Source organism: Moschus berezovskii, chromosome 5 (genome assembly GCF_049115385.1).
Source record: "Moschus berezovskii isolate FMDL1 chromosome 5, NW_MosBer_1.0, whole genome shotgun sequence".
Lineage (NCBI taxonomy): Eukaryota > Metazoa > Chordata > Mammalia > Artiodactyla > Moschidae > Moschus > Moschus berezovskii.
In genome coordinates, this window is record NC_142464.1 from 9,002,245 (window position 1) to 9,146,423 (window position 144,179).

At 39.3% G+C, this 144,179-nt stretch overlaps 4 protein-coding genes across 6 annotated transcripts; 3 read left to right on the forward strand and 1 right to left on the reverse strand.

Annotated features, from left to right (window-relative positions):
• Positions 1-9,029: 9,029 nt before the first annotated feature.
• On the forward strand, positions 9,030-49,633 carry BBS7 (Bardet-Biedl syndrome 7). Of its 3 annotated transcripts, XM_088836144.1 has the most exons (20): positions 9,030-9,229; positions 11,069-11,134; positions 13,919-13,981; positions 15,486-15,661; positions 17,159-17,345; positions 20,623-20,695; positions 21,115-21,231; positions 22,970-23,100; positions 27,103-27,187; positions 28,005-28,107; positions 31,094-31,286; positions 32,642-32,716; positions 35,420-35,485; positions 40,081-40,220; positions 41,541-41,705; positions 45,271-45,380; positions 45,494-45,597; positions 45,748-45,871; positions 47,614-47,759; positions 48,318-49,633. In XM_088836144.1, the coding sequence occupies exons 1-19, from the start codon at positions 9,194-9,196 to the stop codon at positions 47,745-47,747; spliced, it is 2,148 nt and encodes a 715-aa protein (XP_088692270.1). In that variant the 5' UTR covers positions 9,030-9,193; the 3' UTR covers positions 47,748-47,759; positions 48,318-49,633. The 3 variants fall into 3 exon arrangements, with proteins under 3 accessions (XP_088692270.1, XP_055290521.1, XP_055290523.1); XM_055434546.2 differs by lacking the exon at positions 35,420-35,485; XM_055434548.2 differs by lacking the exon at positions 11,069-11,134.
• A 136-nt stretch (positions 49,634-49,769) lies between these two features.
• Positions 49,770-56,347, forward strand: CCNA2 (cyclin A2). The gene is made up of 8 exons (XM_055434551.2): positions 49,770-50,490; positions 51,275-51,518; positions 53,006-53,118; positions 53,288-53,511; positions 54,163-54,370; positions 54,791-54,904; positions 55,379-55,512; positions 55,824-56,347. Exons 1-8 carry the CDS (start codon positions 50,284-50,286, stop codon positions 55,870-55,872), a joined length of 1,293 nt encoding a protein of 430 aa, XP_055290526.1. The 5' UTR covers positions 49,770-50,283; the 3' UTR covers positions 55,873-56,347.
• Positions 56,348-56,481: 134 nt separating this feature from the next.
• Positions 56,482-69,676, reverse strand: EXOSC9 (exosome component 9). Its single transcript, XM_055434549.2, has 12 exons — positions 69,514-69,676; positions 69,101-69,195; positions 68,332-68,451; positions 68,112-68,214; positions 67,063-67,200; positions 64,782-64,864; positions 61,231-61,363; positions 60,196-60,284; positions 59,399-59,545; positions 58,635-58,819; positions 56,952-57,030; positions 56,482-56,629 (listed from the first exon to the last, which is right to left on the reverse strand). Exons 1-12 carry the CDS (start codon positions 69,577-69,579, stop codon positions 56,545-56,547), a joined length of 1,323 nt encoding a protein of 440 aa, XP_055290524.1. The 5' UTR covers positions 69,580-69,676; the 3' UTR covers positions 56,482-56,544.
• Positions 69,677-131,841: 62,165 nt separating this feature from the next.
• Positions 131,842-132,033, forward strand: SMIM43 (small integral membrane protein 43). The gene has a single exon (XM_088836024.1). The coding sequence runs from the start codon at positions 131,842-131,844 to the stop codon at positions 132,031-132,033; it is 192 nt and encodes a 63-aa protein (XP_088692150.1).
• Positions 132,034-144,179: the final 12,146 nt, after the last annotated feature.

Sequence of the window (144,179 nt, forward strand, 5' to 3'; positions counted from 1 at the left end):
CCCTTGAAGGAAATGGCAACCCACTCCAGTGTTCTTGCCTGGAGAATCCCAGGGAACGTGGAGCCTGGTCGGCTGCCGTCTATGGGGTCGCACAGAGTTGGACACTACTGAAGCAACTTAGCAGCAGCAGCAGCAGCAACTCCTTGGTAGGAAAGTTATGACCAACCTAGACAGCATATTAAAAAGCAGAGACATTACTTTGCCAACAAAGGTCTCTCTAGTCAAGGCTATGGTTTTTCCCATGGTCATGTATGGATGTGAGAGTTGGACTGTGAAGAAAGCTGAGCACCGAAGAATTGATGCTTTTGAACTGTGGTGTTGGAAAAGACTCTTGAGAGTCACTTGGACTGCAAGAAGATCCAACCAGTCCATCCTAAAGGAGATTAGTCCTGAATGTTCATTGGAAGGACTGATGCTGAAGCTGAGACTCCATACTTTGGCCACCTGATGTGAAGAGTTGACTCATTGGAAAAGACCCTGATGCTGGGAAAGATTGAGGGCAGGAGGAGAAGGGGACGACAGAGGATGAAATGGTTGGATGGCATCACCGACTTGATGGACATGGGTTTGGGTGGACTCCGGGAGTTGGTGATGAACAGGGAGGCCTGGCATGCTGCAGTGCACGGGGTCGCAAAGAGTCAGACACAACTGAGCGACTGAACTGAAATGAACTGAAAAATGACAACTGCATGGGATTCCCTGTCAGTTCAGTGGTTGGGACTTCTTGCTTCCAGTGCAGGAGGAAGGGTTCTAATCCTGGTTGAGAATCTAAAATCCTGCATGCCTGTAGCATAGCCAAAAAAAATTTTTTATTGTTTTTATTGAAAACTACAGCTTTCAACACCAGTGAGTCAGATCTATCTACACTGATAAGTAAGAGCTAAACTGTTGATGAGCTCTGAAGCCATTACTTGATGAATGCATGGAATCCCAAATCTGAGTCAACACAAAGGTATGTGTTTGTAGCACAGAAATCCAACAATGTATGTTTGGGAACCAGCTAAAAATCCAATCATGGTGATCTAGAAACAGTCTCAAAGACAGGACTGTAATTGAGTTTTAGTTTAGAAAGCAGAAACCTTATCAGTTGTGTCATAACCTTCCTGAAAACAAAAAAATTAAGTGAAGTGGGGAACTGGGCCACCATGATAGCTTCAGAAAAAAGAAGCTGTCTTCTAAATCCTTTTACACAAAAGAGGAAAATGAATTAATGAGAATTAATGAATTAAAGAGAATTTACAGTTTTGGACTAAGTTCTAACTAAAAGAGTATATCATATAATGTAACTGCCTCATTTAATAAATATGTTTCCCATATTGATAAATACAACACTTCGTGTATACGCTTTCCATAACTCAAAAACAAGAAAGAAGGATATGGTAGTAGGGAGGCAAGAGGAAGCTCACTGGCTTATGATCCAAATATGATACTAAATGGTGTGAGAATCCATTTCTTCCACGGAAGCCTTGTGATTTTAAAATTGATCAGTTTATTTCCTATTGCCATATGTGAAAGGAAAATCACCTCCACTTTTTTTTTCTTTGCCATGAAAAGATGAAAAGAATCAATAAGGGTTTTGTATGTATTCTTGAAGAAGAGTTAAGATTTGTTAAAATAAAACTATCTGTATTTTATATAATAAAAGAACATGGATTATACTTTAAAACATCATAAAGATGCCAGGAAGTATCAAAAAGATATGTTTTACATGTGATTCTATTACAAAATACTTTTAAAGTGCCAGTGATTTGAAGAATCATTTCTTGGATTCAAGATAAGTTCATACCCCAAAGGTTACCTTTCAAGGTCAGTGACATTTACATTTCAGTTCTTTGCAAGAGAATCCAGTTTTTAATTTAAATCTACACATTCTCTAAATATTTCCAACCTAAATTATGGGAATAGTTGTGTTTTAATAGCCAAGAGTTTCCTATAGCCTTCTGTGTGTGTAAACCTTGCGTGGTATCACATCTAAGCTTAATTTCACCATTGCTTGTTGTTTCCTTCTATTAAATACATCATTGCCTGTGCTACATAAACTGATCTGTTGGTTCCTTGACTCCATAGTCATTACCATTGGCTTCCCTAAAAAGGTTCCACGCATGATACAGAATGCTCGAGGCTGTTGCACCGGGATGACCCAGAGGGAGGATAAGGGGAGGAGGGAGGTGGGAAGAGGGTTCAAGAAGGGGAACACATGTTCACCTGGGGCAGATTCATGTCAATGTATGGCAAAACCAACCAATATAATATTGTAAAGTAATTAGCCTCCAATAAAAAAATAATAAAAAGAAAAAAAAAGAAAAACGTTTCCTCTTTTTCCTTGCTTTCCCTTCCTTCAGCCTTAACCTCAAATATACTTCTTCCATGTGAGCATTTGCCTATTGAATAGATTGATTCCTTTTTAGTAATATTTCCTTGACTAGGATTCCCTTCTAGCCTAGCAATGGGAGATGATCTACATAGGTGTCAACTCTTATGGCTCAGGGAACCAGAGGAACTCCCTGAAAATAGAGAGGAGATACCCTGAATATAGATTACATCTTGATTATAGATTACTAGTTAACAGATAAATCAGCCACCTGGGAAGCCCCAAGAGAAAAATCACCCTGTGTTAAAAATTGGCTGAGCCAGGACAATACTTTAGTTGACATTTACTTTTAAAACACAGCTTGACTACTGTTATAGCTTTTTCCAAAGTCAGTGCATTTTTAAAAGCAAAGCATTTCTTATACATTTTAAATGAAAAAATCCAAAATATCTATGTTGGAGATATTATGAGATGAATGTATTCATGTTGTATGAATTTCATTCTTCGTTTTTTTTTTTTTTCTAAATCCAAAGAGCAAATTACCAATTATATGTTTTTAATACAAACACTACAGGTGAATTAAAAGAAATCAAGCAAGATATCTCCAGGCTTCATTATGAACTTCTGGAGGACAAGAGCTAGGCAACTGAGGAATTATCCATTCTAATTCACAAGCTCAGTGGGAAACTGAACCCCAGCATGCTGAGATGTGAATGACTCAGCAACCTGGAATTACTGTTTTGACTATAGCACAACTGTGGGCAATAATATTTCTAAGTATAAAATACTTGAAAAACTATGGTGTAAATTTTTAGTATTAACTACCTTTGTCATGTGAATCTTTAAAAGTTAGGTCTTAATGATTTTATTGTTTTATCACATGCAATGGTCTTCATTTTAATGGCTTGCCTTGACATTACAAATAATGACATGCCATTGCATTTAAAGGCCCAGTATTAACTACATTACTGACATTTTTTGTCCATTTTAGAATAAACACTATGTCTCTGCACTACCTGTTTGCCTACAAGCAACTGTAAGCTCCTTGGGGATAGGAACCATGCCTTTTTCATCTTTATGTCTCCAGGGTCTAGTACAGCACCTGGCACACAGTAGGTGCTCAATAAATGTTGTCAAAACCAACCAAACTGCCAACAAAATACAAATAAAAATTCAAAGGCCATCACTACGTAGCATACCTTCCCTTGTGCAAATGCTGAAGAGGTTTCTTTTCTTTTTTTTTAATAGAAACTGAAAAAATGTACAAACTGCTATACTTGGTTAGATTTTCTTAGATTTTTGGCATCACTGATTCTCCTAGAACCTTTGAACCCTGAATGAAGAATTCCATAATGAAATGGGTTAACAGAAAACATAATTACATTACATATTTGTTTCATAGAATTGTTCAAAGCAACACATTAAAGGATTTTCTAAAGTATATGCTGTTTGCCTACTGTCTTAGATTTTCATTTGTTGTTTTTCAGTAATGTGAATTTAGTCAGCAGGGTGGTGAATTTTTTTTTAAAGTTGGGGGTTATGCAGGGTTGTTAGTTATGACCTCTTAATTTCTGCATCTGATGATTAAATGCTAATAAGTTATCAACAACTGACTTCATATCTTGACCGTTAGCTCCACTCTGAGTTTTGCAGGGTACACTATGGGAAGAAATGGAGCAATGGCCATGTACCTGAAAAGCCATGGCCAAGCATCACCAGGTGTGTTTCATTTCCCTTTGAGGCATCTCTTGCATTATTGTTTATGCTAAGTAACATCTTTTATTTTTTACTCAAGGCATTTCAGTTACACTCATTACCCAGAATAGATTGTGATATGTCTGTGTCTGACTTACTGCATAAGTAGGCTGAACACTGGTAACATTGCGGCTTCTTGGCTACTAGGAAAGGGGATACAGGCTGGTAAGCCACCTTGTCTCTTCATAGACAGTAAAAGATGCACAGTATTGTTTTTTAACCAGCTAGGTTTAAATCTTTCATTACCATCCTGATTCTCTCCCATCTGTTCCTATCAAATCTATACCAGGATACAAATTATGGTCATAGCTCAAAGATCATTTTATAGGTTCCAAAAGTCAATTAAATATATAATATTTTAACAATCACTACATCACACAGAAAGGCTTTCTAGATATGAAGACAAAAGTGAACATTAAAGGAACTACGTAAAGCCCTTTAAAGATTATTTCTTAATTTCTACTTTTGGAGACTTAATTAAATTAAGAAAAGAATTTTATACATTTTTGCTACCATTGTAGGATATTTCATTAACTTTTGTGCTACGCTAATAGTATTCTGTCTTAAACATTTCTAAAACTTTATGTATTTTATGTTATGCCTCAGAACTGAATAAAATACTGAATTTTTTCATTGTTATATGTTTTTTCACTGTTATTTTATATGAAAACAGTAAAGATACGAAGTTTCCATGATAGACAACACTTTGTCTTACATATAGTATTGTTTAGGATTCCAAGTGTGAATATTTTTGATTACAGTTATGGAGCAGAATATTAAGTAATAGTTTTAACTAGAGGTGGAAAGACATTGAATGTAAAAGTGTCAAATTCGGCTAGTTTAGGATGCCTAGAGTCTTGAGTGAAGATGAAATTCATATGAGTCCATACATATATTTCAGTACATACCTTTTGCAATTCTAGAACTCTCAACATAGGTTGCTTTTCCATTATTTATTATGTTTGTGTAAACCTAGCATTTTTTTGTGTGTAGAGGAATTAATTTATTCAATCAATATTTATTACATGTTAATAGGTTTTCAAGGGAAAAATCAGTGTAAATAGCAGACAAAAATCCCAAGCCTCCTGGAGCTTATATTATAGATTAATCACAGTCTAACATAAAAATAATATATAACAAACATTTATGTCACACAGAAGAAAAAGTTTCCGTGCTGGTGGTCTGTTACCTTTGAGTCTCTTCTTGGGTCCCCTAGGGACTCCGATCTCAGCATCGTGTGTAAAATTAGTATGTTATGATACTTCACATTTTCCCTCTCTTTACACTTTCTGGGTGAGCTTCAAGAGAATGACATGATGCCAAGATGTGGTAGACGCTGCTGCTACTATGGATGCCCCCTGCCCGGATCCCTTCAAACGGACCAGCACATATGTCTCTGAGTTCCCAACTGTCCTGTTCCCCAGGGAACTGCCATTAGCTGAAAGAAAGCAGCCTCGTCCTGGTCTGGTAGTGAAAAACCAATTTCTGTGAAGGCATGAAAAGTTGTTTTCTTGTGTCAACTCTTTTGGTCCGAGTCATGCTTCAGAACTCTGGAAAGGATTTAGGCTACAGCTAGATTCCAGCCGGGCTTCCATGGTGGCCCAGATGGTCAAGAATCCACCTGCAATGAGGGAGACCTGGGTTTGAAATAATTGTATTTCTTTTTAAAATATTTTTAAGAATGGTTTATAAGAATACTAACTGCACACATTCATCCATTTATTTTTATATTTTAAAATTTTGTGACATATGAAATGTCTAATCTTTATTTTTCATATTGCTTTCTCCTTTGTGGCTTCTTCTACTCTTTTTGTTGTTGTTATAAAAAAATTTTTTCTTTGACATCCGGTGGTTGCTCTCCAACTGCCAGAGCCCCTGCTTCCCCTCCCAACCCCTTCTCCCACATGTCCCCTGAAAGTCAGCCATTGAACTCCCACAGACCACCCACCTTGGGCTTGGAATCATTCTATTCCTTTTAAGATGAGACAGATTTCTTTCTGTTATGGGCTGAATTGTGTCGCCCCTGCTCCCCTCCTCGTCTCCAAATTCATCTGTTGAAGTCCTAACCCCTAGTATTTCAGAATGTGACTGTTTTTGGAGAAAGGACCTGTAAAGAGATAATTAAGTTAAAATTAGGTCACCAGGGTGATTCTTTATCCTTCATGACTGGTGTCCTCATTAAAGGAGATTAGAACACGGAAGAACACAGAGGGAAGACCACGTGATGACACAGCGAGAAGACGCTAGTGTATGCACCAAGGAGAAAAATTCCTTCGAGAACTGGTTTGGCTCCCTGCTGACACCTTGATTTTGTACTCCTAGCCTGTGAGGTCTTACAGGAAAATAAGTTTCTGTTCTGTAAGCCACTCAGTTCGTGATACTTTATTGTGGAGGCCCTATTTAACTAATATACCTTCAACCCCCTACATTCCATAAAATTCTATAACTATTCTATTTCATCTTCTTCATGGCTTTATTTTTCTATTACTATTACTATTTTTCTATTTACTTATACAATGTATATGTATATTTTTTGGGCTCTAAAATCACTGCAGATGCTGATTGCAGCCATGAAATTAAAAGACGCTTACTCTTTGGAAGGAAAGTTATGACCAACCTAGATAACATATTAAAAAGCAGAGACATTACTTTGCCAACAAAGGTCCATCTAGTCAAGGCTATGGTTTTTCCCGTGGTCATGCATGGATGTGAGAGTTGGACTGTGAAGAAAGTTGAGCGCCAAAGATTTGATGGTTTTGAACTGTGGTGCTGGAGAAGACTCTTGAGAGTCCCTTGTACTGCAAGAAGATCCAACCAGTCCATTCTAAAGGAGATCAATCCTGGGTGTTCATTGGAAGGACTGATGCTAAAGCTGAAACTCCAATGCTTTGGCCACCTCATGTGACAAGTTGACTCACTGGAAAACACTCTGATGCTGGGAGGGATTGGGAGCGGGAAGAGAAGGGGACAACAGAGAATGAGATGGCTGGATGGCATCACCAACTCGATGGACATGAGTTTGAGTGAACTCCGGGAGTTGGTGATGGACAGGGAGGCCTGGCGTGCTGTGATTCTTGGGGTCGCAAAGAGTCGGACACGACTGAGCGACTGAAATGAACTGAACTGTTATTTTCTCCAAATTTCTACACAGCTAAACCATCTTCAAGCATTGTTGTATATTTCCATACAGAGTTATCTTAGCCTCAGAAAAAAAATTGCACATAATACCCGGGGACTGAGCTGGAAGCTTCTCAGATCTCTGTGTAGAAAATCATTTTTTTTTCTTAAGAAACTCTTCTCAAGGGATTAATTCTTGTTTCACAAACATTTCTGAACTCCCTTAGTAGACCACAAAAATCATTTGTGAACCCTCTCCTCGTAGACCACAGAGACCACTTATTCATTTGCAGTATTTCTGCAGAGTATGATAGGCACAAAGGACACTGATGAAAGTCAGTCAAGGAATGCTGGTGCTCAGATCCTGAGTCATCACTATAGGCCAGCAGTAGTGTGAGGATCCGTTAGGCCTTCTTGGAGATCTGTGATTTTGAAGGTATTTTCATAATACTAAGATTCTATTTGCCTTTTTCACTGTGTTGACATTTGTACTGATGGTACAAAAACAAGGGTTAATACTGCTGGTACTTAAGCGTGGATCAAGGCAAGGGCTTTAAACTGTTGTTGTAGTCACTTTATTCTTCATCCCTTTGTTACCGACAGGAAACAATGCTTCATGTATTAATAAAAATGTCCTTTATGAAGCAGTGGAAATAGTTAATTTTAAGTCTCTATGCTGGATTATCTTTTTTAGTATTCTGTGGGGTGACATGTGAAGTATGCCAAAGAATTTCTAGTGAATACAGAAGTACATTAGTTGTTTCAAGGAAAAACACTTGTAAGATTATTTGAGTTGCTGGATGAATTCACTGATTTTTTTCATGGTTCATTTTTTTTTTTGAAAGCATGACTGACAGGCAAATTATGATTATTTAGACTTGGGTGCTTGGCATACACTTCCTTGTTAATCCAAGAAGGGAAACTATCATTTAAAGGAAAATAACTGAATTTGTTGCCAATGCTTAAAATTCAAACTTTTAAGTACAAATTAGAATTTTGCAAAAATTTGTGTTCATCATCTGAGGCTGACAACTTTCCAACACTTCAAAATTTTTCTGATGGAATCTTTGATGACATATACAATATCCTCAAAAGTTTGTTTGTTAAATGAAGCCACATTCCACATTGCAACTAACTTTTCAAAAACAACCACTTGTTGAGTTTGGGCCTCATTTTCTTCATATACTTACAGTAACAACAACAACAAAAACTACATACACCAATAGATCGTATGCAGAAGTAGATCTGGGACTCCCTTGCTTACTCTTCAGGTGGGCAGTCAATAGATTTGCAAACAAAGCCAGTCTTTTTACTTTTATTTTGGAAAAGAATGATTTTTCATTAAAATACATACATAATGAGTTCATTATTTTTTCAATATTATTTTTAGAAATTTAGTTCTATTTGGTAAGTATCAACAGATAATTCATATAAACAAAGGTCTTTGGGGTCCTCAACAGTTTATAAGAGTTTTGTAAAGGGGTCCTAGAGCCAAAAGTTTGAGAACTGCTGCTTGTAGGTGGTGCTTTCACCTACGGTGAAACATATTTCTTTGAGGGATCCTTTCCAGTGGCGGTGAAGGAGGTCAGAACCTACCCTGGCTTCAAGTCAGTGCTCCACACACAGACACTTAGACTTAGGGCTCAGGGCAGCAGTGGCGTCGTAGGTCGTCTGCGTCTCGGTCTCCCTGGAAACCACTAATCTCAGGTCTCCTGAACCCCGCCCTCCTTTCCTCTCCGCCTCTCATTGGAGCGGGTTCAGTAAGTGGGCGGTCTGTCGGGAGGTGGGCGGGGCCTCCAGAGCCCTCCAGAGCACACTCGCAGGAACGTGCTGACGTCACGCAGGATGCCGCTGCCCTGACGCTCCGCCTTTGCATCCCCCACTGAACCCGCGGTAGCTGGCGTTACCCCTCAAGGGAGTCGCGAGCAGTTTCCCCTGAGGCCTGGGCTACGGCACTCTTTGACCCACCTAGCCTGGCCTGGCGCTGTTCGCCGCGTCGGTGCCGCCAACATGGATCTGAATCTAAACCGGACGGATTATTTGCAGGTAAACCTGAGGGGTTGGGGCGGACGCTGCGCGAGGTGAGCCCCGCTCTAAGAGAGGATTCTCTCCTTCCACTGCCGTTTGTTGGGGTCTGTGGGAGCTGAGCGGCGAAGGAGTGGGTGTGAGTGGAGCCCTCCAGACGCCTTCCGCACAGGCTTGTCCGCTGGGCCGGTCCACGGGCACTTGGGAAGAAGGAGAACCGCCCCCCCGCCCCGGTGTGCCGGCGTCCTGAAGATGCTCCGAGTGTCCTGACGCGATCCGGGATTCCTCCCAAGGCCCCTCTCCTCCCCGCTGGCTGCAGCTACCTGTGGGCTTCAAACTCCTGACTCTCCTTCTCTGCCCAGTCTCGTGTCCCTAGGGCCAGACACCTATTTCTTCCTGTGAGCTGGACCTGGCGACCCGGATCGTAATAAAAGCAATGGTAGCCGTTTTCGAGGGTCTGGTTTATTCTCAGAGCTTACCTTTTGTGCTTATGTTATACTGTTCGTCGCTCAGTCGTGTCAGACTCTTTGGGACCCCATGGACTGCATGCAACACGCCAGGCTTCCCTGTCCTTCACTGTCTCCTGGAGCTTGCTCAAACCCATGTCTGTTGAGTCGGTGATGCCATCCAACCATCTCATCCTCAGTCATCCCCTTCTCCTGCCCTCAGTTTTTCCCAGCATAAGGGTCTTTTCCAGTGAGTCAGCTCTTAGTATCAGGTGGCCAAAGTATTGGAACTTCAGATATATTTTCCTTCACAAAAATTCTCAAAGTCGGTACGTGAAGATCAAAGAGATTCAAAGAAGGTAATTTTCATAATAGCCAAACGGATGCAGTTCCTATTTGAAACAAAGTCTCTTTCTGTTACACCACCCTGCCTCTCAGTAGTCAGTCCTAGACTTTCCCTCTTCTCCATCCCCTTTCCCGGTAATCCTCTTTTGGCTAATGGTACAAATGTTTGTCCTGCCACTTTACTTGAGACTTATGCCAGATACTTCCCACCTTAATATCTTCCATATTCATCTGGTCACCACATTTTGCTGTTTATATCTTGGAAGTATCTGTTGAATCTGTGACGTTTTCTCCCTCCATCTCTGTTATCCCCAGTTCAGTCCTCATCTCTTGGATAATGGAAATACCCTCCATCCTCACCTCCCTCCAACCCATCCTCTGGCTAGACTGATGTTTCAAAAATACAAATCTAAGTAGATTTAGTTTAAACTTTAACACTATTCCATAGAATACAGAATAACAGGGTAGATCTGTATGTACAGTATGTAAATTCTTTTCATGGTCTATTGTCTCAATTTCTCTCCCTTTGGTCCCATTCTCCTCCCCTAACCATGCCCAACTAGTGACATTTCTCTGCTGAGCAAACCATGCTGTTTTCATCTTCTGTACCTTTTGTAAAATAATCTTTATCATCAGTTAGATTGGATGTCATTGTCATCAGCATGTTGGTGTCTTAGCAAAAATCTTCTCTGTTCCATTTTCAATAATAATCTATTTCTAAAGATTTTTCATTACAAACTTTTCTTTAACAGCTGTATGAAGTTGTAAAAAAAGGCTTCTAGATATAATTTTTTTGTGTGAAGTACCTTGCCAGTAATGTCACATAATTATGTTTGACTCGCCAACTTTATAGCATGAATTTAACTGTTTTTGATTGTTTCATTCTTTTGTGGAATATTTCCTTAGAAAATAAGTTCACTGCTGATAGCAATTATTTCATATCACTAATTGCAATTAAAAAACTAAGGCTTACTATGATTAGAATCTGCTGGTCCTTTTAATCTTTGAAGTATAACTTTAAATTAGTGTATCCGAAAACATTCACTAGGCAGCTGATGTGTTTCCTTAGGTGGGGGTGACCTCTCAGAAGACTATGAAGCTACTTCCTGCCTCAAAACATAGATCCACACAAAAGGTAATGTAGAGATACTGATTCCTCCATATCTCTCTAGCTCTTACAGAGGAGAGCTTTATATGCCCTTCTTTATTGATAAGTTTTTTTTTTAATTTCAAAGCTAAAGTGGAAAGGGATTTCTGTTAATTTGAACAGAGGTTGGAATACCAAAGGATACTTATATACAGTAATTTTCTTGTACATTATAAGTATCATGTACAATCAGTAAATTGTATTAGCAAACTAGTTGAAAACTGTGTTCCATTTTTCTGGGAATAATTTTCGCTGACTGTACTTGTGCATACCGGATTGTATATATGAAAAAAGAAATATAAAACACAATATGCTGTAGAGAAAATACTTTTAAAAAAATTTTGTCATATTTTTAAGAGTAATTTTTATTTTAAACTTTATATTTACCTACAATATTGATTATTTTTATAGAAATATTAATCCTGTAATTTCTGTGAGACAATATAATTTCTTAGTAGACTAATGGGATTCTTTAATAGCTGCAAAATAAATACAGTATTACCATATAATACATTTTATCAAGATAAATCAACAGATTTTTGATTATCATTTATTGTGTTCAGTCTACTAAAGCAACACTTTTCAAACTTTTTGGTCTTAGGACTCATTTATAGTATTTTTAAGATCATTTATTATTTTGTTTATTTTTTATTGAAATATAGTTGTGTACAGTATTTTATAAGTCACAGGTGTGCAATATAGTGATTCATAATTTTTAAACATTATATTCCATTTATAGTTATTATAAAATATTGGCTCTGTTCTCTGTGTTATACAGTATATCTTTGTACCTAATTTTATACATGCTGGTTTGTATCTCTTAATCCCTACTCATGTGTTGCCCCTCCTCCTTACCTCTCCCCACTGGTAACCCCTAGTAGTTTGTTTTCTATATTTGTGACTCTGCTACTTTTTGTTATATTCACTAATTCATTGTGTTTTCTAGATTCCACATACAAATGATATATGGTTTGTTTTTCTCTGTCTGACTTATTTCACTTAACATAATGCCGAGTCCATCTATGTTGTTGCAAATAGGAAAATTTCATTCTTTTTTATGACTGAGTAATATTCTTTAGGAGAAGGCAATGGCACCCCACTCTAGTACTCTTGCCTAGAAAATCCCATGGATGGAGGAGCCTGGTGGGCTGCAGTCCGTGGCGTCGCTAGGGGTCGGACACGACTGAGCGACTTCACTTTTACTTTTCACTTTCACACATTGGAGAACGAAATGGCAACCCACTCCAGTGTTCTTGCCTGGAGAACCCCAGGGATGGGGGAGCCTGGTGGGCTGCCGTCTATGGGGTCGCACAGAGTCGGACACGACTGAAGCAACTTAGCAGTAGCAGCAGCAGTATTCTTTAACCATTCATCTGTTAATGGATACTAAAGCTGATCGCCGAAGAATTGATGCTTTTGAACTGTGGTGCTGGAGAAGATTCTTGAGAGTCCCTTGGACTGCAAGGAGATCCAACCAGTCCATTCTAAAGGAGATCAATCCTTGGTGTTCATTGGAATGACTGATGTTAAAGCTGAAACTCCAATACTTTGGCCACCTCATGTGACGAGTTGACTCGCTGGAAAACACTCTGATTGGGGAGGGATTGGGGGCAGGAGGAGATGGGGACGACAGAGAATGAGATGGCTGGATGCATCACCGACTCGATGGACATGAGTTTGAGTGAACTCCGGGAATTGGTGATGGACAGGGAGGCCTGGCGTGCTGTGATTCATGGGGTCGCAAAGAGTCGGACACGACTGAGCGACTGAACTGAACTAAACTGAACGTTGTTTCTGTATCTTGGCAGTTATAAACAGTGCCATGAACATTGGGGTGCATATATCTTTTGAATTCATGTTTTTGGTTATTTTCAGATATATTCCCAGGAGTGACATTTCTGGGTCATATAGTAGTTATATTTTTAGTTTTTTGAGAAACCTCAATATTGTTTTCTACAGTGACTGCACCAATTTATACTCCCACCAACAGAGTGCAAGAGTTCCTTTTCTCCACATCTTTGTCAGCATTTGTTATTTATGTTATTTTTGATGATAGCCATTCTGACAGGTGTGAGGTGATATCTCATTGTGGATTTGATTTGTATTTCTCTGATGATTAGTGATGTTAAGCATCTTTTCATGTCCCTGTTGGCTATGTGCATTTCCTCTTTGGAAAAATGTTTATTCAGGTTTTCTGCCCATTTTTTAATCAGGTTGTGTTTCTAATATTAAGTTGTATGAGCTGTTTATATATTTTGGATATTAACCCCTTATTGCTCATATTATTTGCAAATACTTTCTCCCATTCGATAGATTTTCTTTTCTTTTTTTCTATGGTTCCCTTTGCTGTGCAAAAGCTTTTATTTAGGTAAATCAACTATATTCAATAAAAATTAAAAAACTAAAAAAGCTTTTAAAAATATCAAATAGGTCTGTCACAAGCTTATTTTGATAATGTTTTAAAAATTAATCTTACAACATTCTTATGCCCCAGTGACGGGGAAAAAGTCACCTCCTTGCCATATCCATCTGTATTCTCTTGTTCTCTTTACCTTGTAGGAAACCAGCTACTTCTGTAACAACTCCCACGGGCTTCTCTTTGGCCCTTTCTTATAATTCTTTGCTGAATATTTTTTTGTAGGGCTGTCTTTACTAGGATTTCTGATCTCTATTTTTTTAAATTATAATTTATATATTGTGGATCTTGTTTTCCCCATATAAGTTAATAAGGCATAATAACAGTAATTTTAGATTCTCTTCAATCTGTTACAGGTGGTTGTTGGAGATCATGATGGAGTAGTTATGTGCTTTGGCATGAAGAAGGGAGAAGCAGTGGTATGTGTACGTTTTGAATACTCCCAGGTTAAGCTTTTTCTAAAGCACAATGAAAAGTGGGTTAAAGGAAGTAGTGATATGAAGTATGAGACTTCAGGCAGCATAAGTGTCATTTGCTAGCTGTTTGTAAGACATCTTTGACATTCTAAGGTGATAGATTAGTTTTTTCTTCTGTGTAACAAATTACCTCAAATTTAGGGGCTAACGATGAAACACGTTTATTATCTCTCAGAGGTAGGAATCCAGCCTCGAGGCCTCATGTGGCTGCAACATAGATGTTAGCCAGGCTCACTTTCTTTCTGGAGCTCAGGGTCCTATTCCATGCCCACTTGGCTGTTTGAAGAATTCAGTTCTTTATTATTATTGAACTGAGATCCCCACTTTATTGCTGTCTATGATCCCAGGCCTGCTTTCATCATTTGAGGCCCCCACACTTCCTTGCGATGTGGTCTTCTCACAGGCCCTCTCACAACATGGCAACCTGCTTCTTCAGGCCAATGGAAAAATCTGTCCAGTCTGCTAAGATAGAGTCTTACATAACAGAGTGCAACCTGGAAGTGACCATCGCATCACCTTCACTACTTACTATAGCCTAGTCAAGGAAGTGATTGTTAATTATCATATTCAAAGACTAGTTTAAAAGTGATAGGTCTGAGATGTGAACTCTTATCGTCAGTAATACCTTATATGGAATTTGCAAAAAGATGAAGTAGGTAAAAAATATCAGAAACTCAGTGTTTCCATTATCCATATATTCTTCCAGATATTTTGTTCTCTGTGTTTAAAGTCATTGAGGGTGAAGGAAGAAACTGATGCCAATAATAAAATAGAAATTAAGGAAAAAGAAATAATGCAAATACTTCCAATTAGATATGAAGTTATACACTCAGGTTTTCAGTAAATTCTGTAGTCCTTTGTTTATACTACTAAAATTTGTAAAATTGTAAGGGAACCATGAGAGATTAGTTTTAAAAAGATGATTAAAATACTGGAGGAGGTAGCCGTTTTCTTCTCTAGGGGATCTTCCCAACCCAGGGATCAAACCCAGGTCTCCTGTGTTGCAGACAGATTCTTAGCCAGCTGAGTCACCAGGGAAGACCATAAAAAGATGATTAAAGTGTAAAAACATGTCCACTGAAACCAGATGGGGAGTCTTGGTAAATGCAGATTCTCATTCAGCAGATTTACAGTTGAGCCTGAGGGTCTGAATTTCTAATAAGCAAAATGATGCTATGCTGCTGCTTAGTGAGTCCTACTTTGAGTTGCAAGAATTTAGATTTTAAAGATGTTATTGAAATATGTGTGGGAATAAACATAAACTTTGAAGATATTTAGCAAAAAAAATCCACAAGACGGTTGAAGCAAGTACATTTGTATCTACAGGTGTTCCTATATAGTAAAACTATAAACTTTTGTAAGTTTAAAATCACCACAGTTTTTATGGTAAAGGAAAATATTTGCAGTATGTTTGTGTACTTAATTTTTCCCTTAACAATTTTTGCAGACAGTGTTCAAGACTTTACCTGGGCAGAAGATTGCAAGATTGGAACTAGGAGGGGTTCTTAATACACCCCAGGAGAAAATTTTTATTGCTGCAGGATCTGAAATTAAAGGCTTCACAAAGAGAGGAAAACAGTTCCTCTCTTTTGAAACAAACCTCACTGAAAGCATTAAAGCTATGTATGTTTATTCTCTTTTTTTATTTTTACATGTCCATTTACAATACTTTGGATAGGTGACAAACATCTGATTAAATATCATATCTTAATAGTTTATCTAGGAAATAACTAAAAATACTTTATGAATCAGAAATTGAATTTGACCTGAAATCAATATATAATCAATTGGTTGTTGAAATCTTTTCAAGACATTTATAGTATTTATATTCAGTTATGATTCATAACCAAAGTATAAAAGAAGTGAAAAAACTCTCCAGATATTTACATTCAAATAAATACCCTCTTTATGATCACAGGTGATGATAGCTGGTCTAGTGAAAATAATATACTAGTATATAATTTTGTCAAATATTTTACCTCCCCTAATGAAAACTTGATTCATTCTAAGAAGTAGAATATAGTTATGATTATTATCTAAATTTTATTAAATATAATTTGAAATGAACTTATGATTTCTTTTTTCAAGTTAAAATTCTAATGAGATCATTTTTTTCCACTGTTTATTATTTAGTTTGAGGTAGATTCAGTTTAGATAGCCTTACTTTGGCCACCTCATGCTAAGAGTTGACTCACTGGAAAAGACTCTGATGCTGGGAGGGATTGGGGGTGGGAGGAGAAGGGGATGACAGAGAATGAGATGGCTGGATGGCATCACCGACTTGATGGACATGAGTTTGAGTGAACTCTGGAGTTGGTGATGGACAGGGAGGTCTGGTGTGCTGTGATTCATGGGGTCACAAAGAGTCGGACATGACTGAGCAACTGAACTGAACTGAACTGATTCTATTTAGTGTGATAGTAAGAAAGATACGGAGTAGGAAATGGCAACTCACTCACTCATTCCTGTGTTCTTGCCTGGAAAGTTCCATGGACAGAGTAGCCTAATGGGCTACAGTCCATGGGATTGCAAAGAGTCAGACACAACTGAATGACTGAGCATGCAAGAAAGATAACTGTAGAGTTAAAGCTGCCTGAGTTGCCGTCCAATCTACTGTCTACTGTGTGTTTAGGCAAGTTACTTAGCATTTTATTAATATTATTCCCCCTAAAAAGGGATAATTGTATAAACTAGGAATAATTGTTCCTAGTTTGTAGAGTTATGAGGATTGAGCTAATATGTTTAAGTCACTTAGGACAGTGCGTGGCGCATAGTACACATTAAAAAAACCCTACTTTTTGATATAGTAACTGTCTTCAGGTGTGGACAGGTAAACTACCGTTATCATGCCTTTGTTTACAATTTCTCTGAACTCAGTTTTTGAGAAGCCCGAGGCCTTAAGAACCTCATTTTCAGCTTTCAAAATCATGGCCATACCAAAAAGCTAGAAATTAAGTATGGGAAATGAAAACAAACAAACAGTGTTCTCTGAGTCTACGATAAAATGATAGTAAACTATAAATAAATAAACTTTTGTTTTCATCTCTGAAAATAATTCAGGAGTTTCCTATACGTATTTTTTAAAATGTGGATGTCTTAAATTACTTTTCATACTCTCAGGCACATATCTGGCTCAGACCTTTTTCTCAGTGCAAGTTACATCTATAACCATTATTGTGACTGCAAAGATCAACATTATTACCTTTCTGGGGACAAAATCAATGATGTCATCTGCCTTCCAGTGGAAAGACTACTTCGTGAAGTACCGGTGTTGGCCTGCCAGGACAGAGTACTGCGAATTTTACAGGTTACTGTTATTTGCATTTTTGTAGTTTTTCATAGTTTAGGTATGTAAATATTGATGAATAATGTATAATTGAGATAAATTAGTTTAGTGACCACTACCACTTTAGATATCTTAAAATTATATCTGAAAATTTTTTTAATGTTTTACTTGACTGACCTTATTTTTTTTTTTCACTTGAGGCAAATGTGTTGAAATCTTTAGCAAGTTTTTAGAGATGGACATGAGTTTGCATGAACTCCAGGAGTTGGTGATGGACAGGGAAGCCATGGCGTGCTGTGATTCATGGGGTCGCAGAGTCGGACACGACTGAGCGACTGAACTGAACTGAACTGAGAGAGGCATATGTGGAAAAAAGGACACTTTTCTCCCCTTCACCCCAAACATGATATCTGAGTTAGTTCAATTAGAATGTAGTACCTGTGCTACATTTACTTCCCTGCTTTTATTTATTTTTCCCGTCTATCACCCTCAGTTCAGGTCAGTCTGTCAGTCATGTATGATTCTTTGTGACCCCGTGGACTGCAGCACACCAGGCTTCCCTGTCCATCACCAACTCCCTGAGCTTGCTCAAACTCATGTCCATTAAATTAGTGATGCCATCCAACCATCTCGTCTTCTGTCATCCCCTTCTCCTCCTGCCTTCAATCTTGCCCAGTGTCAGGGTTTTTTCTAATGAGTCAGTTCTTTGCATCAGGTGATCAAAGTATTGGAGTTTCAGTTTCAGCATCAGTCCTACTAATGAATATTCAGGACTGATTTTCTTTAGGATGGACTAGCTTGATCTCCTTGCAGTCCAAGGGACTTTCAAGAGTCTTCTCCAACACCACAGTTCAAAAGCATCAATTCTTTGGCACTCAGCTTTCTTTTTAGTCCGACTCTCACATCCATACATGACTACTGGAAAAACAACAGCTTTGACTATATGGACCATTGTTGGCAAAGTAATGTCTCTGCTTTTTAATATGCTGTCTAGGTTGGTCATAGCTTTTCTTCCAGGGAGCAAGCGTCTTTTAATTTCATAGCTGCCCGTGGCAAATTCATGTCAATATATGGCAAAACCAATACAATATTGTAATTAGCCTCCAATTAAAATAAATAAATTAAAAAACTGAATAAGAAGAAAAAAGAAAATTTAAATAGTAATAATAATAATAATAATTTCATAGCTGTAGTCACCATCTGCAGTGATTTTGGAGCCCCAAAAAATAAAGTCAGCCACTGTTTCCCCATCTATTTGCCATTAAGTGATGGAACCAGATGCCATGATCTTAGTTTTCTGAATGTTTCTATCACCCTCCCCTCTCCCCAAAAATCAAACTAAAAGAGGAAGCTGGGTTGGGGAGAAGGTATTAGACTTTAACAAGGGAGAGTTGAGATCAAGATTGTATCATTTGAGTTTATCGAGTATTTATGACAATATGTTGAACAGAATAAGCACTCAGTAAATATTTGAAAAAGACTCTGATGCTGGGAGTGATTGGGGGTGGGAGGAGACGGGGACGACAGAGAATGAGATGGCTGGATGGCATCACCAACTCGATGGACATGAGTTTGAATGAACTCCGGGAGTTGGTGATGGACAGGGAGGCCTGGCGTGCTGTGATTCATGGGGTCGCAAAGAGTCAGACACGACTGAGCGTCTGAACTGAACTGAACTGACTGAAATATTTGAAAAATTATTTATCTTTATATTTCTATTAAAAATTGTGATTGGCTAAAGCAACTACTTAAGGCCATTGTTATTAATAATACTAGTTACAACTGTTTTCTTGAAAGTGACTTTTTTTTTTTTTGACCCTGTTGTACAGCTTGTGGGATGTTAGTTCCCTGACCAAGGATTGAACTCAGACCCTTGGCAGTGAAAGTGCAACGTCCTAACCACTGGACCACCAAAGAATTCCAAAAGTAACTTTCAATAAAATAGACACACTCTGTCTCACACACACATACACACACACCTAGGACCCATAAAACAACGTTTAAATGTAAATGACAAAAATGTAATAAAAGTTGAAACGAAAATATAATGGATAAATTAACTGGATCAAAATTTAGGATGATGATAGTGCAATTAAACAAAAAGTCTAGCTATTCTGTACTACCAGATGGCCATTTCTCAGCATCAGCCCCCCTTTTTTTAAATTAATTTTTATTGATGTTTATTTGCTTTACGATGTTGTACCAGTTTCTGCTGTACAGCAAAATAAATCAGCTATATGTTTAGACATCAGTTCTTTTTTTTTCCCTATGGATAATTAAAGTAATGTTCAAGGTTCTCTCTAGGAGCATGAATGATTGATCTCTCCCCTAGCCTATGCTCCCAAATAAGCCATGAGTAAGGCTTTTAATAGGACTGACTCACATCCATTTAGAAATTGATCTGACTGAATTCTAGGATTCTGCTTTGTTTAACCAGTGATCCATGTGCTTACTGTAGAAAGTAAAAAGTTGAAGTCTTTCCTCTGACCACACTTTTTCCCTACTCCCTCTCTGCCTCTGTATGCAATCCATTACCCCAAAGGTAGCCTTTTTAAAACAGTTTGTGTTTATATAGTTAGATATAGTTTTGTGTTTATATAGTTAGATACAGATATCTGTGAATATTTAATGTTATTTTAAATAAAGTATAAAGCATATGACTCATATTCTATATGTATTTAAAATTTTTAAACAAAATGGTATATCAGATTTACTGTAATTTTGCAAATGTTTCTTCATTGAGAGATTTATCATATTTTTTCTATGTGAATTTAATATTTCTACCTCATTCTTTAACAGCTTAACAAATACTCTGCTCCAAATTAAAGCATTATAAGTGACAAAATTGAAAAAAAGACTTAATTTAACTTGTTTTCTTATCTGAATAGTAGGGCATTCTGCCTCTTACTAGAGTGGGTTTTGGAGAGACACAAAGGCAAGGCCAGAATTTTCCTTAGGAAGTAACTTTGAGTCTGTTTGAATGTGCCCCAAGTTAGGACAGAAGAAAAAGCTTGTTCCTAGAAAGTTTTGATAGGGAAATACACCAGTGTCAAGTTTTCACGCAAAGTACCTAAAGTGAAAATTATTCAAAGTGGAGAATATTGAAATACTTACTTCCTTAATGAGTCAACATGCAAAGTTGCTAACAAGTAAAAGTTAATATTAACCATCTAGTTTTTTTCAATAGTTTTATTTTAGAGTTCTTTATATGAATATTGATGTAATCTGTGAATCCTTATATTATCAGTATTTTCAATTTGTTTTCTGTTTTAGTTTTAAAATACTTGTTCTCCTTCAGGGATCTGATGTGATGTATGAAATTGAAGTTCCTGGCCCACCTACTGTTTTAGCCCTACACAATGGAAATGGCGGTAATCAGGGTTTGATTTTTTGACAAATAAGGGAGTGAGTTATGTTATTTAAGTTTAGATGTTTCAGGGTTTTAATCATTTAACTATTTATTAAGTGAAAATGGGAAACTGTAAAAAGAACTGAAACAGAGCAAGTTGTCTTCTAACTTGCCACTAACTAACAGTAGAGTCACTGAACTTTACTTTTCAGTTTCCTCATCTTAAAATGAGGTGATGAGGAAACCATCTCTTATGGTTATAAAATTCTGTGAATATATAACCATCTTTCCAAAATAAGTAAATTAATTAAAATCTGTCTTTTCATAGTATTTTAAATGAGATTTTTATATGAAAGCCAATATATATGAAAGTATTTTAGTTTTAAAGGAATAGTGTGGGCTGTGAGATAACCATAATATGTTGACTTTAATTATAACTAGGTGACTCTGGAGAAGACCTTTTGTTTGGAACGTCAGATGGAAAACTTGGGCTTATTCAGATCACTACATCCAAACCAATACACAAGTGGGAAATTCGAAATGAGAAAAAGAGGGGAGGTATGTTTTTTATGTAACTCAGATTCTGAATTTTAGTGATTATTGAATAAAATCTCCTGGGAATTCCCTAGCAGTCCAGTGGTTAGGACTCCATGCTTTCATTTCCAAGAGCATGAATTTGACCCTGGTCGGAGAGCTACGACCCTGCATGCTGCATAGTGCTTGGCCCCAGACAGAGATAAATAAATAGATCAACCTGCATTGTACAGTTCATCCTGTTTGCTTTATTCATAAGGTCTGCAGACCTAGCGATTTATAGAGCCACCTCATGTTTATTTACTATTTATTTTTTTACCTAATAGCAGTTCTGTCAGTTTTGATATCTAATATCAGGTCTATCAGTTTTGCTGTAACTTTTTAAAGTAAGATGTACTAATGGGGCTTCCCAGGTGGCTCAGTGGTAAAGGATCCACCTGCCAGTGCAGGAAACAAGAGACACCGATTCGATCTGTGGATCAGGACGATCCCCTGGAGTAGGATGTGGCAACCCACTCCAGTATTCTTCCCTGGAAAGTCCCATGGATAGAGGAGACTGGTGGGCTACAGTCCAAGGGGTCAGAAAGAGTCAGACGTAACTCTACTGAGCACACACAGGATATACTAATAGTAATTTGAGATGGATAGGCTTTTATGGGCTAATGTTTATCTATAACATCAATCTCTGCTCAAATCCAGTTCTTATTGTTTGCTGTAGGGATTTAATTGGAATTTGGGAGTACTTGGTATGAGTCAAAGAAGTACAGTGAGATCAGAGAATATTCCTTTGTTTCTAAGGAATTTATACCTTTCTATAGAAATGAGAAGGAAATGGCAACCCACTCCAGTGTTCTTGCCTGGAGAATCCCAGACACGGGGGAGCCTGGTGGGCTGCCGTCTATGGGGTTGCACAGAGTCGGACACAACTGAAGCAACTTAGCAGCAGCAGCAGCAAGGGGAATTTTTACTTGACTTGGTAAATTTGGATGGCTGTTTATAAGTACAGCATGAAATCTGATTGATGAGAAAATGTGTTAACAATGCAAAACTTTTAAGGGAAAAGAATGTCTGGGAAGAGGAAAAAATAAAGGCAGAGAACTTGAGGCAGAGGTAAATTCTGTTCATCTGAGGATCAGAAGGAAGACCAGTATGGCTAAATATGGCATGAAATGAAGTCAGAGGCAGGCTAAGGCCAAGTCATGTAGGTCCTTGGGAGCCTTGGTAAAGGGTTTGAATTTTAGTCTAGGTGCAGTGGGGAGTCATTGGAAAACTGTAAGTGGGAATATGATGTGATCTGGCCACCTCATGAGACGAGTTGACTCACTGGAAAAGACTCTGATGCTGGGAAAGGTTGGGGGCGGGAGGAGAAGGGGACGACGGAGAATGAGATGGCTGGATGGCATCACCGACTCTGTGGACATGAGTTTGAGTGTACTCCGGGAGTTGGTGATGGACAGGGAGGCCTGGCGTGCTGTGATTCATGGGGTCGCGGAGAGTCGGACACGACTGAGCGACTGAACTGAACTGAACTGAACTGAATTTATCAAAACTAAAACAAAAACACTCTATAGAGAGTGGATTTGCCAGGAAGCAGGTCAAAATTAGAGACAGGGAATTGAATTAGGAAGTTATTGCTATAGTTGTAATTTACTGTTTTTTTTTTTCCCCTACTCTGATATATTGATTTTTCTTCATTCATAGTTAGTACATTTGGCTGCAATATCAGTATTATTGCTAATTTATCATTTACCTTTTTTTAAAGGTGTTTTGTGTGTTGACAGCTTTGACATTGTGGGTGATGGGGTTAAAGATTTACTTGTTGGAAGAGATGATGGAATGGTGGAAGTATATAGTTTTGATGATGCCAATGAGCCTGTTCTACGATTTGATCATGTAAGTTCATTTTTAAGAAGACTATATATGTTTATCACTCATCAAGCAATTATAGAAATGGCTGACGGTTTGTGTTTTATTAAATAATTATGTTAAAATCTTATGTTTGGCTTAAAATATTGCTGCTTTGATATTACCAAAATCTTGTCTAGACTGCTCTTATGTTTGAATAATAGATATTGCCCTCAAGCTGAATAATAAATTACTTTTTCACTTTGATTTCTAAATATTCTATATCTAAACTATTAAATATTTTACCTTAGTTTCTATAATGCATAATATATTATAAGAATAACAGTTATATGTTTGGGTAACATAAGTGAGATTGTGTTGTTTTAAAGTAATAAGGTTTGAAGAATAAACTTCATATTATTAAGATGATATAAAAAATATCCTTAAAAAGAGAGGGCGAAGTAGCAATTTCACTTTTAGTCACCCAAGGTCCCTGTATAAGAAGAAATACTAGATAAGAGTAATTTTTAGCTCACAAATTTTAAGCATAATTATGCTTATTTATCCCAAGGTATAGAGTCACATGGAGACGCATTCTTGCATAAACTGAATCTTTCATTTTCATAAAGTGATGATCTCCTGTCCAGGGTTTCCCTCTTCTGCCTCATGCATGATGTGTTGAGGCTGTTTAAGAACAGCAAAAAGCCACAACTCAGTATCAACTTTTCTTTCTTTGTCTAGTTTCTCTAATTGTGGTAAAAGTTCTCCCAGTACCTACTTTAATTACATGTCAGTAAATACAGATGTTTTGATGCACAGATAAAGTATAGTATTATATAGATAATATGGGGATAAAAATATTATACAACGTATCTTCTAGATATATTTCATATTCATCTTACTTTGGTATAAAAAGTCACCTTGATAATGATGCAAATAATAGTTTAGGCTTAAAAGTACATAATAATCCTGTGTTGGGGATCTCTTAGTTTTTCTCATTAACCCCTGGGAAACTTTCCTATTCAGACCCCAAGTCTCCTCTTTGACTTCTTTTCAAAATGCCAATAATAACATAGCATGTGTCCCCTCTGCCAGGTGTGGCACAAGGATTCCTGTCTTTCAAGTCTTTCCTCTGTTTGTTTGATGATAGAGGTGCTGCTTTCACATTATGTTAAGGCTGCAAATTTGTTGTCTCATCTTCATTCCTGACATCACTCACTTTGTTGTCTTTCTAATCAGGAGAAGTCCTCTTATCTGACACAGTCTGGATTGACAGTTGGTTAATCAAAAAAGTTAAGGAGCAGATCATAAAAAGATAATATATGTGTACCTTAAACATTGCATTTAAAAATATATTTTTTAATTAATCTATTTTTGGCTGCACTGGGTCTTTGTCGCCATATGCAGGCTTTGTCCAGTTGCAGTGAGTGGAAGCTACTCTCTAGTTGGGGCGCGTGGGCTTCTCACTGTGGTGGCTTCCCTTGTTGCAGAGCATGGGTCTAAGTGTGCAGGCTTCAGTAGTTGTGGCGTGCGGGCTCAGGGATTGTGGCGCAAGGGCTTAGTTGCTCCACAGCATGTGGAGTCCTCCTGGGGTAGGGATCGAACCTGTGTCCCCTGACTTGGCAGGTAGACTCACAACCACTGGCCCACCTGGGGAATCCTAAACATCATGTTTTAACTTAAACTTATAAATATATATTTACTCACCAATATTTTGAACCATGACCAAGGTCTTTTTTTGTGAATTCCCCCCTAACAACATTCTAACAATATTCTGTGTTGTTACTTACATAAACCATGTCTATACTGTGTTGCCTTGGATCTCTTGTTTTATGATTTGTGACTGGTTTTACAAAATATAAGTTGAATTAACTAATTCTAGAACTCTAGGACTTTTATAAAAAGATACTTGAAGTACATAAAGTAAATGAATTTCATTAAAATGTTGTATTGGCAAAAAAAATGTAAAAATTACAGTTTTTTTTTTTTTTAATTTTTTAACTTTCTGAGCACATTAGTTTAAATAAGGTACTTCTAAGTGAGGAGAGAGTAAGTTATAATTAATAGTCACTTGAGGGGGGTTTCCCTGTTGCTCCAGTGGTTAAGAATACTCCTGCTAACGCAGGGGACATGTGTTCGATCCCTGCTCCAGGAAGATGTTACATGCCTCGAGCAGCTCAGCCGGTAAGCTGCAACTGCTGAAGCCCATGTGCCTCCAGCCTGTGCTCCGCAACAAGGGAAGCCCTCCCTGCAGGGAGAAGCCCCCGCCCGCCAACATAGGGCGGCCCCCATTCTCTGCAATTAGAGGAAGCCCACAAGCAGCAACAGAGACCCAGCGCAACCAAAAATAGGCAGATAAAAGAAGAGAAGGGAGGGAGGGAGGGCGCGAAGGCGGACTGCAGAGAAGAAAGGAAGATGGCTGAAAACAATAACATAATGAAATAATAAGAACATAGTTCTTATAATACTGTGATAAGAGAATTTCCTGAGCAAGATAAAAAAAAAAAAACCTTCAGAAGTCAGAAAGCAAAGACTGAAAGTTAAATAATTTAAAATAGTAATGATGAAAATCTGAAAGTCTAAAATGTACACAGGAATGGATGCAGTTCTGTTTTTTTCAGAATTAACTTTAGCAGGAACATGAACAAAAAAGTTCTAAGAATTCTAGTGTATATCAAGTACACTGGGACACTCATTAAAAATGCACTTATACCAAAGACTTCCCTGGCAGTCCAGTGGTTAGGACTCTATGCTTCTACTGTAGGGGGCATGGGTTCAATCTCTGGTAGGGGAACTAAGATCCTGCAAGCCATGCAGCATGGCCAAAGGGAAAAAAAATGCACTTATGAACCTAACTTTATGCAAATAGTTAATCAAACCTCTGTTGTTTGAATCCCTCAGGTAATTAGCTCAGGAACAGCTAAGATGGTCTGATTTGCGGAAAGTCTCAGTTGTTTGCCTTCTACAGGGAGGGTGAAGACGACTAGCATTTTTGATGCTACTGTCCATTCCCTCTACCTTCTCCTTTAGAACAATGGTTTTGGTCTTTGCCTAGTAAGAGTTACCTAGCAGAGCTGCTGGTCAAATCCATTAATGGGTTGCCAGCCCATTTTTTTTCTTAATGAAAGAGAATAGAATATATCAGAGTACAATACAGAGTACAATACTTAAGCCTTTAAGTTATTCCTGTTGTTGTATATGTTCATATGTGAAGTATACCAGATTGCAGTATAAAACTTATTGATAACTTTTCAAATAGCTTGAAAACCACTGACCTAGAGTGTTTGTTAAAAACAGATTCCTGGTTGACTCATCCAAGTAATTATTGTCAGACAAGTTTGGAAAGTATTGCTTTAAAGAATATTATTGCTTTTTTTTAAGTATTGCTTTTCACTTTCACACATTGGAGAAGGAAATGGCAACCCACTCCAGTGTTCTTGCCTGAAGAATCCCAGGGACGGGGGAGCCTGGTGGGCTGCCGTCTATGGCGTCACACAGAGTCGGACACGACTGAAGTGACTTAGCAGCAGTAGCAGCAGCTTTAAAGAGATATAAACTCCTGAAAAACAGGGTTTCTCTCCATAATAGCAAATTCCCTAAAGGTCCCAAGTTAGCTATCATTTTCTTTATTCTTCTAAAAAGCTTCTTGGATAAAACACATGAGAGGTGGTCTGTGGAATTCAGATAATAAACTAAATGTGTTAAGAGTTTTGCTTATATAATGTTTTTTAAAAAAGAACTACTTCTTTATATAAATAAATGATCTTTGCTTATTAATGACTACTGTAGCTGAGTGGATATATAGTGACTCACAGATGACACACAGATACGTGAGTCATTTTCAGTCTCCTTTCCCATATTGAAAAGCACTGGAATTTCTTTCCACTTGTGCAGGATTTTCACCTTTCCAATCTCAGTGTCTTCAATTAAGTATTCAGTAAAACTATACTGAATGTTGGGAGATAGGAAAATAAGTTTTGTAGCTTAATTTAACTTTGTGAAATTTTATTGATGACAATAAATAAATACTTGATCTTAAATTCATTGTAGACATTGTCTGAGAGTGTCACATCAATCCAGGGTGGCTGTGTAGGGAAAGATGGCTATGACGAAATTGTGGTATCCACATACTCAGGTAAGGTAAATGGAAATGGTAATAGCTAGTTGAAAGAATCAATCATAAAAAATATAAATTTGATAAATTGATTTTGATTTTTTTTTAAAGTTTATTAGTAAGTAGCTCTTACCTATAGTATTTCTTATTGGTTAAAAATAAGAAAGAAAGGAGTGTTATTGATTTATAAAATAATTTATTAATGCTTTCTAAAAGTGTTTAGTATATCTCTGGAGAATCCCAGGGACGGGGGAGCCTGGTGGGCTTCCGTCTAAGGGGTCACACAGAGTCGGACACGACTGAAGTAATTCAGCAGCAGCAGCAGCAGTATCTTTGAAAATTAAATGATATCCTTTGACTTAAAAATTTTTATTTACTGAAATTTACTTTTGTTACTATGTACATTTCTTATAAACTTACTTTCTTTTGAGTTGGTCATTTTTGTATTTTCACAATAGTTATATGAGATTTTAACTTTCCATGAAAGTAATTTTTGAAAGCCAGCTCTTATTCATCAGCTCTTTTTTGCATTTGCTAGACTGTGTTGACTTATTTCATCCTTGAAAACTAAAATTATAAATTAAGAAGTAAAGGATTTCTTTAATCACAGTATTACAATATTTCAAGCAAAGCAAAAATGGTATCCAAAGTAATTTCTTTATAGTTTGAATACCTTCCAGCTTGATTTCTTTTGTATTTTGTTTTGTTTTGCTTATGATTTTTTGAAAAACAATAAGTCCAAAACTAAATGAGATTGATGTTGGTGGACAAAGGGGCATATATTTTTGGTTTAACACTGGCAGCACTTAATGGTGCATGATTTAATTCCTCTCTGCAGGCTGGGTTACAGGTCTGACAACAGAGCCTGTTCATAAGGAAAGTGGACCAGGAGAAGAATTAAAATTTAATCAGGAGATGCAGAATAAAATTTCTTCTCTACGGTAATTTTGGGGTTTGGTTTGCCCCTGTTTTTTTTTTCATTTCATGAAGTATGTGATTGTTGTTGTTTTTCTTGCTTTTTGGTACCATATATTTTACTGGAAGAAATTATATAGTTAATTAGTTTATCACCTTTTTAAGTGAAAGTTCATCAGTTTGAGAACATTAGCAGTAAGTGCTGATTAATATTTGGAGTTAGAAATACACTTTTTATGTTTTTTTTCTTTTTGTATGTTGACTTTTTCTTAGATCAAGAATCTAAGAAAAGTCTAAGAATATGCTTTTGCATTTGTCTATTTAGAGTGTTTTTTTTTAATAGACATTAGAAAGTAGCCAATATAGATGACTCTATTCCTCATTAACTCTTATATTCACTGCTATTGTGGACCTTTCTGAATCTATAGCTTTGGCTTATAAGTGTTCTTACTAGAAATGAGTAATGTTGACTCCTTTAGACACAAGGATCGCTTTCACGGCCTGTTCAGTTTGACAAGTCCTATGACAAGGGCCTCAAGGAAAATTGCTTCATACAGTGAAGAAGTAGGAGTTGCTGAAACTTTTTTTTTTTTTTGTTACTTTACAATATTGTATTGGTTTTGCCATCATTGACATGAATCCGCCCCGGGTGTACATGTGTTCCCGATCCTGAACCGCCCCTTCTCCCTCCTCCCTCCCCATCCCATCCCTCTGGGTCATCCCAGTGCACCAGCCCCAAGCACCCTGTCTCATGCATCGAACCTGGACTAGCAATTCGTTTCACATATGATAATTTACATGTTTCAATGCCATTCTCCCATATCATCCCACCCTCGCCCTCTCCCACAGAGTCCAAAAGACTGTTCTGTACATCTGTGTCTCCTTTGCTGTCTCGCATACAAGGTTATCATTACTATCTTTATAAATTCCATATATATGCATTAGTATACTGTATTGGTATTTTTCTTTCTGTCTTACTTCACTCTGTATAATAGGCTCCAGTTTCATCCACCTCATTAGAACTGATTCAAATGTATTCTGTTTAATGGCTGAGTAATACTCCATTGTGTATATATACCACAGCTTTAGTATCCATTCATCTGCTGATGGACATAGGTTGCTTCCATGTCCTGGCTATTATCAATAGTGCTGTGATGAACATTGGAGTACATGTGTCTCTTTCAATTCTGGTTTCCTCGGGTCATATGGCAATTCTATTTCCAGTTTTTTAAGTAATCTCCACACTATTCTCCATAGTGGTTGTACTAGTTTTCATTCCCACCAACAGTGTAAGAGGGTTCCCTTTTCTCCACACCCTCTCCAGCATTTATTGCTTGTGGACTTTTGGATAGCAGCCATTCTGACTGGTGTGAAATGGTACCTCATTGTGGTTTTGATTTGCATTTCTCTGATAATGAGTGATGTTGAGCATCTTTTCATATGTTTGTTAGCCATCTGTATGTCTTCTTTGGAGAAATGTCTGTTTAGTTCTTTGGCCCGTTTTTTGATTGGGTCGTTTATTTTTCTGGAATTGAGCTGCAGGAGTTGCTTATATATTTTTGAGATTAACTCTTTGTCTGTTCCTTCGTTTGCTATTATTTTCTCCCATTCTGAAGGCTGTCTTTTCACCTTGCTTATAGTTTCCTTTGTTGTGCAGAAGCTTTTAATTTTATTTAGGTCCCATTTGTTTATTTTTGCTTTTATTTACAATATTTTGGGAGGTGGGTCATGGAGGATCCTGTTGTGATTTAAATCGGAGAGTGTTTTGCCTATGTTCTTTTCTAGGAGTTTTATAGTTTCTGGTCTTACGTTTAGATCTTTAATCCATTTTGAGTTTATTTTTGTGTATGGTGTTAGAAGGTGATCTAGTTTCATTCTTTTATAAGTGGTTGACCAGTTTTCCCAGCACCACTTGTTAAAGAGATTGTCTTTTCTCCATTGTATATTTTTGCCTCGTTTGTCAAAGGTAAGGTGTTCATAGGTGCGTGAAACTTTTAATGATTATTCTCCTTACTTCAGCTCTTGCCAGCTTCTTGGGGGATGAAAGTCAATCTTTTTTTGGTGGTAGTTGCTACAGAAGTTTTTGAGGCAACAAATTGCCACAAGTACTAGTTCACTAAAGCCACACCACCAGTTCACCACAAACCAGTTCACCAGAGTCACTAGGAGAGAAAGCGCTAATGTTCTGCAGTAAGGATACCAAGTAGAGTTGATAAATTGCTACTTATGCCCTCAGCACTATACCTTATATTTACAACTAAGTCAACCCCTTCCTGATTTCATTGGGATGTATGCTTATGAGAAGGTTATGTCTATTTTGTTCATAGAGTCACTCAGTAAATATTTCTTGAGTGAGTGAATCTTTTCCTTGGTTAATTGCACAAATCTCTTCCAAGACCCTTCCCAGACTTTCCCCCTAAACTTAGGGTAGCTAAACCTCATATTGTTCTCTCCCAGTTACTATTTGCTTCGTTTGCATTTGGCTTTTCCCTTTAACTGGAGCAACTCAAAGCTGTGCCTGCACAGTTCAGTCTCGAACACCTGGTGGAATTTCAGCTGGCTCATGATTATTGTTGATACTCTGCAATCTATGTTTTCTGTCCACTCTAATGTTTTTCTGAAAGGTACATGTTTATTGATTTCACATGTTTTGTTTCTTCTCATTAAATCTAAGTTATTCTACTCCAAAACAATCAGTTTGTCTTCCAATTAGTACTCCATGTAACTGAAGCCAGACTTATGTGTATTTGCAGCGCACCTTGATTCTTACAACTCTTTACTAATATTGCTGGTATGGGGCTGAGAAGATATTTTAGTTTTTAGATTATAGACAGATAATATGGAACCAGTTGGTCAGTGATAGAAGCAAAAATTTTGTTTCTATTTGTGTTATAGTTCAAATGCAGCCAATTAAAAAATCCATTTTGCAGAAGTAAATGTCTGTCAAATTTTTGTAAACATTCTGAGGACCTCAAATGGTTATACGTGACAAAGTTCTGTATTTCCCTCTAGGAGTGAATTGGAACAGCTGCAGTATAAAGTGCTACAGGAGAGAGAGAAATATCAACAGTCTTCTCAGTCAAGCAAAGCAAAATCAGCAGTACCTTCATTTAGTGTAAATGACAAGTTTACATTAAATAAAGATGATGCCAGCTACAGCCTTGTCTTAGAGGTGCAGACAGCGATAGATAATGTCTTAATACAGGTAAGCAAAATGCATACTTTCTTTGTTTTATGACTGGATCTATTTTAGTGTCCACTAATTATTTTGGACACTTTTAGTTTTAGACAGTGATTTTAAACATTTATCTTAATCTTCCATTAGATAATCAGTTTGCTTATAGATTATTTAAATTATATCTTTACTTCCACCCTATACATATTAAACAAAAGGCTGATGAACTTAAGTTTCAGAAAGATTGAGGAAGGACATTTAGGATTTTGTTCTTTGGATAGCCTTTAGGAAAATTTTAACAGAGATGTGATTTGTAAAACTTCAGTATTTAATATCCTGAATAGGATCTTTACGTTCCAAATACTAAGATAAGAGTTTACAGTACAGACTGCTCATTAACCGTCAGTTTCTAGATTGGTCAATAGGCAAAGCAGATAATTTCGAAGGGTGAAACCTAGAGATAAGAATGTATAGCACCATTTTTCAATATATTTCATTATTTTTTTATTATACTAGAAGATAGTGAAAAAGGATGGTAGATGGATGAATGGAAAATAAGAGTAAAGAGGAAGAAGACGAAGTTTGAAAAGATATGGGGGAGAGGGAGGATTATGAATTAAAACTTAAAGGCAGAAATTTATCTTAAATAATGTTAGCTCAGGGACTGCTACACTGAACAACTCTAGGTGCATCATTTATATAGAGCACAGTGCAAACTCATTGTCCTAGAAGCTACCTCTCCAGAGTAGATTAAAAGTCACCCTCTTCCTGTCTTACAGGTGAAATAAAAAATTATAAAAATGAACTGATATAAATAAGCATGGGCTTCCTAGGTGGACCTAGTGGTAAAGAACCTGCCTGCCAATGTAAGAGATATAAGAAACTTGGGTTCAATCCCTGGGTTGGGAAGATCCTCTGGAGAAGGGCATGGCAACCCACTTCAGTATTCTTTCCTGGAGAATCCTAGGGACAGAGGAACCTGGAGGGATACAGTCCATGGGGTCGCAAAGAGCCAGATATGACTGAAGCGACTTAGCATGCAAGCATGCACAATAAACATGACCATATGTAGCCCATGGTGGCATTTTTAGTACTGACAGAGAAGTCTAAGAAGACTATACTTTAAAAAGAGCTGTGAGAGATTAAATTCTGTAATCTCTGATTAATCCAAATTAGAAAAATAAGTCATAATATGACATTTATTCATATTATATTTATTTTCTAGAAGTACATATTATCAAGTTAATAAGTATTATAAGAGAGTTCATACTCTCATGTTTAGGGATTAACATAAACTAGAACCAAAGAAAACCCTAAGAGAAATGCGTTGAAAAATTTCTAGTTTTCTACCTGAAACTTTCTTTTCCTTTTAATATTGATTGTAGAGTGATGTTCCAATAGATTTACTTGATGTGGATAAAAATTCTGCTGTTGTCAGCTTTAGCAGCTGTGATTCTGAGGTGAGTAAAAAATATAAAGAATTCTTTAAATGCTTTCATTTTTATTATGCCATTTTGTATAAAACCTGTAAATGCTATTAGGGTCAATGTTCCTTCACTATTTCCTTCCATAACCTTTCCCTCAAAATCTGTTTGTATTCTCTTTCTCTGTATTCAGATAATCCAGAAACTGGAGTGTTGTCTTAAATTCTTTCCTTTTTTCTGATCTGTTTAACCCAATTATAGTGGATCCCTCCCTCTTATCTGCTGGAGATACTGTGCATTCTAAAAGCCCCAGTGGATGCCTGAAATTACAAATATTATGGAACCCTTGAATAATTCTGTGTTTTTTTCAATATCATTTTTGCACTTTGGAGCTATTATTAAGTAAAACATGGGTTACTTGAACACAACATGTCATTGATAACAGAGATGGTTACTAAGTGACTAATAGGCAGGTAGCATATACGACATGCATATGCAGGATAAAGGACTGATTCATGTCCCAGGTGAGATGGAGTGGGGTGTTAAACAAGTTCTCATCACACTACTCAGAGTGGTGTGTGATTCTGTAAGCAAAACTTATGAGTTGCTTACTTCGGGCATTTTCTATTTAATATCTTCAGACCACAGTTGACCGTGGGTAACTGAAACCCCAAAAAGCAAAACCACAGATAAGGGGGAGACTACTGTAGTCACTGATTTCTGTCAGTTCTCACTCCCTTGCTCTAGCTGTCTACTTTGCTTCATTTCCACTTCTGTTAACCTTCCAGCTCTCACCATGCTCTCTTGAACTACTCATCCACCAGTTTCTCTGCCTTCAGTATTGCCTCTCAATCACAGGAGATGCTGTGCACTGCCATCCAAGAGGCCTCCCTAAAATACAAACATCACTGTGTCATTTCTTTTCTCAAAACCTTTTAAAATGTTTCCTGAGCTGCATTTAAGTCTAGATCTCTCGCTGTAGCATAAAAAACTTTCCATAATTCAGCTCTTGATTACAACTCCAACTTATCCTTTCACCAGCTGCTACCTTCCCTCCCATGCACATGATTTCTGCCAAACTGAAATTCTTAAAATTTCTTCAAAATGCTATATAGTTTCACACATTCCTACAGTTAAACGCGATCTGTTCCATCTGCCTGCCTTTCCACACTTTTTCTTGCTGACTCTTGCTTACCCTTCATTCAGTAGACATTTCTTGAACACCTACTCTGTGCAGAGTACCTGGGATGAACCCATATCCGAGCTTTCGGCTGCATTTGCTCTATCGCTTCTCTCTGCGCACTCCTAGCCAACTAGCAATCTCGGCGCTAGGTGTGCTCCTGAGGAGAGGTTAGGGTACAGAGCAGGTCTGGAGAAGGCAAGACAGAGAAGAAAGTGTGACTGGAACTGGCATTAAAAAGAGAAGGATAAAAAGAATAGACAAAGAACAAAGTTGATAGTTATATTAGGGAATGATTTTCAAAATAATTTCAGAGTAAAACTTTTTTTTGATAAGAGATTTATCAAAAAGCAGTTGTATTGTTATCATATATGCTTTGCCATCCCTGTTTGAGAATAAGATAGAAAAGATTAAGACCTACGTTCTTATGATCATTTACAAAATCAAGTTAATATGAACTTCACATCTTTAATTCCTAAGTTACAGTGAAAGATTAGCCTGTTTATATCAATGCAGGATTCTTTGAGTATTTTATACTAATTTAAAACCTGATTTCTAGAATGATGACTTAAAAAACAAATATTTTAGAGATTTCAAACATATATGAAAGGAGAAAGAATAGCACAACCTCCATGAACTCATCACGAACTTTAACACATGTCCAGTCTTATTTCCTGCTCTTTACCCTCTCCTCTCCATCCCAACCTAACTCCAGACATTTTATCTCTTTTAGTCATTGTATCTGTAAGCACTGAGATACATAACATTTGTTTTTAATTACACAAAAGTATATTTATTTTTAAGTTGACTTATCCTCTGTGCTTGCTGAGTTTAAAACATTTGAATTTTCCTTTAATATTAGCATTCTTTTTATTTCTTCAGGTATTATTAAAATAGGGAAATAGCAGTACATGAAAATTGCATATCAAATAGTTCATGTTGTTTTGTCTGATTTTGCAATTTGTGCACCCAGATATACTTTGTTTTTGTTTTTATTAGTTTATTTTTCTATTTCAAGAAGTTATATGAAGTAACATCTCCAATTTTATTCAACAAACATGTATTGAATGCCTATGGTCTACTTGACACTGTGCTATTTGCTGGAAATACATAGATGAGATATTTCTAAGTTGTCTGTAAGTATGTATGAAAATCAAATACATTCAACACTGAACTTTTATGTTTTTTGCCTTTATAATATAAACATTAGGGAATTTGCACTATCAGTTAAATTTTTGGAAGGATAATTAATATTTTAAAATGTTACAGGAGAGATTCAAGATGGAAAGAGCACTGAGCTATAAATATGAATTTGAATTCCAGTGTTACTACTTACTGGATTTTAGGAAAGTTACCTAACCCATCATGCCCCATTTTCTTCGTCTGTTAAAACTTCCCACATAGGGTTGTTTATAGGAATAAGCATAAAGCTCATAGCACAGTGCCACCCGAATGATAGGTGCTCAGTAAAATGATAACAGTTATTATTATTATTGATGCTGTTGTTATTCTTAAAGACATGGATTCATTCTTCTCCTCAACTTTTGAATTATTCCTAGTCAAATGACAATTTTCTTCTCGCCACTTACCGGTGCCAGGCAAATACCACAAGGCTAGAGCTCAAGGTAAAAATGTTTGAAATTGCCTTTACTTGAAAGTTCGAACTTTCTTTTTTCTTGGTAAATCTTGTAACATGTGATATCATTTCTTTGCATTAAATTTCTCCCTGAAACAAGCATTTTGAATAATGTCTTTTGAATGACCTGTTTTTGAGAATCTGAGGTTTCTGTGCTGTGCTGTGCTTAGTTGCTCAGATGTATCGAACTCCTTGCAACCCCATGAACGGTAGCCTGCCAGGCTCCTCTGACCATGGAATTCTCCAGGCAAGAATCTTGGAGTGGGTTTCCATTCCCTTCTCCAGGGGCATCTTTCCAACCCAGGGATTGAACCCAGGTCTCCTGCATTGCAGGTGGATTCTTTACCTATTTGATTTTAATTCAGCCCAAACCACTGTCTCTTCTATTAACACTCAACTAATTACATTGACTAAAATTTTTACCAATCCTAAATTTCCTCTAGCTGGAAATATTTTTTCTGATTTTCTATTATGGAAAGTTTCAAACATACATAAGAGTAATGATTCCTGCTTAAGCAGTGATCAGTTCATAACCTTATTTGTGCTATCACTCTCTGCTCCAAATTATTTTGAAGCAGATACAGGATGTAATTTTTTTTTTGGTAAGTATTCAGTATATATGTTTAAAAGATAAGAACTCTTTTTAAACATAATCACAATACTGTTATCACACCAAAGAAAAATTAATAATTCCTTAGTATCATCAAATGTTTAGTGTAGTGGTTTTTGCTTTTAATTTAACGTTTGATTCAGTCATAGTCCAAATAAGGTAATTTGGTTACTGAAGTATCTGAGCATTTGCCCTGTATTTTCCTATTATCTGGATTTTTCTGATTGCATTCTAGTGATGGCATTACTATCTATCTATTCCAGGGAAAATCTTTGAAGTTTCCTTTTGCAGTGTACTAGGATAATCATTTTTATAATTAAATACTGTTTTTAGCACACAAATATATTTTCGTTTTTAGTGTGAGATTTAAAAAAATTTTTTGGTACATTTATGATCCACAAATTAAGGACTATATAACTTTTTCCTGATGTTGCTGATGTTCTGAGACTCAAAGTAAGGCTTTTTTGAAGAGAGAACACAATAACTCTTTCACATCTGGTTAAGGAACTTCCAATATCTGCTTGTCTAACAAATTGGCAAAAATGTAGAGAAAGCAGCGTCATTAGTGACAGGATGAGGAAAAGGACACTGTAAGCCATAGCTGAAAGAAATGATTGTTACAGCCACTTTGCTAAAATAGGCTAGAGTCCTCCTTGTTGGAATCTATTTCACAGCAGTAAAGTCATAGTAGTGTACCCACAGATATATGTATAATTAACTGCAGCATTGTTTGTAGAAGCAGAAAGGTGGAATCAAAGTGAACACTCAGTATTTAATGTTTGAATAAGTAGCTGTTTATCCATTCCATAGAATATTGCACAATTGCAATAAAGAATGAGCTGATCTATTCCTTTTAACATAGAGCAAATTCCATGAAAAACACAAAATTCAGATAAAAGTTCTATATATGTATATACATATTATCTATAATATGAAGAAATATATAAAAAGAATCATAGCTGACTGATATGATAGGTCATACAATAGGGGGAAGGTTTGGGTGGAATGGGAGGGGGAGGGAGGTGATAGTATTAGGAGAGGCAGAGATAAGGGAAGACATTAGAAATAAAAGCAAAGATGTCTATGATATAAATAGAATTTATTCATGTGAAATTATGCATTTATTTTTGTACATCTGCATAGAGAGATGTATGAAAGGTTAACTATCAAAATAGCAATAATAATCATCTCTAGGTGGTAGGATTTCAGATGACTCATATGTTAATCCTAATTTTTCTTCATTGTTTAGATTTTTAAACTAATGAATATGAAGTATATAATCAGAAAACATTATGACTTTTTAAAAATATTATGAACAATTGTTTTTATTTTTTAAAAATTATACTCTGTTTATAGTTATTATAAAATACTGGCTATATTCCCTGTGCTATACTAATTACAACATTCAGAAAACTAAGATCATGGCATCCGGTCCCATCAATTCATGGCAAATAGATGGGGAAAGAGTGGCTGACTTTATTTTTGGGGGCTCTAAAATCACTGCAGATGGTGACTGCAGCCATGAAATTAAAAGACTCTTACTCTTTGGAAGGAAAGTTATAACCAATCTAGACAGCATATTAAAAAGCAGAGACATTACTTTGTCAACAAAGGTCCGTCTACTCAAGGCTATGATTTTTCCATTGGTCATGTATGGATGTGAGAGTTGGACTATAAAGAAAGCTGAGCGCTGAAGAATTGATACTTTTGAACTGTGGTGCTGGAGAAGACTCTTGAGAGTCCCTTGGACTGCAAGGAGATCCAACCAGTCCATCCTAAAGGAAATAAGTCCTGAATATTCATTGGAAGGACTGATGCTGAAGCTGAAACTCCAATACTTTGGCCACCTGATGTGAAGAGCTGACTCATTTGAAAAGACCCTGATGCTGGGAAAGATTGAGGGCAAGGAGAAGGGGATGAGAGAGGATGAGATGGCTGGATGGCATCACTGACTCGATGGACATGAGTTAGGGTAAACTCCAGGAGTTGGTGATGGACAGGGAGGCCTGGCATGCTGCAGTTCATGGGGTTGCAAAGAGTCGGACACACTGAGCGACTGAACTGAACTGATACTAATTATGATTTTATTGTGGAAAAAATTATGTGCCAGTTTAAGCTTACCCCTTAAAAAGAAGCCCTAAAGATATAGCTTTATCAGATGGATTTTTTATTTTCCTCCTGTATTCTTATTCTTTATCCTTTCCTTATGTTTTCTCTCTTTGCATTCAGAGAAATATTTTCAGTGTAACATATGCAAAAAATTCTTACTTTAAATTTTTATTTATGTTTCCCATTTAGGTAAAACATTGGTTTTCCCCCCGTCACATGCCAGGGAAAGTATGAGTTGATATGTCAGTTAGATTAGAGAAGCGGCCTTTGTAATATAAGAGGTTCTAAAGTCCATTTCATGAACTGGAGCAGGGAGGAGTTGAAAGGGGCAGCAGGAGAGAGAAGTTGGACTGCTTTCTAATTCCTCTAAAATTAGGTCTTCACAGTTATATGAGTTAGAGTTTTCTATAAGTGTTTTAAATTCTCAGGATATCTAACTAAAAAGGTACAAAGAATTTCCTAATTCAAATATATCATAATTAGATTATGAGTGTGCTTTTCTGTTTTCATAGAAAGTCAAGAATTAAGTTATTGGAAACATTTTTTTTTCTGGCAATAGATTTTTAAAAAAATTTTTGACTGCACAGGCTCCTCATTGCAGCATGAAGGTTTCTCTTCATGCAGAGCGAGGGTTTCTCTTGTTGTGACACACAGGCTCTAGAGAGCTTGGACTCAGTAGCTGCAGCTCACAGGCTTAGTCCCTCTGTGGCATGTGGTATCTTAGTTCCTTGACTACGGATTGAACCCATATCTCCTTCACTGGAAGGCAGACTCCTAACCACTGGACCACCAGGGAAGGTTCCTTTCAATAGATTTTTATAAGAATAGCCATATGCTGTAATGCCCCCATTTCTGAGAGAACGAAGTATTACTGACTCACTTATCCTTTCGACAAAAATGTCTAAATTTTTACCACTTTTAATATGAATTTTATACAGTGTATTATACACCTATGTTTTTAAATGTGATAAGGTGGTATATGAGAATGTTTCTTTCGGAATGACAAATCTATAAATACTGTGGTAGGGATGACTTCAGCTCAGTTCAGTTCAGTTGCTCAGTCATGTCCAACTCTTTGTGACCCCATGGGCTGCACCATGCCAGGCCTCCCTGTCCATCACCAAGTCCCAGAGCTTATTCAAACTCATGTCCATCGAGTCGGTGAGGCCATCCTCCAACCATCTCATCCTCTTTCGGCCCCTTCTCCTCCTGCCTTCAATCTTTCCCAGCATCAGGGTCTTTTCAAATGAGTCAGCTCTTCGCATCAGGTGGCCAAAGTATTGAAGTTTCAGCTTCAGCATCAGTCCTTCCACTGAATGTTCAGGACTGATTTTCTTTAGGATTGACTGGTTGATCTCCTTGCAGTCCAAGAGATGCTCAAGAGTCTTCTCCAACACCACAGTTCGAAAGCATCAATTCTTTGGCACTCAGCTTTTTTTATGGTCCAACTCTCACATCCATACATGACTACTGGAAAAACAACTGCTTTGACTATATGGACCTTTGTTGACAAAATAATGTCTCTGCTTTTTAAAATGCTGTCTAGGTTGGTTATAGCTTTTCTTCCAAGGAACAAGCATACCTCCTTTGAGTGTTTGAGTGTCTCCTGTGGCGGTCCGGATCAGATGGATTAATTTTGCTTTTGAAAAAAAAAAAAATTTTGCTTTTGATTGCTAAAATCTTTTAAAACTTTCTTTTACTATAGTGGTAAAAAGTTTCTGTTGAATAGAATGTCATTATTTCCATCAGCGTGTTACAGAAGAAATTAAGGCCCAAGTACCTGATTACTTGTGTTGAACGTTTTAAAGATAGCCATTATGTTGCTATGTTATTCTTATTTTCTTTCGTCTTTTGTGTTGAATCAGATTCGCTCAATTGAAGGCCAGTATGGCACACTTCAGGCATATGTGACTCCAAGAATTCAACCCAAAACATGTCAGGTCCGCCAGTACCATATCAAACCCCTTTCACTCCATCAAAGAACTCACTTTATTGATCATGACAGGTAAGACAAAGGGAGAGTTTATTTTCAGGATATTACATGATGCATATAAACTTTCTTGTTATTTTAGTAGTGTAAATTCTGGTAGCAAATTTGTACTTAAAAAATAAATAAATAAATGCTCTGTACAGGTTTCCCCCGCTATCTGAAAGTAGGGTGTTTTAATGAAACCTTTCATAAGCCAAAATAGCATAAAACAGAGAAGCAGTTACCTTAGGACACATCTTGCTAATGGATGCTCAGAATCAACTGTGATAAAGTACAGATGCTCAGAGGCCAGAGCTCTGCCGCCTGGTGCTCAGAAGCTGAGTGTAGCTCCTGGAGGAGGAGCTTGGGGGGCCTTTCTCAGTGCAGCTGGGGTGCGGGCCACTTCTCTAACAGCTTGTTGCAGAACAGACGCTGAGGCTATTTTTGCTTTGTACCTTTTTTTGTAAAAGCAAAAATCCTCTTTGGATTTTTTTTTGGTTACTTAAAATAGGTACTCATGTAGGCCTTTCATAAAATCAAAGTGGCATAAAGTGAACTTTCAAAAAGCGGGGGATACCTGTGTTAATATTTCTAATAGAGATGAGTCTTTGTCTTTTAGAGGCTGATTTGAGCTGGGCTGTCCTGGGATTATAGTCTTATATATGTTCCTACATGACATTATGGAAATAATTTAACTTTCTGGGTTTTTTTTTTTTTTAATCTGAAAATAAAGTTGGTGTGGAGATCTCAAAATTTCTATTCTGTATTCTCTTAAAATTCTTTCTGTACCTTTAATTCGATAAAATTGTATTTTCTTAAATATCCATTTGATTCATTTTACATTTATTTAATTTACTTTACAACCGTTTATGTGTATGTGTGATTTGCAGGATAGAAAGTTAATTCCATATCCTTACAAAATAGAAGGTATCATTCCTTAACTTTCCTAGTGGCACGCAGCTAGTGTTTCAAACCCACGTCTGTCTGTCTTAAAAAAGCCCGGTTCTTTGCTGTCACATTATGCTGACATTTTTTCCTTACCTTGTGTAAGTGTGTTTTGTAGTTTGTATGGTAAAAATACTAGATGAACTTATGAAAAATGGAATTGACCTAAGTAAACTGGATTTTTATTTGTAAAGGCATGTTATAATGAAAACAAGCTATTTATGTCATTTAACTGTTAAAGTACAGGTATAGCAAAATGTTTATCTGATGGGTAAGATTAACCTGAGAAAAATTAAGTGGCTGCTTTTATATTTGTAACTACTATTGAAAACTTCTGTTTTTTAATGTACTAAGTACATATAATACCTCATGTATTCCCACACAAAGATGTGTACTTCTATTAAATTGCAGACCCATGAATACACTGACTTTGACAGGCCAGTTCAGTTTTTCTGAACTTCACTCCTGGGTGGTTTTTTGCATGCCTGAAGTTCCTGAAAAACCTCCAGCAGGAGAATGTGTGACATTTTATTTTCAGAACACCTTCCTGGATACACAGCTTGAAAGTACCTACAGGTGAATAAAACTTCTTTGTGGTTCTCATGTGTTTTTACATAAATGGAACTTCTAAATTTTCATATGTTTTAAGACAGTAATTTGCAAATAATGAAATTTGAAAACTATACTGTTCAAGAGAATCTACTGAAAAGCAAGTGGGATTAATGATTGACTAGCAATAAATATGAAAGATCAATACATTTCCCATTCTCAACCATAACCAGTTAGAAAATAAATTATTTTTAAAATGTGTTTCAGAGCAACAGTAACAAAATTTTCATAAAAATCTGTGGGAATACTCTTTTTTTAGAAATACGTAGAACTTCGTGAAGAAAATTTTAACATTTTATTGACATAAAAGATTTGATTAATGTGAAGACGTTGTAAACATGCAAGTCCTTCCCAAATTGACTTGAACATTTATCCTAATTCCATTTTGAATTACAATAAGAATGACCATTGAGTTTCTTTATGCAAAAATAAGAAATGGCTCAGAATTTGAAATCTTAGAACATGCAGGCTTTTGAAGCTACCACATTATGAAATGAAGGTCATCATTCTCTTACACTCTTCCTCAAGCTCACAGTTGCCCTCCTGCCCTCTTCACTGTCAGTCCCTCGCATAGGCCTCCCTACTTTCTGTTTCCGAATATAGTGGAGGCCAAAATTTTCTTCTCCCCTGTTCTTTTTCAGAATGTGTTGGGTAAGGCTGATTTCTCTGTAATCTGCTTTGACCTTGTACCCTTATACTTTTTCTCATTCTCTCACAGCTGTTGGTTGGTATTGTCCTTTTGTTTTTATTTTAATTTTGTTGTTTGGAGGAGAGAGGGCTTCTTATCTTCCCTCTGTCTCTTAAGATTGTTTCCCTGAGCAGTTTACTGAGGTATTCTACTTCCTGCTTTCTAGCTGAGAGTTTACCACGCTAAGTTCAGCAAACAGCAGTGAACACATAATTTTACCTTTGATTATAGCCTTTGGGACCAAGAACTCTCCAGAAATCTAATTGGTTTTATTTTTTTATATATTTATTTCCCCAAATCTTGCTTATATAATTGGATTTAGCATCAGTTCTGAGGGTCCATTTCACTGTACCCTCCAGGGGATCTTATCTGTGTCTAAGCCTGGAATCAGGACTTCTGTTTTGGAGTATGACAGCGAACCTTACACTTTAATCATAGTAGACAATTTGACAGGCCCCTGGCATGTTATATATTTTTATATTTCTGTATCCTTAAATATTCTTGTCTTAACAGTCAAAACTCAGCTTATCTTTCAAGGTCCAACTCAGTAGCTACATTTTTGAAGTTTTCCTGGATGCTCTTCTCTGTTCCCATAGCATTTTATTCTTAGCTGTCTTAGATTTTTATTGCTACTTGTTTGAAGTATGTAATAATTTTTATGCAAGCTAGTCTCTAAACCAGATTATAAGCTTCTGGGCAGAGTTTATTTCTTTATTATTTTTGTTCGTATCCTTACGTGTCTAACACATGGCTTTGAACATAGTGTTGTTTAGTCGCTAAGTAATGTTCAGCTCCTTTGCGACCCCATGGACTGCACCTGGCCAGGCTCCTCTGTACCTGGGGATTCTCCAGGCAAAAACACTAGAGTGGGTAGCCGTGTCCTCCAGGGAATCTTCCCAACCCAAGGATCTAACCCAGGTCTCCTGCATTGCAGGCGGATTCTTTACCACTGAGCCAGCTGGGAAGCCCCTTGGACATAGTGGTACACTCAATAAATGTTTTTTGGGTACCTGATTAAGAAATATATATTGAAGAAGTATAGAAGTATATACTTTGGAGACAGACATACTTAGGTTTGAATCTGGTTTTGTGACTCACCAGCTATTCGACCTTAGCTAGGTTACTTTCTGAGTTTCAGTTTCTTTTCTGAGGAGTGGAAATAATAGCACTTACTTCACTGAATTGTAATGCTTAAAGGAAGATAAACTGTGTAAGTCATTCTATAGTGCCACGTACCGTATATGTATTTAATGTGAAATTTCATTAAAATTGAAAACTAGTGAGAAAAATCTCATGATTTCAAAATTTAATCAGGATCAAAAAATTATTATTAAATGATTATTAAATTATCAGATATTATTAATCTTTCTAGAAAAAAAGAATTAGCATTTGTCTACAGCTAGTCAATCTAGTCAAGGCTATGGTTTTTCCTGTGGTCATGTATGGATGTGAGAGTTGGACTGTGAAGAAAGCTGATCGCCGAAGAATTGATGCTTTTGAACTGTGGTGTTGGAGAAGACTCTTGAGAGTCCCTTGTACTGCAAGGAGATCCAACCAGTCCATTCTAAAGGAGATCAATCCTGGGTGTTCATTGGAAGGACTGATGCTAAAGCTGAAACTGCAATACTTTGGCCACCTCATGCGACGAGTTGACTCACTGGAAAAGACTCTGATGCTGGGAAAGGTTGGGGGTGGGAGGAGAAGAAGACGACAGATGGTGGATGGCATCACCAACTCTGTGGACATGAGTTTGAGTGAACTCCGGGAGTTGGTGATGGACAGGGAGGCCTGGCGTGCTGTGATTCATGGGGTCGCGGAGAGTCGGACACGACTGAGCAGCTGAACTGAACAGCTAGTCAATATGAAACCAAATAAAAGCCACATTGAATATGTAAAGATAGTATATATTAATTAGGAAATTTTGGTCATCATAAAAAGGAACCAAATGTAAGCAGGCTTAACCAAATAAAAGGAATTTATCAGCTTGTGTAACTAAGTAGTCTGCTTCAGACACAACTGGATTAGAAGCTTAACTGATCCCTTTATCCCTCTCCATCCTAAGACTTCATCGCTTTTCATTGCTCAACTCTGATTCTCTCTGCTCTCGGTTTTCCTATTTGGTGCCGTGGGGGCCACCAACAACTCCATCCAGCTTTATGTCTTTTCAGCTGCCATAGCCTCACTTTTCCACTAGTTCCAATAAAAGTCCCATGATTGAGTATCATCCTAAACCATGAACCGCTGTGGTCATGAAGCACACTGGTAAAAGCTTCTTCCTGAAGTCCCAGAGATAGGGTTGAGGCCAATGAAACTATAAGGATTGAGAAGGAGGGGAGAGAGAGAAAGAGAGAGAGGGGACAAAGGAGTTCCCGAAAGAAAAAGAAGGGTCCTGTGATTAAAGATGTTATTCTTAGGTTTGATATTTAAGGATGAAGCATGTAGTCATGCTGTTAATCTATGTGTTACATAAGAACTGATATGAAAGTAATCACTTCTAAATTCATTTTATATGTATAAGGTATTAGCTATTAGAAATTTTATTAGTGAAAATGAATTAAAAAGTTTTAAATGAAGGACTTAAATTGTCATATCTTTAGGAGGCATATGTCTAACATCTTTTGCTCAGTTTTACAAGTATGTTTAGAACTTGAATATTAACTACAACAGTAATAGGTTACATGTTTAAATATGCTTTACATTAATAGGGAGATATGTATATAAAGAAATTTAAAATAAAATGAAGTCTAAACACAAGGTGCTAGTCACAAAATATGTGTTTATGGGACATATTTATTGGATGTACTTCCTTCTAAAACTGTTTCTTTAAAAATATTAATTTTATAGAAAAGGCGAAGGAGTTTTTAAATCTGACAACATTTCTACTATATCCATCCTAAAAGATGTGCTCTCTAAAGAAGCTACAAAAAGGAAAATTAACCTCAACATATCTTATGGTAAAAGAAAAGCATAAAAAGAATCATTCTTTCTGTTTTTGGGGGATTGTTACAATAAGAATGTTCCTGATCAAAGTGACTTATCTAATTGTGCCTGCCTCAACTTCTTCTAGAGATAAATGAAGTATCAGTCAAACACACATTAAAGCTAATCCACCCAAAGCTGGAGTACCAGTTGCTTTTGGCTAAGAAAGTGCAGTTAATTGATGCTTTAAAAGTAAGTATGTCTGCCATGGATTCATGATTATTATTTTATTGTGATCGGATTTCTAAAATGGTAAAGAACTTAAATTTTTATATTTTAAGTCCAGTTTACACTGGACTGAATTTTGAAATTAAGGTGCTTTTATTTTTAATTTTAAATAAGGAATTGCAGGTTCACGAGGGAAACACAAACTTTCTGATACCAGAATATCGCTGTATTCTAGAAGAGGCAGATCACCTACAGGAAGAATACAAAAAGCAACCTGCACATCTCGAAAGACTCTATGGTTAGTGGACTATTCTAGTATACCTTGTCATATTCTTTTCTATTGGCTGTTTGCAAAGGATCATATGAGAGAAGCTGGGCGGAAGGAGATAGGCAAAGATTACAGTAGTCATGACTGAAACAGTAACAGCCAGTGTACTGCACACTGTATTTTGTCACGTTAGTTTTAATGTTTAACATTTTTACTTGATAGTATACAAGTAAACATTAACAAATGAAGTAAATGTAATGTAATTAATTTATATATATGAAGAAACCTGGTATGATACCTTATGAAACATTATAATTTAGGCTATATTTCATACTAATAATTTTCAGTTTTCATTGCTATTTTGAAATATCAAAATACAGTATTTAATATTTTTATGCAAAATTGAATAAGGGCTATATATGTGTTGTGTCAATTTATAGTTTAAAACTCATTTTGCTTTCGTGGTAAGAAGCTGAGTGTTTCACAATATATTGAAAAAGGAAGAGTAAGAGGGAGATGTGAGGAGGCAGAGAGAGAGGAAGGAAAGAACAGCTTAAGAAAATTTTTTTTCAATCTTTACATAAGACCTAATATGCATAGTATACCTATTTATTTATGCATCTTTAAAATCAGGTGGGATATTTAATCCTTACAACAGTGCTGCAAGATAGATGGTGCTGTCTCTGTTTTTCACATTTTTTAAAACTGAAATCTGAACTTAAGAATTTGCCACATAAGTAGCTAGTGGCAAAGCCTTCATTAGGACCTCCTTGCCCCAAGATGCATGCTTTGTGCACTGTGCCAAGTCTTCTATGGAGTCAGTTGGTATCATCTGTCCATATTGATCCTTAAGATCTTCCTAATAATTTATTTTAGGCCCAAAGACTTGCTCACAAGCTATAACAATAATATCTGATATCTTAATATTTACCACATGGCAAGCACATGATCTTTTATCCTCATAATAACCTAGAAGATGGGTGGTACAGAACTGCCATCTCTTATCACCAGTTTTGCAGTCCAGAAAGCTTTGAAATCAAAAGCTTTATTTGATAAATCATTTGGCAATAAATCTAACTTGATCTGAATTAATGATAGAACCTCACATAAACTGCTATGAGGTTTTTTTAAACTCCATTTGGTGTGAATATTCATATATTTTGTTGCAGAAATGTTTTGTTGTCAGATGCTGCCACTTTCCATGAGTATTATGCCATACATATATTCCTTTTATTATCTTACTAAAATATGAAAAACTATGAAACACGACTTACATCAAAGGCTTTAGATAAAAGATTTGATAGCTTGAATTATTTCTACTGTACATATGTCCAGATGTTTGAATCTAATTTGTCTTCAAGTCAAATGCTAAGGATTTTACTTCAAATAAAGCTGCAAGGAACAAAATCTGTCTACACTATATCAAAATGGTCAAACTGGTGGGGGAAAAAAAGAAAACCACTTGTAATTTTATATATACCGATAGGAATTCAAAACTGGCCAGCAGTTGATTGTCTGAACTAATAGCTTGTAACCACATGTTAAGAGAGTTATTAGCCAAATGATTTATATTTTAAAATTTGCCATAAAATCCCCCCCAAATAAATATTTTCTAATGCACCAATCCTTTTATACATACATACAACATCCTATTGTACGTTAAACAATAGAAATTACAGGTGCTAAGAAATTCTCAAGCAATCACTTTCATTAAATAATGTGTGGTTAATCGAATTAATCAATGACAGAAAATTATTCCTTTTTCTTTGTAGGCATGATCACCGATCTTTTCATAGATAAGTTCAAGTTTAAAGGCACCAATGTAAAAACCAAAGTGCCTCTTTTACTGGAAATTCTGGACAGTTATGACCAAAATGCACTGATTGCTTTCTTTGATGCTTCATGAAATGTAAACAAGGTAAAGTTCCAAAGAAGTTGTCTGTTTAAATGAAAATTGTTAAAACAGAATTACAAGCTAACTGTTCATACTTTTATTTCAAGTGCTTTTCAATACCGTCTAAATATAAATGAAGTATGACTTGTTTTTTGTAGCACTTTTATTTTTTTTTTGACAAATGTAATTTTTTTAAAGTAAAGAGAATTTTTATTTTTAAAAAAATGGAATATTATAACAGATTTTAATGAATTTTTTTTTCAAGAGGCTGTTTTAACTTTCAAATAAAAAAATATTGCTTGGAAAATAGACACATTTAAATTTTTAACAAGCTAACACATATGTATAAACTGCTTTACAGTTTTCAAATAGTATGTACATATGTGACCTCAATTGATCTGCACAGTATGTTGATTATTTTGTCAAATTATATAAGAAAACTGATTCTCAGTGAGATTGTGTTTAAGAGGACATGCTGTTATTTCATAAACGTGGGACCCAAGTTCTGGTGCCTCAATTATGTTTTGGTTACTCTGTGTGTTGTCAACTAGGTGATATAACCTATAAATTTTTTTTTTCTAGGACTTGAGATTGATTTACAACTGATTTTGCTGTTGCTTGGTAATGTTTTGTGACTCCTACTCAGTTTGTTAAATACTTGGGTTGGCTCATTGCATTAAATTGTGGCCAGGGATATCAGACCTTGCACAGACTGGGGGGATTTTAACTTGATGTGCTGTAACCAGTAGGGCTATACAAATGTATTACATAGGAATAGTACAGAAATAGTGATGGCTTCTTAGATTTTCCTGCACTAATAAATACTAATTTCCTTTTTTATCATATATGGAGGGAAATATAACTTTAAGACTATGGAAGTCATCAATCTTAATTCATATTTATTCATATTCAGGTGAATATTATACTTAAGATTGTGCTATTTTAAAGTGGCATAAGGATTATAATAGAAAATAAACTATTCTGTGTTTTCAAGAAGGGCACACTTATGAATTTGTTGGAAAACAACAATGTTTGTCAACTATATACCATTATATTTATTAGCTATGTGCAAGCCTTGTTGTATATTAAATGTGAAAATTTGTTAAAGGCATATATTTCTATCAGTTTTATTTTAATAAGGCCATATTGTTTTACTGTATTTAAATAACCTTCATTTCGAAATGGAACACAATTATATCTAGGTCACTGGAATTTCACTCTGTGCTTTTTGTTGCCTGCCGTACCTTGGGGGGAAAAAAGAGATAAAAATTAATGGCTGTCTAGTTGAATTTCTTGTATATTAGTTTGTTACGTATATCAACGGTAATTCAAAGTGGCCATTTAATTGCATGAAGAAAAATAAAAAGGATAAGACTGTGAAGAAGCATGAACATGGTAAGATGACACTATAGTCATCCACTTGAGTATCAATTACATAAGCAGCATGTGAAATGATCTATGCACGTTATTTAATACTAATGATAACTTATAACGTGTTGATATTATCACCCCAGTTAACAGGAAAACTGAGAATCAGAACATTGAGTAACTTGAACAAGACCACCAGGCCAGTATCGCCGGATCCAATTTTAGACCTTGAGAAACTTCAGCCAAGCTAACTGGAGGTCCTAAGGCTAAAGGCCAGTTGGTGGTGATGTGGTCTTTAAGTCATGTTTGACTCTGCGACCCCGTGGACTAACCCGTCAGGCACTATGCAAAGCCCACTCAGTTCAGTTCAGTTCAGTCGCTCAGTCGTGTCCGACTCTTTGCGACCCCATGAATCACAGCACGCCAGGCCTCCCTGTCCATCACCAACTCCCGGAGTTCACTCAAACTCATGTCCATCGAGTTGGTGATGCCATCCAGCCATCTCATTCTCTGTCGTCCCCGTCTCCTCCCGCCCCCAATGCCTCCCAGCATCAGAGTCTTTTCCAGTGAGTCAACTCGTCGCATGAGGTGGCCAAAGTATTGGAGTTTGAGTTTTAGCATCAGTCCTTCCAATGCAAGGCCCACTAATAAGCGCTAAAGTGTAATCCAGCTCGTACTAGCGGCAGCCCCTACCCTAAGACAAGAACCGCTTTGCGGCGGTATTTCAGGTCACCGTAAGCATAGGCCCCGCCTCTCCACCCGGCGCAGGCGTCCTTCCTTCTGCCGCCGTTCGCTGTTTCTTCGCCGCGCTCCGCCCCTGCTCGGGTGCCTTCGCAGCCGCCTTCATTCGCCTGCGACCGCGGCGCCCCGAGTGACGTCACAGGGACCGGCACCTTTCATTGGTCCATTTCAATAGTCGCGGGATACTTGAACTGCAGGAACAGCCCCAGCTCCGGCGGGCTGCTCGCTTCACTTCGGGGGCGTCCTTGTCCCTCCACGCCCGGCGGTTCCTGCCTCCGCCTTTCTCAGTCTCCTCGGTTCTACACGGTCCCTAGCGGACGGGCAGGCTGGCTCGGGCTGCGGCGGGCGAGTCCGGCTGGAGTGTTCCTCGGCTGGTCGGCAGGACGCAGTGCACGCTGCTTGGCGCCGGGCTGATCCCGCCGCGCCCCCGGGAGCAGTGATGTTGGGCAGCTCCGCGCACGGGCCTGTGGCCCGCGAGACGGGTTCGGCGCTAACATTGCAGCAGACGGCGTTCCAGGAGGACCAGGAGAACGTCAACCCAGAGAAGGCGGCGCCCGCCCAGCAGCCCCGGACCCGGGCTGGGCTGGCGGTACTGAAGGCCGGGAACTCGCGGGGTCCAGCGCCCCAGAGGCCTAAGACGCGACGGGTAAAGCAATGAGCGATATCCTCAGGAGAGAGGGCCGAGCGGGGGTTTTGCACGGGTTTAGCCGGCAGAGGAGAGTGGCGAGAAAGCATTTCCTGGGCTTTTCGCGGGAGGCCAGGATCAGGAGTCCCTTGATCCCTGGGTTTCTAGAGTGTAGGACGCCACATTACTCCCATTAATTACTCTCCCATACTGTCCCTGACAGTGCTATGAGTTCATGCTGCCTCTCAGCTCTCCATTGGGAGTATTTTTCCATAGATAATGGGATCAAACCAAGCCCCACAACGTTGAGTATGGTCTTTGCCCGCCTCCGCGCCTTTCTGCTTTAAACCCCAGGCACTATTCCGACCTTCTTCTTCTTCCCCATATGGGTAAAGAAACTACTTCTACTTTGGGCAAAGGTATAAAAAATACTTTGCTTTTGGTCAATTCCGCCATCTTACTGAATTTGCTCTGTTGCTCCACCCTGGGGTGAAAGAGGAAAACCACTTTTGTTTTTTGCCATCTCTGTTAAATTTGGCATCTTTCGGCCGGCCACTCCAGCCATCTCGTGGCCTAATTTTGCATAATTCCATTTGGTGTGACTCTGAAATCTTTGGTGTCACAGGAATGCCTATGACAAATTGAACCATCTCTTTCTCCAGCTACTCAAATTCCCTTGCCTGAACTTTGCCCCCAGAAGTTTTAATTTTCCTGATAGAGTACTTGGTACTAAACTTAGCAGTATAAGGGGATGAAAGTAAAATTTCACTTAATAGGCTCAAAGCAGTTAATTATTTCATTTTAGGTTGCACCTCTTAAGGATCTTCCTATAAATGATGAGCATGTCACTGTTCCTCCTTGGAAAGCAAACAGTAAACAGCCTGCATTCACCATTCATGTGGATGAAGCAGAAGAAGAGACTCAAAAGAGGCCAACTGAATCTAAAAAATCAGAAAGTGAAGATGTCTTGGCTTTTAATTCAGCTGTTACTTTACCAGGACCAAGAAAGCCACTGGCACCTCTTGATTACCCAATGGATGGTAGTTTTGGTAAGTTTTAAAGAAAACTTGAATAAATGTACTTATTAAATAGGTTGGATTAACATTTTCCTTTTAAGACATTTTACCTGAGCCTTACTACATTATGAGGTAGGCATAATGTAACAAGTTTAGAAAGGGTGTGACTTATCTCAGACCTCACAGCTAATCCGTGACCTGGTGACCTCCAAATAGATTCTAATCCTGTGCTTCTGGTACACTGCTGCTGCTGCTGCTGCTAAGTCACTTCAGTCGTTTCTGACTCTGTGTGACCCCATAGACGCCTCCTACCAGACTCCCCCATCCCTGGGATTCTCCAGGCAAGAACACTGGAGTGGGTTGCCATTGCCTTCTCCAGGTACACTGCTAGTCACATGAATTTCATTAGATCCCAAAGACTTAATTGACCCTCGAAATATTTGCTTGGTTGGGAGAATATATTTCAGTTAAGACTAACATTGTTCATACCATTTCAGAGAATGCCATATGAGGATGCAGCTTTAAATATTGAGATAGCCAACATCCCTTCCAGATCTAAAACTTTGTTTCTGTAAAATCCATCTGAGTGATTGTCTGATAACAGAGAAAGACAATTGTCTTTCTGTAAGTCAGAGTAACTGCTGTGGACAGCTCTGTCTACAGTTTGTACTGCTTTACCATCAGGCTATGGGTTCACTGGGAGAAGGAAATGGCACCCCACTCCAGTGTTCTTGCCTGGAGAATCCCAGGGACAGGGGAGCCTGGCAGGCTTCCGACTTTGGGGTCACACAGAGTTGGACACGACTGAAATGACTTAGCAGCAGCAGCAGCATGGGTTCACTGGACAGCTCACTGAATTCAGTATCAGTTTTAGTTGTATAAATGAGAGGTATAACAGAGAAGTACTTTGGAAATACAGTAATTTGTGTATTCTTATTTAAAATTCGCAGCAAATTTTAACCTCAAAGTAAACTTTGAGCTGAAATAATAAGGGATGACATTCGTTGCCTCCAAAGATGAATTTACCAATCACCCATTGATTGTACCGTTAATATGTTTGACCTGCACATGACAAATCTGATTTCCTCTTGAGCACACTTGTTAGCCCTGCTTCTAATTGTAGACTGGATTATGTTTTGCAAATGTTAGACTTTGGGGTCTGCAAACTCTTTTATGACAAATCCTAGATATTATCTCAAAGTTTGGATTTTAACCTTGTTCTAACAGAACCACTGTCTTCCTATCATTCGAGGTGAATGATGGTTTAACTTAATAACCTGCTCCTCAAATTCATTTTCCTGTTAATGGTCTATTGATATTTTAATTAAAATCATTCCAAAACTAAGTGGACAGAGGTACTAAAAATGAGAGTTAAATCTTCTATGTATTTTGTCATAAAAAGCTCTCTTAGTTGGATGAAATAAGCTCATTGGTAGTATGGGACTCCTTACAAGGACAATCATTTTTAGCTCTTAAGTCAAAAACTAAGTGAACTTAACTGTATTTTTCAATTGTCCCAGAGTCTCCACATACTATGGAAATGTCAGTTGTATTGGAAGATGAAAAGCCAGTGAGTGTTAATGAGGTACCAGACTACCATGAGGACATTCACACATACCTTAGGGAAATGGAGGTAACTGCTCCCTGAATCTACCCTTTATACTGCTGTTTATTTACTGTGGGGAAATAAAATTCAGATGATGTTTTTAAATTTCTTAACTGCCAGTTAATTACTATATTTAAGTTTCTAGCTAGTATCTGTTAATGATAGAATATCTAACTGCAATTTTAACACTCAACAGGTTAAATGTAAGCCTAAAGTGGGTTACATGAAGAAACAGCCAGACATTACTAACAGTATGAGGGCTATCCTCGTGGACTGGTTAGTTGAAGTAGGAGAAGAATATAAACTGCAGAACGAGACCCTGCATTTGGCTGTGAACTACATTGATAGGTTTCTTTCATCCATGTCTGTGTTGAGAGGAAAACTTCAACTTGTGGGCACTGCTGCTATGCTTTTAGCCTCGTAAGTCCAACTTGGTTCACTGGGTTAAAAGTGATAAGTAGTATTTTTCTGTGTAGGGAAGAAATTGTGATTTAAAATACATATATTTGGGAAGTGTGATGTTTTATCATATAACACAAAGCAGGACTCATAACTACTTGAGGGGTGGTAGTGTAGATGAAACTACAAATTTAGGACATTAATTTTCCTAGATCTTTCAGGGCACTTTCCTAGTGTCTTTCAGGGCACTTGAACCTACAGACTGGCAAGATTTTAATACACTAGGACCAGTTACAAACAAAGTGTGGTTCCTTCCAAAGAAAAGTACCTTCTGTGAAATAAGCAAAATCTTACCTTTTCCCCATTAAGATATGAAAACTATAATATAAAACATTTATTTTTCTAAGGAAATTTCCTACATTTTCAGTTACTTGATGACCTTGCTCCCATCTTGGGAAGTCAGTCTCTCATTTCCTTGGACTTCAGTGGAAGACATATATATCTAGGGCTTTTAATTAGCATTTACCCAATTTCCCCTAAAAATGGTCAAGTATCAGTGGAAACAGGCAACTGGTTTCAGATTCATTCCATTTATTCTGCTTAAGTGATTTCAAGTTGGGATAAACAAGCTTGCTTTTCTTTTAGAAGGACTAATTACTCCTTTCATTGTAGAAAGTTTGAAGAAATATACCCACCAGAAGTAGCAGAGTTTGTATACATTACAGATGACACTTACACCAAGAAACAAGTTCTGAGGATGGAGCACCTAGTCTTGAAAGTCCTGGCTTTTGACTTAGCTGCACCAACAATTAATCAGTTTCTTACCCAGTACTTCCTGCATCAGCAGCCTGCAAACTGCAAAGTTGAAAGTTTAGCAATGGTAAGTTCCTTTCATTCTGTTGAATGAAGATCCTAAGGTCACAACTGGGGCAAGCTCTAGTTTCATTATACTGTCTTGGTCAAGGAATGTAGTGTTCTAGGACAGATGAGAGCTGTAGCACTTGAGAGCAAGCCCATCACTTGCAAAGGATAATATAAATTGAGAAGGCACTGGGGATATGAGAATGGAAAACGAGTGGTAGCCAGAAGGGCTGTTCTTAAGGCTAGAGGAAAAATACAGGATGAGAAGGAAGCAAAACAATGCAGTAGTGGATATATTTAAAGATGTGACTGAAAATTTTTATATGGCTGCTATACAGCCAGTCTTAAAAGACAGGAAAAAATTAGGTCAGAAAGGGAGGATTTGAGGTTTGAATTCCAGAGCTCTTATGATCATAAAGTGTTTACTTTTTCATTCCAGTTTTTGGGAGAGTTAAGTTTGATAGATGCTGACCCATATCTAAAGTATTTGCCATCAGTTATCGCGGCAGCGGCCTTTCATTTAGCACTCTACACAGTCACAGGACAAACCTGGGTATGTATTACAACATCTCCACACATCTACCTTGTGATTTTAAATGCCTGTGCCAGATAAGTAACTGTCCTAGACAACTGATAGTTGTCTAAATGTACTGAACTGGAAGAGCTGTTCAACCATCTACCCTGTTTAAAGCGTCCTGTCTTACCTTGTCTTTGTTAGGTAGAAAGTTTAGTTACTACTTGGATTTGAAAGATGTGCTTAAAGAATTTGGGCAACAAGGCCTGCCACTGGCAGGGAAAATCATAAAAATTGAAGTCAGCAAAAAGGAGCTTAAAAACTGGAAATGTTCAGTTCAGTTCAGCTCGTCCAACTCCTTGTGACCCCGTGGCCTGCAGCATGCCAGGCTTCCCTGTCCACCACTGGAGGTGTTAAATACTGAAGTTTAACAAAACTCAAGCTTAATGCCAACTACTAACTTGTATTTAGTGTCTGTTACAAAGTTCCATGGTTTTCTTCTCCCTCCTGCAGCCTGAATCATTAGTACAGAAGACTGGATATACTCTGGAAACTCTAAAGCCTTGTCTCCTCGACCTTCACCAGACCTACCTCAGAGCACCACAGCACGCACAACAGTCAATAAGAGAGAAGTACAAAAATTCAAAGTAAGAATTAACAGCAGGAGATATTACACACGTTTGCTTTTCCAGGCTGTCCTACAGTTCAGAGTTCCTTACTATTTTATTATTTAAGCAGCCGCTCTCTTAGCAGCCATGTGTTTTGAGCTTTCTGTCCTATATTTGAGTGAGAAAAGGGGAGAAGAGGGCATGCATGCATGTGTGGGGCACCAGACTGGCTTTGTAAATGTTAAATCAAGTAGGCAGAAATTTGTGAGCTCCTAGTATGTGTATAATTCCAAGATCTGCTTCACCCAATGAATGTTTACTAAAAATGGATTTTTTTTTCCTACTTACAGGTATCATGGTGTTTCTCTCCTCAACCCGCCAGAGACACTAAATGTGTAACAGTGAAAAGACAGCCTTTGTTTTCTAAGATGTAAATCACTCAAAGTATATGGTGTACAGATTTTACCTTAGGTTTTAATTTTACAATCATTTCTGAATACAGAAGTTATGGTCCAGTACAAATTATGGTATCTATTACTTTTTTAATGGTTTTAATTTGTATATCTTTTGTACATGATCTTAGATATTTGGCTAATTTTAAGTAGTTTCTGTTAAAGTATTAATGATGTCAGCTGTCAGGATAATAATAAATTGATTTGGAAAATTTGGTTTGTAAGTCAAATTTAATTTGAGGTAAAAATTTGACTTCAGAATTTCACTCAGAAAAATTCACTGGGACTAGAAAGGCTTCTTCCAACACACAGGTGCTGACATTCACTTCCTTAAGGAACTGGGCCAGCTGTGACTTGGGAATAATATGAGACTCCTTCAGGCCTGTGTACACACTATGAAAACACTTCTTCATTCGTCAGCTTTTAGTACACTTGACCTACCAAAATGACAGCTATTTAAAACCTGTAGAGTTCTCCAGACATTTATTTTAAAGCATAATGTAAAAAACTGTATAAAGTAGGTTTTATGATGGATCTGTGAATAAAATACTCAAGATTGTTAGCACTGAATAAATACCTTTTTAATAGTTATATACACAAATATACAACTATGTGAACTTTAATTGGCCGCTCTCTTCTTTTTTCTCTTCTTCACTGGCTTTTTACTTGGTGCTTTCACTTGTGTTGCACTGATGGTCTGTGTTCTGTGAACAAAGTAAATTAATGTTTCAGCAGTATTAGTACTATGAGCTGATTCCACAAATGGCTTACCAATCTTACTTCCTACACTGCCCCCTACTTTGGTGATCCAAACTTTACTTTTTCCAGTAGGTCGGATATTTGCCCACTATGGCAGAAGAATAACCTAGAAAGGCACCCATGCAGTTGTATAGAGAAACCATAGAAAGGACATCTGGATTGCTAATGGAAAAGGTGTCTGTTTAGAGGGTAAGATGACAATAAACCAGAGAGCAAGCCTCTAAAGAGTCTTGAGTACACATTTGAAATAAATCAGAAATTTGTTACCTTATTTTCTTTGGATTCTTATCTGGTTCTAAAATGATCATTTCTTCTTCTTCACTGTCTGAGAGCACTATAGGGGCATCTTTAAGAAAATGTTAGAGGAATTAGATTTCAGATAGAAGAGGCCCAGGTGGCATTTTGGCTGGAGGCTTACAGATCTGTTTGGTTCTTCCCTTCCCTGAGTTTATTCAGAGGTTCAGAGTTGGAGCTCTGAAAAACCATGTGTGCTGGTTTCACAGAAAAGTTGGGGGGGTAAATCTATATATTTTATAGATACAGTGCATCTTTTATAGAACTAATCTGGATACAAGTCAATATGCCAACTGAATTCCTTGTGCTTTCTAAAAGATTTTTGCCAAACTCCTCCAGAAACTGTCAATTTAAATTAAAAAAAAAACAGTATATGAAGAATCCATTTCCTACAAATCCATTTCCGATCCACATGAGTTTTCCATTTCTTCCTTCGTATGTATGTGCTACGTTGTGTCAGTTGTGTCCAATTCTTTGCGACCCTATGGACTTGCAGGCTCCTCTGCCCCTGGGCTTCTCCAAGCAAGAAAACTGGTTGCCACTTCCTCCTCCAGCGGATCTTCCCCACCCAGGGATCGAACCCACGTCTCTTAGGTCTCCTGCATTGGCAGGCAGGCCACCTATAAAGGCATATATATTTTTTTTTTTTAAAGTATCAAGCTGAGTAAGGGTCCCAGTCAATGGGGATTGTTTCTTTTTTTGGCCTTACAAAGAAACCCCAGTAGGTTCTCAGTAACAACTATTTCAGCCAGATTTAATAATTGTCCTTTAGTTCTCTACCAACCTACTTTATGTCTACATAAATAATTCATGATAGATTTTGATTTTCCTTAAAATATCCACAGGTGAGAATCATATCTATAGTTCTGTTGCTTTCAGGATGCCAGAAACATCTAGGACTACCACTGTTCATGCAGAATGTTGTGGGTTCTCATACAGCTCTTCTATGGTAGCCATATGCGGCTACTTAACTACATCAATTAAAATTCTGCATTCAGTTACATAAGCCACATTTCACTGCTCAACAGCACTGGCCTAGGGGCTACTATGCTGGACAGTGTACACAGAACATTTCTAACGCTGCAGAAAGTTGTACAGACAGCACTATTCTAATACATGTTATGATACTTCCTTTTTATATCTGAAGCTTCCCAAGTGACTCGGTGGTAAAGAATCCGCCTGCCAGTGCAGGAGACGGGGGTTTGATCCCTGGGATGGGAAGATTGCCTGGAAGAGGAAATGGCAACCTGCTCCAGTATTCTTGCCTGGGAAATCCCACAGACAGAGCCTGGTGGGCTACAGTCAATGGGGTCGTTAAAGAGTCAGAGACAACTTCGCGACTGAGCATGCACTAAAAACTATACAAAGAAAAAACAGCATGCACGAATGAGGTTTAAGAAATTTATCCTTTTAAAACTGGCCTGGATATATAATAAAAAAAAAAAAACTTTTATGCCACTCTTTTTCACATATCAAAGTATACCACCATTCTACAAAGTATATTCTTAGAAAAGAATTGGGAGTTAATATTGCAGTCAGCCTCAACAGCTGAAAATTTAGTCCCTCTAAATAAGTAACTGCTAATATAAAAATAAGATTCCTAAGATATATATGTATACATATACACATTACATATAGCCATAAAGTGTCACATACCTTGGCTTCCAATATTAGAGACTTCTACTCCTGTGTCCATTTTTAAACCATCAAGAATGATAGCTTCATCACTGTCACCTTCATCCTGGTCTTCCTTCTCAGAGTCTTCAAGATGACCCCAGGAGTTTTCTACTCCCTCTCCAATTTGAGCAGTTCCAGGAGTCCACAGCACAGGTTTAGAAACACTTAGCAAGTTAAGAAAACTGAATAACAAATATACTGCTATTTGATGCAGTGTTGAAAACAATTAGAATGAAAGTTCTCTTCCGTTAAGTTTGAAGTTCACCTAAAATTCTTAGGAAAAAAATTATTAATGGCTATACTATGGATGGCTGAACAATGAAGAAAATGTGTAACTCAGATTAAGATTTTATGGACAGAATGGGTGACAAATATCAAGACACACACACTGGCTTGGAACATTTCAGTTGTAATAAATTTGGTGAATGAATCACTTTTAAGAACAATGATGTATATATAGTGTTTGACTATGTCACTGAGATTCAAGAATTTTTCCAAAGGAAAATGAAACACTGTAAGTTGTTAAAATATAAAATTTTCTGATTTCTGAGGATAGGTGAAGAGAAGGTAGATGTTACACCACCAATTTGCCTCATCATTATCTTGTCTTGTAAATGTTTTTTACTGTTTTCAGAAAACAAATTTCAGTATGCAGACACTTCACACAGCCCTAATCATGTCACAAGTATTATAAATCTTGTTTTTACTGAAAAAAGAAAAAAAAAATCACCCAGTAAAGATACACTTCTGAAGGAGGTTCAGCTTCAGAAATGATTTCTTCTGCTTTCTCCTCTACATCGGAAGTATCAACAGGGGCCTTTTCCATTTTAAATGCTGTAATCCTTTGATTTGCCATAGATTCTGCAAAGCCAAACTTTCCACCTTCTTTCCTATGTGGATTTTTTTAGGGAGTGGGGAGGGAAAGGGAGAATGAGATGGAAGAGAAGACAGCAAGGAAAGAAAAGTTAACTATTTTATCCTTTTGATAAATGAGACATTGGATGAGAAATTATTTGACTAACTTAATCTCACCCATTTATTTGTCTATCAAGTGAGATAATAGAAAGTTACTAAAATTAACCATTTATTAAACCATAGCCAAGCATATGCTATGTGCTTGAGGTACATTATTCTCCAATCCTCAAACCAGCCCCACCAGGTAGGCAGTAACCTCCCAGACCACAGCAGACATTGAAGGACAAGACAGCTATCACTTAACATCACAAAGTAAGAAGAGATGGGGATCAACCCCAGCTTGTGTTCTGTTAGTATAAATTACCAGATTCTCTTTTTCCTAAGAAAATGTTAATTTTTTTAAAAAAAGAAAAGCATTGTGTGGCTTTTCAGTACAGATTATGCTTAAATGGAATGCAATACAATAAACAGTTTGATCAACTTTCAAAAACATTAAGTACTATATTCAACTATTAGATAAGGAAAGATTTGAGCGTAAAAATTGTATGGTTATGCTTGTGCGAGAAAAGTTGTTAACAGAAAAATTTATAACAAAGCGTTCAATTCTAAAAAAAATTAAACTTACCTAACTTTCTGGTCGTTCTCCAAAGCTTTCTGTATTAGCTCTGTAATTTCCATTACTTTCACACCAGCTATTCTACTACATCGCAAAACCTATTTATAAAAGTGAATACTATTATAAAGACAACTAATCAAAGAGTTTTCTTTAGCAAAACTAAAAACATAAGATTAGTTTTTCTACCTTTGCAATTTAAGCCTTTTTTTTCAAATCAGAAAATAATACAATATAAAAACACAAATTAAGGCAAGATGTAGGAGACTTTTAATTAAGGGAACTGACCCGAAAACTTTTCTATGACAGTGTAAGATACACTGAAAAGGCCACAGATACACTCACTTCCTTTCTGTGAGTGATCCCTACCTCTGCTGAAGACAGAGCTGCAAAGTGTCCCCTCAGAAGCTTTTATAAGCAGATTTCCAGGCCTCAGGGACCAGTGGATCAGAATCTCTGGAAATAACATTTACTGTATACTTAATTTATACTACACACTCCAAAGTATCCATATTGATCCTTACATTCTCCTAACAAGAAGGTGCTGACAATAAGATTATTTCCTATTTTACAGATAAAGAGACTGAAGCACAAAAAGATGAAATAATCTCCCAAAGGTCAGTTAGTGTAAGGCAGAGCTGGGATTTCAACCAACGAGCCTTTGTGCTCCTAACCAGTTGCACCATGTGCTGCGTGGCAGTCTAAGAGCTCCCACATGAACCTTATATGCAGCTGGATTTGAGAATTTCTGCCCACTGCACCCAAATCTCAAAAGTAAAATGTTTACCTAAATCTACTTTACGACACTTGATATAAATCCCTTTCCTCACTGGGAAGAAGAGTATTCCTCTGTGTAGAGGGGTTAGACTGTGGAGCGCCACGCACAGGAGAGGAAGGAAGGACCCCTTAGCATAAGGACAGTCATGAAAGCAGAGTCTAACAGAGCCGAGGGTCATATATGGAAAATACCCGTTGGATTTTAGGCAAAAATCAAGACAAAACTTCTAAGAGACTTATTCTTAATGGAACATCAATCAAAATACTGACTTGATCTTTTAGCAGCATTATCCCACCACTGGACTGGATGGTACAAATCTCTCGATGCTTATTCATGGCAATCACCAGCAAGCCATCCATTACACGTTCTTCTCGTTCACTGGGATCCACCAATAAATACGTTCTGAAATGAATGTTAAGTGTACCTGAACAAATGTGATACTGAGCATTTGTCAATTGTTTAAATCGGATAATTGCTTGACATACTGTGCTGGTTTCTGCCATGTGCGTCAGCCACAGGTATGCTTATGTCCCCTCCCTCCCAACCCCCGCACCCGGTCCCAGCCCTCTCGATCATCGGAGCACCAGATCTGAGCTCCCTGCACCATACAGCAAGTGTCCACTGGCTATCTAATTTCACATATGGTTAAGCATGTTTCAAAGCCACTCTCAGTTTGTCCCCTCCCTCCCTCCCTGTATCCACAAGCCTGTTCTGTGCTTCTCCACTACTGCCCTGCAAACAGGTTCATCAGTACCATCTTTCTAGATTCCATATGTATGTGTTAATACCTGATATTTGTCTTTCTCTTTCTGACTTAGTTCACCCTGTATAACAGGCTCTAGGTTCATCCACCTTGTTAGAAATGAGTTAAATGTTTCTCCTTTTTATGACTGAGTAATATTCCATTGTGTATATGTACCACAGCCTCTTTATCCATTCATCTGTCAATAATCATCCAGGTTGCTTCCATGCCCCAGCTATTGGAAATAGTGCTGTGATGACACCGGAGTACATAACGTCTTTTTCAATTATAGTTTTCTCAGGATATACATATATATGCACCCAGTAGTGGGATTGCTGGGTTATGTGTTGGTTTTATTCCACATTTTTTAAGGAAATTCCATACTACAGTAGTTGTACCAATTTGCATTCCCACCAACAGTGCAAAAGGGTTCCCTTTTCTCCATACCTTTTCCAGCATTTATTGTCTTGAGATTTTTTGATGATAGCCATTCTGACTCATGTGAGGTAATACCTCATTATAATTCTGATTTGCATTTCTCTAGTAATGAGCGATGTTGAGCATCTTTTCATGGGTTTATACACTATGTGTATAGTAATGAGCAATGCTGAGCATCTTCTTATGTGTTTATATGCCATGTGTATGACTTCTTTGGAGAAACATCTGTTTAGATTTTCTGCCGATGTTGTGATTGGGTTGTTTGTTTTTCTGGTATTGAGCTGAATGCTGCTGCTGCTGCCAAGTCGCTTCAGTCGTGTCCAACTCTGTGTGAGCCCATAGACAGCAGCCCACCAGGCTCCACCGTCCCTGGGATTCTCCAGGAAAGAATACTGGAGTGGGTTGTCATTTCCTTCTCCAATGCATGAAAGTGAAAAGTGAAGGTGAAATCACTCAGTCATGTCTGACTCTTCGCAACCCCATGGACTGCAGCCCACCAGGCTCCTCCATCCATGGGATTTTCCAGGCAAGAGTACTGGAGTGGAGTGCCACTGCCTTCTCCACTGAGCTGAATAAGCCGCTTGTATATTCTGGAAATTAATCATTTGTCAGGTTTGCTACTATTTCTCACATTCTGTGTCAGTTTTAAGATAATGGGTATTTTAAAAAGATTTGTTATTGTTCAGCCAAATCATGTCTGACATGAGCTGCAGCCCACCAGGCTCCTCCATCCATGGGATTCCCCAGGCAAGAATACTGGAGTGGGTTGCCATTTCCTACTCCAGGGGAATCTTTTCAACCCAGGGACTGAACCCACATCTTCTGCACTGCAGGCACATTCTTTACCACTGATCCACTCCGCCTGCCAATGCAGGAGCCACGGGTTCAATTCCTGGGTCAGGAAGATCCTCTGGAGAAGGAAATGGAAACTCACTTCAGTATTTATGCCTGCAAAATTCCATGGACAGAGAAGTATCAATCTAATCACACCATTTTTAAAAGACAGCACTATAATAAAGTCAAGAGAGTGTATGCAGGTCTGAGCCAATGAATTTGAGTCACTTTAATGTGAAGAGACAACAGAATTATTAAAATATTAATTTGGTTAATTTTAAAGCTTCCCTAATATTCTGTACTTTGAAATTCTTCCAGGTTCTGCTTATGGCTCATTAAAGAAATGCAAAATATCTCAGGAACAATTTTTAATATACTGATTACATATTAAAATAATATTTTAGATATACTAAGTAAAATAAACTGTTCTGTTCTGTTCAGTCGCTCAGTCGTGTCCAACTCTTTGCGACCCCGTGGACTGTAGCCTACCAGGCTTCTCCGTCCATGGGATTCTCCAGGCAAGAATACTGGAGTGGGTTACCGTTTCCTTCTCCAGGGGATCTTCCCGACCCAGGGATCGAACCCGGGTCTCCCGCATTGGAGGCAGACGCTTTAACCTCTGAGCCACCAGGGAAGCCCAGTAAAATAAACTATATAAAAATTAATTTTACCTGTTTCTTTTTACCCTTTTCATGTGGCTACTAAAACTACATATATGGCTTATATAGTAATTCTACTGGACAGTGCTATTTCCCTCTAATAAAATTCAGTGACTGAAAGATGAAAGTTTTTCTCCAATTCTCAGTTATAAAATTGCTAAAATATTTATACCTTTGTTCCTAAAAAGACTTAAGACTCAAGTTTTCATTTAAAGGCACCTAAACTATGAAGAAGGCTGATCACCGAAGAATTGATGTTTTTGAACTGTGGTGCTGGAGAAGACTCTTGAGAGTCCCTTGTACTACAAGGAGATCCAACCAGTCCATTCTAGAGATCAATCCTGTGTGTTCATTGGAGGGACTGATGCTAAAGCTGAAACTGCAATACTTTGGCCACCTCATGCGACGAGTTGACTCAATGGAAAAGACTGATGCTGGGAAAGGTTGGGGGCGGGAGGAGAAGGGGACGACAGAGAATGAGATGGCTGGATGGCGTCACCTACTCTATGGACATGAGTTTGGGTGAACTCCGGGAGTTGGTGATGGACAAGGAGGCCTGGTGTGCTGATTCATGGGGTCGCAGAGAGTCGGACACAACTGAGCGACTGAACTGAACTGAAACACCATTTAAAGGACCTAAGATTTCATGTTTTCTGTTGTAGGAGGAATCAGCAGTGAGTTGTGAAGAAACTGCTGGAGAGCTGAAGGAACCTAGATTTTTACCCATCTATGAACCATTCCCCCCTGTGACCTGCTCTTATCCTGTAACTATTCCATTTAATATGCTCCACAAATATACTCCAAAGTCTTCCATTAATCCACAGTAAGTCTCACCCACGCTCCAAAATTAGAGCCTAATATCTGTATCTAGGGAAGATACACTAACATGTTGTGGTAAAATCATAAATTTCTAAGTATACCATGAAAAGAAAAACATGAAGTCTCTTCGTTAGAGGAGAGTTTATCACTTCTATTGAAGAAACTCTCAGGACTGAGCATTTGTCAACTAATGCTCTTAGAAAGAAAGAAAAGAACTTTGTTCTTTAGTATTAAAGGAAATTTGTTCATTTGCCTATGGCACCTTTGAGCAGAACAAAAAATTTCTAGCTTCATTAATAATTTTGGCCATGACGAGGATGAGACTTACCCTTGCTGGAAGAAGGCAAAACTGACACAAATGGGCATGTGATGGATGCTCAGTGGTACAGGATCACGTTCTTCAAGTGTATACTGTTTGAAAATAAGTTTCAATGATTACAGTCACTAAGTTATAAACATACAAAAATATCTTCTTCTACATCAAATATTAAGGTAAAAGACAAAATCCCTTTAATCCTGAGTACCTAAATAACTTCTTTTGCAATTTACCTGTTTGACTTTGCCATTCACCCTTCTTATAACTTTATGTATCTGTCAAAAAGGTTTATTGAGGTATAATTTACATACCATAAAGTCCACTAATCGTTGGTAAATAATCCACTTTCTAGTAAATATATCAGTTCAGGTCAGTTCAGTTGCTCAGTTGTGTCCGATTCTTTGCGACCCCACGGACTGCAGCAAGCCAGGCCTCCCTGTCCATCACCAACTCGCGGAATTTACCCAAACTCATGTCCATTGAGTTGTTGGTGCCATCCAACCATCTCATCCTGTCATCCTCTTCTCCTCCTGCTTTCAATCTTTCCCAGCATCAGGGTCTTTCCCAATGAGTCAGTTCTACGCATCAGGTGGCCAAAGTATTGGAGCTTCAGCTTCAATATCATAGTTGTGTAATTATCACCACAATCCAGTTTTTTCAAACATTCTCATTACTCACTTCAAATCCCTTTAGCATGTCTGAAGTTGATCACCCTCACTCCCAGCTCAAAGCAATCACTGATTTACTTTGTCTCTAGAAATATGCCTTTTCTAGGCATTTCATGTAAGTGGAATCAATTTTAATCTCCTGCATCTGCCTCCTTTCAACTGAGCCTATTTCATCCACCTTGAAGTATACATGACGTCAGCAGCTTGGTCCTTTTTGCTGTGAAATAATATTCCACTGTGTAGGTATACCACACTTGGCTTTTCCATTCACTAGTTGATGAACATTTGGATAGTTTCCAGTTTTGGGCTATAGCAAACAATGCTGCTATGAACATTCACATAGAAGTCTTTGAGTGAATGGATACTTTCATTCTCTTTGAGTACACTCTTAGGGATAGAACTGGTGGGCTGTATTAAGTTTACACTTAACTTTTTTAAGAAACTGCCAAACTCTTCCAACATGGCCGTACCACTTTACCACCATCAATATCCATTGAGTATCTTTTTTTAATGAATAATTAATTTACTTAGTTTTGGCTGTGCTGGGTCTTTACTGATGCACGGGCTTTTCAGGGGTTACTCACTGGTTGTGTGGGTTTCTCGCTGTGGTGGCTTCTCTTGCTGCCGAGCACAGGCTCTAGGTGAGCAAGTGTCAGCAGCTGCAGCTGGCTCAGTGTTTGTGGCTCGGGGGCTTAGGTGCTCCATGGCCTGTGAAATCTTCCTGGATCAGGGATCAAACCTGTGTCTCCTGCATTGGCAAGCAGATTCTTGACCACCCAGCCACCAGGGAAGTCCTGTACAGTATTTTCTAATCAGTGTCTTTTTTGCCTACTAATCACACTATACTTTCTTTTTTACTTCCTTATACCAACTCCCTTCTCTAAAGGAACATCTCCATTGTTAACAAAACTTTGTCTACATCTCTGTCTTTCAAGAGTCTGCTCCAACTTAATTCCTAAAAATAGCATCATGAATGACAGCTTAGAGAATCTGGGCATTTGATGTTTCCTTTGTAAATTCAAAAATCAAACCATCACCACAGTGCACTTTCACTCTCCTAGCACGTAATTTATATAAACTGAAATTGAGATACTCTGTACACACAAAAAAGGACAATGGAAATAGTCTAAGTCCATGGTTTTCAAAATGTGATCCTTATACCACCACTATCAGTATCACCTGGGAACGCTCTTAGAAGTACAAAGTCATACATCCTATCCCCATCCTACTCTGAGGATGGAGACTAGCAATATGTTTTAACAATCTTTCCAGGCGTTTCTGATGGCTTTTGCCACAGAATAAGAAAAAGCATCTCCCTGTGAAAATACTGAGAATTGTATATTTTTCACACACCCCCTAAGCATAAGCTGGTCACTTTATCTAATGCTCACAATCCAATCTAGTTCTATTCTAGAACATCAAGATAGCTACTTCCATTGACAAAACTTCTGTATAGGAGTTTTAAGAGATTTCAAGGGCAATTATAAGCACATGTAGTTTTTGCCTTATGAACAAATTTTAGAACATATCTAATTGCCATTTACAACAAAACTTCATTAAAAACAAGTTGTCCTGCACGTCACTCATTCTTAAGAAGGAGCCTGGCTCACATCACGGGAGCTTACCAACGTTACTTCATCTCCTTGGACAGAGACATCAGGCCTTCGGAAGTGACATAAGGCTACAATTGCAGCAATGCTGGCAGCATCGATAATATTTCCATCATGATTTAATAAATGTAGGTCCACGCGTATTTGCCAAACCTGAACGTGAATTTAAAACAAAAATAAATCCTAAGTGGTCACAAGCACAGATTTATTTATAAGGAAAGATAACACTGTGTGCAAATTTTTCTCTTGCTGTTAAAACATGCCTTTATTCCTTCCAGTGTACCAGTAAAAACATATTTAGAAAAATATTAATCCAGACCAACACCTGAAATACCAATAGTTCACCTTTCTCTGAGTCATCTGACAACAGTAAAATATATACTCCAACAGAACAGAACCACTCTTATGTTTAGTACTAAGATTTCCCTAACTTAGTCCCAAGACTAACATATTTTTATTGTCTCCTAACGTAAAAAACTCAAACACTTAGGTTCCTGGACAATATTTATGATAACCTTACAAGTAAAGGAAGTATAATATTCAAGTATGTAATGTGGAAAGATTAAAGTGACCTCTCTGAAGGCAAAAAGATGGTTAAAATACCCTAATCAAGAATAAAGTTTTAATATTACTAAGCAGCACAATATGTTGACAGTAATATTTCTAATGTCAGACTACCAGTGACTCACTATGAGGCCCTGTGTAGGTCAATGAACTTATCCAAATGAAGGATTTAATCAGTTCTTTAGTTCTTCATCCATAAAAAAGGATATTATCTGCTTCCATCAACTCACTTATAAGAAAAAGACATGAGAATATGTAAAAACCACAAGTTCTTTGAATAAAGAATTTGTATACAAATCTAAGCTGCTATTTTCACCAATGTTTTTTGTCCTTCCAAAGCGAGATTCTATAGAAAGTGCTGCAGACAGCACTCCATAACATCTGAAGTAAACCAGAACAAAACTGAATTAACTGAAGCTCTGAGAATGAAAGTACAGTACAGAGATCCATGAATCAACAGCATTTATCCCAAGATTAAGAATTTCGGGTATACTGCCCACCTTTTCACCAGCAACAACACAGAGAGATTCAGTGTCTATACACTTCGAATTTCGTAGACATCTTTCCAAGAGGCGATTCAACTTCACCAAGAGATCTGACTGCCTGTGAAAACAGGAATGGGCTAATGTCATGAAATGTAACAGCAGGCATTAAAACAATAGTTCATCCCTGTTAGGCTTTCCTCTGTTAAAGCAGTTTTTTAAAAAAAGATTTAAATACCTGCCAGGTTCAAAAGCTGGGGCAGCCATCTGAGAGAGCTCAAGGTTAAAAAAGAGAATACCTTCTGTTGCCCTATTGAGTTTTGGAGAAACAAGTTCACAGGAAACCTGTCCAAGAACTCTGCAAAAATAAAGTGCAAATCTTTTAATTAAATGTTCAGTATGATATATCCCTATGGTTGAAGTTACACACAAAGTACAGTAGTAGAATATATACAGAAATAAAACATATATTGGTATACCCCAAAACATCTATTATAATATTTACTATTCCACAGATTTTTAAGCGTCAATGACCATTACTCCTCTTTTCACAAATATCTAATGATACAATCGGACATACAACCTTGAGATACCTTAAGTTTTCACATGGCATAGTTCATCAACATTATCTGACCAATATCTCCACAACTTCCAAATGAACATTAAAAACAAAATTCTCACCTCACTCAGGAAAAGGAGGGAAGTAGGCCCTTGTCAATGACAACAAATGTAAGGAACAAATTCAGTGCAATCACTGCTGGCTGCATATATGATTCACAAAGGTCAGAAACAACTGTGTGTGGCTCGTGTTGACAGAAAATATATTCATGATTAAAAATGCAAAGTGTAGTTATCAAACTAAAGTCCTACATTAAAGAAAATATACTTATTTGGGGTAGCTAAACAAAGGACTGTTCAGACTTCTTATCTGCTTTGTAAACTGAGCCAATAAAGTTCTTTCCTAAATTTCTCCCTATTGAGCTTATACCTAATTTGAATTCAGTTACCTTGTTTTCCCAAGCTCCACAATGCAGCACCCATAATCTGTTCCAAATGAAATCTTGATGTTCCTATAATCATAGGTTTGTCTGCCATCCAGCCGCTGTAAGCAGAACATTCATTCGTTTATTCCTAATACAAATATCTATTCCTCTTTGCTGGGCAGGCGCCGGGCTAAGGACTTAGAGGTACGTGTGATACTAACTACTCCACATGGGAGAGTGGAAACTAGGTGCCCGGGTACTGACAGTCGCTGGCATGACCCGAGCCTTGAAAAGACCCCACCTGGGCCAAATAAATACTGGGGGTTTGGGGGGAGCACCGGCGGCTCCTCCTGGGGCTCCCCGGGCCTACGAGAGCTAAGTCCAAGCATCCAGGCCGGAAGGCTGAGAGCTGACGCAGCGCTAAAGTCGCAGTTTACCTTCTTCTCTTCAATGGCGCGGAGTAGAAAGCGGCGCTCGCAGTTTGACAGTGGCGTCTCCTTCATGCTGTCGAACCAGCAGACCAACAAGCACTGGAATCCGCAGGGAAAACAGAACTCGAACCTCTTCACGCGCGCCCAGCTCACACCGCGGCGCAGAGGATTGACGTCATCAAAGCGCGGTGGCTGAAGCTGGGAAAGCAGAGGCTAGCGGGGCGTGGCTAGTGCGCAGGCTCAAAGCGAAGTTACACCACCCTGACTGAATTCCTGCTGACTGGAGAAGCAAAAAGAGGCGAAATTCAGAGAAAAACGGAAAGATCTGTTATTACAAAGTAAGCGAGAAAAGGACCCCGACAAAACCACCAGTGATAGAAATTAATATCAGTAAAGCACTCTCACTTCTACACTTCTATCTTCAGTTCTAGCGGAGTAGACTAGAAGATATTATTGCTACTTTACAGATGAGGAACTTGAGATTTGGCTACAAAAAGGTGCAGAGGCAGACTTTGCTGCACATTCATTGGAGAAACACTGGAACTGGAGAAACGCCGTGAGGAGTAGGGGAAGGAAGAAAGTTCAGATGGTGACTTAGGGTATTACCGGCTGACGGTGTAAGCCTGGAAAAGCTGACAAGAATTGAGAGTATTCGCAGTTTGTAACTAATCGTGTTATACCTACCATTGACTGAAACAAAATTCGCTGTTTATTTCTTACAGTCTCCCCAGTTGTTTTAAGGTATTAACCCCCTTTTATAGCAGGCGTAGAGGACTTTTAATGTGTTCGTCCGCCAACCACTTGGCTTTTGGGGAGAGAGAGAATCAAGAAGTACAGATCTTCCTCCACTTAGGGTAGAGTTATGTGCAGATAAAGCCATGTTAAATTGACAATACATTGATACACCTAACCTAAGAATATCATGACTTAGCCCAGCCTGCCTTAAACTTGCTCAGAACACCTGCATTAGTCTACAGTTGTGCAAAGTCATCCAACACAAAGATTACTTTATAATTAAGTGTTAAATATTACGTGTAATTTACTGAATATTGTCCTGAATGTGAAAAGCAGAATAGATGTATGGATACAGAACTGTTTTATCAGTTGTTTGGTGGTGATTTAGTCACTAAGTCGTGTCCAACTCTTGAGACCCCATGGACAGTAGCCAGCCAAACTCCTCTGTCTGTGGGATTTCCCAGGCAAGAATACTGGAGTGGGTTGCCATTTCGCTTTCCAGGGGGTGTTCCTGACCCAGGAATCAAACCCAGGTTTTCCTGCACTGCACATGGACTCCTGGATTTCTAAGGGAGCTGTGGTTGCTACCAGCGTTCGACATGACCATCGAGTATCGGACTACATATCTATTGCCTGGGAAAAGATCAAAACTCAGAAGTATGGTTTCTACATATTGCTGTCAAGCCATGGAAAAATTGAAAGTGTAACCATTGTAGTCCAGGACTGTCTGTAGTTAAAAGCAGGAATTAATTCCACACTGAGCCCAGATTCTGACTCTGCACTTTAATTGTTCTGTGACCTTCGCCAATGTAGACTATGTATTTCACTTTTACTCATCTGCAAAATAGCAATGATAAACTTATTGATTATGAGAAAAACAGGTTCAGTTCAGTTCAGTCGCTTAGTCGTGTCCGACTCTTTGCGACCCCATGAACCACAGCACGCTGGCCTCCCTGTCCATCACCAACTCCTGGAGTTCACTCAAACTCATGTCCATCGAGTCGGTGATGCCATCCAGCCATCTCATTCTCGGTCGTCCCCTTCTCCTCCCGCCCCCAACCTTTCCCAGCATCAGAGTCTTTTCCAGTGAGTCAACTCGTCGCATGAGGTGGCCAAAGTATTGCAGTTTCAGCTTTAGCATCAGTCCTTCCAATGAACACCCAGGATTGATCTCCTTTAGAATGGACTGGTTGGATCTCCTTGCAGTACAGGGAACTCTCAAGAGTCTTCTCCAGCACCACAGTTCAAAAGCATCAATTCTTCAACGATCAGCTTTCTTCACAGTCCAACTTTCACATCCATACACAGGACTGTAATTTTAGCACGTGACCATTTGCCTTTTATTGGCCCATGGAGGGCCAAAAAAGTTCCTTATATCAAAAGGTGTATAAGCCATTTCCACTCCCATCTACATACCATCATAAAAATATTTACTTCATAACCTCGTTTTTAGTAAGAAATTTTTGTAATGCCCAAGGAATATATTTGTTTGCTTTCAGGGGGAAATTTATTTTGTAATTTGAGAGGAGATTCAGATAATGCTGTGCATTCTGCTCCTTAAAAAGAATCAGTTTGAGTCAGTATTTTGACCTAGATGATCCATCTAAATATAATCTGGTTTTCAACAAAATCTTTCAGTTTAGATCTTCTCTCCTCTTTATTGGACATCTGTTGCTTTGTCTGATCAACATTCTTCTGTTTCTTGGTAAAATGCCTTGTCCTGACCATGATTCTAGTGTTATTGTTAATAGCAGGCATGGGTGTGATCAGGCCCTGCTAATTGTGGAACCCCATCCCCTCTCTCCTCATTGACTGTACACCCATGCCGGGCCAAAAAAGTTCCTCCATCAGTCTTGAATATGTGAACTCTGAGAGAGAGTAGGTCCTTCCTTCTCTAGGATTATAAACACTAAAGTTTATGAAAGTCTAGAACTATGAGGGGCCATCTTGCCACCACAGGGAGAGAACCTGTTTGAAGATATTCTCTAGAAGAGAGAGAGAAGTAGATCCTTTATGTAGAAGTAGCTTGTACCAATTTTGGGACTTCCCAGTTGGTGAGTCAATACATTTGAGTTTGTCTTTTGTTAAATGTGACCAAAAGAATACTGACCACATATAATTCTATTAGAAGTGTATAAAGATAGCCATGTTGTATTAACCTTTATAGCACCCACTGAGACTGCTGGAGTACCTTGTGAAGAAGTGGACAAAAGGCCTATTTCATAGCACATCTGGTGAAAGAAACCAATGGGCAGATCACAAAATAAACAAATGGAAACTTACACTATTTACTGCTATGCAATTTGTCTGTATAGAAATTGGTTTTCTATAAATTATCATGGAAAGAAATAATGCAAAATGTTAAGATAATTATTTCTACGTAGTGGGATTTGGCAGAGAAGGCAATGGCAAGCCACTCCAGTACTCTTGCCTAGAAAATCCCATGGATGGAGGAGCCTGGTAGGCTGCAGTCCGTGGGGTCACTAAGGGTCGGACACGACTGAGGGACTTCACTTTCACTTTTCACTTTCACACATTGGAGAAGGAAATGGCAACCCACTCCAGTGTTCTTGCCTGGAGAATCCTAGGGACGGGGGAGCCTGGTAGGCTTCCGTCTATGGGGTCACACAGAGTCGGACACGACTGAAGTGACTTAACAGTAGCAGCAGTGGGATTTAGGGAAGAATTTTTTTTTTCCTTTTGAATTTTTTTCTTTATGAATTTCCCAAATCTTCTGTAAGGCATATGAGTAGCTTTTATGATCAGAAAGAGTTAAAAGCAATATCTTTTCTTGTTCTGACACATTTTGCTATTTCTTTATTTAAAGGAATTTTGGCATTCAAACATTTTATCAGAGGTATTTGTTTTGCTAGTTTTCAAGGTTCAAACAGGAAGCTACATGATCAATATCTGAAAAGATTTTATGCCTTGACAACTCCTATAGTGTGAATGTTTGTGTCTCACCAAATTCATATGTTGAAATCCTAATCCCCAAAGTTGATGGTGGTTGAAGTTGGGACCTTTGGGAGATGAGGTAAGGGTGGAGCCCTCCTGAATGAAATTAGTGCCCTTTTTAGAGAGGTTCCACAAAACTCCCTGGTTCCTTCCACCATGTGAGGATACTGCAAGAAGTCTGCAGCTTGAAGGAGATGGTGGCACAACCATCAGGGTGGCTTGGTGGCCATGGTGGCACACCGATCTCAGGCTTCCAGTCTCCTGAACTATGAAAAATAAATTTCTGTTGTTTATAAGCCACCCAGTCTGCAGTATTTTGGTTATAGCAGCTTGAATGGATTACGACAACAACAGTTGAACACTAATAAGTCAGATGTAGTATATACTTTCCTTCCATATTTTTTGCTTCATGTAATAAATAAAAACCTTGAGCTTATCAGGTTTTGTTCTGGTTTCTATTGAATAATTGGAAGAGTTTCTGCTTTCATTCTTATCATTTACTATGCCAGGAATCTATCTCTTCAGTTATTATTAAGTTCTTTTTTATGTTCAGAAGAATTAAGTTTTCAGCTTGTCATAAATACAACAAAATGAGGGGCAAAAGATGCAGGGGACCTGTTGATTTTCAGTGCACTCAGACTACTGTAATACGTGGAAAATCCTAGGCCAAAGAAAATTATGCATATGGCTCTGTCTCAGGCATGTGACTGAAGTCCTTTGACTTATTCTCTTCTACAAAAAGAAGATTCATACTCATTGATAAAAATCTGTAGCAAAATAATAAAAATAAGAAAGCCTTCCTCAGTGATCAATGCAAAGAAATAGAGGGAAAAAACAGAATAGGAAAAACAAGAGATCTCTTCAAGAAAATTAGAGATTCCAAGGGAACATTTCATGCAAAGATGGGCTCGATAAAGGACAGAAATGGTACGGACCTAACAGAAGCAGAATATATTAAGAAGAGGTGGCAAGAATACACAGAAGTGAAGTCACTCAGTCGTGTCCGACTCTTTGCTACCCCGTGGACTGTAGCCTACCAGGCTTCTCTGTCCATGGGATTCTCCAGGCAAGAATACTGGAGTGGGTTACCATTTCCTTCTCCAGGGGGTCTTCCCGACCCAGAGATCGAACCCGGGTCTCCCATGTTGGAGGCAGACGCTTTAACCTCTGAGCCACCAGGGAAGCCCAGAATACACAGAAAAACTGTACAAAAAAGATCTTCATGACCAAGATAGTCACGATAATGTGATCACTGACCTAGAGCCAGACATCTTGGAATGTGAAGTCAAGTGGGCCTTAGAAAGCATCACTACGAACAAAGCTAGTGGAGGTGATGGAATTCCAGTTGAGCTATTTCAAATCCTGAAAGATAATGCTGTGAAAGTGCTGCACTCAATATGCCAGCAAATTTGGAAAACTCAGCAGTGGCCACAGGACTGGAAAAGGTCAGTCCTCATTCTAATCCCAAAGAAAGGCAATGCCAAAGAATGCTCAAACTACCGCACAATGGCACTCATCTCACACGCTAGTAAAGTCATGCTCAAAATCCTCCAAGCCAGGCTTCAGCAATATGTGAACCGTGAACTCCCAGATGTTCAAGCAGGTTTTAGAAAAGGCAGAGGCACCGGAGATCAAGTTGCCAACATCTGCTGGATCATGGAGAAAGCAAGAGAGTTCCAGAAAAAACATCTATTTCTGCTTCATTGACTATGCCAAAGCCTTTGACTGTGTGGATCACAGTAAACTGTGGAAAATTCTGAAAGAGATGGGAATACCAGACCACCTGACCTGCCTCTTGAGAAACCTGTATGCAGGTCAGGAAGCAACAGTCAGAACTGTACATGGAACAACAGACTGGTTCCAAATAGGAAAAGGAGTATGGCAAGGCTGTATATTGTCACCTTGCTTATTTAACTTCTAGGCAGAGTACATCATGAGGAACGCTGGGCTGGAAGAAGCACAAGCTGGAATCAAGATTGCTGAGAGAAATATCAATAACCTCAGATACGCAGATGACACTATCCTTATGGCAGAAAGTGAAGAGGAACTAAAAAGTCTCCTGATGAAAGTGAAAGAGGAGAGTGAAAAGGTTCGCTTGAAGCTCAACATTCAGAAAACGAAGATCATGGCATCTGGTCCCATCACTTCATGGGAAATAGATGGGGAAACAGTGGAAACAGTGTCAGACTTTGTTTTTTTGGGCTCCAAAATCACTGCAGATGCTGATTGCAGCCAGGAAATTAAAAGACACCTTCTCCTTGGAAGGAAAGTTATGACCAACCTAGATAGCATATTAAAAAGCAGAGACATTACTTTGCCAACAAAGGTCTGTCTAGTCAAGGCTATGGTTTTTCCCGTGGTCATGTATGGATGTGAGAGTTGGACTGTGAAGAAAGCTGATCGCCGAAGAATTGATGCTTTTGAACTGTGGTGTTGAAGAAGATTCTTGAGAGTCCCTTGGACTGCAAGGAGATCCAACCAGTCCATTCTAAAGGAGATCAATCCTGGGTGTTCATTGGAAGGACTGATGCTAAAGCTGAAACTGCAATACTTTGGCCACCTCATGTGACGAGTTGACTCACTGGAAAAGACTCTGATGCTGGGAAAGGTTGCGGGTGGGAGGAGAAGGGGACGACCGAGAATGAGATGGCTGGATGGCATCACCAACTCGATGGAAATGAGTTTGAGTGAACTCCGGTAGTTGGTGATGGACAGGGAGGCCTGGCATGCTGTGATTCATTGGGTCACGGAGAGTAGGACACAACTGAGCGACTGAACTGAACTGAACTGATAAAAATCTGTAGCAAAATACTTCTGGCTTTAAATATTGAGGAGGGTGTACAAACCAAGGAATGTTGGCAAGCCACTAGAAGCTGGAATAGGCAAGAAAATGGATTTTCCTCTAGAGCCGCCTTTCCAAAATGAAAGTGGCCTTGGGGATATATTTTAGATTTCTCACCTCCAAAACTGTAAGATAATAAATTTTATGTTGCTTTGAGCCATTAAGTTTGTAATAATTTGTTAACAGCAGCAATAGGAAACTAATGTAGATTGCCAGATAAAATACAGAATGCTAAGTTACAATTGAATTTCAAATAATAGTTTTTTGATTTTTTGTTTGTTTAGTGTGAAAAGGGAAAAGTGAAAGTTTAGTTTCTCAGTCATATCTGACTCTTTGCAACCCCATGGACAGTATAGCTTGCCAGGCTCCTCTGTCCATGGAATTCTCCAGGCAAGAATACTGGAGTGGGTAGCCATTCCATTCTTCAGGGGATCGTCCGGACCCAGGGATTGAACCTGGATTTTCCACATTGCAGGCAGATTTTTTACCATCTGAACCACCAGGGAATCCCATGTCCAATTTGTTTTCCAAATATTTGCATAGGGCATAATTATACTGAAAAAAAGAATTATTTGTTGTGTATCTGAAATTCAAATGTAACTGGGCATCCTATATTTTTAAACAAAATCTGGCCACCCTAAACTATTATAGTTTGACTTATTTATTACATATGTATTAATTTCTATCTCTAGTTTTATATGCCAAGTTTTCTTAAAGGAAGATGCTTATGTTCATCATAAGCTATATTGTTATGGGGAGTCATAGTATTCAAAAACAGTTTTTACCTGAATATTTCTCATTGCGGTGTGAAGATACATAGTTGCTGTTGTTGTTCAGCCTCCAAGTGGTGTCCAGCTCTTTGCAATCCCATGGACTGCAGCACACCAGGCTCCTCTGTCCTCTACTGTCTCCTGGAGTTTGCTCAAATTCATGTTCATTGAGTCAATGATGCTCTAACAATCTCATCCAAACACATAGCTAAAAGTATTGGATGGCAAAGGCTCTTTTTTGTATGTTTGTAGGAACTTCTTCTCTGGGAACAATGGGAAAGCCTACAGATAATACCTCATAATTTTAAAACTATAAGGGGTCTGATAGATCATTAAGTATAGGACTTGGAAAGTCAAATGATTCTCAGGTTATAAATGAGTGAAGCTGGTCAGTTTGGGACTTAGGAAGTGATGGGGACTGTGGTGACCTACACAGCACATGCCCTGTCTAAATGGATCAAAAAAATCATTAAAACTTTCTGAGAGCAGAACAAAACATGGGCTCTTAGTTTGCTTAGTCTCCCTCTCATAGTCTCCATCTCCCCAGTCCATTCAAATAAGCTCTTATTCTAAGTAAATGTAGTGTATTTGCCAAGTAGATGCAGCCTTCAGAGCAGTTCCTTATTCCCTTTCAGCCAGATTGCTGGTCCCAACCTCCTTCTATGTAAATTCCAGAACGTCTACTGAGAAGATTTCATCTTTAAAAACCATCAAAATTCTTGTAACTTCTAAATGTGATCCACTGACCGGTAGCATCAGTATCACCAGGGTGGCAGTTGACAGTCCAAATTCTCAGGCCCCACTGCAGACTTACTGAAGCAGAATCTTTGCAGAAGGGGCCCTGCAGTCTGTTGTAACAACTTCTCTAAGTGATTCCTACACGCACCAAAGTCAGAGAAGCCCTGATCTAAATGTCTTAGGGAAAAAAGGTACATCCGATTCTGGCGCATAGCCCTGGGATTCCCAGTCTGTTTCGTGCAAAATGTGCCTGCAGGCATCATCCACTCCCATCTCCCCAGGGGACACTGCTAATGGAGGGCTTACAGATTTCTGGAGTGAGGTAGAGACAGAGAAGGTTTTATGGACCTCATACTATTGGTGCCAGCAAAATTGTGACTTCCTTAGGATGATTTCCAACTTGCTCTTTACCCAGGAGACCTTTAAGCCACAATCTAAACCTGAGCTATGTTTTAACAGAATGAATTTTTAAAAAATTAATAGACATTGTTAACAGCACAGCAAGACTGAGTGGAAAATACAGAGTTCCTATATACTCCCCTCCGAGTATACATACAACTTCCCCTGCCGTCAACATCCCCTATCAGTGTGCTGTATTTATTACCGGTGAGGAATCTACATCAGTGTCACCAAAAGTTCATAGTTTATTTTACAGTTCACTTTTTATGTGGGTTTTGACAAATGTATAATGACATGTATGGGCTTCCCTGGTAGCTCAGCTGTCAAAGAATCCCCTGCAATGCAGGAGACCCTGGTTTGATTCCTGGGTGAGGAAGATCCTCTGGAGAAAGGATAGGCTACCCACTCCAGTATTCTTGGGCTTCCCTGGTGGCTCAGCTGGTGAAGAATCTGCCTGCAATGAGGGAGACCTGGGTTCGATCCCTGGGTTGGAAGATCCCCTGGAGAAGGGAACCGCTACTCACTCCAGTATTCTGGCCTGGAGAATTCCCTGGGATACAGTCCACAGGGTCACAAAGAGTCAGATAATGACATGTATCCACTATGACCATATCATACAAAATAATTTTACTGCCCTAAGAGTTATTTGTGCTCTACTAGGTCATCTAGTCATCCTTCCTTCTCCCCTAACCCTTGGCAACAACTGATCTTTTTACTGACTCTTTTTTGCCTTTTCCAGAATGTCATATGATTGGAATCGTACAGAATTTAGCCTTTCCAGGTTGGCTTCTTTAACTTTGCAATATGCATTTAAGGTTCTTCCATGTCTTTTTGTGGCTTGATAGTTCATTTCTTTTCATTACTGAATAATCCGTTGTAAGGATGTTCCACATCTTGTCTATCCATCCACCTATTGAGGAACATCTGCATTGCTTATACTTCCTTACTGTTGAGTTCTTTGCATATTTTGGATAATATAACTTCAGCAGATTTGTCTTTTGCATTATTTTCTCTCAGTCTGTGGCGTGTCTTCTCATTGACAATGTCTTTCACAGAGAAATTTTTAATTCTAACAAAATTCAACTTATCCGAATTTATTTTGTGGATTGTTTCTATAGTGTTGTAGATAAAAATTCACCTCCAATGCCAAGATTGTCTAGATTGTCTCCTGTGTTCTTTGTGTTGTGTACTTTTTCTACTCGAGCCCTAGAATATACATGATAGTTATTTTAAATTCCTAGATTGATCATTCCAATATCCTCACTATAACTGAGACCGGTTGGGATGTTTGCTCTGTCTCTTCAAACTGAACTTTTTGTCTTTCAGTATGCCTTGTAATTTTTTGTTGAAAATTAGACATCATGTGTAGGATAAAAGGAACTGAGGTATATAAGTGCTTCATGATGTGTTGATAAGGTGTGTGGGAGAGGAGCATTCTATAATCTTACATTTTGGTCTCAGATTTTTAGCAAGCCAGCGTGACCTTTACAAGTGGTCCTTAGGTGATACCATAAGGCTGGGAGGGATGAAGTTGGGTTTCTCTTTCCCCAGATTAGTGAGGCTATGGTAAAATCCCAATCTGTTGGGCTCTGCTTGCATGCTTGCTCGGTGGCATCAGTCATATCTGACTGTGACCCTATGGACTGTAGTCCACCTGACTCCTCTGTCCATGGGATTCTCCAGGCAAGAATACTGGAGTCGGTTGGCATTTCCTTCTGCAGGTGATCTACCCAACTCAGGAATCGAACCCATGTCTCCTGTAGTTTCTATTAATATGTGTTTCTAATAAAAGAGTTTCTGCTCTAGTAAATTGTGGTTTTCTGTATCTGCCTGGCTGCCTGGCCAAATTCTGTGGCAGTGGCTTATCCTGTGACCTCACTTCTATGATAAATCTAAGAAAAGTTACTGACTTAGTTTGTTCAGCTTTCTTCTCATTGTGTGAACAGGGATGATATTTCTAAGCTGACTTTGTGTTGGACCAGAAACTGGAAGTTGTATAGCATAAAAACTTAAATAGATTTTTTTAAATTTGAGAAACATTAATGTAACACTTACTATATCCCAGGCCCTGATTTAATGTGTTATAAATATTAATTCTAATAATTAACCTATGTTGTTGTCCAACTCTTTGCGACCCCATGGACTGCAGCAAACCAGGCTTCCCTGTCCCTTACCATCTCCCGGAGCTTGCTCAAATTCATGTCCATTGAGTTGGTGATGCCATCCAACCATTTCTTCCTCTGTCATCCACTTCTCCTCCTGCCTTCAGTCTTTCCCAGCATCAGAGTCTTTTCTAATGAGTCAGTTCTTCACATCAAGTGGCCAAAGTATTGGAGTTTCAGCTTTAGCATCAGTCCCTCCAATGAATTTTCAGGATTAATTTCCTTTAGGATGGACTGGTTGGGTCTCCTTGCAGTCCAAAGGACTCTCAAGTGTCTCCTCCAACACCACAGTTCAAAAGTATCAATTCTTTGGCACTCAGCCTTCTTTATGGTCCAACTCTCACATTCATACATGACTACAGGTAAACCATAGCTTGACTATATGGATCTTTGTTGGCAAAGTAATGTCTCTGCTTTTTAATATGCTGTCTAGATTTGTCATAACTTTTCTTCCAAGAAGTAAGTGTCTTTTAATTTCATGGCTGCAGTCACCATCTGCAGTGATTTTGGAGCTCAAGAAAATAGAGTGTCTCAGTGTTTCCATTGTTTCCCCATCTATTTGTCATGAAGTGATGGGATTGGATGCCGTGATCTTGGTTTTTTGAATGTTGAGTTTTAAGCCAGCTTTTTCACTCTTTCCTCTTTTACCTTCATCAAGATGCTCTTTAGTTCCTCTTGGTTTTCTGTCTTAAGGGTGGTGTTATCTGCATATCTGAGTTTATTGATACTTCTCCTGGCAATCTTGATTCCAGCTGAAATGCTGGCATTTCACATGGCATATAAGTTAAATAAGCAGGGTGACAATATATAACCTTGACGTACTTCTTTCCCAATTTTGACCAGTTTGTTATTCCATGTCTGGTTCTAACTGTTGTTTCTTGACCTGCATAAACGTTTCTCAGGAGGCAGGTAATGTGATCCGGTATTCTCACCTCTTTATGAATTTTCCACAGTTTGTTGTGATCCACACAGTCAAAGGCCTTAATGTAGTCAATGAAGCAGAAATAGATCTTTTTCTGGAATTCTGTTGCTTTTTCTATGATCCAACGCATGTTGGCAATTTGATCTCTGATCCCTCTGCCTTTTCTAAAACCAGCTTGAACATCTGGAAGTTCTCTGTTCACATACTGTTGAAGCCTAGCTTGAAGCATTTTGAGCATTACTTTGCTAGCATGTGAAATGAATGCAAGTGTGTGGTAGTTTGAACATTCATTGGCAGTGCCTTTCTTTGGGACTGGAATGAAAACTGACCTTTTCCAATCCTATGGCCACTGCTGAGTTTTCCAAATTTTCTGGCATATTGAGTGAAGCTCTTTAACATAAAGTATGTAAAATTATCTGTTTTACAGATGGGGAAACCCAGGGCACAGAGAAACTGAGTGATTTTTTTCCTTAAGGCCACACAGCTAGTAAATCATACAACCAGCATTCATACCCAAACAGTCTGTCTCAGGAGACTGTGTTCGTAGCTACTATACCATTGTGTTTCTTATAAATGGGAATCCATGTCTATGCTAAGTGTGTGAACTTCAGCTTAACACTGAACCTGCTTATTTTTTCTCTCTGTGAAGATCTTAACTTTCCTCACTTGATTACTTTGCCTTTGACATCTGTATAGATAAGAAAGCTACTACCATGGGCAGAGGAGCCTGGGCTACAGTCTATGAGGTCTCAAAAGAGGCCAATGCGAATGAGTGATTAAACAGAAACAAAATTATTAGATTATCAAACTCAATTTTTTATGCTTAGATTTGACACATAGTTAGAAGTACAAACAAGAAATAGGGCTCATTAATGCAAAGAGACGTGAGCTCTAGCTGTTATTCCAAAGCTTGCATACAGGCAAGAGTGAGGTGGATATTGAGTGTTTATGAACAAGCATGTGCAGAAGTAGTGTCCGTTCTTGACTGAGAGCCTCTTACAGACTGTATCATCTGCATGACCTTCCCCTCTCTCCTTTAGCCCAAAGTTCAAGGATGCTGCACCTACATCATGACCAATTCTTCATTCAAATGTATGACTTCAGGGAAAAGTTTCTACCTTTTTTTTGTTTTCACCCTGTTTTCCTCTTTTTAAAGTTGCCTAGGGAGAAATGCCTAGGTTGTTTCAGAAGCAGCAGCATCAGCAGAAGTGGGAATACACCAGATGATGCCATCTCTCCAGTGAGGTAGCAGTGGACGACCAAGGCCAAAAGGCAATATCAGGTGGCCTCATGTCTTTCACAAGAAATATGGTTTTATCTTGAGATAGTACTTCAGTGGTAGACAGCTTTTAAGATGACCCCCAGTGATCCCCACCTGCTTGCATTCAGGGCCTGTGTAATCCTCTCCCTTTGAGTGACTTGCATCTGGCCAACAGAAAATCTCAGCACCAAGAGGATGACGCTTCTGTGATTAGACGGACTGCAGTTTCCACCCTGCCAGCAGGTTCTCTCCCGTGTTGGTTTTGATGATGCAGATTTCTATGATGATGCAAAACTCTACGTGGCAAGGAACTAAAGGTGTCCTCCAGACAAGACCCTAGTAGATATTGAGACCCATAATCCACAACACAAGTGGAACTGAATACTCCAACAATCACGTAAGTGATTGTGGAAACAGATGCATCTGAGATTAAACTTTCAGATGAGATCCCAGCCCTGGCTGAGTTTTTTTTGCTGCACTGAGTCTTCGTTGCTGCACTCAGGCTCTCTCTAGTTGCAGCAAGTGGGACCTGCTCTCTAGCTGTGGTGCACAGGCTGCTCTTGGCAGTGGCTTCTCTTATCGGCAGAGTGGGGCTCTAAGGTGTGCAGGCTTCACTGGCCTTGGCACGCAGCTTAGCTGCCCTGTGGCATGTGAGATTTTACCAGACCAGGGATTGAACCAATGACCTCTGCACTGCAAGGTTGATTCTTAACCACTGGACCACCAGGGAATTGCTCTGGCCGATATCTTGACTGCAGCCTTTAGACAGAATTGTAAGCAGACCCAGTTGAGCTCGGTCTGTATTTCTGACTTCACAGAAACTGTGAGATAATAAATGTGTGTTGTTTAAGCTGCAAAGAAAGAATAGATAGCTAGTGCCATTTCTACCACAAACTCTTCTCAGTAAGCATTACTTTGGGATTTCAAATTCCACTGGCCTAGTCTCATCTTTTGGAAAGAAAGAAATGCAAAGAAAACTCTATTTGATATATTTTGCAACCTTCAAATCCATCAAAATATTGCTAGAATATTTTATGAAGACGTTTGTAAAACATAAAATGTCAGATCTATATCATTGGCATGTGCTTTCTTTGGTGATTAGAAAAATTTTTAATGATCTCTAAGAGGTGGCATGAAAGGAAAGCATAGTTTGCATTTCAGGAATCTTGTTTTAGCTGAGTACTACTGAATTAGATCTATAATTTCTACCTCTGAAAATATAAAAGGGAGGGAGGGAAACATGACTTCTAATGTGCAAATGGAAAATCTTTGACCAACTTTGCTTTTACTTAAGAAAACAAAAGTAAACAAAACTGAGCCTGATAGGGTAATTTATTGAAGGTCACTGACAAATAATCCATTCAGAATTGAATTTTTTATTTGATCTGATAATGTTATCTGAAAAAGTAAAATCATATCAGAAGCTCTGTTACGAGAGTGTGCGCGTGTATATGTGTGCACACTCAGTCGTGCCTGACTCTTTGCGACCCCATGAACAGTAGCCCACCAGGCTCCTGCGTCCATGGGACTTCCAAGGCAAGAATACTGGAGTGGGTTGTGAAAGAAATAGTATCTGCTTATAAATAGGGTCTGGAAAGAAAGACTGAAATTTGTAGAGATTATATATTATATCTGATTGTGGTATTTTTATTCACTCTTTGTTTCTGATACTACTGATAAGTTAGATTGTATAACAAGCATATGTAAGAATTCAGTCATTTATGGAGGTATTTTTTGTGAGCATATGATGTACCAGGGTTTATTCTAAATACTGGGATAATGTAGTAAAACAAAATACACAAATCCCTTGGGGCGTTTGTTATAGAGACTGGTGGACACTAAAGGAATCAACAAATAAGCAAATGAAAAATGCCTGGCAGGGTGAGTGATAGAAAGAAAAGTAAAGCCAAGCCAGGCATGGGTAAGGGAGAGTGACCAGGAGTTTACTGTGAGGTCAGTGTCATCAGGAAGATTGCCTCCCCAGTGATGAGGCACTTGAGGAAACCTGGAATGGGTGCAATGAATGATTAAGTCAGTGGACTTTAGCAATCAAAATAACCAAAGAGGCTATGAAGAGGCTTGCTGGAAACAAGCAAGGTGACTTCCTTGAGGTTCTTTAGCAAGTATTTAGTACCCTTGGATGTGGTTTCTTGAGATGGAGTTTAATGGATAAAGAGCTCCAACTACCTGGGTTGAATTCCAGATCTTCAACTTGCTTGTGGATGATCCTGGGCAGGTTGTAAACCTCTCTGAAAACAAAAATGGGGCTCATAATACCCTAATAAAGTGGTCATGAGGACTGAATAATATGTGAAAAGCATTTAGGACAGGCCTCAGTTCATATTTAACAGTAATAAACACTGCCTACAGCTCTTAGTAGACTTCCTCTGTTACAATATTCTTTTTTTTAAATTTTATTGAAGTGTCATTGATTTACAATGTTGTGTTAATTTCTGCTGTACAATAAAGTAAATCAATTGTATATATACATATTTTTCATTTTCACAGGATATTGAATCCCTGAGCTATAGTGTAGGAGCTTGTTTTTTTTTTTATCAATCTTATGTATAATAGTTTACATCTACTAACCCCAAACTCCCAGTCCTTCTTTCCCCCACCTCTCCTTTGCAACCACAAGTATGTTTTCTATGTCCATGAGTCTGTTTCTGTTTCATAGATATTTCCATTTGTGTCATATTTCAGATTCCACATATAAATGATATCATATGGTATTTGTCTCTTTCTGACTTGCTTCTCTTATGATAATCTCTAGTTCCATCTGTGAGAATGGCATTATTTCATTCTTTTTAATATCCAAGTAATATTCCATACTGGAATAGGAAATAACAACCCACTCCAGTATTCTTGCCTGAAGAATACCATGGACAGAGGAGCCTGGAAGGCTAAAATGCATGAGGTCGCAAAGAGTTGGACACAACTGAACACACACACAATTTTCCATACAGTATTTATTTTTTATCAAATTAGGTCAACACACGTGACTCTCCAGATGTATAACCATAAGCCTTTGATATATGAGGGCTGTAGCCTTCAAATTTTCAAACCTGAGTAGCCTTCAAATTTTCAAACCTGATTTCCTCAATAGCTTTTCTGGCAGTTATTCAGCACAAGATCCCAGAAATAGCTTCCCAAACAACTTAGGTATAAAGTACATTGTTAGAACAAAGGTATAAAGAAGTGTGTGGATATCAAGGATTCTTCAAAATCATTTAAGAATCCCACACATTTTAAAATATATTAATTTTATGGTGGTTCCAAGCATGGGCTTTGATCTCAGTGTTGGATTTAAATCCTGGCTAGAGGAACTGTAGCATTTTGGATATGTCATCTTACTTCTCCAAAGTGGAGTTGTTACAGCTGACATTCTTAGAATTTATTATGCACCAGATATTTTTTTAAGATGTGTACATACATTAGCTCATTTAATCTTCACAGCCCCTTTTGAAGGGAGTTACTATTATTATCATCATGTTACAGATGATCAACACAAGGCAGAGATCAAGTGACCTTTCAAGGTCACATAGCCATTTAAGTGATAGAGTCAGGATTTGAAAGGATGCTATCTGGCTTCAAGTCTGTGCACTTAAGCCATACACTCCACTGCCTCTTGGTAACAACAGTTTCTACCTCATAGGTTCAGTTCAGTTCAGTCACTCACTCATGTCTGACTCTTTGTGACACTGTTGACTGCAGCACACCAGGCTTCCCTGTCCATCACCAACTGCAGAGCTTCCTCAAACTCGTCCATCTAGTTGGTGATGCCATCCAACCATCTCATCCTCTGCTGTCTCCTTCTCTTCCTGCCTTCAATATTTCATAGCCTCAGGGTCTTTTCCAATGAGTCAGTTCTTTGCATCAGGTGGCCAAAGGATTGGAGTTTCAGCTTCAGCATCAGGTGAGTGAGTGAGTGAGTGAAGTCGCTCAGTCGTGTCCGACTCTTTGCGACTCCATGGACTGTAGCCCACCATGCTCCTCTGTCCATGGGATTTTCCCGGCAAGAGTACTAGAGTGGGTTGCCATTTCCTTCTCCAGAGGATCTTCCCGACCCAGGGATTGAACTGTGTTAAAACAAGTGGTATATAAGCACTTAGCACAGTGCAAGACACAGAATAAGTGCTCAATAAATATTTGTCACAAGTCATAGTAAATTATATCATAGTGAGTAGAATACCTGCATGCTCTGTTATAGATGGCTTCCCAGGTGGCTCTAGTGGTAAAGAACCCGCCTGCCAATGTAGGAGATGTAAGAGACATGAGTTCGATCCCTGGGTTGGGAAAAACCCCTGGAGAGGGAATGGCAACCCACTGCAGTATGTTTGCCTAGAGAATCCCATGGACAGAGGAGGCTGGCAGGCTATAGTCCATAGGGTTGCAAAAAGTTGGACACGACTGAAGTGACTTAGCAAGCACACATGCTCTATTATGGCTGAATAGTTAAATTATTTTTACTTTTTAAGGTTCCTTTGTGTGTGTTCCATCAGCTTTGCAAATCCATTAGTCTAGTAAACCCATTTTGTTAGAACATTGACTTAGCTAGTGAAATTTGTTTGCACTGAGCCTATGGTGGTTCCTGATGATCACCTCTTATATTTCTAAATGCTCACAGACCATCTGTTTGAGACTCTATTTTAGAATTTTGCTTGCAATCAGTGTCAAGCTCATAATTTACATATTTGTCTTTTTGCATTCTTTTGGAATTTGGGGGACCTCTAGCTCTCTTCAGGGTGAAAATCTGGTTTATGTTACTGGTATACTTCATTAGTGATGAAAACTGTTAGAAATTTTCTATATAATTTCAATTTTTTGTTAAAGTAATGAGATATCTGTGTTGTTCTCAAAGAGCATTTGAATCATACAACTAGCAACTCTCCTATTTCAAACCCATGGCTGTATCAAACTGTGGGGCTGATCCAGCATAAAATAGGATTACTCATCTGTTAGAGGAAATTTTCCAGCAGGAACAGAAAAATTTAGGTAGGATATGAGTCATTTGATCTGACATTCATCTGCTATCTAAATAAATCTTATTTCTTTTAACTAAACCATATGCTTTAAAGGAGTTAAGAAAAAGAAAATATAAAATTTTTATACACTGAATCCTTTGACCAATTAGAACTTTTAGACATTTGAATTTCTAAGTTAAAGTTGGACTTCAAAAATGTGTCATTTGTCTTCTTTGTAGTAAACCTTTTCAACTGCATGTTTTCCTTAATTTCTGGCAAAGAAATTAAGGCATGCGTGTTTGTGTTTGTGTCTATAAATGGTATTGTTTAGATCAAAAGGTAGCAGTAAAAGTTCTTAAATGTTAAAATATATAGTCCAGGGTCTCCCTTCTTAAATTTTCCAAAGGTCAATTGACTTATTAGAGACAAAAATGAAAAGTCCTAACTTCAGTTGGTCAGGTCAGCATTTTGTTAACACAATGTATATTTGAAATGATGAGTGGCATCCGTTTCCATACCATAGCTGGAATCCAGGTACCACTGAAATGGATTATGCCTTGGTCACCAGAATTTGAGTTGCCCACCACCCTTGTTTTATCTTTACGTCTGATAAAAGCTGTAGGTAAGTTGCAGTGCAACTCCAAAGGGTGTTGGATAGGGGTGGGAAGAGAAGTAAAACAAGACAGACCAGAGATGGTGGATCTTAAAAGAACCCTAACCTACCATTTGATGATTTAAAGTCTGTGTGGGTATATGTATATGCAGGTAAGAGTGTGTGTGTGTGTGTGTGTGTGTGTGTGTTTGTGTGTGTGAAATTTAGATTGACTTACACCTCCTTGCTGTAAAAAACAGTGAACTCTGAATTCTCTTACTTGGTTTTTCAATAGCATTTGATGTCATTTGTCTTCTTGAGATACTTCTTTCCAATGACTTTTGTGACCTTCTTGAAATGCTTTTTTCCTTTGTTGTTGTTGTTTGAGTTGCCCAGTCATGTCCTACTCTGTGACCCCATGGTCTGCAGCACACCAGGCCTCCCTGTCCCTCACCTTCTCCCGAAGTTTGCCCAAGTTCATATCCATTGCATTGGTGATGCCATCCAGCCATCTCATCCTCTGATGCCATCTTCTTCTTCTGCCCTCATTATTTCCCAGCATCAGGGACTTTTCCAATGAGTCAGCTGTTGTCATCAGATGACCAAAATACTGGAGCTTCAACTTCAGCATCAGTCCTTCCAATGAGTGTCCAGGGTTGATTTCCCTTCAGATTGACTGGTTGGATCTCCTTGCAGTCCAAGGGACTCTCAGGAGTCTTCTCCAACACCACAGTTCAAAGGCATCAATTCTTTGGCGCTCCACCTTCTTTACAGTCCAGCTGTCACAACCATAGTGACTTCTAATTCATCTGATTTTTCTGTTTGGCCATTCCTTTTCAATCCTTTGTGGGGATTCCTCTTCCTCAGTTCATTTGTTAAGTGTCTATGTGTCATGGGTTTCTGTCCCAGAGAATGTCTCCATGTGTATACTTAGTGTTCCACTTCCATGGTTTCATTGAACAGCTATCTGCTGATTACTCCCAAATATACTGTGCCACCTCTGACTTCTTCTGGACTCTGAAGGTCTCTAAATGTTCTATGGACATTTGAAATTTATTTTGTCCACAACTGAACTCATTATCTTTCTTCTCAACTTTGTTCTTCCTTGTAGTCTCTCTAGCAAATGCCAACACCCCGGTTGCTGGTAAGCCATAGTGGCATTCTCATATCCTTTCTCACTACACCCACCTCTCTCATAAATTACCAGTTCAAGTTGATGACATCTGCTTGAACACCTAACCTATTTCTTTTTTCTGATGCTATCATCATGACCAAGATTCAGATTGCTGTTTTCTTTTGCATAAATTATTGTACCAGTCACAAATATGGCCTCCTGGTTTCCAGTCTTTCTTCTTCAAGTTCATTTTCCACATTATGATGCTTCCCAAACACAAAGCTAAATGTGCTGTTTTACATAACAACCAATGACTTCCCACTGGTTTTAAGATAAATTCCAAACTCTACACCATGGTTTACAGTGCCTTTTATAATTTTTGTTTGCTTGTTTGTTCAGCTGCTCAGTCACATCCGACTCTTTGCAACCCCATGGACTGCAGCTCGCCAGGCTTCCCTGTCCCTCATCATCTTCTGGAGCTTGCTCAAACTCATGTCCATTGGGTCAGTGATGCCATACAACCATCTCATCCTCTGTCATCCCCTTCTCCTCTCTTCAATCTTCCCAGCATCAGGGTCTTTTCCAGTGAGTTGACTCTTCGCATCAGGTGGCCAAAGTATTGGAGCTTCAGCCTCAGCATCAGTCCCTCCAATGAATATTCAGGATTGATTTCCTTTAGGATTGACTGGTTTGATCTCCTTTCAGTCCAGGGGATGCTCAAGAGTCTTTTCCAACACTACAGTTCAAAAGCATCAATTCTTCAACCCTCAGCCTTCTTTATGGTCCAACTCTCACATCCATACATGACTACTGGAAAAACCATAGCTTTGAGTATACAGACCTTTGTTAACAAAGTAATGTCTCTGCTTTTTATTTTTTATTTTTTTAAATTTATTTATTTTAATTGGAGGCTAATTACTTTACATTATTGTATTGGTTTTGCCATACATTGACATGAATCTGCCCTGGTTATACACATGTTCCCATCTTGAACCCCCCTCCCACCTCCCTCCCCATCCCATACCTCTGGTTCATCCCAGTACACCAGCCCTTTTTAATATGCTGCCTAGGCTGGTCATAGTTTTTCTTCCAAGGAGTAAGTGTCTTTTAATTTCATGGCTGCACACTATCTGCAGTGATTTTGGAGCCCCAGAAGATAAAATCTGTCACTGTTTTGTTTCTGCATCTATTTCCCATGAAGTTATGGGACCAAATGCCATGATCTTGGTTTTTTGAATGTTGAGTTTTAAGTCAGCTTTTTCACTCTCCTCTTTCACTTTTATCAAGAGGCTCTTCAGTTCCTCTTAGCTTTCTGTCATAAAGGTAGTGTCATCTGCATATCTGAGGTTATTGATATTTCTCCCCACAATCTTGATTCCAACTTGTGCTTCATGCAGCCTGTCATTTTTCATGATGTACTCTGCATATAAGTTAAATAAGCAGGATGACAATATACAGCCTTTTTATAATTTAGTTCCTATTTATTGTCCCAGTCTCTTCTGTGAACTCTTCTGTCTTTATCTAGTCCTCAGCTATATTGAATTATTTTCGGTTACTCAATGGCCCCAAATCCTCTCTCACCTCCAAGCAGTTGCATTGGAGCTCCCTCTGCATGAATACTTTGCCTCACTTTTTTTGTTTTCTGGCCAACTTCTAACCATTCTTCACTTCTCAGCTCAGAGAAAGGAAAAAGTGTTTCATGAAAACCCAGACTGGATGAGCCCCTTCGCTGTGTTCCTAGAGCATTCAAGGCATACATTTTAAGTGGTCTGTTTGGCTGTGTCTCTCACTCATCACCATTTGGAGGACGTGTTTCATTCACTTTTCTATCATTAGCACCTGAGCCTGAGTCATGACAGGTACTTAGTAAATACTGAGTAAGTGAGAGAAGAGCAAGAAGAGAATGGAGATGGGAACATATTTACTGGGATCCACAAGGTCTGCACTGCGCTACCAGCAAAAGCAATTTTCAGTTACTTTTGCCTTCCTACTGTGGTCCAGGCACTGTTCAGAGCAACTGCCTTATATTTAATTTTCTCAACGACCCTGAGTAGAAGAGGATTTTAATGCTTAGATAAATAAAGTAACTTACCAAAAGTCAGACATCTTTAATTTGAGGCTTTCTCCTCTTTGGTAGAGGAGCTGTGTGTTCACCAAGTCTAAAAAGGCAGATTACTAACAGTATTTTGCATGAAAGTACCACCAACATGATTATGATAGACTTAATAAACACATATATTCTTCAAAATAGAAAACATCATTTGATTTTAAATAGCCATACATTCTTTTTATGAGAAAACTGTTAAGACTATTTTTAAGAACCTTTGCCAACACTGTATAAATTAAGTAAAATTTCAATGAAACTATCCTCTTTCAAAATAGTTTTGAAACCTTCTCAAGAAGGATAGATGGTGTTTTCATCATAAACAATAGTATGGACTATACCAAAGCCAATGAGATGAGCCAAAGCACCACATACCTTTCAACCGGGCTATCAATTTAAGATGCATAAATAAATTGGTTCAGTATTGGGAAACTTCACAGAATTAAAAAAAAAAAAACACCACATATTTAGCCATCTAAAATGTATTTCACCAGCTGCTTAGTGCATTCTATTTTTCTGTAAGAGATTAGTCAATATTTTGGTAATTAGGACTTGGAAGGCAGTTTGAAATTCTGCTTTTCACAGAGAAAGTGATCAGTATATATTTTCCCGAAGTGCTTTTAAATGGCAATGCTCTCAATTTTATCACGAAGGAACTACAAGCTAGTTGATTAACTTTGTGTGAAAATAAATCCATAGCAATAAGCACTGGAAAGAATTATAGAAGACTTAAACTAGTGAATGTGTCAGAGTGGTAGGATGTTTTCTCCCATAATTTGACAGATGCTGTGTTTGCCATCGATAAAAGTCAGGGCCAAGTACAAGGTCTGCCAGCAGTGTATACCTGGGCAGACTCTAGTATCTGGCTTACATCTACCTATGCTCTTATTAAGCAGCCCTGTGGACTGGAAGTAGGTGGCTTCAACCTGTAATCACTCTGCTCAGGATATGATGTCTATTTTGGCTCAAGACTCATGACACCAAGGAACAAGATTCCTTCTATTCCAAAGTGCAAAGTAAATTGTACTGATTAGCCCAAACTCTGTAAATGTCCTTTGCTCAGTAACTCATGGTTGTGTTGGGTACTTAAGAACTTTCGGTGGAGCCCAAGGATAGAAGCAGGGATGCTGGTGGCTGGTTTCTCCTCCAGTTACTGTGGGTGTCACATGGGTGGCTGGGGAAAAAATAGGGGAACAGCTGGAGCGAAGCAGGGGCCCTTGGCAGCAGAGCAGGGTGTCAGAACCCAATTTGGCTAAGCAGAGTGCTGTTGGTAGTTGTATCAGAAGTGCCAGATCCTTTCAGGCTGCCAAGAGAGAGCAACTGTTGGTGGGTGAGTAGAACAAAGAGGCAAAGGGAAGAACGCGAGCCTGTTTCCAAGGAGGGGTGGGAAATAAGCAATGGAGAAGATGCCTTCAGAGATGCGACATGTTAGAGGCTATGTTCTGTGTGTTTGTGGGGAGGCCAGGGGTGATAGTCTGTATTAAGTGAATTACATATACGGTAAGGTCGGTGTGTGTAAGGAGATGAAACACAGTGAGGAACTGCCAGTGAAGCCAAGATGGGCTTTGTTCATGGGCTCACTCTGATTCTACACAAGAGGTTTAGAGACAAGTACAGGGCTCTGAGCATCTCTGTGACAGGGTGGGCTTGGCACAAGAATTAACCCATTAGAACTGTGAGGCTTTCACATGACTCCTGGTCCAGAAGAGGGCTTCTTGAATTTGAAGGAGACCTGATATTAGAACCCCAGGAATCCACCAGGCTTGCCAAAGCAGACTAAGCAGTCCAGTTTACCAGATATGATCCCTTGAAAATAATATGTCTAACTGTGAACGAGTAACTTCTGGGTAGGATTAATGAAATATTAATATTTGGCCTATTGATTGCTTATCTGTAGTTCATTTAATACAGATTTTGACCTTCTATGAAGAAACACCTCCCATTTCTGCAGGCATCTCCCCCATTGCTAATTACCCACCACTCCTTGGTAATTTGACCTATCTGCCTTTTTGTTCTGCACCCTGCCCCTCCCCCACCCTGCAGACCTTCTTTCTTAGCAGTTCAATGAGTAAGCAATGGGTCCAAAGGAAATCAACTGGAAAATCTTGAAATATTTGTTTATCTCAGTTTTATCTTACTATTTCCACCTCAGTCTTCTTGTTTATATCACTTTGATACGCACTATATTAAATTATAATGCTCTTTTCCATATTCTGCCCTGTAATTGTTTTCTTTTTATTTTATTTTTTATTTTTTTGGTGCTGCTCTCTCCCACATTTTATTTTATTTTTTTTATTTTTTCAAAAACAATTTTAGGAATCTTTGCTTAAAAGCAACCTTATCTTAAAATGGAGTAACTTTGGTTTTATGAGCAGCAAGCAAAGTACAGAAGCCAAAATGCATTACAGGAGCATTAAGTTCTACATTAGGTCACAGCGTCTAATCTGAAATCACACCCATAATATCATTTTTCAGGATATCTGGAAATAGTTATTTCCCAGAATGTCTGAACCATAGCTACTCTATTTTTACTTTTAATTGTAAAAAAAATTTTCTTTTTTAATAGCCAAAGCAGATTTCACCATTAATGACGTCAGTGTTTTTCTAGGTATGAGAAGATGCAAGAATTGGAACTCATAAAACCTTTTTCTGAAAAGATCTAACTATCTGAAGGTCTGTTCTGCCAGTTTTTTTTTTCAGAGCACAGAGTGCCTCATTCCTGATTTTCACCCTGAACTTCTTTCAGGGGGTGTTGAAGGTCAGCAGGTTGCAATGGTCATGATGTAATCTTGGTAGAGGCAGCTGGCAAGTACCAACTTCCAGTCAGCAGAGTCCCTTCATAGCCACATATCTGACCATGTGACACCATTTCATGGCCATTGTGTCCCTCGGTGCTTGGAAGGCTCATTCCCAGGTCTAGGGAACTGATGGGCCACTCAGTGTGCTAAAATTGGACCAGGCCTTGCAAGTAGCAAAAGTCTCTGGACCACTGTCTTACTAGCCTCCTTGTCCAGGAAAATATTTCCTCTTGTTGCTTTTTCCCATACCCAGAGTCACATTATTACAATTATTGATCTCATATGGAACTGTCAGTTCAGCTGTTTTCTACTTTTTTAAAATCTCTGAATGTAGTTTCTTCTTATGCAGAAAATAACAATTCCTGAAAGTTGGGGATGCATCTTTATTGTCTGGTGTTCTGTCTAATGTATAAGGATTGAAGTGTGGATGATGCAGATATAATGTTACTACCAAGAGTTTTTGATTCTTTACTTAGTACCTGAAACAGTACATGCGCAATTAGACCTTTAAAACACTTTTGTCGATTAACTCGATGGCTCTTCTGTGTTTTTAACTGTGAATCTCTCTTGCATAAATTTTGACCTCTTTCAGCATTGTTTTATTAATATGCTTCCCAGATCTAGATTTTTATGATATAATAATAAAACCAATCCACTCCAGATCACTACTTTATTATGTTTTTTCCTAAAATAATCTGAAGTATAACAACAAAGTATATTTGGCTGAAGAATATTGACATTATTAAATTTGAAGATAATTATAAATGATTCTCTGGACTTAAAGTATGTTCGTCTTTTACAACAATTCCGGAAACTTTACTCATCTCTTCACATTGCTGGAATTGAATTTGGGCACTTTGCAGAAAGTTCAGTTCAGTTCAGTTCAGTCACTCAGTCGTGTTCAACTCTCCGCGACCCCATGAATCACTGCGCGCCAGGCCTCCCTGTCCATCACCAACTCCCGGAGTTCACTCAAACTCATGTCCACAGAGTTAGTGATGCCATCCAGCCATCTCATTCTCCGTCGTCCCCTTCTCCTCCCGCCCCCAACCTTTCCCAGCATCACAGTCTTTTCCAATGAGTCAACTCGTCACATGAGGTGGCCAAAGTATTGCAGTTTCAGCTTTAGCATCAGTCCTTCCAATGAACACCCAGGATTGATCTCCCTTAGAATGGACCAGTTGGATCTCCTTGCAGTCCAAGGGACTCTCAAGAGTCTTCTCCAGCACCACAGTTCAAAAGCATCAATTCTTTGGTGATCAGCTTTCTTCACAGTCCAACTCTCACATCCATACATGACCACGGGAAAAACCATAGCCTTGACTAGATGGACCTTGGTTGGCAAAGTAATGTCTCTGCTTTTTAATATACTATCAAGGTTGGCCATAACTTTCCTTCTAAGGAGTAAGCGTCTTTTAATTTCATGGCTGCAATCAGCATCTGCAGTGATTTTGGAGCCCAAAATATAAAGTCTGACACTGTTTCCACTGTTTTTCCATCTATTTCCCATGAAGTGATGGGACCAGATGCCATGATCTTTGTTTTCTGAATGTTGAGCTTCAAGCCAAACTTTTCACTCTCCTCTTTCACTTTCATCAGGCTTTTGAGTTCCTCTTCACTTTCTGCGATAAGGGTGGTGTCATCTGCATATCTGAGGTTATTGATATTTCTCCCGGCAATCTTGATTCCAGCTTGTGCTTCTTCCAGCCCAGTGTTCCTCATGATGTACTCTGCGTATAAGTTAAATAAGCTAAATTGGAGAAGGTTCAGTTCAGTTCAGTTCAGTCACTCAGTCGTGTCCGACTCTCCGCGACCCCACAAATCACAGCACGCCAGGCCTCCCTGTCCATCACCAACTCCCGGAGTTCACTCAAACTCATGTCCACAGAATCGGTGATGCCATCCAGCCATCTCATTCTCCGTCGTCCCCTTCTCCTCCCGCCCCCAACCTTTCCCAGCATCAGAGTCTTTTCCAGTGAGTCAACTCGTCTCATGAGGTGGCCAAAGTATTGGAGTTTCAGCTTTAGCATCAGTCCCTCCAATGAACATCCAGGATTGATCTCCTTTAGAATGGACTGGTTGGATCTCCTTGCAGTATAAGGGACTCTCAAGAGTCTTCTCCAACACCACAGTTCAAAAGCATCGATTCTTCGGCGATCAGCTTTCTTCACAGTCCAACTCTCACATCCATACATGACCACGGGAAAAACCATTGCCTTGACTAGACGGACCTTGGTCGGCAAAGTAATGTCTCTGCTTTTTAATATACTATCAAGGTTGGTCATAACTTTCCTTCCAAGGAGCAAGCGTCTTTTAATTTCATGGCTGCAATCAGCATCTGCAGTGATTTTGGAGCCCAAAAAAACAAAGTCTGACACTGTTTCCACTGTTTTTCCATCTATTTCCCATGAAGTGATGGGACCAGATGCCATGATCTTTGTTTTCTGAATGTTCAGCTTCAAGCCAACCTTTTCACTCTCCTCTTTCACTTTCATCAAGAGGCTTTTGAGTTCCTCTTCACTTTCTGCCATAAGGGTAGTGTCATCTGCATATCTGAGGTTATTGATATTTCTCCCAGCAATCTTGATTCCAGCTTGTGCTTCTTCCAGCCCAGCGTTCCTCATGATGTACTCGGAGAATGTAGTTGGGGTCAAATTAGATAATGTATATAAAAGTGCCCTGTTAATTCCTCTGTAGATATGTCATTAGTATCATTAATGATGATGATAGTTATAGAACAGCCTGGAATACATTTAGGCACATTTGGAACTAAAACATCACTGGGTAGGGCTGTCACCCATGAGACAACTAGGGGCTGCTAAGCTAATGCTTCTCAAATTGAATGTGCCTAAGGGTCATTTCGGAGAAGGCAATGGCATCCTACTCCAGTACTCTTGTCTGGAAAATCCCATGGATGGAGGGGCCTGGTGGGCTGCAGTCCATGGGGTCGCAAAGAGTCGGACATGACTGAGCGACTTTATTTTCACTTTTCACCTTCATGCATTGGAGAAGGAAATGGAAACCCACTTCAGTGTTCTTGCCTGGAGAATCCCAGGGACAGGGGAGCCTGGTGAGCTGCTGTCTATGGGGTCTCACAGAGTCCAACACGACTAACGCGACTTAGCAGCAGCAGCAGCAGCAGCAAGGATCATTTGGTGATATTGTTGAACTACTGTTTTTGATTCAAAAATCTGGAGTCTGGCCTGGGTGTACTCATTTCCAAAAAGCTTCCAGGTGATGCCAACACTGCTGATCCAAAGAAAACACTTCAATCAGCAAGGTTGTAAGCCTTCATAAAAGTTTGCTGAATAGAAAAAAAAAAAGAATATTTGGCAGAATGAAGCCAAGCCTATATTCTCTGGAGTGCAGACCGCATGTAATCCATTCTCACAGCAAATTTATGAAAACAGGCAAAGAAATAATGTTTATATCCTATTTTGCCTTTGTTTTAAATTGTAAATATTTTATTTTCAATTCAATTGATCTTAAAAAATATTTACTGAGCAACTATTGGAAAAGTGGGCTCAAATTGCATAACTTTTGTACCTGGCACCCTTAAACACAAACATATAAACACACACACCCTCGAAGTGCCTGAATAATTCCAGCTGAGTATGAGAATGGAGGAGGTGGTGGTGGTGTAAAAAAATTGCATTCTAGGATTCTTTTTTTTTCCTTTTTTTGTCACACCACACACCTAAAAAGAAAACAGGAAACATGTGAGATCTCAGTTCCCTGACCAGGGGTTGAACCTATGTTCCCTGTAGTAAAAGCATGTGTTCTTAACCACTGGGCCACCAGGGAAGTCCCTGACGGTCCTAAGATTCTTTTTAGTATATTTTTGATCACAGTCCCTCTAAAAGATACTTGAAAAACTCTCTTTTCCGAAAACATTTAAAATTGACATCTAAGAAATTTCATTATAAGTGTATAGTACTAAAGTATATTGTTTATGACACACTGCACATATCTATTTTTTTTAAAGCTAACTATCACTCTTCAGTGGAAATAAAAGTACCACAGTGATTTAAACTTGACACCATTCATTTAAAACACTAAAGCGAGCTCCTCTCAGTCAGAAACTTTATATTGCCTCTTTTTCTCCTTCAGCTTCCATTTCTATTACATTTCTCCCATAGATTTTAATCCAAGACTTTTATATGCCATGTAGGGCCATCCAAGATGGACGGATCATGGTGGAGAGTTCTGACAAAACGTGATCCACTGAAGAAGGATATGGCAGCCACTTCAGTATTTTTGCTCTTAGAACCCCATGAACAGTAGGAAAAGGCAAAAAGATGTGACACTGAAACATGAACTTCCCCAGGTTGGTAGGTTTCCAGTTTGCTGCTGGAGAAAAGTGGAGAAATAACTGCAGAAAGAATGAAGAGATGGAGCCAAAGCTAAAACAACACAAAGTTGTAAATGTGACTGCTGATGGAAGTAAAGTCCAATGATGTAAACAGCAATATTGCATAGGAACCTGGAATGTTAGGTCCATAAATCAAGGTAAATTCAGTTCAGTTCAGTTCATTTCAGTCGCTCAGTCGTGTCCGACTCTCTGTGACCCCATGTATCACAGCACGCCAGGCCTCCCTGTCCATCACCAACTCCCGGAGTTCACTCAAACTCATGTCCACAGAGTTGGTGATGCCATCCAGCCATCTCATTCTCTGTCGTCCCCTTCTCCTCCCCCCCCCCCCAACCTTTCCCAGCATCAGAGTCTTTTCCAGTGAGTCAACTCATCACATGAGGTGGCCAAAGTATTGCAGTTTCAGCTTTAGCATCAGTCCTTCCATGAACACCCAGGATTGATCTCCTTTAGAATGGACTGGTTGGATCTCCTTGCAGTACAAGGGACTCTCAAGAGTCTTCTCCAACACCACAGTTCAAAAGCATCAATTGTTCGGCGAACAGCTTTCTTCACAGTCCAACTCTCACATCCCTACATGACCATGGGAAAAAACATAGCCTTGACTAGACGGACCTTGGTTGGCAAAGTAATGTCTCTGCTTTTTAATATGCTATCCATGTTGGTCATAACTTTCCTTCCAAGGAGTAAGCATCTTTTAATTTCATGGCTGCAATCAGCATCTGCAGTGATTTTGGAGCCCCCAAAAAAATAAAGTCTGACACTGTTTCCACTGTTTCCCCATCTATTTCCCATGAAGTGATGGGACCAGATGCCATGATCTTTGTTTTCTGAATGTTGAGCTTCAAGCCAACATTTTCACTCTCCTCTTTCACTTTCATCAGGAGGCTTTTGAGTTCCTCTTCACTTTCTGCCATAAGGGTAGTGTCATCTGCATGTCTGAGGTTATTGATATTTCTCCCAGCAATCTTGATTCCATCTTGTGCTTCTTCCAGCCCAGCGTTCCTCATGATGTACTCTGCATAGAAGTTAAATAAGCAGAGTGACAATATACAGCCTTGACGTACTCCTTTTCCTATTTGGAACCAGTCCGTTGTTCCATGTACAGTTCTGACTGTTGCTTCCTGATCTGCATACAGGTATCTCAAGAGGCAGGTCAGGTGGTCTAGTATTCCCATCTCTTTCAGAATTTTCCACAGTTTATTGTGATACACACAGTCAAAGGCTTTGGCATAGTCAATGAAGCAGAAATAGATGTTTTTCTGGAACTCTCTTGCTTTCTCCATGATCCAGCGGATGTTGGCAATTTGATCTCTGATTCCTCTGCCTTTTCTAAAACCTGCTTGAACATCTGGGAGTTCACAGTTCACATATTGCTGAAGCCTGGCTTGGAGAATTTTGAGCATGACTTTACTAGCATGTGAGATGAGTGCAATTGTGCGGTAGTTTGAGCATTCTTTGGCATTGTCTTTCTTTGGGATTGGAATGAAGACTGACCTTTTCCAGTCCTGTGGCAATTTGCTGGCATATTGAGTACAGCACCTTCACAGCATCATCTTTCAAGATTTGAAATAGCTCAGTAGTCAAACAGGAGACGGGAAGAGTGAACATCAACATTTTAGGAATCAGTGAACTAAAATGGACTGGAATGGGTGAATTTAATTCAGATAACCATTATATCTAGTACTGTGGGCAAGAATCCCTTAGGAGAAATGGAGTAGCCATCATAGTCAACAAAACAGTTCAAAACGTAGTACTTGGGTGCAATCTCAAAAATGACACAATGATCTCTGTTTGTTTCCAAGGCAAAACATTCAGTATCACAGTAATCCAAGTCTATGCCCCAACCAGTAATGCTGAAGAAGCCAAAGTTGAGCAATTCTATGAAGACCTACAAGACCTTCTAGAACTAACACGCAAAAAAGATGTCCTTTTCATCACAGAAAACTGAAATACAAAAGTAGGAAGCTAATGTAAAGAAAGCTGATCACTGAAGAATTGATGCTTTTGAACTGTGGTGTTGGAGAAGACTCCTGAGAGTCCCTTGGACTGTAAGGAGATCCAACCAGTCTATTCTAAAGGAGTTCAGTCCTGGGTGTTCATTGGAAGGACTGATGCTAAAGCTGAAACTGCAATACTTTGGCCACCTCATGCGAAGAGTTGACTCACTGGAAAAGTCTCTGACGCTGGGAAGGACTGGGGGCAGGAGAAGAAGGGGATGACAGAGAATGAGATGGCTGGATGGCATCACCGACTCGATGGACATGAGTTTGAGTGAATTCTGGGAATGGTGATGGACAGGAAGGCCTGCCGTGCTGTGATTCATGGGGTTGCAAAGAGTCGGACACGACTGAGCGACTGAACTGAACTGAACTGAAGTAATACCTGGAGTAACAGGCAAATTTGACCTTGGAGTACAGAATGAAGCAGGGCAAAAGCTAACAGTTTTGCCAAGATAATGCACTGGTCATAGCCAACACCCTCTTCCAATAACACAAGAGAAAGCTCTACACATGGACATCACTAGATGGTCAGTACCAGAATCAGATTGATTATATTCTTTGCAGCCAAAGATGGAAAAACTCTATACAATCAGCAAATACAAGACCAGGAGATGACTGTGGATCAGATCGTGAACTTCTTATTGTCAAATTCAAACTTAAATTGAAGAAAGTAGGGAAAACCGGTAGACCATTCAGGTATGACCTAAATCAAATCCCTTACAATTATACAGTGGAAGTGATAAATAGGCTCAAGGGATTAGATTTGCTAGACAGAGTGCCTGAGAATGATGGATGGAGGTTCGTGACACTGTACAGGAGGCAATGATCAGGACATTCTCAAAAAAAAAAAAAAAAGAAAGAAATGCAAAAAGGCAAAATGATTGCCTGAGTAGGCCTTAGAAATATCTAAGAGAAAAAAAAGAGAAGCTAAAAGCAAAGGAGAAGAGAAAAGATATACCCATTTGAATGCAGAGTTCCAAAGAATAGCAAGGAGAGATAAGAAAGCCTTCCTCTGTGATCAATACAAAGAAATAGAGGAAAACAATAGAATGGGAATGATTAGAGATCACTTCAAGAAAAGTAGAGAAACCAAGGGAACAGTTCATGCAAAGATGGGCACAATAAAGGACAGAAACTGTGTGGACCTAACAGAAGCAGCCTCTTGAGACCTGCCTCTTGAGAAACCTGTATGCAGGTCAGGAAGCAACAGTTAGAACTGGACATGGAACAACAGACTGGTTCCAAATAGGAAAAGGAGTACATCAAGCTTGTATATTGTCAGCCTGCTTATTTAACTTCTATGCAGAGTACATCATGAGGAACACTGAGCTGGAAGAAGCACAAGCTGGAATCAAGATTGCCGGGAGAAATATCAATAACCTCAGATATGCAGATGACACCACCCTTATCGCAGAAAGTGAAGAGGAACTCAAAAGCCTCTTGATGAAAGTGGAATAGGAGAGTGAAAAGGTTGGCTTGAAGCTCAACATTCAGAAAACAAAGATCATGGCATCTGGCCCCATCACTTCATGGGAAATAGATGGGGAAACAGTGGAAACTGTCAGACTTTATTTTTTTGGGCTCCAAAATCACTGCAGATGCTGATTGCAGCCATGAAATTAAAAGACGCTTACTCCTTGGAAGGAAAGTTATGACCAAAATGGATAGCATATTAAAAAGCAGAGACATTACTTTGCCAACAAAGGTCAATCTAGTGAAGGCTATGATTTTTCCAGTGGTCATGTATGGATGTGAGAGTTGGACTGTGAAGAAAGCTGATCGCCAAAGAATTGATGTTTTTGAGCTGTGGTGCTGGAGAAGACTCTTGAGAATCCCTTGGAGTGCGAGGAGATCCAACCAGTGCATTCTAGAAGAGATCGGTCCTAGGTGTACATTGGAAGGACTGATGCTAAAGCTGAAGCTCCAATACTTTGACCACCTCATGCGACGAGTTGACTTACTGGAAAAGACTCTGATGCTGGGGTGGGGGGGCTTGGGGGCGGGAGGAGAAGGGGACGACAGAGAATGAGATGGATGGATGGTATCACTGACTCGATGGACATGAATTTGAGTGAACTCCGGGAGTTGGTGATGGACAGGGAGGCCTGGCGTGCTGTGATTCATGGGGTCACAAAGAGTCAGACACGACTGAGCGACTGAACTGAACTGAACAGAAGCAGAAGATATTAAGAAGAGGTGGCAAGAATACTCAGAAGATCTATACAAAAAGATCTTCATGGCACAGGTAACCACGATGGAGTGATCACTCAGCTAGGGCCAGACATTCTGGAATGAGAAGTCAAGTGGGCCTGAGGAAGCATCACTGTGAACAAAGCTAGTGGAGGTGATGGAATTCCAGTTGAGCCATTTGAAATCCCAAAAGATGATGCCGTGAAAGTGCTGCACTCAATACACCAGCAAATTTGGAAAATTTAGCAGTGGGCACAGGACTGGAAAAGGTCAATTTTCATTCCAATCCCAAAGAAGGACAATCCCAAAGAATGTTCAGACTACTGCACAGTTGCACTCATCTCTCACATTAGCAAAGTAATTCTCAAAATTTTTCAAGCAAGCCTTCAACAGTACATGAACCATGAACTTCCAGATATTCAAGCTGGATTTAGAAAAGGCAGAGGAACCAGAGATCAAATTGCCAACATCTGTTGCATCATTGAAAAAGCAAGAGAATTCCAGAGAAACATCTACTTCTGCTTTGTTGACTATGCCAAAGCCTTTGACTGTGTAGATCACAACAAACTGTGGAAAATTCTTCAAGAGATGAGAATACCAGACCACCTTACATGCCTTTTGAGAAATCTGTATGCAGATCAAGAAGCAACAGTTAGTACCGGACATGGAACAACAGACTGGTTCCAAATTGGGAAAGAGTATGTCAAGGCTGCGTATTGTCACCCTGCTTATTTAACTTCTATGCAGAGTACATGATGAGAAATGCTGGGCTGGATGAAGCACAAGTTGGATTCAAGATTGCTGGGAGATATATCAATAACCTCAGATATGCAGATGGCACCACCCTTATAGCAGAAAGTGAAGAGGAACTCAAGAATCTCTTGATGAAATTGAAAGGAGAGTGAAAAAGTTGGCTTAAAACTCAAGATTCAGAAAACTAAAATCATAGCAACTGGTCCCATCACTTCATGGCAAATAGATGGGGAAGTAATGGAAATAGTGAGAGACTTTATTTTCTTAGGCTCCAAAATCACTGCAGATGGTGACTGTAGCCATGAAATTAAAAGACGCTTGCTCCTTAGAAGAAAAGCTGTGACCAACCTAGATAGCATAATAAAAAGCAGAGACAGAAGCAGGTGACACCTTCACCCTGAACCCTCACTGGGGCAGAGCTGCCACAGGCAAAAAAATCTTGCTTCTGTGCACTCAGGGTCACTTCCTTTGTGTCTAATTCTTTGCGACGCTTCGGACTGGCTTGCCAGTCTTCTCTGTCAGGGGCGACTCCAGGCAAGAGTACTGGGGTGTATTGGCCAATAGGTTGCCATACCCTTCTGCTGCTGCTGCTAAGTCGCTTCAGTCATGTCCAACTCTGTGCGACCCCATAGACAGCAACCCATGACTATATTTCCTGCTTCCCTAGCCGCCAACTCCCCTGAGTACCTGATGGCTGCCAGAAACCCTGTGACCCAAGCAGCTGCACCACCTCCACACGTCGCCCTCACCTGGGCATACCGAAGCTCTCCAGGAAGCCTCAGGAGCAAACCTGAGTATGTGGGATGACCCACATGCAGAGGTGGAAATAAAACCACAATTGAAACCCAGGGGCAGTGTGGCTAAGGAAGACCTAAAACGTTCCCACCAGCTGCACCAGCTGAAGGTTATATCCACATGATCAACTAGGCAGACTATGTCTGTGGAATATATGAAAGGACATTGACAGCTCCCACAAAAGAAAACATACTAGTTCTGAGAGCTGTGGACATTGGAAACCAGAACATACAGGAGCAGGACCAGTTTAGAATTTGAGCTGCCCCCACAGCAGTTTCAGAGACCAGCACAGTGTTGGAGGGCATCCTAGGGAGAGATCAATTTCTGAGCCTTTGGAGTGGGATCACTAACTCCAAGACCCTAGACTACCAGAGAACTAACCCTAGGAAATTTCAGATAGTGAGGGCTCACACAAAGGAAACCACTTGAATACAAGACCCAGCATCACCCAACCATCAGTAGCAGCCTGTGCAGGATGCCTCATCTAAATAACAAACAAAACAAAAATACAAACCCAATCATCGGCAGACAGGATTACCACCTCACTTAGCCTTTCCCATCAGAGGAAAAACAACAACAAAAACTCAGTACAAATATCACCCTATATGTAGTTTACACAAACCACTGGACCAACCTTCAGAGGACAGAAACCAAAACGAAGAAAGAATTCAACCTTGAAGCCTGGGGAAAGGAGACCTCAAACACAATAAGTTTTAAAAAATAATGAAAAGGCAGAGAAATACTACACAAATGAAGGAACAAGCTAGAAGTACAGAAGTCCAAATAAATGAAGAAGAAGTGGGGAAACTACCTTAAAAAGAATTCAGAGTAGTAATAGTAAGGATGATCAAAAACCTTGAAAACAGAATGGAGAAAATGCAAGAATCATTTAACAAAGACCTACAATAATTAAAGAATAAAGCATACACAGACAAACAGCACAATTACTGAAATTAAAAATACTCTAGAAGGACTCAATAGCAGAATATCTGAAGCAGAAGAACGAATCAGTGAGCTGGAAGATAAAATGGTGGAAATAGCGTCTGAAGAACAGGAAAAGGAAACAGAATTAAAAGAACTGAGGATAGTCTCAGAGACCTCTGGGACAATATCAAGTGCACCAACATTCGAATTATAGGGGTCCCAGAAGAAGAGTAAAAAAAAAGGATACAAGAAAAAATTTGAAGAGATTATAGTTGAAAATTTCCCCAACGTGGAAAAGGAAATAGTCAATCAAATCCAAGAGGTGCAAAGAGTACTCCCATACAGGACAATCCCAAGGAGAAACACACCATGACACATACTAGTCAAACTAACAAAGATTAGACACAAAGAAAGAATATTACAAGCAGCAAGGAAGAAGCAACAAGTAACACACAAGGGAAACCCCATACATTTAACAGCTGAACTTTCAGCCAGAAACTGCAGGCCAGAAGGAGATGACCAGATATATTTAAAGTGAAAAGTAAACAACCAAGATTACTGTACCCAGCAAGGGTCTCATTCAAAATTAATGGAGGAACGAAAAGCTTTTCAGACAAGCAAAAGTTAAGAGAATTCAGTACCACCAAACCAGCTTTACAGCAATTGTTAAAGGGAGTTAATAGTCAAGAAATACAAGAGAAAAAAGATCTCCAAAATCAAACCCCAAGCAGTTAAGAAAACGGCAATAGGAACATATATATCAATAACTACTTTAAATGTAAATGGATTAAAGGCTCCAACCAGAAGACACAGACGGGCTGAATGGATACAAAAACAAGAAATGCACTTCAGACCTAAAGACACATATAGATTGAAAGTTAGAGGATGGAAAAATATATTCCATGCAAATGGGAAGCAAAAGCTGGAATAGCAATCCCCATATCAGACAAAATAGACTTTAAAATATAGAATACTACAAGAGATAAGGAAGGACACTACATAATGATCAAAGGATCAATCCAAGAGGAAGACATAGAAATTATAAGTATCTATGCATCCAAATAGGAGCACCTCAGTACATAAGATAAACACTAACAGACATAAAAGGAGAAACTGACAGTAACACAATAAAAGGAGGAGGCTTTAACACCCCTTCACACCTATGGACACATCATCAAAACAGCAAATTAATAAGGAAACACAAGACTTAAATAATACATTAAATTAGATGGATCTCATTGATATCTTCAGGACATTCCATCCAAATGAAGAATACATCTTCTAAGTGTACATGGAACATTCTCCAGGATAGACCACATCTTAGGTCACAAATCAAACCTCATTAATTTAAGAAAATTGAAATTGTATCAAGTATCTTCTCCAAACACAACACTATGAGACTAGATATCAACTATAAGAAAAAGAACTGTAAGAAACACAAGCACATGGAGATTAACCAATGCATTTCTAAATAACCAGCAGATTACTGAAGAAATCAAAAAGTAAATAAAATAATTTCTAGAAACAAATAACAAGAAAACACAATAACTCAACACCTATAGGATGCAGCAAAAGCAGTTCTAAGAGGGAAGTTTATAGAAATACAATCCTACCTCAAGAAACAAGAAAAACATTGATTAGACAAGCTAACTTTACACTTAAAACAACTGGAAAAAGAAGAACAAAAACACCCCAAAATTAGTAGAAAGAAAGAAATCATAAAGATTAGAGCAGAAATAAGTGTAAAAGAAATGATAGAAACAGTAGTAAAGATTAATAAAACTAAAAGCTGATTTTTGGAAAAGATAAACAAAATGGACAAACTTTTAGCCAAACTCATCAAGAAAAAGAGAGAAGAATCAAACAAACAAAATTAGAAATGAAAAAGGAGAGGTTACAACAGACAATGAAGAAATACAAAGGATTATGAGACTATTGTGAACAACTATATGGCAATAAAATGGATAACCTGGAATAAATGGACAGATTCTTAGAAAAGTTCAGTCTTCCAAGACTGAACAAGGAAGTAAAGGAAATTTGAACAACCCAGTTACAAGCACTGAAACTGAAGCTGTAATAAAATATTTCCCCAAAAAACAAAAGGTCAGGGCCAGATGGCTTCACAGGAGAATTCTATCAAGCATTTAGAGAAGAGCTAATGCCTATGCTTCTAAGACTCTTTCAAAAAATTGCAGAGGAAGGAACACTTCCAAACTCATTCTATGAGGCATCCATCACCCTGATACCAAACCAGACAAAGACAACACAGAAAAGGAAAACTACAGGCCAATGTCACTGATGAACATAGATGCAAAAATCCTCAAAAGTTTTTAGCAAACAGAATTCAGCAACACATTAACAAGCTCATACACCATGATCAAGTTGGGTTTATTCCAGGAATGCAATTATTCTTCAATATATGCAAATCAATTAATGTGATATACCATATTAACAAACTGAAAAATAATAACCATATAGTCATCTCAATATACATAAAAAAGCCTTTGACAAAATTCAGCACCCATTTATGATTAAAGCGCTTCAAAAAATGGGCATAGAACGAACGTACCTCAATGTAGTAAAGGCCATATATGATAAGCCTACAGCGAACATTATTCTCAATGGTGAAAAACTGAAAGCATCAAAGATGGTAACGATGACCCTATAGGCGAGACAGAAAAAGAGACACAGATGTATAGAACAGTCTTTTGGACTCTGCGGGAGAAGGCAAGGGTGAGATGATCTGACAGAGTAACATTGAAACATGTATATTGTCATATGTGAAACCGATCGCCAGTCCAGGTTCGATGCATGAGACAGGGTGCTCAGGACTGGTGCACTGGGATGACCCAAAGGGATGGGATGGGGAGGGAAGTGGGAGGGGGGTTCAAGATGGGGAACACATGTAAACCCATGGTGATTCATATCAGTATATGGCAAAAACCACTACAATACTGTAATTAGTCTCCAACTAAAATAAATAAATTTAAAAAATAAAGAAAATTGAGTCTTAAAAAAAAAAACAACAACAACTGAAAGCATCGCCCCTAAGATCAGGAACAAGACAATGGTGTGCACTTTCACCACTATTATTCAGCATAGCTCTGGAAGTCCTAGCTACAGCAATTAGAGAAGAAAAAGAAATAAAAGGCATCTAGATTGGAAAAGAAGAAGAAAAGATCTCACTGTTTGCAGATAACGTAATACTGTACATCAGTTCAGTTCAGTTGCTCAGTCGTGTCCGACTCTTTATGACCCCATGAATCACAGCATGCCAGGCCTCCCTGTACATCACCAAACCCGGAGTTCACTCAAACTCATGTCCACAGAGTCAGTGATGCCATCCAGCTATCTCATTCTCTGTCGTCCCCTTCTCCTCCCGCCCCCAATCCCTCCCAGCATTAGAGTCTTTTCCAGTGAGTCAACTCTTCGCATGAGGTGGCCAAAGTATTGCAGTTTCAGCATCAGCATCAGTCCTTCAAATGAACACCCAGGGTTGATATCCTTTAGAATGGACTGGTTGGATCTCCTTACAGTCCAAGGGACTCTCAAGAGTCTTCTCCAACACCACAGCTCAAAAGCATCAATTCTTTGGCGATCAGCTTTCTTCACAGTCCAACTCTCACATCCATACATGACCACTGGAAAAACCATAGCCTTGACTAGATGGACCTTTGTTGGCAAAGTAATGTCTCTGCTTTTTAATATGCTATCCATGTTGGTCATAACTTTCCTTCCAAGAAGTAAGCGTCTTTAAATTTCATGGCTGCAATCAGCATCTGCAGTGATTTTGGAGCCCCAAAAAATAAAGTCTGACACTGTTTCCACTGTTTCCCCATCTATTTCCCATGAAGTGATGGGACTAGGTGCCATGATCTTTTTTTACTGAATGTTGAGCTTCAAGCCAACCTTTTCACTCTCCTCTTTTACTTTCAACAAGAGGCTTTTGAGTTCCTCTTCACTTTCTGCCATAAGGGTGGTGTCATCTGCATATCTGAGATTATTGATATTTCTCCCAGAAATCTTGATTCCAATTTGTGCTTCTTCCAGCCCAGCGTTCCTCATGATGTACTCTGCATAGAAGTTAAATAAGCAAGGTGACAATATACAGCCTTGACGCACTCCCTTTCCTATTTGGAACCAGTCTGTTGTTCCATGTACAGTTCTGACTGTTGCTTCCTGACGTGCATACAGGTTTCTCAAGAGACAGGTCAGGTGGTCTGGTATTCCCATGTCTTTCAGAATTTTCCACAGTTTACTGTGATCCACACAGTCAAAGGCTTTGGCATAGTCAATGAAGCAGAAATAGATGTTTTTCTGGAACTCTCTTGCTTTCTCCATTCTCCAGGCTTCAGCAATATGTGAACCGTGAACTCCCAGATGTTCAAAAAGGTTTTAGAAAAGGAAGAGGCACCCGAGATCAAATTGCCAACATCCGCTGGATCACCATTGCAACAAAAAGAATAAAATATCTAGGAATAAACTTACCTAATAAAGACTCTTGAGAGTCCCTTGGACTGCAAGGAGATCCAACCAGTCCATTCTAAAGGAGATCAATCCTGGGTGTTCTTTGGAAGGACTGATGCTAAAGCTGAAACTCCAATACTTTGGCAACCTCATGCGATCAGTTGACTCACTGGAAAAGAGTCGATACTAGGAGGGATTGGGGGTGGGAGGAGACAGGGACGACAGAGAATGAGATGGCTGGATGGCATCACCGACTTGATGGACATGAGTTTTAGTGAACTCCGGGAGTTGGTGATGGACAGGGAGGCCTGGCATGCTGTGATTCATGGGGTCGCAAAGAGTCGGACATGACTGAGCAACTGAACTGAACTGAAGGAGACAAAAGAACTGTACACAGAAAATTCTAAGACACTGATGAAAGAAATCAAAGATGACATAAACAGATGGAGAGATATTCCATGTTCCTGGGTCGCAAGAAACAATATTGTGAAAATGACTGTACTACCAAAAACAATCTACAGGTTCATTGTGGTCCATATCAAATTATCAATGTCATTTTTCACAGAACTAGAACAAAATATTTCACAATTCATATGGAAATGTAAAAGACCCCGAATAGCCAAATCAATCTTGAGAAAGAAGAATGCAGCTGGAGGAATCAATCTTCCTGACTTAAGATTATACTACAAAGGTACAGTCATCAAGACAGTGTGGTACTGGCACAAAAACAGAAATATATACCAATGGAACAAGATAGAAAGCCCAGAAATAAACCTGTGCACCTATGGGCACCTTATTTTTGACAAAGGAGGCAAGAATATACAATGGGACAAAGACAGCCTCTTCAATAAATGGTGCTGGGAAAACTGAACAGCTACATGTAAAAGAATAAAATTAGAACACTTCCTAACACCACGCACAAAGATAAACTCAAAATGGATTAAAGACCTAAATGTAAGATCAGAAACTATAAAACTCTTAGAGGAAAATATAGGCAGAACACTCAGTGACATAAATCAAAGTAAGATCCTCTATGACCCTCTTCCTAGAGTAATGGAAACCAAAACAAAAGTAAACAAGTGGGACCTGATTAAACTTAAAATCTTTGTATAGCAAAGGAAGCTATAAACAAGGTGAAAAGACAACCCTCAGAATGGGAGAAAATAATAGCAAATGAAGCAACTGACAAAGGATTAATTTCCAAAATATATAAGCAGCTCATACAACTCAATACCAGAAAAACAACCCATTCAAAAACTGGGGAAAAGACCTAAACAGACATTTCTCCAAAGAAGACATACAGATGACTAACAAACACATGAAAAGATGCTCAACATTACTTATTATTAGAGAAATGCAAATCAAAACTACAATGAGATATCACTTCACACCAGTCAGAATTGCCACCATCAAGAAGTCTACAAACAATAAATGCTGGAGAGGGTGTGGAGAAAAGGGAACATTCTTGCACTGTTGGTGGGAATGTAAATATACGTTTACAGCCACTATGGAAGACGGTATGAAGATTCCTTAAAAAACTAGGAATAAAACCACACCATATGACCCAGCAATCCCACTCCTAGGCATATACCCTGAGGAAACCAAAATGGAAAAACACACATGTAACCCATTGTTCATTACTGCACTATTTACAATAGCTAGAACATGGAAGTAACCCCCATGTCCATCAACAGATGAATAGATAAAGAAGTTGTGGTACGTATACACAATGGAATATTCAGTTCAGTTCAGTTCAGTCGCTCAGTCGTGACCGACTCTCCACGACCCCATGAATCACAGCACGCCAGGCCTCCCTGTCCATCACCAACTCCCGGAGTAGACTCAATCTCATGTCCACAGAGTCGGTGATGCCATCCAGCCATCTCATTCTCCGTTGTCCCCTTCTCATCCCGCCTCAGCCATAAAAGGGAATACATTTGAGTTAGTTCTAATGAGGTGGATGAACCTACAGCCGATTATACAGAGTGAAGTAAGTCAGAAAGAGAAAGAGAAATATCCTATTCTAATGCATATATACAGAATCTAGAACAATGTTACTGAAGAATTTATTTGCAGGGCAGCAATGGAGAAACAGGCATAGAGAATAGACTTATGGACGTGGGGAGAGGGGAGGAGAGGGTGAGATTATGGAAAGAGTGACATGGGAGCTTACATTACCATGTGTAATATAGATAGCCAACGGGAATTTGCTGTATATCTCAGGAGACTCAAACAGGGGCTCTGTATCAACGTAGAGGGGTGGGATGTGGAGGGAGATGGGAGGGAGGTTCAAAAGGTGAGGGATATATGTATACCTATGGCTGATTCATGTTGGTGTTTGACAGAAAACAACAAAATTCTATAAAGAAAAGTATTACTTTGCCAACAAAGGTCTGTCTCGTCAAAGCTATGGTTTTTCCAGTAGTCATATATGGGCGTGAGAGTTAGACTATAAAGAAATCTGAGCACCGAAGAATTTATGCTTTTGAACTGTGGAGTTGGAGAAGAGAGCCCCTTGGCCTGAAAGGAGATCAAAGCAGTCAATTCTAAAGGTAATCAGTCCTGAGTATTTATTGGAAGGACGATGCTGAAGATGAAACTGCAATACTTTGGCCACCTGATGCAAAGAACTGAGTCATTGGAAAGGACCCTGATGATGGGAAAAATTGAAGGCAGGAGGAGAAGGGGACAACAGAGGATGAGATGGTTGGATGGCATCACTGACTCGACAGAGATGAGTTTGAGCAGGCTCTGGGAGTTGTTGATGGACAGGGAAGCCTGGCATGCTGCGGTCCATGGGACATAAAGAGTCGAACACAACTGAGCAACTGAACTGAACTGAACTGAATAGGCTTTTCTATTGAATTTGAGTTATTGGCGTTCATATTATGCTGCTTTCATCTCATATATGTATTCTATGATACACATAGTAATACACATTTGATTAGAACATCATAAATTATGAATTTTGATAAACAATTATTTGATGACTTTTAGTTGGCACTAATATCCCCAAACAACACACACAGGAGGTATACAGCAAGGCTTAAAGGGAAGTCTTACATCTAAGACACAGCAGGAGAGCACACAGGATTTCTCCATCTCTCATCTTGCCATTAGAGGCATTTAGACCTAGGATCCCACTTATGTAAAATTATGGCACTGAGAATGGACAGAAAGCATTTAACTATGTAACAACAGGGGCTTCCTAGAGGTGAGATGACTTTCTTAGAAAAGAGAAGTAGTTGGAGCTTAGTGAGGCTGACCTCAGCTAGAAGCTACCTCCCAATATTTTTAGCTGAATCATTGCTAGGCTGTCTAATGGGGCAGGGAGATAGAGCCACTGAAGCCTCTCAGCAAACAAAGGGTATGTCCCTTGTCACCTAAATAGTAAAATTTACTGGACATGTATTTCTTAATGAGATGTACAGGAGAGAATGTGTTATGGTTTCTTCATTAAAGGAGTTGTTTAAAGGATTACTCATTTGGCAAAGTACAGTATTAAGATTAGGACTAGGTAAGAGATATGACTTTCTTGTTGAAATAGGAGGAAATTTGGAAAGAGGAGTATAAGAAGAGACCCTTGACATTGATACGTGAAAGAAACCAATCTGAAAAAGCTACATGCTGTATGTTTCCAATTATGACATTCTGCTGAAGACAAAACTGTGAAGACTAAAAAGATCAGTGATCGCCAGGGAAAAGGTGAGAGAGGAATAAACAGGCAGAACACAGGATTTTTAGGGCAGTGAAACTATTCTATATGATAGTATCATGGTGACTACATGTCATTATTTTTGTCAAAATCCATTGAATGATGTGTAGGCAGGTCAGGAAGCAACAGTTAGAACTGGACATGGAACAACAAACTGATTTCAAATAGGAAAAGGAGTACGTCAAGGCTGTATATTCACCCTGCTTATTTAACTTCTTTTCTTTTTTTTTTTTTATTGGAGGCTAACTATTTTACAATATTATATTGGTTGGTTTTGCCATACATTGACATGAATCCGCCCCGGGTGTACATGAGTTCTCCTTCCAGAGACCCCCTTCTACCTCCCTCCTCCCTTTATCCTCCCTCTGGGTCATCCCCGCACACCAGTCCCAAACATCCTGTAACATGCATCGACCCTGAATTGGCGATTTGTTTCACATATGACAACATACAGGTTTCAATGCCATTCTCCCAAATCATCCCACCTTCACCCTCTCCCACAGAGTCCCAAAGATTGTTCAATACATCTGTGTCTCTTTTGCTATCTCGTATACAGGGTTATCATTTGCATCTTTCCATATATATGCGTATTGGTGTTTTTCCTTCTGGCTTACTTCACTCTGTATAATAGGCTCTAGTTTCATCCACCTCATTAGACCTGATTCAAATGCATTCTTTTTAATGGCTGAGTAATACTCCATTGTGTATATGTACCAAAGCTTTCTTATCCATTCGTCTGCAGATGGACATCTAGGTTGCTTCCATGTCCTGGCTATTATAAACAGTGCTGCGATGAACATTGGAGTACATGTGTCTCTTTCAATTCTGGTTTCCTCAGTGTGTATGCCCAGGAGTGCAATTGCTGGATCATATGGCAGTTCTATTTCCAGTTTTTTGAGGTATCTCCACACTGTTCTCCATAATGGCTGTACTAGTTTGCATTCCCACCAACAGTGTAAGAGGGTTCCCTTTTCTCCACACCCTCTCCAGCATTTATTGCTTGTAGACTTTTAGATAGCAGCCATTCTGACTGGTGTGAAATGGTATCTCATTGTGGTTTTGATTTGCATTTCTCTGATTATGAGGGATGTTGAGCATTTTTCATGTGTTTGTTAGCCATCTTTATGTCTTCTTTGGAGAAATGTCTGTTTAGTACTTTGGCCCATTTTTTGATTGGGGCATTTATTTTTCTGGAATTGAGCTACAGGAGCTGCTTGTATATTTTGGAGATTAATCCTTTATCAGTTGTTTCATTTGCTATTATTTTCTCCCTTTCTGAAGGCTGTCTTTTCACCTTACTTATAGTTTCCTTTGCTGTGCAGAAGCTTTTGATTTTAATTAGGTCCCATTTGTTTGTTTTTGCTTTTATTTCCAATAATCTGGGAGGTGGGTCTTGGAGGATCCTGCTGTGATTTATGTCAGAGAGTGTTTTGCCTATGTTCTCCTCTAGGAGTTTTATAGTATCTGGTCTTACATTTAGCTCTCTAATCCATTTTGAGTTTATTTTGGTGTATGGTGTTAGGAAGTGTTCTAATTTCATTCTTTTACAAGTGGCTGACCAGTTTTCCCAGCACCACTTGTTAAAGAGACTGTCTTTTGTCCATTTTATATTCTTGCCTCCTTTGTCGAAGATAAGGTGTCCATAGGTGCGTGGGTTTATCTCTGGGCTTTCTATTTTGTTCCATTGATCTATATTTCTGTCTTTATGTCAGTACCATACTGTCTTGATGACTGTGGCTTTGTAGTAGAGCCTGAAGTCCAGCAGGTTGATTCCCCCAGTTCCATTCTTCTTCCTCAAGATTGCTTTGGCTATTTGAGGTTTTTTGTTTTTCCATACAAATTGTGAGATTATTTGTTCTAGCTCTGTGAAAAATATCGTTGGTAGCTTGATAGGCATTGCATTGAATGTATAAATTACTTTGGGGAGTATACTCATTTTTACAATATTTATTCTTCCAATCCATGAACACGGTATATTTCTTCATCTATTAGTGTCCTCTGATTACTTTCACTAGTGTTTTATAGTTTTCTATGTACAAGTCTTTTGTTTCCTTAGGTAGATAAATTCCTAAGTATTTAATTATTTTTGTTGCAACAGTGAAAGGAATAGTTTCGTTAATTTCTCTTTCTATTTTCTCATTATTAGTGTATAGGAATGCAAGGGATTTCTGTGTGTTGATTTTATATCCTGCAACTTTACTATATTCATTGATTAGCTCTAGTAGTTTTCTGGTAGAGTCTTTAGGATTTTCTGTGTAGAGGATCATGTCATCAGCGAACAGTGAAAGTTTTACTTCTTCTTTTCCAATTTGGATCCTTTTATGTCTTTTTCTGCTCTGATTGCTGTAGCCAAAACTTCCAGAACTATGTTGAATAGTAGTGGTGAGAGTGGGCACCCTTGTCTTGTTCCTGACTCTAGGGGAAATGCTTTCAGTTTTTCACCATTGAGGATAATGTTTGCTGTGGGTTTTTCATATATAGCTTTTATTATGTTGAGATATGTCCCTTTTATTCCCACGTTCTGGAGGGTTTTTATCATAAATGGATGTTGAATTTTGTCAAAGGCTTTCTCTGCATCTATTGAGATAATCATATGATTTTTATTTTTCAGTTTGTTAATGTAGTGTATTACGTTGATTGATTTGCGGATATTGAAGAATCCTTGCATTGCTGGGATAAAGCCCACTTGGTCATGATGTATGATCTTCTTAATGTGTTGTTGGATTCTGCTTGCTAGAATTTTGTTAAGGATTTTTGCATCTATGTTCATCAGTAAAATTGGCCTGTAGTTTTCTTTTTTGTGGGATCTTTACCAGGTTTGGGGATTAGGGTGATGGTGGCCTCATAGAATGAGTTTGGAAGTTTTCCTTCCTCAGCAATTTTCTGGAAGAGTTTGAGTAGAATAGATGTTACCTCTTCTCTAAATTTTTGGTAGAATTCAGCTGTGAAGCCGTCAGGACCTGGGCTTTTGTTTGCTGGAAGATTTCTGATTACAGCCTCTAGTTCTGTGCTTGTGATGGGTCTGTTCAGATTTTCTATTTCTTCCTGGTTCAGTTTTGGAAAGTTGTACTTTTCTAGGAATTTGTCCATTTCTTCCAGGTTATTCATTTTATTGCCATATAATTGCTGATAGTATTCTCTAATAATCCTTTGTATTTCTGTGTTGTTGGTTTGATCTCTCTATTTTCATTTCTAATTTTATTGATTTGGTTCTTCTCCCTTTGTTTCTTCATGAGTCTGGCTAGTGGTTTGTCAATTTTATTTTCCTTCTCAAAAAACCAGCTTTTGGCTTTGTTGATTTTTGCTATGGTCTCTTTTGTTTCTTTTGCATTTATCTCTGCCCTAATTTTTACAGTTTCTTTCCTTCTACTGACCCTGGGGTTCTCCATTTCTTCCTTTTCTAGTTTCTTTAGATGTAGAGTTAGGTTATTTAGTTGACTTTTTTCTTGTTTCTTGAGGTGTGCCTGTATTGCTATGAACTTCCCCCTTAGCACTGCTTTTACAGTGTCCCAGAGGTTTTGGGTTGTTGTGTTTTCATTTTCATTCATTTCTATGCATATTTTAATTTCTCTTTTGATTTCTTCTATGATTTGTTCATTATTCAGCAGCGTGTTGTTCAGCCTCCATATGTTGGCATTTTTAATAGTTTTTCTCCTGTAATTGAGATCTAATCTTACTGCATTGTGGTCAGAAAAGATGCTTGGAATGATTTCAATTTTTTTGAATTTACCAAAGCTAGATTTATGGCCCAGGATGTGATCTATCCTGGAAAAGGTTCCGTGTGCACTTGAGAAAAAGGTGAAATTCATTGTTTTGGGGTGAAATGTCCTATAGATATCTATTAGGTCTAACTGGTCTATTGTATCATTTAAAGTTTGTGTTTCCTTGTTAATTTTCTGTTTAGTTGATCTATCCATAGATGTAAGTGGGGTATTAAAATCTCCCACTATTATTTCATTGTTGTTAATTTCCCCTTTCATACTTGTTAGTAATTGTCTTACATATTGCGGTGTTCCTATGTTGGGTGCATAAATATTTATAGTTGTTATATCTTCTTCTTGGATTGATCCTTTGATCATTATGTAGTTTCCTCCTTTGTCTCTTTTCACAGCCTTTGTTTTAAAGTCTATTTTATCTGATATGAGTATTGCTACTCCTGCTTTCTTTTGGTCTCTATTTGCATGGAATATCTTTTTCCAGCCCTTCACTTTCAGTCTGTGTCCCTCGTTTTGAGGTGGGTCTCTTGTAGACAACATATATGGGGGTCTTGTTTTTGTATCCATTCAGCCAGCCTTTGTCTTTTGGTTGGGGCATTCAACCCAATTACGTTTAAGGTAATTATTGATAAGTATGATCCTGTTGCCATCTTCTTTATTGCTTTGGGTTCGAGTTTATACACCATTTCTGTGTTTCCTGTCTAGAGAAGATCCTTTAGCATTTGTTGGAGAACTGGTTTGGTGATGCTGAATTCTCTCAGCTTTTGCTTGTCTGTAAAGCTTTTGATTTATCCTTCATATTTGAATGAGATCCTTGCTGGGTACAGTAATCTGGGCTGTAGGTTATTTTGTTTCATCACTTTAAGTATGTCTTGCCATTCCCTCCTGGCCTGAAGAGTTTCTGTTGAAAGATCAGCTGTTATCCTTATGGGAATCACCTTGTGTGTTATTTGCTGTTTTTCCCTTGCTGTTTTTAATATTTGTTCTTTGTGTTTGATCTTTGTTAATTTGATTAATATGTGTCTTGGAGTATTTCGCCTTGGGTTTATCCTGTTGGGGACTCTCTGGGTTTCTTCGACTTGGGTGATTATTTCTTTCCCCATTTTAGGGAAGTTTTCAACTATTATCTCCTCAAGTATTCTCTCATGGTCTTTCTTTTTGTCTTCTTCTTCTGGGACTCCTATGATTCGAATGTTGGAGCGTTTAACATTGTCCCAGAGGTCTCTAATATTGTCCTCATTTCTTTTAATTCGTTTTTCTTTTTTCCTCTCTGTTTCATTTATTTCTACAATTCTATCTTCTAGCTTGCTTATCCTGTCTTCTGCCACTGTTATTCTACTGTTTGTTCCCTCCAGAGTGTTTCTGATCTCATCTATTGCATTATTCATTGTATATTGACTCTTTTTTATTTCCTCTAAGTCTTTATTAAACCTTTCTTCCATCTTCTCAATCCTTTTCCCCAGGTTATTTATCTGTAACTCCATTTTGCTTTCAAGATTTTGAATCATTTTCACCATCAAAATTCGAAATTCTTTATCAGGTAGATTCCCTATCTCTTCCTCTTTTGTTTGTGTTGGTGGGCATTTATCTTGTTCCTTTACTTGCTGGGTATTTTTCTGCCTCTTCATCCTGCTTATATTGCTTTGCTTGGGGTGGCCTTTCCCTCTTCTTGCAGTTTGTGGAGTTCTCTTTATTATGTAGTTTCCTCGCTGTGTGTGGGGTTGGACGGGTGACTTGTCAAGGTTCCCTGTTTAGGGAAACTTGTGTCGGTGTTCTGGTAGGTGGAGCTGGATTTCTTCTCTTTGGAGTGCAATGAAGTGTCCAGTAATGAGTTATGAGATGTCAGTAGGTTTGGAGTGACTTTGGGCAGCCTGAATATTGAAGCTCAGGGCTAGTTTCCTGTGTTACTGGAGAATTTGCGTGGTATGTCTTGCTCTGGAACTTGTTGACCCTTGGGTGGTGCTTGGTTTTAGTGTAGGTATGGAGACGTTTGATGAGCTCCTATCGATTAATGTTCCCTGGAGTCAGGAGTTCTCTGGTGTTCTCAGGATTCAGGCTTAAGCCTCTTGCTTCTGGTTTTTGGTCTTATTCTTGGAGTAGCCTCTAGACCACTCTGTAATTTCCAAGGTGGTTCCCTCTGTTTTAGCTTCTGTTTGCTGGTCTCTTCAGTGTCTAATTTCCGCCCTGACACTAGGGTGCGGGTGGATACTTTTTAAGGCTCAGTTGTTCAGTCCTGTTCTGGAAGGGAGGAACACTGCAGACAAATGTCTCTGGCGTCTGTGGGGAGTGCTCGCAGCGTCTCGGCCACACTGGGTTTGCCCCTGCTCAGAGCACATGTGCTGTCCCAGCCTACACTGCACAGGCTCTAGGTTGCTCTGCCGGGAACTGTCCAAAGCTGGCGCTGGGTTGTATGCATTTCCCAGGTCTGAGCTTCACAAGTTCAGGTTCTCAGGTACTCCACAAAGGCGCAGATTTGGTTGGGCCTGTGTTTTGTGCCTTCCCCGGTCCGAGCAGCTCAGGTGACCAGGTGTTTGGCGAGCACAGTCGATGTGACTTATTGCCTCCCCAGTCCCTGCCACTCGGTTTTCTGGATGTATAACCGGCACACCTTCTCAGGTGGATATCAACCGGCCTGAGCCCAAGAAGTCTTGATTACCAAGCCTGCCTGTAGTTTGTATCGGATGCCTTTCTGGGGCCGTGGTTGCCCCCTCCAGCTCTGGATGACCTCCCTTGCCTGTCTCAGCGTGGGTATGGGGGACGGGCTGACCATAGTCGGCTTGCTCAGTCCTTTGTTCTGTGAGCGGGGCTGGCGGAGTCATAGGTTAGAGCTTTCCACCTTTTCGTGGGGAAGCTATCCCAGTCTGCTTTGCTATCCCCAGTTAGATCTGTCAGATTGTTCTCGTGGCATTCAAGCCCAGTCCTCTCTCTAAGCAGTTCAGCTGGCTCCTCCCTGCCCAGCCCCCACTTGCTAATGGCGGATGCAGGCGTCTTCGCTGCTTCTCTGCTGGGAGTTACCGTTTGGCGGGTAATCTGTGGGTTTTAATTATTTCTTTCTTTTTCCTCCCCGTTATGTGGCCCTCTGAGGTTCCAAGGCTCACCAGATTCGCCAGTGAGAGTGTTTCCTGGTGTTTGGAAACTTCTCTCTTTTTAAAGCCTCCCTTCCTGGGACGGAGCTCCGTCCTCACCTCTTTTATCTCTCTTTTTATCTTTTATGTTTTTTCCTACCTCCTTTCGAAGACAAGGGGCTGCTTTCCTGGGTGCCTGATGTCCTCTGCCAGGATTCAGAAGTTGTTTTGTGGACTTTACTCCACATTCAAATGTTCTTTTGATGAATTTGTGGGGGAGAGAGTGGTCTTGCCATCCTATTCCTCCGCCATCTTGTTCTGGTCCTCTTTTAACTTCTATGAAGAGTACTTCATGAGAAACACTGGGCTGGAGGAAGCTGACGCTGGAGTCAAGATTGCTGGGAGAAACATCAGTAACCTCAGATATGCAGATGACACCATCCTTATGGGAGAAAGTGAAAGAGAACTAAACAGTCTCTTGATGAAAATGAAAGAGGAGAGTGAAAAAGTTGGCTTAAAGCTCAACATTCAGAAAACTAAGATCATGGCATCCGGTCCCATCACTTCATGGCAAATAAATGGGGAAATAGTGGAAACAGTGGCTGACTTTAGTTTTGGGGGGCTCCAAAATCACTGCAGATGGTGACTGAAGCCATGAAATTTAAAGACACTCCTTGGAAGGAAAGTTATGACCAACCTAGATAGTATATTAAAGAGCAGAGATATTACTTTGCCAACAAAGGTCTGTCTAGTAAAGGCTATAGTTTTACCAGTGGTCATGTATGGATGTGAGAGTTGGACTGTGAAGAAAGCTGAGCACCGAAGAACTGATGCTTTTGAACTGTGGTGTTGGAGAAGACTCTTGAGAGTCCCTCGGACTTCAGGGAGACCCAACCAGTCCATTCTAAAGGAGATCAGTCCTGGGTGTTCATTGAAAGGACTGATGTTGAAGCTGAAACTCCAATACTTTGGCCACCTGATATGAACAGCTGACTTATTAGAAAAGACCCTGATGTTGGGAAAGATTTGAGGGCAGGAGGAGAAGGGGACAACAGAGGATGAGATGGTTGGATGGCATCACCGACTCAATGGACATGAGTTTGGGTGGACTCTGGGAGTTGGTGATGGACAGGGAGGCCTGGAGTGCTGTGGTTCATGGGATCACGGAGAGTCGGACATGACTGAGAGACTGAACTGTAACTGTATTGAATGTCCAATGTTAAGAGTGAACTTTAATGTAAACTATGGACCATGGGTGATAATGTGTCCCTGCATATTAAGCACTTGTAACAAAGGTAGCACTCTGGTAGAGGGTACTGATGGTGGGGCATGCTGTGCGTGTGTTGTGGCCAGGCGTGTATGGATCTGTACTTTCTAGTCAGTTTTACTTTGTACCTGAAACTGCTCTTGGAAACAGTCTATTTCTTAAAAGAGAGAGAGAGAGATCTGTGGTGACTGGCATCTTCCTAGGCAAATGATTTTAGGAAAATGTAAATGGAAGCTGAAGATCTATACATGACCACCAAATCCATCCATGCTCATGTGCCATTTAGAACGTCTTCATATATCCTCAAGCGTAACTGACACCTAGTTTGAAGATTTGGTTTAACGTTATGGGAGATGAATAGACACGGAAATGTAGTACGAAAAATGAGTTATTCATTGAACAAATGGTTTGCGGAAAACAAGGTAGTCATATGGAAAAAATATGGGCGGATCTCTACCTTACACTTCACCAAAAATTAAATTCTGGATGTGTCCACAGTTTAAACATCAGGAGAAAAAGCTATAAATTTAATAGCAGAAACATGACCTGGAGACACTGCCAGATGTGATTAGTGAGGTAGGCAGTGAATCACACAGTGGTTTATGTAATCACAGATCGGCACTGTCACTGCTGTGTTACCATCCTGACGTGTGAAATAGTAATGAGAATAATAGTTAACTTTTATTGGCATTTACCACATTTTTGGCAGTGTTCTAAGCTCTTAATACGTATTCAGTTCAGTTCAGTTCAGTCGCTCAGTTGTGTCCGACTCTTTGCGACCCCATGAATCACAGCACGCCAGGCCTCCCTGTCCATCACCAACTCCCGGAGTTCACTCAAACTCATGTCCATTGAGTCGGTGATGCCATCCAGCCATCTCACTCTCTGTCGTTCCCTTCTCCTCCCGCCCCCAAACTTTCCCAGCATCACAGTCTTTTCCAGTGAGTCAACTCTTCGCATGAGGTGGCCAAAGTATTGCAGTTTCAGCTTTAACATCAGTCCTTCCAATGAACACCCAGGATCGATCTCCTTTAGAATGGACTGGTTGGATCTCCTTGCAGTCCAAGGGACTCTCAAAAGTCTTCTCCAGCACCACAGTTCAAAAGCATCAATTCTTCGGTGATCAGCTTTCTTCACAGTCCAACTCTCACATCCATACATGACCACGGGATAAACCATAGCCTTGACTAGACGGACCTTCGTTGGCAAAGTAATGTCTCTGCTTTTTAATATGTTATCTAGGTTGGTCATAACTTTCCTTTCAAGGAGTAAGCGTCTTTTAATTTCATGGCTGCAATCAGCATCCGCAGTGATTTTGGAGCACCAAAAAATATCCACTTAATCTTCACCACAACCCAAAGTTGAGGGTATCATTCCTACCTCCAGTTTACAGATGAGGCAACTAAGTCACAGAGTTGAATTTACATGCTGGTCAGGGAAGCCAAGACTTATTAATTCAAGCAGCCTGGCTCTAGAACCCAGGCACTTAATCACCATACTCGATTATGAAGCAATGCTTAATTCTATGTGCTTTTAAAACATGCTAGATACATAGATTAAATTTTGACAAAGTTGTATCCACAGCAGTAAGTTTAAACAATTTGTACATTTACTTTCCTTTAGGAAAACTTTGGAAAAAGAGTGTCTTTCATTAAAAAGAGAATTATTTTATCCCTTATGTATTTCAGTAACTGGAGAGTATAATTTTGACATCTTTGGAAGGTATATTTCACAATTTAGTTTCATGGTATTTATTTTTTTAAAAAATCACAGTATGTCGACGACTTGTTTTAGAAACACACTGCCATTAACATGAACTGTTTAACAAACATGATTATCAATAGTTTGATGAGCAAACTATTGTCCTTTAACTTAATATTCTGGTTGTGTTGAAATGGAGTGCAAATGTTGTCCCATTATTTCCTTGGTAGGGTAAACCTCACTGGAAAAGCATGAATACCAAATAGCACCCCGAATACACTAGTTTTAAAATACTGTCATTAAATGATTACTGTAATGTTAAAGACAATGTATTAATAATGGACTGTCAACTGCTTAATAACAAAAACATTCAATACTCTTTAGTATTAAATAATCTTTAAGATGAGATCAATTTTGGTTCAAAATTAGATAAAAACTGATAAAGCCTTTCCCTTAGGGTGCTGGGTATTTAGAAAGCTTCATTTTTAAGCCTGTACAATGGAGTTTTACTCATTCTAATCTGAAAGAGAAGAGACACAGTGCCTGCAATTGCACTGACATGAAGTCCTATCCTCAGCATCTTACCTGGGAGGTCTTAATATAATAATCTTTCTCAAACATACTTTCTTATTTGGAAATTATTTGGGCAGAGAGGTTCAAAAGTCACATGTAATACTCATGGGAAAAAATATCTTCTTGGCAGCTGATTGGAGAATTCCTGTGGGCAGGAACTTTATTTAAAAGAGAATTTGATAAACTTACAGTTAGAAGCTAGCTCAGATTGGTGCTCAGATTTCCTGCCTAACAAAGAAAGCAAGTAGGGAAAATAATAACTCTGGGGAAGAAATGGTTAAAAGAAGTGCACACCGAAGTTGTCCAACAGTCCATCAGGGCCTTTGGGAGCAACAGAAAATGTCCAGTGCATGTTTGTTGGCTCCGCAGTCTAAATTCTTCCTTCAGTAAGTTCTGTGTTTTCAGTGATGCTTTGTAGCATGATTTTCCCTTTAGAAGGAACCCCTGCTGTGCTGAGTCCTGCACATAGTGAAAAAAGTGACTGCTTTGGGGAGCCACTGATCTGTTGGTTACATGTGAAAAGCTCTGCTTCCTTAAAGTTAAAAGGAAAAATGTCATGGTGGGGGTTGAGCAATGAGCAGTGGTTCACTAACCTCTCCTGTTAATGTGTCGGAGGTCCTTCCCAGAGCAAATTGCTTTCCTGAAAAACGGCACCCTGGGTTCCAGGCCTACCCCATCATCATGGCAACTGGGAGCAATTCACTCTGATAATTTCACTCTTCCACCACTTCTGGTTTGGGCAGTAAAAATGATAAGTCATTTGAATTTTGGAACCAGAAGGGACATGGCTGTCATTATGTTCAAGTCTCCTAATTTAGGAAGCAGAAGCATAGAGAAGTTAAAGACATGCCCAGTGTTACATGGCTCTGAAAGCATGGGATGGTTAGCCAGGCCTTTTGTTTCCGACCAGTGTTAATTCCACAACAACAGAAAAGTTGAAGAAATGTGGAAAAGGAGGAGGAAAATCATACTGGCAAGTATAGCAAAGGCATCAGCAAAAACGACAAAGCTGATAAATGGCTGTTTTCTTCTAGGAACAGACTTTTTAATCCGAAGAAATATACAAGATAGAAGAAAACATGAAGAACCAAAAAATATATTGGTAGCAGGCGCTGAGTTTTGTATAATGAGCTGTGTGTTCTTCGCTTCTCATAGGTGAGAAGAGGGTGGGTGGAGAAGTGCAATTCTTGGTGGTGTCTAGTGACAGTCAGAGCCTGCCTGCTCAGCCATACACCACATGAAGAGACCATGATTAGGAAGGGCACACGGAAGAGCCAGGTGTGCAACAGCCAACAAGGAGTATACATTTTTTACAGATGTCACAGAGCTTCGTTTTCATTATTGAGTAATCACGGTAATCACATCACTTAGTTCAAGCAACAGTATCCGCAACCGCAAAAGAAAACCTCATGATGGTATTAGTAGTCTAGTGCCACCAGTTTCACACACATCCTGAGCTTTCTCTTTTTACAGTGTTTCGCAGGTCACAGGAAATGATGGGATGATCTCTGTATTGCTGAAGTTATAATCTGTAAAATTTACATTCTTGAAAATGTGCCTTAAAGGTTACTGTCTCCAGGATGCTGATCCTCTTGGTGTTAAGGTGCTCAGTTCCTTAAGTTAAAAGAAAGTGAATGAAGCGATGCAGAGGCTCTGCCCAAGCCAGCAGTCTCCAGTCTGAAGTAACAACTTCTATGGGTGGGTGGCAGAGGAGGTTAGAAGAGTCCTCGGATTGGTTCACAGATGATGCAAAAGCCAGAGGGAAGCTTGTTTAAGCAGCCATTTGTTGGCTGGTTTATGATGATGATTACAAAAGGAATATCCAGGTATATTTCTTAGTGAAGGCCTTAGTCTCTCACCAAGAGTTTCTGTTGTAGATTCCAACCAGCATTTATGATAGCAGGCCTTCTAATATGACATATCACAAGAGGCAATAATAGCACGCCTATACCTTAGCCACTATGGAATTGGCCTCTCTGAATACAGAAAACCCTGAGGAGAATTATTTTTCATATATACTAAATAGCAGTGTGATTTTCTACATTAGGAATATTCAACTCCTCAGGAAATAGTTCTTTAGGAAGGATAGGTACATGCCTTCCTATAACCTACAGTCAAAGTAGATTATTTAAATACTTTAGATCATGTGGTAAAGATCTTATTTTACTCAGAATAAAACATATTTATATAGGTGGTAAACACATAGAATGGAATATGTATTAGTCAAAAATCTCCAGAGAAAGAGCAGAAAATAGGAGATCTAGTGAGATAGAGACAGATAGATGTGATTTATTATAATGAATTGGCTCATGTCATTATGGAGGCTGAGAAGGTCCACAGTCAGTGAGCTAGAGACCCAGAAGAGCTGAAGGTGTAGTTCTAGTTTGAAAAACAGCAGGATTCTGTTGATAAGAAAGAGATATGAGGTGCTTGGTAGGCAACCAGGGATGTCCAAGTTCACGCAGCTAGCAAGAAACACAGCCAGGATACGTGTCCAAGCCCATCAGGCTGAAAACACTGTACAGTGTATAGTACAGGGACGAGTATACTGGACTGGGACCCAAGTCTGTCACTGCCCATCTGCACCCCTGTGTCTGTGTGCCTGAAGGACAGCTTGGATCCCCAGGTCTGGGAATGCAGGCCCTACTTGTTGGGTCATCAGAGCTCACAAGGTGGCATTTCACTAAGGGAGTATGCATGACAACAAATTCTACTTTTTCCTAATTATTTTTTCCCTTGGGGCAATCCAGTTTTAGCCTCGTGTATGTACATTGTTCTGCAAGCCCACGGCTCTGATCATTATCAGCTCACATAAAAGCTTGCGGACCTTCCATTAGTGGTGACAGTTTCACCACTGTCATTATTAAAGTTGCGCTGAACAAAGGACATATTGCTTTTTCTAATGCTCAAGCGTTTCATTCTGCCACATGGCATGGTAATGATCAAGTGTAGGGTCAGTCACAGTCACATCAACTTTCTCTAATGTTCCTGTTAACTTGCTGGAAATTAAAGAAATACCATTTGGATGTTACCACATCTATCACTTAATATTTTTCTTTTTAAACATTGGACAGACTTGGGTATCTTCCTTTGTATTTTGAGACATTTGAAGCCAAGGACAGGATCTAGAGTTGCTGTTGTGATTGTTTCCATAGAATTATTCTTAGTGGTGAATCCTGGATTCACGGTCTACCACATAGTGTGATCTCCTATGTGCCCCTCAAATAAATTTCTCCCATAGATTCCCTTCCCTCCCTCCTTTGCTTCCTTCCTTCCACCCTTCCGACTCACTGGAATTCTTGAATGTTTATATCAGATTTAAGCAGCCCATCATGCATATTTTATTTATTTCCTTATAGGTCATTTTGTAAGTATTGCATAACTGCCCAGCTCATTCTTTTGGGGATGGAATGGGGGAAGAGGTGAGGGTGTTGGAATGTTACAGTAACTGTTGATTAACTTTAGATGACTCACCATGATAGAACAGCTCACTTTTCTCTCCTACAGTAGTGAACATTCTCATAGATTTTCTAATTCTGATCTGGAGGATTTTAGGGATGATAAAGTATATAAAAGGCAATTCCAGGGAGGCCCAAATGAATATGGTGTTATATCTGTACGTGAGGCAAGAGCAAGGGAGATGAGGCATCGAAGGAACACGGATAGTTTGGAGCCATTCAGAGTTGCCAGGATCACTAGGACAGATTCAGGCCATGACTAGCTAGGACAGAGTTGCTTAGGGCCTGGAAACCTCCCTAGAGCATGGACCTCATTCCCAACACACGTACTGGCACTTTAAAAGACATTCCATCTAAGAAGAAAGCAATGACCCGATTTGTATGGTCCAGTCGGACACGACTGAAGTGACTTAGCAGCAGCAGCAGCAGCAGTATCTGCTACTTAAAGACCCAGTGTTACTAATCATGATCAAAAACACATTTTGAGGCCATGGTACAAAATGTTGTTTTCATTTCCTTTGGATTTATTTCAGGCCAAATTGAGTCAGCCTTGTGAAGCTACCTGCAAATCTCTTTTCCTCTAGTCTCCTACTCTTATCCTGCCTTTGTATTAAGGAATTTGCTTCTAACTAGAGGTACCCCCAATAGGTAGGTCCCATCCTTGGATCTTGGCAGATTTTTACAGCCCTTTCTGAGTGTCTTCTTAGGGCTCCAGGCTCTTTAGAGACACACAATTACAGGGCAACCTCTTCTGTTACTGTTAATCACTTCCCATAAACACCTTTGATGTTCCTTATGATAAAAGACCCCCTTGCTTTCAGAGGTGAGGGTAAGGAAAAACAAAGGAGGCAAAGGGATGGAGAGCCCCATCCTGCTACACACCATGGATGTCCATAGGCAGGGGCGTGGAGCAGTTTTTTGAGACTCATGAAGAGGGGAGGGAGGCGTTGAAAGTGTGCCTCTGAGTGGCAGATGAGGCAAGCCTCATCCAGGATATGCAGGGTCCCCTCTGTGGACAGTGCTATTCCACCTTACCAGTATGTGCACCAAGGCTTTCTCTTTAAATGATGGAACTGGTCAGGCTCTTATATACAGTGAGTGTCCTTTCTGGCTTTTAAAATCCATGGATTTGATTTCTAAAGATTCCTATTGAATGAATATTTAGGCAGAGAAAGATGGTGTCTTATTCCTATGGAGTCACTTGTAATAATGTGAACTGAAATTCAGACCATCTTATGAGACATATAAATATGACTAGGGGCTAAAAAACATTGGAAGCATCTAATAAATGTAATGCATTATTTTTGTGGCAGCAATATTATTTTAAATATAAATTTTATTGACAGTGAATATGAGGATATATTAGTCAATATTTATAAATTCACTTAAGCCGCTAAGATAAATGGATAATCTAAATAGTTATGGTTAGGAAGGCTGAAGTGGATTTGAGTTTGGTGACATAAAATCTTCATTTCTTGGCCTCTTTCCTCGGCATTCTGTAGGGAAACACTGGTTCATTTGAAGCTTCAACCTTCAGGATTTCAAAGGAAGGAGCCGAGATGTATGTAAGCAGAAGGTATGTGTCTCTTTGTTTCTTTCAAGTTTGATGCTCAAAAAGAAAAAAACAGTCATTGATTTGACAGTCAAAGACAAGAAAAGAGCTCTTTCCCCCATGAAATAATATAAGGGTTGAGAATGCAGGCTACCGCTTACCAGCTGTGTGGTCTTGGGAAGATCACTTAACCTCTGTGTGCCTCAATGTCCATCCTTTAATAGCTTGACTAGACAGATGGCAGTGTGCCTAGTGGCATATGCATTTTCTACCAAACACTTTGTTGATTATGACTGCTTAACATATGCAAAGTGTGTAAGTCATACCTCCCTTTTCAGTCAGTATTCTCACCTGCAAGCTGTCATTAACCACTAATGCTTTTCTGCAGTAAAGAGATTTACTAAAAGCCAGTGGGTGTTCACAGAATAGGAAAGAGGCAGTTTAGAAAAAGGGCAGGAGTCAAGGATGCCACAGAAGCAGCAGCAAGAGCCACGCCTGTCACTCCGGGAACTGGTCTGGCCCAGGAGCCCCTCTGCCACTTAATGCATCTGACCTCCAAACATTTTGTCCTGTTCCATCTGCTCCCAAACTTCAGAGTCCTGGAATCAAGGCTACGTGGGTGAGTTTCTGGCAAGGCTCTTCCTGCCCTCCCTGCACTGTATCAAGAGTGGGTAGAAGATGTGTCTGACCCCCTAGGTTTCCACAGTGGGAGGTGGCAATGGAGAGCAGTCACTGGGATCTGTCCTTTTGCCAACAGTACATAAAATAGAGAATTCTGCCGGTAGGAATAGAGCAGAGGTGTGTGGATTCTGGGTAGTCAAAAAAAAAAAAAAATCGCAGCTATCTGCTTTACTCATGTAAGACTTCAGATTTTCCTCAGTAGCTCTATGAACAGTGACATGCTGCTAAGTATTTAACAACGGGTTCTCTGGCCTTGATGTGTAGCACTTGAACATTTCCACAGGGCAAATGATCCTACTGTGGCCAGTTTCAAGCTGCCTCCATGACATCAGAGTAGATGGAGATGCACAATAGTGTACTACTATGTACCATTTCAGCTATATAGCTCGGCCAGATATAAATAATCTCCAGGACATAGATGATAGTAAAGTGTGGTGAAATAATTAGGAAGTGATGAGTTTTGAGTATTCATTACCTTTGTTAACATAATTTATTTAATTGTAAGTTTATACAATAAGGAAATGACCAGAGGCTCAATTGGTAAAGAATCAGCCTGCCAGTGCAGGAGACAAGGGTTCGATCCCTGGGTTGGGAAGATCCCCTGGAGGAGGAAATGGCAACCCACTCCAGTATTCTTGCCTGGACAATCCCATGGACAGAGGAGCCTGGGGGGCTACACTCCATGGGGTCACAAAGAGTAGGACATGATTGAGCACTCATGCATGCACTTAAATTATTTCATTTTTAATGATAGCTGTATTTTAGCACATGGCTTGCAAAATTTTTGAGAAAACCTTTGAGCCAGTTCCAGCATTCTATTGCTCATGAAGTGGGTCAGTAATGTTATTGAGAGAAACAGATCGAGAGATTTGAGAGATTCCTTACACAGTAAGATACTTGGTGGAGAGGCCTAGGGCCTGGGGATTTTGCACAGCCGTCTATAACAATAGGGACTCTCAAAAACAGAATAATAATAGTGTCTGTCATTTACTTAGCAAAACACATTCTTACTCAACATTCCACTCATTTTTTATCCTCACAACAAACTCAAGAAAAAGGGAAGCAAGATATGTAACGGGTGTGGGGATAGAGAGTCAGAGCTGAAGTGACCCCTGACATGTGGAGCTGAGACTAGAATCGGGACTTTGAGATTTCCAGTTCACAGCTTTTCCCATGCCATCCTATTTCTTTGAACCCCCTGCCTTCACTGGGAGAGCCGCTTATTACAGACAGCCCATTACATAATCTGGGATGTTGTATGTCAGCCCTTATTCCCCAAATTCATTTCAGGGGCCTCTCTTGTGTCTTCACAAATAAAGAATGAAATAAAGTCGGAGGCTCATAGAATGGGCAGTGATGACCCATTGTGTTAGCAGCTTTGATAGCTGCACCCCACGTTGGCCACCAATGATCCTTACCCCCTGGTATTCATGTCCTTGGAATCCTACATAGAAGAGGGCTGACCTGAGCGACCGAGCCAGTACTGCAGGAGTGACGGCATATGCCTTCTGAAGCCAACTGTTAATGGCGCTACAGCTTCTGCCTCCTTTCGGATCCCTGGGGGAAGTGCCCTCAGATCTTAGGTTTTGCAGGTTGCCAGCAAAGGGCTGTGCAAACACCCAAGCAGCAGCCCTGTGGGGAAGCCCACACTGGAAGGAACTGAGACCCCCAACAGCCAGCACCACTTGCCAGCCATGAAAGTGAGCCACCTCAGAAGTGGATTCTCCAGCTCCCGCCAAGCCTTCAGAGGACTGCCTGTTGGGCTAATATCTGACAGTAGGCTCATAAGAAACCCCAAGTCAGAATCACCCAGCAAAGTGCTCCCAAATTATTGACCCACAGAAACTGTAAGTTATGACCAATGTTTATGTTGTTTTGAGCCACTTAGTTCTTAGGTAATTTGTTACACAGTGGTAGATAAACTGGTTTTTTTTTTTTTCAGAGTTGTACCATATGGGCTGTGGGTAATCTTAACTACAGAGAGGTGTTAGGGGCTTAAGGAAGCATTTTAAGTAAATTGTTTTTTGTGTTGTTTTGTTTTCCACCAAAGAAATTGGATTCTCAGTCGACCTTAGAGGGCTTTGTACAGTTTAACTAGAAATGCGTTTTCTCTTTAATGCTTTTCTAAATGAGTGCTGCTCTATACTGAGAACATTTGCAAGTCTGAAGAGCAAGGTAGCTTGAACTGGCACTCACTCAGGCAACCGTAAGTCATCTTATAGCCCTTTGGACCCCCGCCTTCACTGTCGTTTTTGGGTCTCTGGGCCATGGCTTTGCCTGCCCTTTGGGAAAGCCTGAACAAGGGAAAATAACAAAACAAATCTACCAGGAAGGGGAAAGGATAGAGACCCCACTAGATGTTGGAAGTGGAAATCTTAAAATCATTTGCAAAACATCAGCCCCAACACCCGCTGGGAGTCTGAGCCGTCACCTCTCCTCCCTGTGTCTCCACCCACTGAAGTTCGCTCCTAGAAAAATCTGCTCATGTCCGCAAGAGCTCTGGAGAGGATCTTGGCATAGAGAGGCTGTTGTGCTTACTGGGAGGGTGGGAGCCAGGGTTACACCGGCTCCTTGGCGCGTTTGCTGAGTTGGACGAGGCTGCGTGTGGACCTCCGAACCGTGGCCCAAGACGAGGCGCCCTTGCGCGGGCGGGAGGAGCCTGGAGGTGGGACCCTGAAGGCGCGCCTCGCCCGCAAAGGCAACCCGTCCGGAGCGCGCACGGCCACTGAGCGCCGGCGCCTCCAGCATGGAGTGGGAGCTCAACTTTCTGCTCTACCTGGCGCTCTTCTTCTTTCTGCTCTTCTTACTTTTCCTCCTGCTCTTCGTGGTCATCAAACAGCTGAAGAACTCGGTGGCCAATACGGCTGGGGCGCTCCAGCCCGGGCGCCTCTCCCTGCACCGGGAGCCTTGGGGCTTCTCCCGCGAGCAAGCGGTGTGACGGGCGCCGCGCGGACACTGGCGGGAGGGCATGGAGCTGTGCGGGCACCGGGCTGGGGCTCGGCCTCGATTCTCTGGCCGCACGGTCGCCCGGGTTCTAGGGCCAGGCTCGGCTGCCTCGCTGGCAGGTCCGTTTGGGCATGGGAGCTGCTGGCAAATGGGCGAGTTTCTCTGCTCCTCCGGGAAGCTAGGGGCTCACGGCGCGCTGGGATGTCAGGGATGACGGGTGCCTGGGGTCTGGGCTGGTGGTGTGCTTTTAGGGAGGGACCCTAAGCTTTTCCGGGGCGGGGAGAAATACGGAAAAGAGAGAAGGTTAGTTTTTGAAGCCAGAATGGTTTTGAGCACCCGCAAGCTCTTCTTTCCACTCCAACTGCATTTTTATCTTGTACCCCAGGGATCCAAAACTAAATTATTCAGATGAATCAGTCCAGGCACTTTCAAACAAAACCGAATGTCAACCTAACCTTTGGGATAAGAGACAGGAGAAAACAGGTCACACTCGGAGTATTCCACATTCTGCTTTGAATGTCTGTGCTGTAGTAGACCCTATGTGGGATTCAAGTGGCCGTGGGCGGGAGAGAGGATTCAGTGGTCCATTTGTTATGGGGTATCTTCCCTTCCTCCGGATCCCTGCTCCTATTCTAGACTCCGACCCTGTAGGTGCCTGCGAATTGCTGTAGGGGGTAGGTTTAGGATCAGCGGGAGGGTGAGCGTTAGAGTGGGAATCACTGGGAGATTTCTTGGGGTTGCCATGGAGGGCTGAAGAAATGAGGCCATTTACGCCTGGTAGGGCAACAGGGATGGATAACACGGGAAGATCGAGGCTGACGTTTCTCCCAGGCTGTCCTAGGTGATTAGAATGATGGGCTTAGGCTGTCCTCGGTGATTAGAATGATTAGACTGAGGGGCTGAAGTAACTTCTCACCCGTGTGCCCTAAGTACCCTCCGGGCAATGTTAGTTTGGGAAATAACTTCATCTTCCAGTTGCTCTTTCCTTGCCATCTCAGGTTCTGGAGCGGAGCTGCTGCCCTGGACTGGTGTGTGGAGGATGGTGGAGTTACAGGCCGGTAACCAGGCCGGAGTAACCAGAGACAGACGACTTCTGCGATGGTAAGCAGGGACCACCCTTGGTTTTGCTTTGGGTAGACTTCTAAAGACCCAGGCCCTTACAAAAGTGAGGGTTCAGGATGAAGGAAATGGGTGCAGTGACATAAAGGGCTCCTCTCCTACTCAGAGCCGGTGAGCTTCTATAAGAACCAAGGAGCCAAACCAGTTCCCAACCTAGTACAGCATCTAGGTAAAGGATCATAAAATTTTTTTTTTTTTTTTTAGAATGGGATGTGAGATATGATTGTGATTGATAAATATGCCCTTTTGGAAAATAGAACAGGGGTTCTTGAAGTTGAGATATGTAATGCAGATATAGTTTGTGTTTTCAATAAGGGAAGATTTGGGTTCAGCCATGTTTAGGGTAAGATAAGCCATCCATATCATGACTGTAACACTGAAAGCACTTATTAATTTTAGGCACAAAGACAGACCATGTAAAAGGCTAAAAACAACAAAATGCTAAGTGTTAGCCTAAACTGAGAATATGAAAGTGAAGTGGGAGACAATTATTTTAATAATTCAGTGGAAGGAAAAATAGTCTCACTACTTATGGGGAAAGTTTTGGCCTGAGACATTCAGATAACTTCCTACATTTTCTATTTCACTTTACTGGAATGGAGCTGTTGGGAATAAAGTAAGCAGTTTATTTTAAATATAAAGTCATAAGTAAATTCATATATATGTATATATATGAATTCATATATATATGTGAATTTTAAATATGTCATAAGTAAATTCATACCTATATACATATGAATTCATATATATGTGTATAGACACACACACACACACACATACCTCTCTTTATGGGAGGTGTAATAAGACTTTTTTTGAATTCCCAGTTTGAATCCCAGAATCAACTACAGTGATTCTAAATTGCACTTTGAACAGTAGTTCTCTAATTGGTTGACACCTCTACAGTGACACTTAGTTATACAGTTGTATGGTTGTTACAGACTTTGAAGATGAGTGTGGGAGTAGTTAATAAGCAGTAATAGTTTATAAGGATGAAAACAATCACTTCCTACTTTATAAATAATCAGAATGAAAATTATTTTAACTACATGTTTGACTTGATTTTGTAATCCTTTATTCTTCCTAGTAATGCCACTGGTGTCCAAAGGTTTAAACCACCCCTGACTCTTCTAGACAGGAGACTAGAGAACTCAGGGTGAGTAGTTTGCTGCTATCCCAGTTTTAAGTCAATCTCTTTGCTGGTTCTATTAACTCAACTTCCTACGAAAGGAGTGGTTGCCTTTCTCTTTTGTGGCCAGTGCCATTTTACGACCTCCTCAGAATCTAATTCATGAGTTACTAAGTTCCTATTTCTACAGGCAAAAATGAATACTTACACCTATTGTCCAGTCTCTGCCTTGAGCCTGCCCTAAACCCTGGGGATTAAAGATTTTCATACTGCCTTGTTCTATTCATTTATTCAGTTGTTGTTTTTCAAAACCCAACATAGACTGATCTCTCACATTAGAACTACTTTTGAACTCAAATTTTTAGCTACCTGTATACATTTTTTAAAAAAATTATTTATTTACTTGGTCGTGCCTATACTGGCATGTGACTTGCAGCATATCTTAGTTGTGGCATGCAGTATACAGTTCCCTGACCAGGGATTGAACCCAAGCCCCCTGCATTGGGAGCTCAGAGTCTTAGTCACTGGACCACCAGGGAAGTCCCAACCTGTATACATTCTTGATTTAGTTCTCCAACATCCACAATAGTTTAGGTGATAAGCTTGTAGATATTGACTGTTCCATCCACTGACCACACCCTGGTCCTGACAATCACTACAGTAAGTCTGTTTTTGAAGACAGTGTACATATGAGCTAGACATTAAAGCATTTGAAAAGTCAGGAACATTTAAAATAACTCATTATATAAGTATAACTTGATTATTAAAAATTGCTATATTTTATTTTCAGTAAGAGGTTTTTAGTGATTCTTCAGCAATGTTAGAAGCTGAGTTGAATTTCTTACAAGGAAATGGGCCGTAATTCAGTTGTTGTATTAGTATTCTATTTCAACTGTCCTTATTTCATTGTTGCTTCTAAATTTCAGCTATTTTAAATGACTCAAATTTTATTTGGATGATCTTGATTTTTTCACTGATTTCCAAACTTGAAAATGCAATGAACCTGCAGTTCTACTTGAAAAGATAAACATTTTAAGTTGGCTAAGAATGACATCACAGTCACACCTGAAATCTAAAATATCAGATAAAGTCGATTCCTGTGTCTGAACTTCAGTTTTAAGCACAGCTGTAGATGCAGGACTGATGCCATCTGGTGTGATTCCACAGAATAAGAGAAAGTTTTCCCAGAGTGTGCCATGCACTGGCTTTTCTGGGAATGACAGGGTGCCAGGATTTGTTTTTGGTTCACTTGCAGGGGTGGAAACTTGGAACTAGGTGAGTAAAAAAAAAAAAAAAAATGCAATATCCCATTTTTAGCTTGACATTTCATGTTTCCAATTTTGCCTATAGTTTCAAAATAAATGCAATAGAGTCGAACATTTTTAATGGCCAAAATTCTGAACATTGTCAATGGTAAAACCATTTAGGATAGTGGCAAATGCTTTATTTTCTAATCCATACCTAATAATATAGGGACTTGCAGAATACTAAGGGTATACTGATGTAATACAAAGAAAGTACTTGAAGAATACTGTACTCTGTTTTTAATTTTTATAACTCCTCTAAGGTACCTGCGCTTATTCAAGCTAAATCCACAATTAATTAAAACTCTGAGACCATTAGGAAATTGCTGTCAGATGTCTATGTCACATATAAGAGAGAATTAAAATTTGAGTTGTAGGTTGTTGATGTTGATATTTCTTTTTGGGGTTTGAATTAAGGAAATCAATGATAAATTCTTCATCTTTTATTTTGTCTATACAAAATAAAGTTATAGATGAAATAATGATCTGATTAAGTGAGTAGTTAGCATCTTACTGTATAAGAACTGGGATAAGCAGAAGGGTAGACCTGTGTTCAGAAGAGTAATCAGAACATAATAGACACTCAAAAAAAAAAAAAACTTCCTGATGGATTAATCTAAAAATCCTCTTATTTTCCTTAATAGCAGCTATTTTACATAATAAACCTGCTCATTTCCTCCACCTCTGGTCTATTGAGGCTTTGGTGGGTTCAAATAAACTTTTGTTCTATTAATATGATTCTGCTGCTGCTAAGTCGCTTCAGTCGTGTCCGACACTGTGCGACCCCATAGAAGGCAGCCCACCAGGCTCCCCCGTCCCTAGGATTCTCCAGGCAAGAACACTGGAGTGGGTTGCCATTTCCTTCTCCAATGCATGAAAGTGAAAAGTGAAAGTGAAGTCGCCCAGTTGTGTCCGACTCTTCGCGACTCCATGGACTGCAGCCCACCAGGCTCCCCCATCCATGGGATTCTCCAGGCAAGAGTACTGGAGTGGGTTGCCATTGCCCTCTCCTAATATGATTCTATGAAGTTACTTAAACTTACTGAATATGCACATATTCTTCAGGCAAGATATTTTTTACTTTCAGATGAAAATTTTCTTTTTGGTAGGGGTTTCGTTTTGTTCTCATGTAGCATGGAGGTTGGGGGCTCAGCTACTGCTGGTACTGCCTGGTTCAGCAGCTCACAGACATCAGGGTCAGAGTGGCCCCTGAGGTTCCCGTGATTTTTCCCTTAGGTTCCGAGATGGGTGTTTCGGTTCCCAGCAAGAAGGTAAAGGAGGCCCAAGGGGAAAACAGGGCATGCCAGTGTGAGGCTACCTGTTTTTAAAGAGCTTTCTCAGCAGTCCAACAACTTTTGCTCACATCTCATTAGCCAGACGGTGTCATTGGCCCCTGCTATCTCTAAATTTGCCTGAGAAATGTAGTTTTTGTAGGTGGACATGTAACCACCTTCAACAAAAATCTGAGTTCTCCTCATAAGGAAGAAGGTAACGGTGTATCTTGGGTGAACAACTTGTAGTCTGTGCCCTGAATACAAAATACAGTGGTAAAGATGCATAATGCTTGAGACGGTTCCAAACGGCAGCTCCTTCACAACTGGCAGCACACCAAGCAGGCTGCTGTGACCCGAGAGTGACCAGAGTGAAGACAGGCCAGGTTTCCTCATGAAACACTTGCCAGGACTGACTGCTCTTTCAACTGGTAGACCTGCCCCGATAAGGCTTCTCTAGACGAGGACCCTGGGAACCCTTGGGCTTTCTTGGAGGACGCGCTTGCTTCTTGGAGGCTTGAAACGAGATAAGGAATGTTGTACCTTGCTGCTTCCACATCTGCATTATCTTTTCTCTCATTTTCCTAAAAAAATTTCAGTGCAGGCTAGTTGTGTGTTTGATCCCCATAAAAGGATCATTCTTTTTATGTACAGGGGAGGGTAATCTATGTAAAGAAAGGCTACTTACTGTCTTCTGTGTCTCCACCACCTCATCTAGGAATATCATGGAAGAATTGCTTCTCGGAGCTGCCTCCATAAACAGCCTACATCCTGGCTGAGCAAAGAGAGAAGAAACACTTCCCACATCCAAGGCTGTCCAAAAGAACTTTCTGTGATGACAGAAATGTTCTGTATCTGCAGTGTCTAATACAGTAGCTACTAGCCACCTGTGACTAGTGAACAATTGAAATGTTGCTACTGTGATTGAGGAAGTATATTTTAATGTTATTTAATTTTAAATACTTTAAATGTAAACAGCCACATGTGGCTAGTGACTAGTGTTGTAGACAAACCTTTCTCTTTCTTGTGTTTTACAACTTGCTGGGTGTGTGTGTGGGTGGGGGGAGGTGATGAATAAGTTGTATGCTTGGCATTCCATGGTCTTTACTCTTCCACCTTGCCATCAAACTTGTCTCCCAGAGGACAAGGAAAAACGGTATTTTGGAACTAAATTCAGATGTTAACTTGACATTTACATGTATTTCTATGTGTTCCTGTGTGGATAGAATGGTCTTCTGGGAATAGGTCCTGTGATTGATTGTAGTGATAACTGACGATGGGAAAGCGGTGGTGCTGCTCACGTTACTTTCCTAGTGAACATTATGTGTTCCTTGTCATAGTCAGCAGAGATCCTGTTGTGCAGTTCATTCTGTGGCTTATTTTTGTACTATTGTGGCTGCTAAATGATTATTCCATGTCTGTTTTTCAAAATACTTTGTGGTTTATATTTTTTAAAAGGTTATGACATGAGAAATAGTAGCTTAGCCTTGTGTGTAAGTGAATTATTATTACCCATACCCTTTGAAGAGTTAATTAGGATGAGATAAATGGATGGAAGGAAATATTTATTTTTGTATCAGATTTTCTTTATAATGTGTGTCTATATGCCAGTTAATGTTACCTTTTAAAAATATTTAATGACTCTTTCCTTGTCAGAGTTTGGGTAAACGATGGGGTGGCAATGCTATCAAGTTAACTCTTTCTTCAGGTCTCTAGATGTTTTCTACACTGAGTGTCACTTGATTCTTGTTTACCTGAGTTGTTTGAGTTTGTTTGTCTTTTATTATTTAATTATTCTTAAAAATATCCTGGACACTGTTTCTTTATCTAGTGTGTGCGTTTTTCCCTAGTTTGTGGATAGCCTATTCATTTTCTTAACATGTCTTTAAAAGAGAATTTTTTATGTGGCTGATTCATGTCAATGTATGGCAGAAACCAACACAATATTGTAAAGCACTTATCCTTCAATTAAAAATAAATAAATTTTTAAAAAGAGGGATTTTTAGATTTAAATTTCTCTACTTTTTTTGTGTTATTGCTTTCTATGTACTCTTTAACGGAATTCTTCCTTTCTTGTGAGTCACAGAAATATACTCCTGTGCTTTCTTCTAGACTGGAAGTTTTATAATTTTAACTTTTACTATGTCTGTTATCCACCTCAGTGTAAATTTTTGTGTATGCTATCAAGTAAGGATTGGGTTCTTTCTCCCCTCGCCTCATATCTTTCCCCTTTTTATTGAAAAGGCTCTCCTTTCTCTATTGGGTTACTTTGGCCTCTGTCAAAAATCAAATGACCATATGAATGTGGGACTATCTCTGCACTCTCATTTCTGCTCCATAGGGTCATCCTGAGCTACTACCTCACTGTCTTCCTTACTGCGTTTTCACGATACGTCTTGGTTTTCACCACAATGTTATCAATCCTTACTGAAGACTTAGTCTGTGTGCATAAAGACACTTGAATAATTTCAGTTGAAAATATTTAAATTCAATAAGAAACGCCCACCTGATACCATGCTTCTTTTATTCTAGCTTGTAGCTCCCCCTGTAATCTAAATCTAGATCTGGAGTAGAACATAGTCAAAAAACTCGTCATAGGTAGAGAATATCCTTTTATTCCCCCTGTTACTACAGTTGAGAGAAAACTGTACTTTAAAGTGATACAAAACAAAACAAGAAGCACAGAAGCTTGTGAGTTGTTAGGGTCCCGGCTTCTTTACCAACAGAAGTCTGGCCACAGATGGATTGCCTAGCTCAAGTATCAGGACATTCATTTGGATGTTTTCCATTTGTCTACGTGGTGTCTTGACCTTTGAGTAATTGGATCGTGCTTTTTAGAAATTTGGCTGAGGTTGTTTGATTGGCACCAAATCATGTCTCATACCCCCTATAATCTGCATGCAGTTTCCCAGACTCCCAGTTTCCCATGTTCTTGTCCTTTACATGTCTCAACTGGGGCCTCATTGGGAATTGTCTTTTCATTATAGGGACAATAAAGGGTCTCATCCATCTCCTACAACTATAATCTCACTATGTTCCTTGCAGCTAACAGTTCTTAACAGTTTGCTACATATCTTTTGAGATGATTTCCTGTGTATTTTCATGGTCTTACCATGTAACTTTGACATTGAGAGACAAGGTCTGTGTCCCTTCCCCTTGAATCTGGGCCGGCTCATGACAGTACAAATTTTCAGAAGCAACACTGTCTTGTGACGTTAGATCAGGAGAGGCAGTGGTAGATCAGGAGAGGCAGTGCAGTGTCTCCATTGTTTGATGGAATATCTACTTTTGGAGCCCTGAGTCACCATGTAATATGGGAATATTCTGAGGCTATCTTCATTTTTCTGAAGAACCCCAGGCCCAGGTCCCATGTAGGTGCTATAGTTGAATGTTCCCACAGACGAATAACTCAACGAATGATGAGTCCTGCCAGCTGAGCTTCCAGGCTTCCTGGAGCAGAGACCAGGCCATCTCACCGTGCCCTGTCTGACTTTTGGTGGTTATCTTTTAAGTCACTAAGTTTTGGAGAGTTTGTTATAGCAATAGTAACTGGATAATATGTCTCAGAAAGTTGTATAGAGTACTCAGCAATGTAACAAGTATACACCCTTTAAATATTAAATTTGTTGCCAGTTTTGTACAGATTTTATTTATACAAGTGTGATTACTGGGTCAGTTGGCTTAGAAATCTCAAGAGTTGGTAGATACTAACAATCTCCATCCTAAATGACTATGCCAGTATATACCTATCCATGTTCCTACACTATTTGACATTACGGATCTTATAAAAATTTTATGTTGTAGTGAACAAAAAAACAATAAAACCTCATTGGTTTGATTTGAAAGATTATGAGGGACCTTGTCCCTCTTGTTTTATATTTATTGGTAATTTTAATTTTCTCAAATTTAAGTGCCTACTCATATATTTTACCTATTTTTCTAACAGGTTATCTTTTAATAAGTAATTTATATATGGTAGAGATATATAATGACTACATATATAATATATTCAATACATAAGATGATACATATATAATGACCATATGTTGTCATTGTTGTTTCATTGCTAAGTTATGTTCGACTCTTTTGCAACCCCATGGACTGTAGCCCGCCAGGCTCCTTTGTCCATGGAATTCTCCAGGCAAGAATACTGGAGTGGGTTGCCATTTCCTTCTCAAGGGGATCTTCCCGACCCAGGAACTGAACCTGCATCTCCTGCATTGCAAGCGGATTCTGTACCACTGAGCCACCAGGGAAGACCGTTATAATGATCATGTATGGTATGTAAAATCACTAAATGCATACGCATAAACACGTACAATCATTAATCACTCATCAGCTGGAAGTTGGAAATCTTTTCTCCTGGTCGGTTGTCTGTGTTCCCTTTACTGTGGTTAATTCTGCATTTTGAAGATCTTTTTAATTTATAAAGTTGATAGGTAAAAAACTGATTATTTGTTGTTTTTATTAGGATTCATTCTATTATTAATTTGAGTATTGATCATTTCTTTTTCTTCTTTTGTGAGTTGCTTACTCATATCTTGCCCATTTTTTCTATTGGTGCATATTTTATTTCCTTATTGAATTTTTTTCTTTTCTTAAAGAATTTTATTTATAAATGTGAACACAATGAGGTTAAGTCTTCTCCCTCTCCATAACTACCAGTTTCCATTTCATCTTCTTTTTTTTTTAATTTTTAATTTTTATTTTTATTGGAGGCTAATTATTTTACAATACTATATTGGTTGGTTTTGCCATACATTGACATGAATCTGCCCCAGGTGTACATGAGTTCCCCCTCCCGAACCCCCCTCCCAATTCCCTCCTTCCCTTATCCTCCCTCTGGGTCATCCCTGCACACCAGCCCTGAGCATCCTGTAACATGCATCGACCCTGAACTGGCGATTCGTTTCACATATGATAATATAAATGTTTCAATGCCATTCTCCCAAACCATCCCACCCTCCCCCTCTCCCACAGAGTCCAAAAGACTGTTCTATACATCTGTGTCTCTTTTGCTGTCTCGTATACAAGGTTATCATTTGCATCTTTCTAAATTCCATATGTATGTGTTAGTATACTGTATTGGTGTTTTTCTTTCTGGCTTACTTCACTCTGTATAATAGGCTCTAGTTTCATCCACCTCATTAGAACTGATTCAAATGCATTCTTTTTAATGGCTGAGTAATACGCCATTGTGTATATGTACTGAAGCTTTCTTATCCATTCATCTGCAGATGGACATCTAGGTTGCTTCCATGTCCTGGCTATTATAAACAGTGCTGCGATGAACATTGGAGTACATGTGTCTCTTTGAATTCTGGTTTCCTCGGTGTGTATGCCCAGGAGTGCGATTGCTGGATCATCAATTCAGTTCATTTCAGTCGCTCAGTCGTGTCCGACTCTCCGCCACCCCATGAATCACAGCACTCCAGGCCTCCCTGTCCATCACCAACTCCCGGAGTTCACCCAAACTCATGTCCACAGAGTCGGTGATGCCTTCCAGCCATCTCATTCTCCGTCGTCCCCTTCTCCTCCAGCCCCCAACCTTTCCCAGCATCAGAGTCTTTTCCAGTGAGTCAACTCATCCCATGAGGTGGCCAAAGTATTGCAGTTTCAACTTTAGCATCAGTCCTTCCAATGAACACCCAGGATTGATCTCCTCCAGAATGGACTGGTTGGATCTCCTTGCAGTCCAAGGGACTCTCAAGAGTCTTCTCCAACACCACAGTTCAAAAGCATCAATTCTTCAGCGATCAGCTTTCTTCACAGTCCAACTCTCACATCCATACATGACCACTGGAAAAACCATAGCCTTGACTAGACGGACCTTGGTTGGCAAAGTAATGTCTCTGCTTTTTAATATGCTATCTAGGTTGGTCATAACTTTCCTTTCAAGGAGTAAGCTTCTTTTAATTTCCTGGCTGCAGTCAGCATCTGCAGTGATTTTGGAGCCCAAAAAAATAAAGTCTGACACTGTTTCCACCGTTTTTCCATCTATTTCCCATGAAGTGATGGGACCAGATGCCATGATCTTTGTTTTCTGAATGTTGAGCTTCAAGCCAACCTTTTCACTCTCCTCTTTCACTTTCATCAGGCTTTTGAGTTCCTCTTCACTTTCTGCCATAAGGGTGGTGTCATCTGCATATCTGAGGTTATTGATATTTCTCCCGGCAATCTTGATTCCAGCTTGTGCTTCTTCCAGCCCAGCGTTCCTCATGATGTACTCTGCATAGAAGTTAAATAAGCAAGGTGACAATATACAGCCTTGACGTACTCCTTTTCCTATTTGGAACCGGTCTGTTGTTCCATGTCCAGCTCTACCTGTTGCTTCCTGACCTGCATACAGGTTTCTCAAGAGATAGGTCAGGTGGTCTGGGATTCCCATCTCTTTCAGAGTGTTCCACAGTTTATTGTGATCCACACAGTCAAAGGCTTTGGCATAGTCAATAAAGCAGAAATAGATGGTTTTCTGGAACTCTCTTGCTTTCTCCATGATCCAGTGGATGGCAATTTGATCTCTGGTGCCTCTGCCTTTGCTAAAACCTGCCTGAACATCTGGGAGTTCACGGTTCACATATTGCTGAAGCCTGGCTTGGAGAATTTTAAGCATGACTTTACTAGCATGTGAGATGAGTGCAATTGTGTGGTAGTTTGAGCATTCTTTGGCATTGCCTTTCTTTGGGATTGGAATGAAGACTGACCTTTTCCAGTCCTTTGGCCACTGCTGAGTTTTCCAAATTTGCTGTGCAGCACCTTCACAGCATCTTCTTTCAAGATTTGAAATAGCTCCACTGGAATTCCATCACCTCCACTAGCTTTGTTCCTAGTGATCATATGGCAGTTCTATTTCCAGTTTTTTGAGGAATCTCCACACTGTTCTCCATACCAGATTCTTATGTATTTTTGTAGACTTATAAAATATATTTATTATATTCATTCATATGTATTTATATCTTTTAAATTTACAGAAGTTAAGTCACACTATATGCACATTGTTCTAGTCCTTGCTTTAAAAAAGTGTTACAATTATTCCTTACTTATTTATCCAGCAAATATTTATTGAGTGCTCATCATGTGTTGGAGAAGGAAATGGCAACCCACTCCAGTGTTCTTGCCTGGAGAATCCCAGGGATGGGGGAGCCTGGTGGGCTTCCATTTATGGGGTCACACAGAGTCGGACAGGACTGAAGTGACTTATCAGTAGCAGTCGCATCGTGAGTTAGGCACAATCCAAGTTACTTGGGATTTGAAAGTGAAAGTGAAACCTCAGTCGTGTCTGACTCTTTGCGACCCCATGGACTAAACTGTGGAATTC

What these genes read in the sequence shown, in the direction of transcription:
- BBS7 (XM_088836144.1), top strand. Translation starts at nt 9,194, where the DNA reads ATGGATCTGAATCTAAACCGGACGGATTATTTGCAG. An exon ending in ACTGAAAGCATTAAAGCTAT is followed by an intron (nt 15,662 to 17,158) that starts GTATGTTTATTC and finishes TCATACTCTCAG; the next exon opens with GCACATATCTGGCTCAGACC. An exon ending in AGTTAATTGATGCTTTAAAA is followed by an intron (nt 45,598 to 45,747) that starts GTAAGTATGTCT and finishes ATTTTAAATAAG; the next exon opens with GAATTGCAGGTTCACGAGGG.
- CCNA2 (XM_055434551.2), top strand. Translation starts at nt 50,284, where the DNA reads ATGTTGGGCAGCTCCGCGCACGGGCCTGTGGCCCGCGAGACGGGTTCG. An exon ending in CCCAATGGATGGTAGTTTTG is followed by an intron (nt 51,519 to 53,005) that starts GTAAGTTTTAAA and finishes CAATTGTCCCAG; the next exon opens with AGTCTCCACATACTATGGAA. An exon ending in GCTGCTATGCTTTTAGCCTC is followed by an intron (nt 53,512 to 54,162) that starts GTAAGTCCAACT and finishes CTTTCATTGTAG; the next exon opens with AAAGTTTGAAGAAATATACC.
- EXOSC9 (XM_055434549.2), bottom strand. Translation starts at nt 69,579, where the DNA reads ATGAAGGAGACGCCACTGTCAAACTGCGAGCGCCGCTTTCTACTCCGC. An exon ending in CCAGCTTTTGAACCTGGCAG is followed by an intron (nt 68,215 to 68,331) that starts GTATTTAAATCT and finishes CTGTTTTCACAG; the next exon opens with GCAGTCAGATCTCTTGGTGA. An exon ending in AAGGAGATGAAGTAACGTTG is followed by an intron (nt 64,865 to 67,062) that starts GTAAGCTCCCGT and finishes ATTTTCAAACAG; the next exon opens with TATACACTTGAAGAACGTGA.
- SMIM43 (XM_088836024.1), top strand. Translation starts at nt 131,842, where the DNA reads ATGGAGTGGGAGCTCAACTTTCTGCTCTACCTGGCGCTCTTCTTCTTT.